This window comes from Cajanus cajan, chromosome 3, assembly GCF_000230855.2.
Source record: "Cajanus cajan strain Asha chromosome 3, NIPB_CcT2T_4, whole genome shotgun sequence".
Classification (NCBI taxonomy): domain Eukaryota; kingdom Viridiplantae; phylum Streptophyta; class Magnoliopsida; order Fabales; family Fabaceae; genus Cajanus; species Cajanus cajan.
In genome coordinates, this window is record NC_138519.1 from 5,705,695 (window position 1) to 5,843,133 (window position 137,439).

General features: G+C 33.3%; 6 protein-coding genes, 3 long non-coding RNA genes and 1 pseudogene across 12 annotated transcripts; 5 read left to right on the forward strand and 5 right to left on the reverse strand.

The window, feature by feature from the left end:
* Positions 1-5,742: 5,742 nt before the first annotated feature.
* Positions 5,743-9,050, forward strand: LOC145955483 (cytochrome P450 76T24-like). The gene is made up of 2 exons (XM_083070270.1): positions 5,743-6,793; positions 8,234-9,050. The coding sequence occupies exons 1-2, from the start codon at positions 5,903-5,905 to the stop codon at positions 8,846-8,848; spliced, it is 1,506 nt and encodes a 501-aa protein (XP_082926396.1). The 5' UTR covers positions 5,743-5,902; the 3' UTR covers positions 8,849-9,050.
* Positions 9,051-29,737: 20,687 nt separating this feature from the next.
* Positions 29,738-31,138, forward strand: LOC145955487 (uncharacterized). Its single transcript, XR_014432102.1, has 2 exons — positions 29,738-30,008; positions 30,894-31,138. It is a non-coding gene; the product is annotated as an uncharacterized LOC145955487 (long non-coding RNA).
* Positions 31,139-32,646: 1,508 nt separating this feature from the next.
* LOC145955488 (uncharacterized) lies at positions 32,647-36,826 on the forward strand. Its single transcript, XR_014432103.1, has 2 exons — positions 32,647-35,696; positions 36,582-36,826. It is a non-coding gene; the product is annotated as an uncharacterized LOC145955488 (long non-coding RNA).
* Positions 36,827-38,334: 1,508 nt separating this feature from the next.
* Positions 38,335-45,408, forward strand: LOC145955486 (uncharacterized). The gene is made up of 3 exons (XR_014432101.1): positions 38,335-41,385; positions 42,271-44,300; positions 45,185-45,408. It is a non-coding gene; the product is annotated as an uncharacterized LOC145955486 (long non-coding RNA).
* Positions 45,409-45,458: 50 nt separating this feature from the next.
* Positions 45,459-46,054, reverse strand: LOC145955984 (uncharacterized). The gene is made up of 2 exons (XM_083071536.1): positions 45,994-46,054; positions 45,459-45,916 (listed from the first exon to the last, which is right to left on the reverse strand). Exons 1-2 carry the CDS (start codon positions 46,052-46,054, stop codon positions 45,459-45,461), a joined length of 519 nt encoding a protein of 172 aa, XP_082927662.1.
* A 1,085-nt stretch (positions 46,055-47,139) lies between these two features.
* LOC145955484 (subtilisin-like protease SBT3 pseudogene) lies at positions 47,140-51,285 on the reverse strand (annotated as a pseudogene).
* A 4,612-nt stretch (positions 51,286-55,897) lies between these two features.
* On the forward strand, positions 55,898-60,539 carry LOC109794790 (rRNA biogenesis RRP36-like protein). Its single transcript, XM_083070271.1, has 10 exons — positions 55,898-56,055; positions 56,151-56,243; positions 56,359-56,498; positions 56,594-56,660; positions 57,156-57,208; positions 57,361-57,415; positions 57,497-57,571; positions 57,660-57,777; positions 60,080-60,126; positions 60,231-60,539. The coding sequence occupies exons 1-10, from the start codon at positions 56,047-56,049 to the stop codon at positions 60,330-60,332; spliced, it is 759 nt and encodes a 252-aa protein (XP_082926397.1). The 5' UTR covers positions 55,898-56,046; the 3' UTR covers positions 60,333-60,539.
* A 3,031-nt stretch (positions 60,540-63,570) lies between these two features.
* On the reverse strand, positions 63,571-65,436 carry LOC109794529 (serine/threonine-protein kinase Aurora-3). 4 transcript variants are annotated; one of them, XM_029270577.2, is made up of 6 exons: positions 64,847-65,436; positions 64,529-64,771; positions 64,355-64,408; positions 64,070-64,272; positions 63,912-63,984; positions 63,571-63,801 (listed from the first exon to the last, which is right to left on the reverse strand). In XM_029270577.2, the coding sequence occupies exons 1-6, from the start codon at positions 64,949-64,951 to the stop codon at positions 63,703-63,705; spliced, it is 777 nt and encodes a 258-aa protein (XP_029126410.2). In that variant the 5' UTR covers positions 64,952-65,436; the 3' UTR covers positions 63,571-63,702. The 4 variants fall into 4 exon arrangements, with proteins under 4 accessions (XP_029126410.2, XP_020209563.2, XP_020209564.2 ...); XM_020353974.3 differs by having other exon boundaries at positions 64,355-64,450; positions 64,847-65,055; XM_020353975.3 differs by having other exon boundaries at positions 64,070-64,284; positions 64,847-65,053.
* Positions 65,437-73,703: 8,267 nt separating this feature from the next.
* On the reverse strand, positions 73,704-76,488 carry LOC109809617 (cytochrome P450 76T24). The gene is made up of 2 exons (XM_020372975.3): positions 75,500-76,488; positions 73,704-74,397 (listed from the first exon to the last, which is right to left on the reverse strand). The coding sequence occupies exons 1-2, from the start codon at positions 76,388-76,390 to the stop codon at positions 73,792-73,794; spliced, it is 1,497 nt and encodes a 498-aa protein (XP_020228564.2). The 5' UTR covers positions 76,391-76,488; the 3' UTR covers positions 73,704-73,791.
* A 19,489-nt stretch (positions 76,489-95,977) lies between these two features.
* On the reverse strand, positions 95,978-97,330 carry LOC145955985 (uncharacterized). The gene is made up of 3 exons (XM_083071537.1): positions 97,138-97,330; positions 96,927-96,961; positions 95,978-96,713 (listed from the first exon to the last, which is right to left on the reverse strand). Exons 1-3 carry the CDS (start codon positions 97,328-97,330, stop codon positions 96,318-96,320), a joined length of 624 nt encoding a protein of 207 aa, XP_082927663.1. The 3' UTR covers positions 95,978-96,317.
* Positions 97,331-137,439: the final 40,109 nt, after the last annotated feature.

The window sequence follows — 137,439 nt, forward strand, 5'->3', positions numbered from 1 at the left end:
CATAAACGCACAAAAATTTATGCACATTTGAGTTTAACTTTCCCACTCATTAATTTATATAAATTCTGCAAAAACAAAAAGCTAATATCTCTTCATTTTCCTCTTCATATTTATTGTCAAAGTTTCATAATTATATATATATATATATATATATATATATATATCATTAAAATTACATAAATTTAGTGTTTATAAGTAATTTATCTAATATTTCTTCATTTTTCTCCTTTATATTAATTATTAAAGTTTCATAATTCATTAATAGATTTCATAACTTTCAGAAGCAATTCATAACTTTCAGAAGCAATAATTAATTTCATGAATCAAAATAAGAAAAATTAATATAATTTTTTAATATTATATATATATATATATATATATCATAAAATTACATAAAATCTTCCACATAAATTTTGTAATAACTTCCCAAACAATAATTGATTATCATGTTATACAATTTACGATACTTCATATAATATCAAAATAATTCACTTCACAAAATAAAAAAATAAATATAATATCAATTTTTTAAAATAATATATATAAATATTTACATAAATTCTGCAAAAGCAAAAATCTAATAATTTTTAAAAAATAATCTATGTATTAAAATAATTTATCTAATATTACTTTCATTTTCTCATTTCATATTATTTTTCATAATTTATTAATAGATTTCATAACTTTAATATAAATTTAGTAATTAATATATATATATATATAAATTTTACAATTTACAATTTAAAAATAAGTATGTATTTCAATAATAGTTTCGATCGAGTCATACTTTTTTAATTGTTAAGAGAATTTTAAATAACGTATTTGATAGAGCTGTCAAAACGGGGCAGCCCGACCATGTGGGCCGATCCACCTTGACCCACTTTAAAAACGAGCTAATCTAACCCGGTCTACTTTTAATTTTCTCAAAATAAATTTGGCCCGGCCTGGTCCATCATGGGTTGGTGGGTTATACGGGTCAGCCCACCAGCCCAACAAATTTTTTTAAAAAAAATTATCAACAAAATTTAAAATTTAAAATTAATTATAAATTAACATAATAGTCATAAAATTAGCATCATTAATAGTCATAAGTCATAACTCATCATACAAAATTAAATACAAATCATGATAAAAGTCTAAAATAAAAATTTTCAATATTTCATCATACAAAATTAACTACAAATCATACTTAAATTTTTATTGTAAAAAAAAATGGTGGGTTGGTGGGTTACCCAGCCCACCATGGGTTTAGTCCAGGTGGGTCGGGTTGAGATATACCCACCTACTATAAAACTTCAATTTTTTTGGCCCGGCCCGACCCGTTTTCAAGGTGGGTCGGGTTGGCTCACGAGTCCCGGCCCACTTTGACAGCTCTAGTATTTGATCTATTTAAACACTACCATCCATCTTAATAAATATTGTTATTTCTCCCTCTATCTAAAGTTCTCTTATGTCCCATTCCCCAATTAACTGGTAATTCTCCCAATTTTTCTATTATATATTATTTCAGTATATATATAATGAAAAATTTCTCCAATAAATATATGCAGCAAAAATAAATTATACTAATAAATATTTTTTAATGACTAACATTTATAGCACTAAATACTACAAAATAAGGTTATACACTAGGATGACTAGGGATGACAACAGGGTTGGTCAGGTACGGGTTTCATGATACCTGTCCTCGTCCTTGCGAATCAAACCCATCCCCGTCCCTGTACTCGTACCCGTCAGGTATATGATTTTCATCCCCATCTCTGTCCCCGTCGGGTATCGGGTATACCCGTATCCGTACCCGTACCTGTTAATTTTTTTATTTTTTATTTTTTGTAAAAAAATATGATATTTTTAAATTATTTTTTATTATATTATAATTATAATTAAGTTATTTCTCTATCTCATATTATAATAAATAATCACACATAAAAAAATATTAAAATTCTTTAATATAATTAAATTGAAAGTGGATACTAAATTAAAAATGAGAACGAAGACGGTACGGGTACGGGTACAGGGTTGGTAAGTACATACCCGTGCCCGATTTAATATATTAAATTTTACATGTACCCTTACTCATACCCGGTCAAACCGGGTATTCCCCGTCAAAGTTGAGACGGGTTCAAGTATTACCACAGGTACGGGCCGGTATATTTGTCATCCCTAAGGATGACAAGTAAATTTGTATCGGAGAATAATGTTTGAGCCCGTCCCAACTTTAACCAGGAATACATCATTTGATCGGACACTGGTAATACCCGATTCATTAAACCGGGTACGGAGACAAGGATGAGCATATACATACCTGTCCTGTACCCATTTTAAATTTATAAATATATAATTTATTTTTTAGAATTTACTGAAAATTTATGTAATTTCTTACTTTATTTTTAATTTATGTCAAATAAAGTTTAATTAATTTTTGTAATTACTATTTTATGTTGAAATTCTTATTTTTTATATTTTCTTTTACAAAAATAATATTTAATTAACTTTTGAACAAATATGGTACGGGTATATGGGGATGAGGACACAAATATATCTGTCAGGTATAAAGACGAGGATGAGTATAGGGTATGAGAACGTGGACAGGGATGAGTATAGAGAAACCCACATACACGCTTCGTGTCATCCCTAGTATACACATTCCATTCTCCAAAAGTAAACAACTTCTCCAATAAATACATGTAGGAAAAAAAAACTCTACTAATAAATATCTTTAATTACTATCATTTAAAACAATAATAAATACTAAGAAACAACTCTCAAAGATATTGGATATACACATTTCATTCACATGAAATTATTCTCATTACATAATTTTAATCTATATATATAAACAACCTTCAATCATCATATTTTCACCATTATATATTTTTCATTCTCAAGTGGTTTATTTGATGTTTCATTTGAAAAATATTTCTAATGTATTTTGGTGTTTTTTTTTTAATTTTTTCACTGTATATATACATTAATTGAAAAACATTTTATTTATGTTAATATTGAAAGGTCATGGGTATATGATATGTTTTACATATTATTTATTTGGTGGTTATTTGTTGTTTCATTTGAAAATCATTTCTAATACATGTTGGTTTTTTTCGTGTTTATTTTATGTTTAATTTGAAAATGCATATTATGTTTTGTAAATGTAAAACCTGAATCATAATCATGATCATATTTTGAAAGATAATAAAAAAAATGCATCAATGATTTGAAGGGAATAACGTTTTATTGGGAGATTGTTGTTGCTTATGTAAGTAAAACTATAAAAATAAAAGTGCAAACGATAAAGATTATTTGAAAAACTTATTGTGTTACCCATGAATTCATAAATTATCTCTATGTTTTATGAAATCAATGTATTATGAAAAAAGTTTAAATTTTGATCCCTTACACTCATTATTATCCTTTCATTTGATTTATAAATTTTATAAAATATATGTTAAATTTCAACATATTGTTGAATTTTTATTATATCCAGTTAGCAACACATGTCTTTCAATTTTTTATGAGATTGCTATGTTGAGGTTTGAAATCCTATTAAAGTAATGGATAAAACAAACAATCTGATATACCTTGCTATTGGTTAACCCATGAATGAAAAGAATGTGCATATCAAACAACATAAAAAAAAAAATTCTATATTATGTTTGGATTGCTACAAGTCAAAAATTACATTTACTTAAATGTTATTTAATTATATTATTTTAAGTAGTAATATGTAAGTTACTCTTTGAAATTTACATGGTATACTAATATTTCAACCAAGATATTTTATCAGTTGATTAATAGATATTAATTACATAATAGATAGTTAAATTATTTAATTTTGTATTATTTTTTTTTGTTCTTTCATTTTAAGCATCTTAAATTTATGAAGCTTAATTAATTGATATAATTAAATATCATGGATTTGAAAAGATGAAACAACTCAATCAACTGATAATTTCAACATACGTAAGTTATTAACATTTTTAACCCAAGAATAAAACAAAAACACAATTTTGCATCTCTAAGTAAAAAAAAATATATTAAAAGATTAATTAATTTATGTCTAACACATACAACATGTCCATTCCCAAACTTATTTAAAAGTAATTCATACAATTGATAATTAAGATTTTTTTTTTGTTTTAATAAGGATGTATAACTCTTATTCATCAAGTCATCTTCGATAAGAATAAAGAGATATCTCTGATCGTGACTTTATACCAAAATTAGGATCAAACCATCATCCTTAATTAAAGAGCATAAGTATAAAAACAATTAAGCTAACAACTTTTGATATAAAATACTACACAATCAACTTTTTTCTATTATTATAAAATAAATATAACAATAATTTTAAAATTAAATAAAATACACTTTAAAGCATAAAATTAATATATTTTTTATTATATACATTATCATATAAAATGTATTTTAAATTAATAATCCATGGGTAACCACACTTGTAGCATGTAATATATGGTAACAATATTACTAACCTGAAGTCATTCTAGTATCTATTAGTATTACTGATAGTTTTAATATGGAGCCTTAGATATTTAATTATGAGTTTTCCTTCCCAGTTTCTAGAAATTTAATTAAATGTCGTTATTGTTGTAAATATGCATTAGGTAGAAAACTTATAATAAAGACCTCTCAATACTTATTTTCTTATTGAATAACCCAACACGTTATTGGGACATTAATTCATAAAATCCGTCTCATAATATTTCATAACCAACAAGTAAAATACCATAATTCATTACAAAATAGATTTATAATGAGTGAGATTGGTGTAAATATATATTGATTTTAAAATATATATAAAAAAATCAGATATTTTGCACAATATGGTCCATATATACTTGCTTATGTCCCAATTCATACGCTATACCATAAAAGCTATTCTGTATTGCTTCCAATTTTCACGTTTTTATCCACTTTGTTAATTGTTTCTAACACATGTAATAATCTAGCCTTTAAATTCTAACAACCTTCTCTATTTCTTAATTGTGTGTTTGGATGAAGAATTTTACAAATTCAAGGAATTTTAAATTCTTGGTATTTGAATTATTTTGATTTCAATTTCTATCATTCTTAAAATATTTTGTTTGGATAGGTCAATTCAAATTTCTTATATTTTAAATTATTAGGTTAAATATGATAATTTGATTCTACTATGGTAAAATTGATTTAAAAAATATATTTATATATTAAGAATTTTAAATTAAATTTTATAAAAATAAATATTAGCTAATTTTTAATCATTTAATAATTTCAAAAATTAATATTAGATAACATTTAATAATTTTTAAAATATTTTCAGTAATTAAAAATATGAAGAGATAAGATATAAGATAATAAAATATATAAGTGAAATAAGAAGAAAAAAAATATGAAGAATTTCAAATTCTTACTTTTTTGAGAGAATTTGAAATTATACTATTTGAGAGAATTTTACAAATGCTTGACTTTCAAATTCTTTAAAAATCTTCCATCCAAACAAGACATTTCACCTCAAAGAATTTGAAATTCTTCAAATAAATAAATTATTCCATTTAAATTCTTTATCCAAACACACTCTAAAGTAATAGGCCGGACATTCAGTAAAACAATTAAGATCATTATCTAGAGTTTCCAAATTTAATTTTTGTCTAAGGTGCCGAAATTTTTTAGATATAATCTGCAAAGTAAACTATTATTAATTGTCTTACACTAAAAAATCGGCCCAAAACAAGAGTTTGTGGTTATTATTTTGATGCAAGATTTATTGAACGAAGTAGACATGTCAACTTTCTTTCAACTTTTTCAAGATTTACTAGCAGGACACGTTTTTTTCACCTCTGGCTAAACAGTGTAATCTTTCCACATACAAAAACAAACTAGCAAGGGAAGGAAAACAAACATAATCATGGAATACCTTACATCTCTCTTGATCTTTTTTGGGCTGGCAAGCATTCATGTCCTAGTCTCCATCTTCAAAACACTAAAATCCTCCAAATACCCACCAGGGCCTCGACCTTTTCCAATCATAGGAAACATCTTGGAGCTTGGAAATCAACCTCACCAAGCACTTGCCAAGCTTTCTCAAATTCATGGTCCTATTATCACTCTTAAGCTTGGTAGCATCACCACCATAGTTATTTCCTCTCCACAACTTGCCAAAGAAGTATTACATAAAAATGATCACATCTTCTCTAGCCGAACCTTGCCAGATGCTGGTCGAGTACTTGACCGCCACATACTTTCAGTTGCATGGATGCCACCTTTGGCTCAGTGGAGGACCCTCAGAAGAATTTGTGCGACAAAAGTTTTCTCTTCCCAAAAGCTTGATTCTACACGAGCTCTTCGTCAAAGGAAGGTGCAAGAATTGTTAGATTATGTCAACGAAAGAAGCAAGAAATGTGAAGCTTTGGATATTGGTGAGGTTGTCTTAGTAACCATTCTTAACTCCATATCAAACACTTTGTTCTCAATGGATTTGGCTCACTACTCTTCTTATAAGTCTCATGAGTTCAAGGACATCATTTGGGGTATCATGAAAGAATCTGGAAGGCCTAATGTTGTGGACTTTTTCCCAATTCTTAGCCTTCTTGATCCACAAGGTGCGCGGAGAAGAATGAATGGTTATTTTGGAAAGTTAATTTCATTTTTTGATGGACTCGTAGAAGAAAGATTGCGTTTAAGGGCATCAAAAAATGAATCCATGGCATGCAATAATGATGTGTTAGATTCTCTGCTGGAACTCGTGCTTGAAGACAGTTCACAAGTCACCCGCCCTCATGTGTTGCATTTATTTGTGGTAAGTATATATACATATATTTTTTTAACACAAAAGGACTTCAGTAATTTATACTTTAAAAATCATGATGATGATTATTTCAGTAATACACCTTTTTTTCTTATTTTGTGTTGATAGAGAACTTCAATTTCAATTTTGTTAATAAAAAAAGAAGAGTGTCTCAACAATAAATGTTATAGATGAGGATAACAAAGAGATACAATGCATCAAAAGACCTAATTTAGATTAATTTTAGCAAAATAAATTCAATTTCAAACACAAAAAGTTGAATTAACAATAAAGACTAAAAATATTAAAAAACTGCAATTATAAGAACTAAAAAAATTTATCTTAAATTATAAGGACTAAAAAGGATAAAAAAAAATAAGTACAAGGACTAAAATGATCTAATTTTAAATTATAGAGACTAAAAGGTAAAATTAAAGAAACTATAAGAACTATAAAAATATTTTAATCATATTTTATATCGAATACTTTAATGACTATTTTTTTTATGTTCGTGTGTGTATATATTTTACCTTAAATTTTAACAATCTAACTATTAAATTAAAATATATTAATGCATAAATCAAGTTTACAAATTTTTAAAAAATTTGATACTTTGTTTCAGTAATTAAGATAAACATATAAAATATTTTTATTGTCCATCAATTTGAATTGATGAAACATAGTATCAAATAATTTTTAAATTTTTTAAAATTTTACAGACGTAATCTATGCATTAAAAATTTTTAATTTAACGATTAAATTGTAAAAATTTAATATAAAATTAAATTATTAAATAAAATAAGTTTAAGTAAAGTTACACTAATAATAACTTATAATAAGTAATTTTCTTTCTATATATATATATATATATATATGTGAAATCTAATTACTTCAACAATAAATTTTAATGTAAACACTCGATAACTCTTGCTTATACTGAGTGAGTGGGTACATTACACCTCCATTTTTGTAGATGTAGTAAATGATGAACTTTGGCAAAGTCAAACTTTTACGGCATTTATCCGAGTTACCTTATAGTAATATATAATATATAAAAAGAGAAAAAAAAAAGTTTTTGAAGTTTGATACAAAATTTAGATACGTGTTAACCATATACCTAAATAACTAACGGGCATACGAATATAAAGTTTAGCCTAAAGCTGATAAAAGTAAGAGCAATCACTCCCTAGAAAATATATATTATACAATGTTGAATGAAAGTATAAGGTAATAAAAGGGTAAAATTTGATTTTTGTTGATCTTATAATGTGATCGAGTAAGGGTCAAACTCAATATAAAAATAAAAATAAAATAAAAATTAGTTTATAAGCTAAGAATTAAATTGCCTTCATCGCTACACAAAATCTTCATTCACAGTTTATATCAGTAAATCCTACTGATATTTCACGTTATCCATCTTTTTGGTTTGTTTTCATTTGTTGGTCATGTTAGGATTTATTTGTGGAGGGACCAGACGCAATATCAAGCACAGTTGAATGGGCAATGACAGAGTTGTTACGTAATCCGGAGAAACTAGAAAAGGTTAAACAAGAGTTTGAGCATATCCTCACCAATGGTGAACACATTGAAGAATCACACATCTCAAAGCTTCCTTACCTACAAGCAGTTGTGAAAGAAACCTTCCGCATGCACCCACCAGCCCCATTATTAGTGCCACGTAAGTCAGATATTGATGCTGAAATAGGTGGCTTCATGGTGCCTAAAAGTGCACGAGTTATTGTTAATGTATGGGCCATGGGAAGAGATTCAAGTATTTGGACAAATCCAAATCAATTTTTACCTGAAAGGTTCTTGAACACTGAAACTAACTTTAAAGGTCAGCATTTAGAGTTAATACCCTTTGGAGCTGGAAGAAGAATTTGTCCTGGATTGCCATTTGCTTATAGGACTCTGCATGTTACGTTGGCCTCTCTTTTATACAACTATGATTGGAAGCTTGCTGATGGGGTAAAGCTACAGGACATAGATATGTCTGAGATATTTGAGATATATGGGCTTACCTTACATAAGGCACAACCTCTGCGAGTTATTCCCATCCTAAAATAATGATGTTACAAATAATAATTAGAAATTTAAGGGTCGTGAATAAATGTTAGAAGATGAAAGATTGTGAGTTAATATGTACTAGAGATTTCAGCACTGTGTAATAACCATATAGTAAGAAGATGAAATTAAGGTTGAAAGTTAATATGCATTAAGAGACATCATTTCTAATAATAATTAGAAATCAAAGGGTTATTGTTATTAATTTATTATATCTGTTTAGTGTTTTAATTAACCAAAAATACCACACAATTTTAATAAAGATGGGAAGGTCTAAATTTGTCGAAAACGTTTTTCTTTTATTAGTAAGAATTATAAAGATTACAACAGCTTTCAAGCTTATGATTTTCTACATATTTTAGTGTTAAAATTCATTATAAGAAATTGTTATGTAATAATATACACTTTATAGTGAAATAATATTTGTCAATAAATATTACTTTTACCTATATTGTATATATAATAATATTTATATATTGTTAAAATGTGTAAATATAAGTTATAATAATCCATAAAATATATTGTTAAATCTCATTTAAAATTAGTACTAAATATGTTTATACTTACATATATTATATGTTGATATATTATTAAAATGTTATATATATTATAATAATACATTAAATTTTATTTAAAATCTAAAATTATGTGTGAATATATGTCAAATAAATTTATACATGAATATATTATATTTATAGTGACATTTTTTATATGTAACAGCATGTAATATTTTTTATTGTGATTATAGATCTTTTTAATCCAAAATTTCCAAATACATGAACAATATATTAGTAAAAACATAATATAAATTAGGTTAAATTAATTCATAAATCCTTATAGTTTTTTCAAATTTTTAATTAGGCCTTTATAATTAAAAAATACTTTTAAAAAATTCTTATAATTTATAAATCATGTAATTAAATCTCCACCCACTAATGATCTTACTATATCCGGTGATTCCGGTCAACTTAAACGAACATCTACTATAATAATTACCTTTTTATTTTATTATGCTAACATGTATATTAATATGCTAATTATCCCTTTTATTCTCACTTGTATAGTTGTATTAAAACCTTCTAATTAAATCCCTAATTTTAAGTTTTACCTTCTTCGAGACATGTAAAGCATAAGTTTCTTCTGTGCGTGTCTCTTGATGGCTGAGTATTTGGAGCATAGTTTTAAAAACCGGACCAGTCATCGAACTGGTTAAGGTACTGGGTCAGTGGGTCAAAGGTTGAACCAGTAGGTCATTAGTTGAATCGTATGACTCAATTTTTATTTATTTTTATTAAAAAAATTCATATTAAATATATTTTATACTTATAAATTTTAATAAATTCATATCTTATTTTAAATTTCAATTTTTCTATCTTATTTAAAATTATTTTTATTTTTATTTTTATTTTGTAAAAAAATACATAAAAAATTACATGTTAAATTGTATATTAATACAAATTAAAAATATAAATAATATGTACATATATAATATGTTTGCAATTGATATCACAAAATAATATATGTAATATATACATAGGTATTATATTATTAAATATATAATTTAAAATTAATAATATACTATAAAAGTTATTTAAGTTGTATGTATTATAAACAAATACATTAGAACAAGTAGTTATTGTTATATTTAATAAGATTCTTTGCTCTTCCATTAAGAGATTCAATTTTCATTATCATTTTTGTGGTTTATGGTCCCTTATAAAAATTTTAAAAAAAATAAGAAAAAAAAGTGGTTGAACCGATTTGACCTACCGGTTTACCAGTTGAACTGGAAAATTGACCGGTTCAATCCAGTTTGAAACGGGTTGACTACATAACTGATCTAATTTAAGATTCGGATCGGCTGGACCACCGGTTCCTGGTCCAACCGGTCCGACCGGCCAGTTTGATCGGGTTTTAAATCACTGATTTGGAGGGTCAAAATAATTAAATTAATAATACATGAATTAAATATATTGTTTTTAATATCATTTTAAGCACGACTTTAATTACTATACCAAAATAAGATTAGTTAATTTTACTGTTATGGTGGGTTTATGGCCTCCTTTGATGAGTATTAGTTAGGGATGGCAACGGGGCGGGTTTGGTACGGGTTTCATGATACTCGTTCTCATCCCCGCGAGTTCAACCCATCCCCGTCCCCATACCCGTCGGGTATAGATTTTCATCCTCATCCCCGTCCCCGTCGGGTATAGGGTATACCCGTACTCGTACCTGTACCCGTCAATTTTTTTATTTTTTATTTTTTGTAATAAAAAAATGATATTTTTAAATTATTTTTTTTATTATATTATAATTATAATTAGGTTATTTCTTTATCTCATATTATAATAAATAATCATACATAAAAAAATATTAAATTTTTTTAATATAATTAAATTGAAAGTGAGTATTAAATTAAAAATGAGAACGGGAACGGGTACGGGTACGGGTACGAGACGGGTAAGTACATACCTGTACCCGTACCCGTACCCGATTTAATATATCGGGTTTTACTCGTACCCGTACCCGGTCAAACCGGGTATTCCCCATCAAAGTCGGGACGGGTTCGAGTATTATCCGCGGGTACAAGTATATTTGTCATCCTAGTAGTAGTACGTAGTAAGTTGGGAAAAACGTAGATATAAAACCATGACCACATTATAATCATCGTGGTCAAAAGTGTTGTGTAACAATGAATGACCACTTGTTCAATCTATAATAATCTATGACACATTATCTAGGATTAAAATAACAATGAAATATGGGTTAAAATAATCCACGACCTTGCATGACTAAGCTTTTTATTGAATTAGCCTATCGACTACCACTAAATACTACAACACTTCTAGTACTTAGTTGGGGGTTTTGGTCCCAACCTTGTATCTTACTCAATTAGTCACTTTATACACATATGACTTGACCTTTCTTCCATACAGATCTACATTTGGTCGCTTATAAAACAATATTGTTTGACTTGACTCCATACTATATCAATTAAGGTCTTAGAAGAGACTCAACATTTCGCTTCAAAATTTAACTTCTCAAGAAGTGTTTTGAACAACTGGGCTCATAGAACATCACACCACTATATTCTCACAGTGAGATATTCAAAATTTAAAACAACACTCTTCTTCCAGTCCTAAGTCAATCAACACAACTCAACTTCATGCTTTAAGCATTCTCAACACAACTATTGTCCACACTACATAACACATACAACTCCACTATATTTCAACTCTCATCAACTTACAACTTTAAGTAACTTAAATATCAACCTACCTCATCCTAGATCAAGATATAATGAATTAGAACCATACAACAACATATAACATGTGAGTAATTTATCTTATAACATATATGTTCAACACTTAGTTAAAGAAAATAATAGATTTTCATTTGACTACTCACGCCCAGCTCCTAGTGGTTAACGTGAATGAGGCAGAGAATCTTTGTGTTAATCATGTCTAACGTGACTTAAACCCATGTCTATCCTCATTCAACCAAAAGAGTTTTTGTCCGAGTCATGTTTGATGCCATTCAACCCACATCTAGCGTCATTTAGGTTTGATCATGCTTTGAAACCACTAATTAGGGCCTGGTGTTATCAAGTTAGAGGGCTCTAAGGACATCCACACCTGATGCTCCTCGACCCATGTCCAACGTGATCAAGTTAGAGAGTTTCCCTCTAATTCATACCCGTCACTATTAATTTTGCGTTTGACATCAATGAGGTATAGAGAACATCTGGTCTACATCACGCTAGACGCTATGAAGCTACACCCAACGCGATTGTGAATTCTACGCTTGACAGATTCACATTTTTGCTCAATCCACCTAAGTCTTAGAAGATTTTCAACATGCAAGGCATAATAATAACACACATAGACACTACAAATGACTCAAATTCAACACCATAATTAATGTGTAACCATCCAAGACTAGATTCACCAATTTTCCCTAAACATCCTCAAGAACACCAAAACTCCCAACATAAGAATTTCATCTTAATCATCCACACAGTCACGGATTTAGCAAAAATCAAGCAATGTGCAACTCAACAATTCATCGAGGAGTCAAGTTATAGCTTCCATTACTTGAAAACCAATCAAAAAAGAGGAAGAAGGAAGAACGAGATTGCTTCAAGCCAACACCTGAATGAAATCACTAACTCTTCAATCCTTAGCTTTTGAAGTTTTGAATCTCAACTACAACTACACCAATCACTCTATGAAGGGTTTTTACACTCACTAGAAGACTCTAAAGAAGAAAGAAGAAGTTCTAGCTCTAGAGATTCTCTATAACTTCTTTAGTTTTCTAAAGAAATGAATTTATGGTGTCAACTTCTTAAGAAAGACCTTATATAATCTCCTCTAATTAGTCAACCTTGAACTTAGCTCAAAACAACTTCTAAACAACAAAAATTCATTAGGCTTCCTAGATCCTTAGAATTTTACAACTAATACACAGTTAATCACATTATAAATTAATTAATAAAAATAACAATTATAAATAAATAAAAAATGTACAACGTTACAATTATCATATGATAATAAGGATTAAAAACATAATTTGAAATTTTAAAGCAATTAAAAATAACAAAAAATTACAGAGACAAAAATAAATATTTATTCATTTTGTTAGGATTAAAATCATATTTAAACCTTTATAAATAATGTATTGATAAAATAATTTAATCATTTCTAAAAATATTTATTTTATTTTATTTATATGTAATTAAAAAAATTCATGATTAATGATTTATTTTGTTATACTTTTTTGTATTATCTCAAGATACATAATTATATCATTATTTTATAATAGTGAAATTTTTATCTCTTACATATTTTTATTTTAAAACTAAATATAAAAATATCTATGCAATATATGAGAAATTAATCAATTATCGATCACTCTATACAATTAAATGTAAACCAGTTTTTTTTTTTTTGGTGGAGCGGGTGGAAGAAGGAAATGGAGAAAAGAGAAAGGAAGAAATTTGGCTAAACGACCATTGTGGGGCAGTTTTACAAACAAAATACCAAAATGGGGCTGTTTTGAAACATTTTACACCTTTGGGGCTCTTTTACTGGGTGTCGCTATGGGTTTAGGGTTTAGCGACACCCATGACACGTGGCTTTTTTTTTTTAATATAAGCCATGAACGCCATATTATATGAGTCGCTACAGCTGGTGGAGACCTCTAAAGAGTCGCTATAGCTTATAGCGACTGAACTCGGCTTAAAAAATGAAATATTATAAATATAAAAAATACATTATTATAAATATAAAAATGAAAAAAAAAATTTAAAAATGTCTGATAAAATAGAAAAAAACAAACGAAATTTTTAAAAATATAAACTTAAAAAATGAACTAATATAATGAGAAATAAATTTAAAAACGAAAAAAAAATTAATAAATTGAGGCGCTATGGCCTACGGCGCCTTTAAGGCGTTAGGGCTCATAGCGCCTCACATGACGTTTTTTTAAAATATATAATATTTTGTAAATATAAAATATGAAAAAAAAAAATTTAAAAAATGTTTGATAAAAAAACAAAAAAGAATTAAAATTTTTCAAAATTTTAATTTTTAAAAAGAGGTAATATAATGTGAAATAAATTTAAAAAGGGAAAAAAATATATATAAATTGGGGCGCTATGGCCTACGGCGCCTTTAAGGCGTTAGGGCTCATAGCGCCTCACATGGCATTTTTTGAATAATTAATATTTTGTAAATATAAAATATGAAAAAAAAAATTTTTAAAATGTCTGATAAAAAAGCAAAAAAGAATTAAAATTTTTCAAAATTTTAATTTTTAAAAAGAGGTAATATAATGTGAAATAAAATTAAAAAGGGAAAAAATATATATAAATTGGGGGCGATATGGCCCAGGGCACCTCGGAGGCGCTAGGGCTCATAGCGCCTCCTTTGGCGCGTCATAAATTGACCGCAGGTTTGACCAATCACATAGTGACACGTGGTCATGGGCGCGTTTGAAGCGCTCCGGTTCATAGCGCCTCATTGATTCATCGCAGGCTTGCCCAATCAGAGGCTGACACGTGGCACTGCGGTTAAAAAATTCATTTTTTACACTTATAAAAATACTGATGGTCCCCCCCTCCCCCACTTTCACTTGCGTTTTCTGCTGCTTCTCCGGGTAAGTTTGTTTGTTTATTTTTTACTTTAGTTTTTAAAAATTTGTTTTATTAAATTTGTTGTATTTATATTACGTTTTGGTTAATAATAATTTATATTTTTGAATTAGGTAATTATTTATTTGGATTGTTGGATTGCTGGTGCTCGTAAGTTTCTGCATTTGAGGTAATTTTTTTTTTGTTTTTTTTTAAATATTTAAAAGTTGCTATAGGATATTTATAGTTGATATTAATTAAAATAATTAATATAATTTAATTTTAAATTGATAAAATGATTTCTGTGTAATTTTTATTTATTTAAAACATAATTATAATTAAACTATAAAATGATATAATTAATTGCTGTGTAATTTATATTTATTTCAAAAATAAGTATATTTAACTTTTAAATTATTTAATTGTTTTGTTTATTTATTTATAGTGAAAAGAATAAATTAATTTTTTGGATATTAAATTAATTTATTTGACATTTACTTTGTATGTGTATTTGTGAATGGCATCAGCCGGACAGGGTGATGAGGCAATTTGGTTGCCAACAACCAATTCCACATCCTCCAATGACTCCTGCAAATGTGCATGCATTGACCTTACGCGGCAAGGTAGACGATGACTGGGCTACAATATTAAGTCCAGCATTACAACATTGGGTCATCGGTATGAATATCACTTCACACCTACTCCTCCATAGGTCGGACTATTAGGTCCGAATTCAGAATATATGAGATGGTACCGGAGGAAAGGGAAGCCGCACATTGATCCAGATGAAGTTAAAGAGTCAGTTTTGGTATGTGTCGTTTAGTAATTATATTTGAATACAATATTTTGTCTAAATATAAAGTTCTTATGACATTTGTTGTATATGTAGGGAGATGTAGTTGAATGTCTGGCATACTTGACTTCCCCTACTGGTAGAGATGACTTTTCGTTGGAGGCAGTCACAGAGCAAACTAATCGATTTTTATCGATATCTGATGACTATCTCGCCCGTGTCGTTGAGCCAGCTGAGGAAGCACCCCCTCTTTCAGAGTCATATGAGATGGGGACATTCAATGTTCCTCCATCCTCTAGGGAGGCAGCAGGATTAGGACGACGAAGAACGCCAATTAAGGCTGTCGACCAGATATACCCTGCCGTGCCAGACAGACCGGAAGGGATTTATTATGTTCCTTCACAGGATTTCACTTATCCTTCCGTCTCCCAGAACACATATTGGTACCATCCACCGCGCCCACCAGGTTTTGAGACATCGGTTCCGATGACGACGACAGATATTTGTCAAACACTTGGTTTAGAAGAGTCGCCCACAGGATCACCTGAGCACAGGCCCGCAGCATCACCCGAGCCCTTCATTTCGTCAGAAATGATGGCCATATTTGGGCAATCTCCTTTTGCAACTCCACAACCAAGTGGGCCACAGGATGACACGCAGCATAGTCAACAAGCCCCATATCATATTCCATATGATGATGCTTATATCACTCATGCTTATACATCAGGTAATATAAAATTTAATTAATTTGTCTATTATTTTCTTCTTTTATTTATTATTAATAATGTAAATTTGTATTTTAAATTTGATGTTACAGGGGTTGATTTGCGACTGTCGCCACCGGCCCGAAACGGGCTTTCGGCATTCGCGAAGGATGGTTGGACTCTTTTATTTGTTTAAAAATATGGATTGCTAGAATGACTTATTCTCAAACTGAGACCTTGTCAAATGAGCAATTTTATTAAAAGGCTCACCAATCCATGTTAATCCCAAGCGGGACCCTCCATGGATTAGCGGTTTTCATAAAAAGGAAGGGTTCATAGAGTCGCCACCAATGTTTTACTCAAAACATTGGAAAAAGAAGTTTAAGGCAATCGATTCAAAAATCGACTTCGGCCATGACAACCAGAGTCGGGTAAGGGAGTCGGTTACGCGTGGGGAAGGTGTTAGCACCCCACAGCGCCCCTTTCGGGTTCCCTATGACAGATTATTTCTAAAAATAATAGTGCGAAATTACTAAATTACCCCTATTTATTCTAAACAATTATAACTTAACTATCTACATGATGACAGTTAAATATACACACAGAAAGCAGTAAAAGGAAGGTCTTAAGAAGAAACCTTTGAAGCGTGCTTTTATATTCAAGTAAAATTGGGAAGCTTTTTGGCGTTCCCTCGCTCTACAAGCCCGCTCGCTCCCTCCTAGAAAATTTTAACTATGGAAATCCGGAGGATTTCCCTTCGACTCAGTTCGAGACTCAAGCAAAAAGCTCAGAACTCGAGAACTTTGTCGGATCAACTCTCCGAGTGATTTCTAGGCAGAGCACTGCTCAAAAAACCCAGAATACTCAAGAAGAGGGTTAAAACTCAGTGTAAAAGTGTAGAATGACGTCCAATAGACGTCATATTTATAGGGATGAGGCGCAATACGGCCTCTGGGGGTCAATACGGTCCGTATTGAAGTTTTGAACTACAATACAGCCGTATTGAATTCAGTACGGCCGTATTGAAGTTCAAAAAACCTCAATACGGCCGTATTGAGTTCAGTGCAGCCGTATTGAAGTTCAGTGCAGCCGTATTGAGTTCAGTGCAGCCGTATTGAAGTTCAGAAACTTCAATACGGTCGTATTGAGTTCAGTGCGGCCGTATTGTAGTTTAAAATGTTCAATACGGCCGTACTGAACTTTTGGGAGGCCGTATTGGGCTTCATTCCCTCCACTTTCTTATTTTTTGCTACTCTAAGACCTCTAAACCTACAGATTGTCATCCCACGGTCTTCTAAGAGTCCCTTTGGCTAACTTTCCTTTGATCTTCGAGAGTCTTCGAGTCTTATTTCCGACCCGGACAATTTTAGGGGTCTACAACTGCCCCCCCTTTACTTAGTCAAACGGCCTTTTAGTGTACCGGTTGATAAGTAAAGGAGTTGACCCAATTGTCCGGGGAATAAGGCCATCCTTCCGACTTGTACTGTCTTCCGGTGGAAAATTGCTGAGTAGCCTCTCCAGGTTTTGCTTCGCTCGTCGCCCGAGCCGGAAGCTGCATACCTCCGTGCTTCTGAACACTCTGGTAGCGTGAGTACCGCCTCTCCAGGCTCAACTTCACTCGACGCCCGAGCTGGAAGTTGTGAGTACCGCCTCTCCAGGCTTAGCTTCGCTTGCCGCCCAAGCTGGAAGCTGTGAGTACCGCCTCTCCAGGCTCTGCTTCGGTGCTTCTGACATCCTAGGCAGTTGAGTTTGCCCTCTCCAGGGTTAGCTTCGCTTGCCGCCCAAGCTGGAAGCTGTGAGTACCGCCTCTCCAGGCTAAACTTCACTCGACGCCCGAGCTGGAAGTTGTGAGTACCGCCTCTCCAGGCTTTGCTTCGGTGCTTCTGACATCCTAGGCAGTTGAGTTTGCCCTCTCCAGGGTTAGCTTCGCTTGCCGCCCAAGCTGGAAGCTGTGAGTACTGCCTCTCCAGGCTCAACTTCACTCGACGCCCGAGCTGGAAGTTGTGAGTACCGCCTCTCCAGGCTTTACCTCCGTGTTCTTGACAACCTCGGGGTAGTTGGATACCTCCGTGTTCCTGACAACCTCGGGGTAGCTGAGTATTGCCTCTCCAGGCTTGTGCATACCTCGGTGCTCTGGACATCTGGGTAGCTAAGTATTGCCTCTCCAGGCTCTGTGCATACCTCGGTGCTCTAGACATCTGGGTAGCGTGAGTTTGCCCTCTCCAGGGATTTATGATGATTTTGTCTCCACAGTCCACGATGCTGTTTCGACGATTTTTTTTTTTGATTTTTGTGCCACTGAGGGCTGGATAACGCAGGGATCCGTCTAGGGGATGTGCAGTTACTCATAGGTTCTTGCGTCCCAACTTTCCATTGCGTAGTTGGTGCCCATTGGGGAATTTCTGATTCCTTGGGGGTGCAGACACAAAGATGCTCTTTCTGATGTGAGCGATGCCTTATGATTGGCTGTCGTCCTTTCGACGTTGTGGAGTATCCCGGTTATCCTTATTCGGGTGACTCTTTTGGATTTTCTGATTTTTGCTGCCTCTGTGTAGGCTGTTATCCGCTGGGGATTCTGGATGTTGATTTTTGATTGACCTCTTCTGTTAGGCAAATCATCTTGATGTTTAGATGCCGAATTCCGCTTGGGGAATATTTATTTTTTTATTTTTCTCCTTTTGTAGGGGTGCCTCTTGAGTAGGCGACTGGGGATTTGGGGATCTTATGTATCCCAGAGTATTATTTAGGAAGCCTCTACAGGCTTAGCCTCACTCAGCGCTTGAGTCAGAGAGCTATCTTCCACTGAAGAAGTTTAAGTCCTTTGACTTGGATATTTTGTTTGGATCATGCTTCCGTTGGGGAATTTCGATGATCTGGCCTTGATAGCTTTCACTGGGAAATTTGGTCCAAGGGTGAAAGCTAAAATATCTCTGGGGAGTATTATTTCGGCAAGCCTCTCCAGGCTCAGTTATTCTGTGGGAGTATTATTTCGGTAAGCCTCTCCAGGCTCAATTATTCTGTATGATGAATTGGTTTTTTGTTCAGCCCGAGAATGCGAGCTGAAACGTCTTTTGGAGAGTATTATTTCGGCAAGCCTCTCCAGGCTTAATTATTCTGTGGGGGTATTATTTCAGCAAGCCTCTCCAGGCTCAATTATTCTGTATAATTTGTTGGATTTTCTGTATTTTGCCTTTTTGTTGATTTTGGCTTTTTCTGTGTTTTTGCCTTTTTTGATTTTGGCTTTTTCTATATTTTTGCCTTTTTGATTTTGGCTTTTTCTGTATTTTGCCTTTTTTGTTGATTTTGGCTTTTGTTGTACAGAAATAAAAGTGCTAAAAGATTTAGACTCAAAGAGTGAAAAATTTCATTCATTAAATAAACATGAAATTTTGTACAAGGGAAATGATGGGACGCAGCCCATTCAAACAAATACATAAAAATAGGAAAAAGAAAGCTGGTCTTCATTCTTCTGCCGGCGGGTCCTGTGGAGGAGCGGGGAACTGGCGGTGCATCCAGACCGAGAGGTTGTCGAACCCCTGCACCAAAGTGTCCAGTCGAGCATCGGTGCTCTGCTGCCATGCGCTGATACTGTGCTGAAAAGCATCGAATTAAGTATCGATGCTTTGCTGTAAAGCGTCAAAGCGGGCATCAAAGTAGGCCCTATTCGACTGTGAGGTGCCGGCCTCTGGCTGTGGGCTGCCGTCGCCCTGAAGATCAACGTCATTGAAGAGCTCGGCGAAGGCATCGGGGCCGTCCACTCGTACATACCTCCCTCCTGACCTTGCTATGATCTTCATACTGATCAAAGTGGAGGCATTAATTGGCTTCGGTGCCAATGGCCCTGGCTCTACACCGTCTGGGCATCCCCAAGTCTCCGCAAGCCGTGAGAGGAGTGGGGCAACCAGAATGTATCCCTGCCTAGATCCTCCCTCTCGAGCCCCCAAGTTCTTAGCGTGCTCGAGGAAGAAGTATCCGGGGTTGGCCCTCCGACTGGTGGCCATGCAGTATAATGCTAATAAATCCGGCCGTGTCACCGACTCGGGGCTCTTCCATCTGCCATGGATGGTGCTGGTGAGGATCTTGTGACAGATCCGAAGAGCGGTCGGGAGCCGGGTGCCCTTCACCCCGGCATGATAGTCTTCGTGGCCTGTGATCGCTCTCCACATGTCGACCAGGGTCCACTGATCAGGCCACTCGCATATAGCATCTCGATATGCCAGCTGATCAGTCCTGCTGAAAAATCTTGCCTGGACGTTGAACTCGTCCAACGTCAGTGAGCGGTACCCCTGGTTCATCCAGAAGTCAACTGAGCAGACAGCCTCCCCAAAACTGTTTGTCGACTCAGTAACGCCGACAGTGGCCAGAAACTCCTTCGTCGCCGTCAAGTACAGGTGAGAAGGGGGATCAAGGAGGAATCCCCATCCTATACTGTCGAAGTAGCCTCGGACTTCATCCTCCAAGCCCACTGTACGGAGAATGTCGAAGTCGAGCGCCCTCGACGGCTCGAAGGTGAATGACTCTATGAGCTGCAGCCGTTCCTGATGTCTGTCTGTCATCTCACGTCGAGCTGGGGCCCTCTGCCTCTTTCTAGATGATTCTGCCATTTCTGAGGTTTCTTCTTGGGGTTCACTCACAAGCAGGATGCAGAGGAATGAAGATTGGAATGCAAAAATGAGAAGGAAAACGCTTATTTATAGACAAATTTTCGCCAATACGTCCCGTATTGATTTAATACGGTCGTATTGGTGTAGCCGTTATTGGGCAATTTTGGCAACCAATACGGCCCGTATTGAATTCAATACAGGCATATTGGAGGTCAATACGGGCGTATTGGATTTAATACGCCCGTATTGAAGCTGAAAGGTTGCTTCAACGGTCGTCTTAATACGGCCGTATTGGGACCAATACGAGCGTATTGAAATTAATTTTTTTTTTTTTAAAGATAAACAGAGAATAAGTGATCTTCTAGTACACCTATCATCTGTATGCATGTATGCAGTATGATGCACCTAATTATATTTGATTCATTTTTCAAAAGAATTAACCGATGCGTTTTTTGCTTGGATTTTGCCATTCCTCCAGACGGACTGTGCGCTGCCGACTTTTATGACCGAGGAATGATGCATATTTGTTTTTTGTGTCATCAACCCAATGATCTTTCCCTTCCTTTAGAAGATGTGTCAACCCTCCTATTGACCACTATATCTCCATGTTTCCACTAGATTATTAAAAAATCGTTGGGACAAGAGAGAAAAGAAGGAAAGGATATATTTTCAAAAGTTTGTGTTTTAGAGGGGATTATTTTATTTATTTTTTGAAAAATGGATTTTGTAAGAATGGCTTGGCCAATGGTAGGCTTAAGTGTTTAGGCTTGTTTGATTAAACACTTATGAAGTTAAGCACGTCTTGGTTATTAACGTTTGTGATTTGATAACTTGGATAGCTTTCCTTGAGCCCCTTTGTTGAATTCAGTTGGTGGTACCATCATGGATTTATTCTGTTTTTCGATTGCCCTGACTTTTGCCTAAAACGCCCATTTGTGGAGTTTTAGCGGGCTTTTGTTTTTGTTCATTATTTTGTAACCCTAATTTTTGCCTAGGTCACCTCTTTTGTGGGATTCCTAGCGGGTCTTTTGCTCTTATTTTTGCGCAGTCCCCTTTTTGGGTTTCCTGCCGAGCTTTTTGTTTTTTAGGATTTTTGTCCTGAATGGATTTCTTTTTATCCATGACGGCACTTATTGAGGCCAAGGGAAGGTGCTCTAAGTTGTCATGCACACTTCCACATAAAAATGATGTGGGTTTATTGTTATTAAGACAATTTTAACCTCATTCATGCTTATTCAAACAGGGTTAAATAATGTGGTTTAGAATTTTATTGTAAGCAAGAAAAGAAGCAATAAGAAAGAATGATTTTATTATAATCATAGTGGAAAACATGTGCCCTATCGAGGCTCGGGGGTCGGGCTGTCCCCGAGGAGTGATCTCTAACAGTCATCGAGTTTATACATCCCTATCGGAAGAAGAAAAACACTTGATGACGACAGCTGGCCTTGATATTTGTGAACCAGCCTTCCTAAAGATCTGGCTTAAAGAACGTCGAGAAGGATCTTGATTCCTCTTCGTTCTTTGATCTTTAACGGGGTTGTATCCTAACCCTTGTTTCCCCGGATTATCCTTGATAATGGGTAGCTCCGGGATTCCTTGGGAGTCCTTGCCTAATCCTTGTCCTGGCAAGTATCCGTTCTTAGTGAGCATATGGGCTACCTTCTTCATTTCTCGAGGAAACGTCTCAACATTGGCAATTTCCAATGCTTGGAAGGCGGTTTCCAAAGCTTCCTCTGCTGCATCCACATAAGGTATGGTGGATGGCTTGCTGATGAGTATGTCATCTTCAGCTTGTACAGTCACCAGTTTGTCACCCACTATGAACTTGACTTTCTGGTGGAGCGTAGAGGGTACAGCTTTCGCATCATGAATCCAAGGTCGGCCGAGGAGACAGCTGTATGCAGGAGTAATATCCATTACTTGGAATTCGACATTAAAGATAGTGGGCCCAATTTGGATTGGAAGACTGATTTCTCCCACCACTTCTCTTTTAGAGCCGTCGAAAGCTCGAACGATCATGTTGCTCGGGCGCATTTGGACTCCCTTGATTGTCATTTGGTCGAACGTTCTCTTTGGCATTACGTTCAAGGAAGATCCATTATCCACCAAGACCTTTGTGATGTGATACTCCTTGCACTTTACAGAGATGTGCAAGGGCTTGTTGTGGTTCGGTCCCTCAGCGGGGATCTCTTCATCGGTGAAAGAGAGGTGATCATTAGCCGTGATGTGACTAACAATCCCCTCAAATTTGTCTTGGGAGATAGTATGCGACACATATGCCTCGTTCAAGACTTTCAACAGAGCTTGCCGATGCGGTTCAGAGCTTAAGATCAACGACAACAAAGTGATCTTTGCTGGTGTCTTGTGAAGTTGATCCACAATGGAATACTCGCTTTGTTTGATGATTTTTAACAGCTCATCAGTCTCCTCCTTGGATTCTCTATCTTCCTCGGTTTTCTCCTTTTCTTTTCCTTTATTCTTGGGAGCTTTGTCGTGCAGATCTTCGGGAGTGTAGATCCTTCCACTCCTAGTCATGCCCCCAAGTCCAGCGATGTTGGAGATATCGCTGTCGGCAGAAGAATGGATGTCGTATATCCACGGCACAGCCTTATTTGATTCGTAGGGGAAAGGTCTTGGAGCAGTAATCCTTAATGGTGTTGGACCTTCCCCTTTATTCGTCTTGATTACCAACAACGGAGTCGCCGTGTGTGAAGTTGTTGGCTTGCATTTAATTACCAATGGCGTGCGATCCATCCTGAACATACGCATCGATTATTTCTTTCTTTTTATTATTAAATTACTGGGAGAGATAAATGCAAATGAATGACTAATGAGATGCAAAGGCAATAAATCCCAATTTTTATTAATTGAAGAAAGTGTACAACTTTTATACAATGCTTTGAAGCAACTTTTTACAAAAAGAGAAAAGCCGGTAAAAACCCACAGGCGGGTTCATATGTCTTTGCCATTCATCTTCGGCTTCCTCCACATGGCGGCCCATTGCTTCAATCTGAGTATGGACCGCTTGGCTCATATCATCACTGATTTTCTGAGCATCTTTCGCTTTTTGTATATGATAGTTGATCATGGCCTGCAGCTCATTAAGCTCATCCTCGGCCCGATCCTTCTCCTCTTGGAGTTTGGCCATTTGTGCCAATCCTTCCCTTTCCTTTTTGCGGAAGTCGGAAAGGTTTGCGGCTTGTCGTTGAACAACTTCCCGCCATTGTTGCGCATCGGATCGAGTCAAAAGCAGATCGTCTTGCATATCCTTGATCAACTGTGCCTGCTTTGAATACTTGGCCTCAAGGTGTGTTATCTTCATGTTGACTTCTTGGAGTTGACTACTCGGTTCAACCTTTGGCATTTTGGGTGCCCGAGTAGTCTCCTCATTGAGGTTAGCACACTCATCCTTGAGCCGCTCTATCTCGTGGTCTTTCTTCTTGCATTGCCTTTGAAGACCATCAATAGTAAAACTGGATTCTTCATTTTTCTCTTCAAGAACTCTCATCTGAGCTCCCATGATTTCCAGTTTCTTGGTCAAGGCGTCGACTTGCTCTTGCAACACCTTCCTTGTTGCTGTGGTTGCACAAGAAGTGGATGGTTGAGGCACTCCCCTCTCGCTCCTCCATTTCTCATAATCAATGGAGACGGATTCCCGAGGCTTTCCAAGCTCGAGATCTCCCTCATAGGTTGGTCTCTCCCATGCTCTCATGACAGCGTGCATGTCCTTCTGATGTTCGGAATCGTAGGAGAAACACAACCCTCCAAGCTCCTCTATAGTAGGAATGGTCTGAGTCCTCATCAGTTGCCTCATAACCAATCTAGGTGAGTAGGTTATGCAACCTCTGAGGCCTATCAATGGTATGCTTGGATAACTGCCGCATCTCATCAATACATGGCTTGGACGGAACCAAGGGCAAACCCACGTGAAGTGCTCGATACTCCACTGTTCCATCTCTTCCTTCCACTCAGAAGCATATCGGCGGCGTATGGCAATTTTCGAAAAACTCCTCAAAGGGTCGGGCAAGGTCCCCATATGACTAGAGGCATAGAAATAAGTGATGCTCCACACATACAGTAAGGAGGTGCAGCATCGGATGATTTTTCCTTGCTTCTGTTGAGACAGATGAACAGAGAGCAAGGTGTCGGCAAGAATAGCAGGCACGGGACTCTTCATGTGTACGTCCCAAGCGAAGAAAGCGTCCATCGCAGCATGGTCCACTGTGTTAGCGTGAAAGGGGAATAGGATCATCCCAAACACAGCTAACGCTAGAGTCTTGTTGAAAGCTAACCAATCTCCCTCACCAGCCAAGGAAGAAAGGTGGTCCTCAATCACAGCAAGCTTCCAACCTTTAATACTGTCGTTCCCCACTAAGGCAGCTGATCGTGATGGTAATTTGACCTGAGTGGCAACTCTCTCTACGGCTACATGGTTGTCATGAAAGATATAGACCCCGACTGATTTGGGCCATCGTAGCATGAGTTCGTACTCCTCGAGAGTAGGAACTAGGTCAAACTGGGGGAACTCGAAGCAGTGCAAATCGATACTCCAGAAGTGAACCAGTGCTCTCAGAAATGCTGGATCCACACAGATCTTCATCAAGTCGAGGACTCGTCCATATGATTTCTCAAACTTGACGCGAGCCTCTCTTGGCATCAAAGTACAGAGGTGATCCAACCTCTCAGCACGGTATAACAAGAAGTCTACTTTCTTCAACTGCCCATGCATCTCCTTAGACCTCTCCATATTCTACAATACAATGCATGATGTGAGATGATGGAGATGAATATGCATGCATAGTGTTTATTCAACTAAGCATTATCATGTTTTGGGATTTTCCTAAGATGATGCATGATATTGCTTGGTTTGGATACATATTTTTTCTTTTGGATATTTTGTATCTTTTTTGGATTTTTTGGGTGAAAAGGGAATCTACCTATATGAATGTGATGAAGGTAGATGTTAACACCATGTAAAGGAAGATTCTTATTCCTATTTATTCTTATTTAAAAAGGAATAGGAATGTTGTATGTTTAAAGAAATGCAATGTATGCTCAAACAATTTCACATAAACAATGCACAAACAATTCACTCATCCACGAACAGTCACGAGCGAATCACGAGGTAGGGGTATCCTGCAGAAAAGTGCATATTCAAGGTGGTTCTAACTGTTCTCACCGGTCTGAGGCCCCCAAGGTGCCCCCATTATAGGGACCCAATTCCTCTCGTCGTAAGCCGATGGAAAGCTCCAACGCACTGTCGGACTCGAGTTCATGGTTATCACCTTGAGTGATGCTTTCCGACAACGGTCTACGGGCACCTATAGACCCATTCGACAACCGGCCATACTAACATCCACTCCCTATGGCTTACCGCTCATGCCCCCGGGTATAGAGGGAACTGTTGTGTGCAAAGGTTTGTGTGCAATTTATATTTCAAACAATTGCGGAAAATTAAACAAACAACAGTTATTAAAGCCAAATAAATAAAGCATGTTATCATACAAACAAGGGGTAATAAAGTAATTTTAACTATTATTTGTTAAAAATAATCTGTCACTAAATGGGACTGACTCTCGAGGCTTCCCCAGCAGAGTCGCCATCTGTCGCCACCGGCCCGAAACGGGCTTTCGGCATTCGCGAAGGATGGTTGGACTCTTTTATTTGTTTAAAAATATGGATTGCTAGAATGACTTATTCTCAAACTGAGACCTTGTCAAACGAGCAATTTTATTAAAAGGCTCACCAATCCATGTTAATCCCAAGCGGGACCCTCCATGGATTAGCGGTTTTCATAAAAAGGAAGGGTTCATAGAGTCGCCACCAATGTTTTACTCAAAACATTGGAAAAAGAAGTTTAAGGCAATCGATTCAAAAATCGACTTCGGCCATGACAACCAGAGTCGGGTAAGGGAGTCGGTTACGCGTGGGGAAGGTGTTAGCACCCCACAGCGCCCCTTTCGGGTTCCCTATGACAGATTATTTCTAAAAATAATAGTGCGAAATTACTAAATTACCCTTATTTATTCTAAACAATTATAACTTAACTATCTACATGATGACAGTTAAATATACACACAGAAAGCAGTAAAAGGAAGGTCTTAAGAAGAAACCTTTGAAGCGTGCTTTTATATTCAAGTAAAACTGGGAAGCTTTTTGGCGTTCCCTCGCTCTACAAGCCCGCTCGCTCCCTCCTAGAAAATTTTAACTATGGAAATCCGGAGGATTTCCCTTCGACTCAGTTCGAGACTCAAGCAAAAAGCTCAGAACTCGAGAACTTTGTCGGATCAACTCTCCGAGTGATTTCTAGGCAGAGCACTGCTCAAAAAACCCAGAATACTCAAGAAGAGGGTTAAAACTCAGTGTAAAAGTGTAGAATGACGTCCAATTGACGTCATATTTATAGGGATGAGGCGCAATATGGCCTCTGGGGATCAATACGGTCCGTATTGAAGTTTTGAACTACAATACGGCCGTATTGAATTCAGTACGGCCGTATTGAAGTTCAAAAAACCTCAATACGGCCGTATTGAGTTCAGTGCAGCCGTATTGAAGTTCAGTGCAGCCGTATTGAGTTCAGTGCAGCCGTATTGAAGTTCAGAAACTTCAATACGGCCGTATTGAGTTCAGTGCGGCCGTATTGTAGTTTAAAATGTTCAATACGGCCGTACTGAACTTTTGGGAGGCCGTATTGGGCTTCATTCCCTCCACTTTCTTATTTTTTGCTACTCTAAGACCTCTAAACCTACAGATTGTCATCCCACGGTCTTCTAAGAGTCCCTTTGGCTGACTTTCCTTTGATCTTCGAGAGTCTTCGAGTCTTATTTCCGACCCGGACAATTTTAGGGGTCTACAGCGACCACAGTTTTCAGCTTAGGCTAGTCACCACCATCGGAGCGACATGTTCGTAGAAATCCTCAAAGGGCGGCAAGAGAAAGACGATGACGATGCATTCTCACTCCTGGTACTGTTAGAGGTGTTGGTCATCATGAGGAGGAAGATGAGGAGGATGAGGAGGATGATGATTAGACATTGTATATTTATGAACTATTTGATTAACTTTAAAAAATTGTAATCATCGAAAAAAAATTATACACTATTCATCACGGTTACATATTCTCGGACAATTGCGCCTGTTGTGACCTTCTTGTTTACATATACCACATTTTTGTCGTCGCGTTGAGCTTTCAACCCAGTGCATTTCGTTTGTAATTCTGGTTGATTTTGGTCGGCCTTTCCCACGCACAGATGTTGGATCTGGGACAAGTATCCAGTCCTCATCACTTGGAGGGATTAAGTCTTCATTTCTGATTGGTTCCCAAAGACCAGAATAGGCTCTTAAAACATAATCAGTTGTATAAACTGGATCTATAAACTGGTAGTAATCAATGCTAACGACACCACATGCAACTATAACATGAGAACAAGGATAGTGAAATGCTGTAAACTTTCCGCATTGACAGTATCGTTCGTTTAGATTAACTACCCATTTCTTTCCCCTTGTTTGTCTTACTGGATCAAATGCCTCTTCAACCTCAAATTTTGAAGCTTGAATGTCATATCTACAAACTTGGTGGGAACAAGCCTCTTCTTGATTTTTTTGCAAAGCCTCAACCAATTTAGAAACGAAAACTTCCCTGATGAAACTTCAGATAAAGCACGACTACCACGAGTACTGAAATACTCAGCGCACCTCGTATAAGTCGATCGCACTAATGCAGTGATAGGCAGATTTCTACAGTCCTTTAAAACTTTATTAACACATTCAGAAAAATTTGTTGTCATGTGACCGTATCTCCGACCATCTGCATCGTATGCCATGCTCCATTTTTCTTTTGATACTTCTCCTATCCACCTTTGAACATCAGGGCTAGATTGACAAAACTTTTCCAGATTACGATCAAAAATGTGTTTACATGGTGTATACCCTGCATACAAATTATGAATGATGCACAATTAGAATAATGAAATTACGAATAATTTTAAAATAATTTTCCTTACCTAACTTCACAAGTTGTTGTTTTAGCTTGCCATCCTTGAATCGAGTATTAAAATTACTTGCAATGTGCCTAATGCAGTACTTGTGATATGCATTTGGCGGTCTCCAACCAAGTGCCTCGTTGTCAATGGCCGATTTAATGCTACGATGTCGATCAGAAATTAAGCATATTCCTTGTTTATTTGTAACATGTAGCCGCAAATGAGCCAAAAACCACGACCACGCAAGTTGTAACACCCTAGTTTTCAAAATGGTTATTATTACTATTATTATTATTATTATGTGGTATTTGGTCATAAATTGGTGGTTATATTTTACTTCAATTGTAGATAATTTACACTCCATTTATGCTTAGAAAGATATGTGTGTTGTTGGACCTAATTAGATAGTTGTGAATTTTTTAAGAACCATTTCTCGCTGGGCTGACTGACAAGTATCGGTTTTTGGGGTATAACTTGGGCTGTGGTGGTCCAAATGATGCAAAATTGGTGTCAATGGAAAGATAAGAGAAAAACGTACAACTTTGGAAGAAATAGACATTTGCAAATTCGGTCGTATAGAAGGTCAAAAATTGGAATTTGATTGATACAATTGTTTCTCACTAACAACACCAACTCATCCCACTAACAACACCAACTCATCCCACTAACAACACCAACTCATCCCACTAACAACACCAACTCATCCCATTTCGTTTTGTCTAAGATTTTTCCATTATTTTCCATTATTTTAATGTGTTATGGAGGCTATAAATAGGCCTTCACTTCTCCATTGCAAACCATCCCTCAATTCTCATTCTCTCTTCTCTTATACTTTCTTCTTCTCCTCTTCTTCTCTTTGAAGACCTAGAGGAATCCATAGGAGGTGGTTCTACCCTAGTAGAAGGAGCCTAGAGGAGGAAGCTCTTCTTTAGTTTCAGTGCCTGTTATCCAGGTAAGGGGGGGAGTGAGAAATCTCGCTCTGGGTGTGGGATTGTATGCTGGGTAGTGGGATTGGCCCCCAATCCTGTGTTTGTTGTATGTTATATTGTTTGTATGTTCTAATTGCTTGGTTAATATGTGTGTATGAATAGAAATTCTGTTGAGATTATGATTGTGAAAGTTATGAATATGATATGATAATGTGAATGTGATGTTTCTAATGATATGATGTGATGATGAAATATGATGTGAAATGACCATGAGATATGATTGACCATGAGATAGATAATGTGATAATGTGACAATGAGATATGAAATGTGATAAAGAGAAATGACCATGGAAAGTGATAAAGTGATATGAGAATGCATAGAGTCTTGTTTGACATGCATCATTTGCATAAAGTGATAAGGGTACGATATGGAATACGCTGCCAGAGAAGGCCCCCTAGTGTAAAAGTTGTGGGGATCAGTCCTTGGGGATGGCTCGGTTTGGAAGTCCCAGTCTCGCCCATTGTGTGCATGGGATGTATCTTGCGCGGCTTAGCTATCCCGACGAGACTCTGGTAGTATGTCCTTCTAGTGAGAGTGCGCAGAGGTTGTGTCCCGGCATGTACTCCTAGACTACTCTTTGTGTATTGCTAGCGGCAATATACTACGTGATAAGTGACTGGCGCCACATGCATGATAAAATGTAGTCCGTGTCCATACATGTGTCTTTTGATGTCATATGACAAATGAATATGCCTTGAATGAGTAAGATGTGATATTGTTATTAATCTATGTTATACATATTTTGTTTGTGTTTGGCTATCTGGTATATATTTCTACACTGTGAGCCGAGTGAGATGTTTTCTCACTCCCTTTTTCTTTGTGTTGTTCTTCTCTGACCGTTACACAGGTGATTATCAGCATGAGGCTGAGGATGTTGGTGGTAAAGCTTAGGCTTCTTTATGGGCTATGCTCTGATAGGACTTGTGACATCGGGGCGTAGATAAGATTAGATTAGGGTGTTATTGTTATTTAAAATTACTTTGAAAACTTTGAGATTTATTTCTTTGTAATTCCCGTTGATTATGTTTGTTAAAAAAATGTGATACTCTTTAAACATGTTTGATTTATTAAGTGTTATATTATTTAAATTTATTGAGTTATGATATGCGGGGTAGAGGGTGTCACATTTAGTGGTATCAGAGCAAGTCGATCTAATCGACCGTGAGTTATGAGTCTACTATGCTTGTTTGGTAGATTAATAATGTGATGAGTTGATTGATGTGCTAATATGATGATTGATTATGTTGTGTGCATTGTGTTCTCAGGATTTGTTTGATAGACATGATATAATTTGATGATGCTATTTTTGATTGCTCTTTTCATAATTGCTTATTTGTTTGATACTTCTTGCTTACGTAAGAAGTAGTGGTTGAGTAGTATCACTCGTATGGTGAGCTTATGTACCAATAGTACGGATAAAGCCTATTGAGACCTTAGAATTAGGAGAGACATTAATTTGTCAAAAGTTTACGATTAATGAAATTTAGGAATCTATAGTAGTAGCGATTGAATCCAAGGAGGTTGTATCTGAGAATTGGAGTTTTGATATTTTGATGAGAGGTTGAAACGTTCCTTGAGTATTGGTGCTTCATGTTAACTTTTATGGTTTAGGTAATATGTGAATATTATTCTCTAAGTCCTTTGCACTAAATATGTGAGCTGTTTTGGTCTAGGATTGTAATGGAAAGCTTGAATATGAGTTTAAGGTGGAAAGGAGTGAGTTTGGAATGGTTGAGGTATTTTGTGAAATGTTAGTACACTATTGCTGTATAATATGGGGATTATTTTCGTTAAAATTTTGTTGTGCTTGTATGAGTATCATATTGACAGAATCAGATTTTATGGTCTTCACAAAAGTAGTAGCTTTGGACGTTATCTTTCTAATGGAACTGGAATCAGGTAAAACGGAGGTATAGAACTCTAGTTATAGCTACTTTGGTGATCAAAGGTCTAGTTATAAGCGCTGAATATATCTGCTGCGGTTTTTGAAATTTGTAGCTAAGAAGATGATCTTTTTAGAATTCTATGTCTTCGTAGGAGTTGTAGCTTATTCTCTTATCTTTATTTTGAGATAGGTTTGAGATCATTTGAATAAGTATAACTCTCTAGGTATCATTTTCTTTAAACATTGTTGAAGGGATATGTATGGTTTCATGATATTTTTGAATCGTTAGGCAATGCAAGGATAAGAATTGATTTTGTTTTGGGGTGTTTGCATAAGGATTGAGAGGTTGTTTAAAGGTTGTATAATGCTATGTGATAAAGTTTGTTCATGTACATGCTTATCGATGGTATATTTGAAGGTTTAAAGTTGGTATTCTAATATGATTTAGTAAGCATGTATGTTGATATGTGGATAGATGACCTTAGGGATCAATAGGTGAATGTCGTGTGGTTAGTGAGATTGATCTTAGGGTGTGATATGATCATATTGTAGTTGAAGGTGGAGATATATTCAAGACGGTTGTATGTTAAGTATTACTATTTTATTTTATCTTATTTATTGATTGATTGATTTATTTATTTATTTATTTTTATTGTATGAGATAAGTTTTCTAGTTCTTGTAAATTCCAGTTAAGGTAAACATGGATTTGTCTCAGGTAGAAGTTGTATTTAAGTGGGGAGATATCTAAGCCAATTAGTGAAGATAAGAGTTTTATGATGTTAGCTTATTATTATTGGAGATTTATTGAAGGAATTTCTAAGATAGCTTTGCCCTTAACTACATTCACTAAGAGGAGTATTGTCTTTATGTGGGATAGTAAGTATGAGAGTAGTTCCAACTCTTAAGGCAAGATTGACTAGTGTTAATACTACTAGATTTTAGTAAGTCTTTTGTGGAACATAGTTATGTTTCTAAGATAGGATTGGATAGAGTGTGGATGCAAGAAGGAACAGATAAGTAGCTTATGATTCTAGAAAATTGAGAATTTATGAGAAGGAATTACCTTACCCATGACCTTGATTTGAAGACATTACCTATATGATTCTAAGCTTGATGTATTTAGCGATCATAAGAGTTTTAAATATCTATTGACCAAAAGAGATAGTTAGAAATTTTTAAGGAATAAGATTTTGATCTTATTGGTTATTTGGCCAAAGCCATTGTGGTAACCAATGTTTTGAGTAGGAAACCTTTATATTTTTCCTTATGATTAGAAAGAAGGATCTTTTTAGGAATTTAAGTCTGACTTGTGAGATTACTCCTAGTGGTGAAAAACTAGGTGTGACTCGAGTAACAAGTGGATCATTGAGATAAATTGGAGAAATACAATTAGTTGATATGAGGCTATAGAATAAGGTGATGGATAGGGGTTTGAATTGGTTGAAGATGGAGCAGTAAAATTAGTGATTTGATATGTATAACATGCTTAGGTGCTTGATCTTTACAGATGATCATAGAAGTAATATCAATATTGTGACAGATGCCTTGATTACGATGATCACTAATATATTTAAGGATTGGATTTGATTGGAGAATTTAGGGACTTATGATTGATGTGTGAGATTACCTTTAGGAACATTGAATTGAGTATGATTGAAAATAACTAGTGAATTAATGGATGAGATTAGAGAAGCTCAGGGGTTAGAATCTTTTCTAGTGAACCAAGTGGAAAAGATTAGTAGGAATATGATTAAATTTAAAAAAAAAAAAAATTGAATTGATGTTGTTTTGAGGTGCAAGAATAAATTTGGGTGCTTAGTAATCTTGAAATTAGAAAGATGATCTTAAAGGGAGGACACAAGAGTACTCTTAGCATCCATTTAAGAGCCACTAAGATGTACCAAGACCTTAGGAAAATATTCCAGTGGCCTAAGATAGAAGAATTTGTGTATGCTTGCTTAGTATGTTAGAAGGCTAAGGGAGAACATCAGAAACCTTCAGGTTTACTGCAACCTTTAGATGTGCCTGTGTGGAAATGAGATAGCATCTCGATGGATTTTGTAGTAGGATTACCTAGGACATGGAAGAACTTGGATGTTATATGGGTCATTGTGGATAGATTAACTAAGTCTGCCCATTTTATTCCCATTAACATTAGATACCCTTTGGAAAGGTTAACCAAGTTGTACATAGGTGAGATTGTAAGGTTGCATGGGGTTCCTACTAGTATAGTTTCGGATAGAGATCCTAGGTTCACCTCTAGATTTTGGGATGGCACCCTATGAGGCTTTGTATGGTAGGAGTTGTAGAACACCTTTGTGTTGGGCAGAATCTGGAGAGAGTGTCATATTAGGACCTGAAATAGTTCAACAAACTACTGAAAAGGTTAGGATAATCCAAAAGAAAATGAGAGCATCACAGAGTAGGCAGAAGAGCTACCATGATAAAAGAAGGAAAGACCTTGAGTTTGAAGAAGGAGATCATGTATTCCTTAAAGTAACTCCTTGGACTGGAATTGGTAGAGCACTTAAATCTCGCAAGCTTACTCTACGATTCATTGGTCCCTACCAGATCCTTAAGAGAATTGGTGATGTAGCTTTCCAAATTGCGTTACCTCCATCCCTATCAAATCTTCATGATGTCTTTCATGTTTCTCAACCTAGAAAATACATTCATCTCATATTGTGGAATCCGACAACATTCAGTTAAAGGATAACCTCACCTATGAGACTATACCTTTGAGGATTGAGGATAAGAGGGTAAAGAAACTAAGAGGTAAGGAAATTCTTTTAGTCAAGGCTATTTGGGGAGGAAACTTTGAAGAAGGCGCTATATGGAAACTAGAAAGCAAGGGGAGAGAAGATTATCCATTCCTGTTTTCAGGTAAATTTCGAGGACGAAATTTCTTAAAGGATGGGAGAATTGTAACACCCTAGTTTTCAAAATGGTTATTATTACTATTATTATTATTATTATGTGGTATTTGGTCATAAATTGGTGGTTATATTTTACTTCAATTGTAGATAATTTACACTCCATTTATGCTTAGAAAGATATGTGTGTTGTTGGACCTAATTAGATAGTTGTGAATTTTTTAAGAACCATTTCTCGCTGGGCTGACTGACAAGTATCGGTTTTTGGGGTATAACTTGGGCTGTGGTGGTCCAAATGATGCAAAATTGGTGTCAATGGAAAGATAAGAGAAAAACGTACAACTTTGGAAGAAATAGACATTTGCAAATTCGGTCGTATAGAAGGTCAAAAATTGGAATTTGATTGATACAATTGTTTCTCGCTGGGCTGATTGGCAAGCCTCGGTGTTTAGGGAATAAATTGGGCTGTGATTGTTCAAATAATGCAAACTTGGTGGATATGGAAAGATACAAGAAAACCCTACAACTTTCATGAAGTAACTATTCACAAATTCGGCCGTCTAGAAGGTCAAATTCGGTGGTCAAAAATCGGTGCGGAAAAGAATATGGCATCCAACTCATCCCACTAACAACACCAACTCATCCCATTTCGTTTTGTCTAAGATTTTTCCATTATTTTCCATTATTTTAATGTGTTATGGAGGCTATAAATAGGCCTTCACTTCTCCATTGCAAACCATCCCTCAATTCTCATTCTCTCTTCTCTTATACTTTCTTCTTCTCCTCTTCTTCTCTTTGAAGACCTAGAGGAATCCATAGGAGGTGGTTCTACCCTAGTAGAAGGAGCCTAGAGGAGGAAGCTCTTCTTTAGTTTCAGTTCCTGTTATCCAGGTAAGGGGGGGAGTGAGAAATCTCGCTCTGGGTGTGGGATTGTATGCTGGGTAGTGGGATTGGCCCCCAATCCTGTGTTTGTTGTATGTTATATTGTTTGTATGTTCTAATTGCTTGGTTAATATGTGTGTATGAATAGAAATTCTGTTAAGATTATGATTGTGAAAGTTATGAATATGATATGATAATGTGAATGTGATGTTTCTAATGATATGATGTGATGATGAAATATGATGTGAAATGACCATGAGATATGATTGACCATGAGATAGATAATGTGATAATGTGACAATGAGATATGAAATGTGATAAAGAGAAATGACCATGGAAAGTGATAAAGTGATATGAGAATGCATAGAGTCTTGTTTGACATGCATCATTTGCATAAAGTGATAAGGGTACGATATAGAATACGCCGCCAGAGAAGGCCCCCTAGTGTAAAAGCTGTGGGGATCAGTCCTTGGGGATGGCTCGGTTTGGAAGTCCCAGTCTCGCCCATTGTGTGCATGGGATGTATCTTGCGCGGCTTAGCTATCCCGACGAGACTCTGGTAGTATGTCCTTCTAGTGAGAGTGCGCAGAGGTTGTGTCCCGGCATGTACTCCTAGACTACTCTTTGTGTATTGCTAGCGGCAATATACTACGTGATAAGTGACTGGCGCCACATGCATGATAAAATGTAGTCCGTGTCCATACATGTGTCTTTTGATGTCATATGACAAATGAATATGCCTTGAATGAGTAAGATGTGATATTGTTATTAATCTATGTTATACATATTTTGTTTGTGTTTGGCTATCTGGTATATATTTCTACACTGTGAGCCGAGTGAGATGTTTTCTCACTCCCTTTTTCTTTGTGTTGTTCTTCTCTGACCGTTACACAGGTGATTATCAGCATGAGGCTGAGGATGTTGGTGGTAAAGCTTAGGCTTCTTTATGGGCTATGCTCTGATAGGACTTGTGACATCGGGGCGTAGATAAGATTAGATTAGGGTGTTATTGTTATTTAAAATTACTTTGAAAACTTTGAGATTTATTTCTTTGTAATTCCCGTTGATTATGTTTGTTAAAAAAATGTGATACTCTTTAAACATGTTTGATTTATTAAGTGTTATATTATTTAAATTTATTGAGTTATGATATGCGGGGTAGAGGGTGTCACATTTAGTGGTATCAGAGCAAGTCGATCTAATCGACCGTGAGTTATGAGTCTACTATGCTTGTTTGGTAGATTAATAATGTGATGAGTTGATTGATGTGCTAATATGATGATTGATTATGTTGTGTGCATTGTGTTCTCAGGATTTGTTTGATAGACATGATATAATTTGATGATGCTATTTTTGATTGCTCTTTTCATAATTGCTTATTTGTTTGATATTTCTTGCTTACGTAAGAAGTAGTGGTTGAGTAGTATCACTCGTATGGTGAGCTTATGTACCAATAGTACGGATAAAGCCTATTGAGACCTTAGAATTAGGAGAGACATTAATTTGTCAAAAGTTTACGATTAATGAAATTTAGGAATCTATAGTAGTAGCGATTGAATCCAAGGAGGTTGTATCTGAGAATTGGAGTTTTGATATTTTGATGAGAGGTTGAAACGTTCCTTGAGTATTGGTGCTTCATGTTAACTTTTATGGTTTAGGTAATATGTGAATATTATTCTCTAAGTCCTTTGCACTAAATATGTGAGCTGTTTTGGTCTAGGATTGTAATGGAAAGCTTGAATATGAGTTTAAGGTGGAAAGGAGTGAGTTTGGAATGGTTGAGGTATTTTGTGAAATGTTAGTACACTATTGCTGTATAATATGGGGATTATTTTCGTTAAAATTTTGTTGTGCTTGTATGAGTATCATATTGACAGAATCAGATTTTATGGTCTTCACAAAAGTAGTAGCTTTGGACGTTATCTTTCTAATGGAACTGGAATCAGGTAAAACGGAGGTATAGAACTCTAGTTATAGCTACTTTGGTGATCAAAGGTCTAGTTATAAGCGCTGAATATATCTGCTGCGGTTTTTGAAATTTGTAGCTAAGAAGATGATCTTTTTAGAATTCTATGTCTTCGTAGGAGTTGTAGCTTATTCTCTTATCTTTATTTTGAGATAGGTTTGAGATCATTTGAATAAGTATAACTCTCTAGGTATCATTTTCTTTAAACATTGTTGAAGGGATATGTATGGTTTCATGATATTTTTGAATCGTTAGGCAATGCAAGGATAAGAATTGATTTTGTTTTGGGGTGTTTGCATAAGGATTGAGAGGTTGTTTAAAGGTTGTATAATGCTATGTGATAAAGTTTGTTCATGTACATGCTTATCGATGGTATATTTGAAGGTTTAAAGTTGGTATTCTAATATGATTTAGTAAGCATGTATGTTGATATGTGGATAGATGACCTTAGGGATCAATAGGTGAATGTCGTGTGGTTAGTGAGATTGATCTTAGGGTGTGATATGATCATATTGTAGTTGAAGGTGGAGATATATTCAAGACGGTTGTATGTTAAGTATTACTATTTTATTTTATCTTATTTATTGATTGATTGATTTATTTATTTATTTATTTTTATTGTATGAGATAAGTTTTCTAGTTCTTGTAAATTCCAGTTAAGGTAAACATGGATTTGTCTCAGGTAGAAGTTGTATTTAAGTGGGGAGATATCTAAGCCAATTAGTGAAGATAAGAGTTTTATGATGTTAGCTTATTATTATTGGAGATTTATTGAAGGAATTTCTAAGATAGCTTTGCCCTTAACTACATTCACTAAGAGGAGTATTGTCTTTATGTGGGATAGTAAGTATGAGAGTAGTTCCAACTCTTAAGGCAAGATTGACTAGTGTTAATACTACTAGATTTTAGTAAGTCTTTTGTGGAACATAGTTATGTTTCTAAGATAGGATTGGATAGAGTGTGGATGCAAGAAGGAACAGATAAGTAGCTTATGATTCTAGAAAATTGAGAATTTATGAGAAGGAATTACCTTACCCATGACCTTGATTTGAAGACATTACCTATATGATTCTAAGCTTGATGTATTTAGCGATCATAAGAGTTTTAAATATCTATTGACCAAAAGAGATAGTTAGAAATTTTTAAGGAATAAGATTTTGATCTTATTGGTTATTTGGCCAAAGCCATTGTGGTAACCAATGTTTTGAGTAGGAAACCTTTATATTTTTCCTTATGATTAGAAAGAAGGATCTTTTTAGGAATTTAAGTCTGACTTGTGAGATTACTCCTAGTGGTGAAAAACTAGGTGTGACTCGAGTAACAAGTGGATCATTGAGATAAATTGGAGAAATACAATTAGTTGATATGAGGCTATAGAATAAGGTGATGGATAGGGGTTTGAATTGGTTGAAGATGGAGCAGTAAAATTAGTGATTTGATATGTATAACATGCTTAGGTGCTTGATCTTTACAGATGATCATAGAAGTAATATCAATATTGTGACAGATGCCTTGATTACGATGATCACTAATATATTTAAGGATTGGATTTGATTGGAGAATTTAGGGACTTATGATTGATGTGTGAGATTACCTTTAGGAACATTGAATTGAGTATGATTGAAAATAACTAGTGAATTAATGGATGAGATTAGAGAAGCTCAGGGGTTAGAATCTTTTCTAGTGAACCAAGTGGAAAAGATTAGTAGGAATATGATTAAATTTAAAAAAAAAAAAAAATTGAATTGATGTTGTTTTGAGGTGCAAGAATAAATTTGGGTGCTTAGTAATCTTGAAATTAGAAAGATGATCTTAAAGGGAGGACACAAGAGTACTCTTAGCATCCATTTAAGAGCCACTAAGATGTACCAAGACCTTAGGAAAATATTCCAGTGGCCTAAGATAGAAGAATTTGTGTATGCTTGCTTAGTATGTTAGAAGGCTAAGGGAGAACATCAGAAACCTTCAGGTTTACTGCAACCTTTAGATGTGCCTGTGTGGAAATGAGATAGCATCTCGATGGATTTTGTAGTAGGATTACCTAGGACATGGAAGAACTTGGATGTTATATGGGTCATTGTGGATAGATTAACTAAGTCTGCCCATTTTATTCCCATTAACATTAGATACCCTTTGGAAAGGTTAACCAAGTTGTACATAGGTGAGATTGTAAGGTTGCATGGGGTTCCTACTAGTATAGTTTCGGATAGAGATCCTAGGTTCACCTCTAGATTTTGGGATGGCACCCTATGAGGCTTTGTATGGTAGGAGTTGTAGAACACCTTTGTGTTGGGCAGAATCTGGAGAGAGTGTCATATTAGGACCTGAAATAGTTCAACAAACTACTGAAAAGGTTAGGATAATCCAAAAGAAAATGAGAGCATCACAGAGTAGGCAGAAGAGCTACCATGATAAAAGAAGGAAAGACCTTGAGTTTGAAGAAGGAGATCATGTATTCCTTAAAGTAACTCCTTGGACTGGAATTGGTAGAGCACTTAAATCTCGCAAGCTTACTCTACGATTCATTGGTCCCTACCAGATCCTTAAGAGAATTGGTGATGTAGCTTTCCAAATTGCGTTACCTCCATCCCTATCAAATCTTCATGATGTCTTTCATGTTTCTCAACCTAGAAAATACATTCATCTCATATTGTGGAATCCGACAACATTCAGTTAAAGGATAACCTCACCTATGAGACTATACCTTTGAGGATTGAGGATAAGAGGGTAAAGAAACTAAGAGGTAAGGAAATTCTTTTAGTCAAGGCTATTTGGGGAGGAAACTTTGAAGAAGGCGCTATATGGAAACTAGAAAGCAAGGGGAGAGAAGATTATCCATTCCTGTTTTCAGGTAAATTTCGAGGACGAAATTTCTTAAAGGATGGGAGAATTGTAACACCCTAGTTTTCAAAATGGTTATTATTACTATTATTATTATTATTATGTGGTATTTGGTCATAAATTGGTGGTTATATTTTACTTCAATTGTAGATAATTTACACTCCATTTATGCTTAGAAAGATATGTGTGTTGTTGGACCTAATTAGATAGTTGTGAATTTTTTAAGAACCATTTCTCGCTGGGCTGACTGACAAGTATCGGTTTTTGGGGTATAACTTGGGCTGTGGTGGTCCAAATGATGCAAAATTGGTGTCAATGGAAAGATAAGAGAAAAACGTACAACTTTGGAAGAAATAGACATTTGCAAATTCGGTCGTATAGAAGGTCAAAAATTGGAATTTGATTGATACAATTGTTTCTCGCTGGGCTGATTGGCAAGCCTCGGTGTTTAGGGAATAAATTGGGCTGTGATTGTTCAAATAATGCAAACTTGGTGGATATGGAAAGATACAAGAAAACCCTACAACTTTCATGAAGTAACTATTCACAAATTCGGCCGTCTAGAAGGTCAAATTCGGTGGTCAAAAATCGGTGCGGAAAAGAATATGGCATCCAACTCATCCCACTAACAACACCAACTCATCCCATTTCGTTTTGTCTAAGATTTTTCCATTATTTTCCATTATTTTAATGTGTTATGGAGGCTATAAATAGGCCTTCACTTCTCCATTGCAAACCATCCCTCAATTCTCATTCTCTCTTCTCTTATACTTTCTTCTTCTCCTCTTCTTCTCTTTGAAGACCTAGAGGAATCCATAGGAGGTGGTTCTACCCTAGTAGAAGGAGCCTAGAGGAGGAAGCTCTTCTTTAGTTTCAGTTCCTGTTATCCAGGTAAGGGGGGGAGTGAGAAATCTCGCTCTGGGTGTGGGATTGTATGCTGGGTAGTGGGATTGGCCCCCAATCCTGTGTTTGTTGTATGTTATATTGTTTGTATGTTCTAATTGCTTGGTTAATATGTGTGTATGAATAGAAATTCTGTTAAGATTATGATTGTGAAAGTTATGAATATGATATGATAATGTGAATGTGATGTTTCTAATGATATGATGTGATGATGAAATATGATGTGAAATGACCATGAGATATGATTGACCATGAGATAGATAATGTGATAATGTGACAATGAGATATGAAATGTGATAAAGAGAAATGACCATGGAAAGTGATAAAGTGATATGAGAATGCATAGAGTCTTGTTTGACATGCATCATTTGCATAAAGTGATAAGGGTACGATATGGAATACGCCGCCAGAGAAGGCCCCCTAGTGTAAAAGCTGTGGGGATCAGTCCTTGGGGATGGCTCGGTTTGGAAGTCCCAGTCTCGCCCATTGTGTGCATGGGATGTATCTTGCGCGGCTTAGCTATCCCGACGAGACTCTGGTAGTATGTCCTTCTAGTGAGAGTGCGCAGAGGTTGTGTCCCGGCATGTACTCCTAGACTACTCTTTGTGTATTGCTAGCGGCAATATACTACGTGATAAGTGACTGGCGCCACATGCATGATAAAATGTAGTCCGTGTCCATACATGTGTCTTTTGATGTCATATGACAAATGAATATGCCTTGAATGAGTAAGATGTGATATTGTTATTAATCTATGTTATACATATTTTGTTTGTGTTTGGCTATCTGGTATATATTTCTACACTGTGAGCCGAGTGAGATGTTTTCTCACTCCCTTTTTCTTTGTGTTGTTCTTCTCTGACCGTTACACAGGTGATTATCAGCATGAGGCTGAGGATGTTGGTGGTAAAGCTTAGGCTTCTTTATGGGCTATGCTCTGATAGGACTTGTGACATCGGGGCGTAGATAAGATTAGATTAGGGTGTTATTGTTATTTAAAATTACTTTGAAAACTTTGAGATTTATTTCTTTGTAATTCCCGTTGATTATATTGTTAAAAAAATGTGATACTCTTTAAACATGTTTGATTTATTAAGTGTTATATTATTTAAATTTATTGAGTTATGATATGCGGGGTAGAGGGTGTCACATTTAGTGGTATCAGAGCAAGTCGATCTAATCGACCGTGAGTTATGAGTCTACTATGCTTGTTTGGTAGATTAATAATGTGATGAGTTGATTGATGTGCTAATATGATGATTGATAAGTCTGCCCATTTTATTCCCATTAACATTAGATACCCTTTGGAAAGGTTAACCAAGTTGTACATAGGTGAGATTGTAAGGTTGCATGGGGTTCCTACTAGTATAGTTTCGGATAGAGATCCTAGGTTCACCTCTAGATTTTGGGATGGCACCCTATGAGGCTTTGTATGGTAGGAGTTGTAGAACACCTTTGTGTTGGGCAGAATCTGGAGAGAGTGTCATATTAGGACCTGAAATAGTTCAACAAACTACTGAAAAGGTTAGGATAATCCAAAAGAAAATGAGAGCATCACAGAGTAGGCAGAAGAGCTACCATGATAAAAGAAGGAAAGACCTTGAGTTTGAAGAAGGAGATCATGTATTCCTTAAAGTAACTCCTTGGACTGGAATTGGTAGAGCACTTAAATCTCGCAAGCTTACTCTATGATTCATTGGTCCCTACCAGATCCTTAAGAGAATTGGTGATGTAGCTTTCCAAATTGCGTTACCTCCATCCCTATCAAATCTTCATGATGTCTTTCATGTTTCTCAACCTAGAAAATACATTCATCTCATATTGTGGAATCCGACAACATTCAGTTAAAGGATAACCTCACCTATGAGACTATACCTTTGAGGATTGAGGATAAGAGGGTAAAGAAACTAAGAGGTAAGGAAATTCTTTTAGTCAAGGCTATTTGGGGAGGAAACTTTGAAGAAGGCGCTATATGGAAACTAGAAAGCAAGGGGAGAGAAGATTATCCATTCCTGTTTTCAGGTAAATTTCGAGGACGAAATTTCTTAAAGGAGGGGAGAATTGTAACACCCTAGTTTTCAAAATGGTTATTATTACTATTATTATTATTATTATGTGGTGTTTGGTCATAAATTGGTGGTTATATTTTACTTCAATTGTAGATAATTTACACTCCATTTATGCTTAGAAAGATATGTGTGTTGTTGGACCTAATTAGATAGTTGTGAATTTTTTAAGAACCATTTCTCGCTGGGCTGACTGACAAGTATCGGTTTTTGGGGTATAACTTGGGCTGTGGTGGTCCAAATGATGCAAAATTGGTGTCAATGGAAAGATAAGAGAAAAACGTACAACTTTGGAAGAAATAGCCATTTGCAAATTCGGTCGTATAGAAGGTCAAAAATTGGAATTTGATTGATACAATTGTTTCTCGCTGGGCTGATTGGCAAGCCTCGGTGTTTAGGGAATAAATTGGGCTGTGATTGTTCAAATAATGCAAACTTGGTGGCTATAGAAAGATACAAGAAAACCCTACAACTTTCATGAAGTAACCATTCACAAATTCGGCCGTCTAGAAGGTCAAATTCGGTGGTCAAAAATCGGTGCGGAAAAGAATATGGCATCCAACTCATCCCACTAACAACACCAACTCATCCCATTTCGTTTTGTCTAAGATTTTTCCATTATTTTCCATTATTTTAATGTGTTATGGAGGCTATAAATAGGCCTTCACTTCTCCATTGCAAACCATCCCTCAATTCTCATTCTCTCTTCTCTTATACTTTCTTCTTCTCCTCTTCTTCTCTTTGAAGACCTAGAGGAATCCATAGGAGGTGGTTCTACCCTAGTAGAAGGAGCCTAGAGGAGGAAGCTCTTCTTTAGTTTCAGTGCCTGTTATCCAGGTAAGGGGGGAGTGAGAAATCTCGCTCTGGGTGTGGGATTGTATGCTGGGTAGTGGGATTGGCCCCCAATCCTGTGTTTGTTGTATGTTATATTGTTTGTATGTTCTAATTGCTTGGTTAATATGTGTGTATGAATAGAAATTCTGTTGAGATTATGATTGTGAAAGTTATGAATATGATATGATAATGTGAATGTGATGTTTCTAATGATATGATGTGATGATGAAATATGATGTGAAATGACCATGAGATATGATTGACCATGAGATAGATAATGTGATAATGTGACAATGAGATATGAAATGTGATAAAGAGAAATGACCATGGAAAGTGATAAAGTGATATGAGAATGCATAGAGTCTTGTTTGACATGCATCATTTGCATAAAGTGATAAGGGTACGATATGGAATACGCCGCCAGAGAAGGCCCCCTAGTGTAAAAGTTGTGGGGATCAGTCCTTGGGGATGGCTCGGTTTGGAAGTCCCAGTCTCGCCCATTGTGTGCATGGGATGTATCTTGCGCGGCTTAGCTATCCCGACGAGACTCTGGTAGTATGTCCTTCTAGTGAGAGTGCGCAGAGGTTGTGTCCCGGCATGTACTCCTAGACTACTCTTTGTGTATTGCTAGCGGCAATATACTACGTGATAAGTGACTGGCGCCACATGCATGATAAAATGTAGTCCGTGTCCATACATGTGTCTTTTGATGTCATATGACAAATGAATATGCCTTGAATGAGTAAGATGTGATATTGTTATTAATCTATGTTATACATATTTTGTTTGTGTTTGGCTATCTGGTATATATTTCTACACTGTGAGCCGAGTGAGATGTTTTCTCACTCCCTTTTTCTTTGTGTTGTTCTTCTCTGACCGTTACACAGGTGATTATCAGCATGAGGCTGAGGATGTTGGTGGTAAAGCTTAGGCTTCTTTATGGGCTATGCTCTGATAGGACTTGTGACATCGGGGCGTAGATAAGATTAGATTAGGGTGTTATTGTTATTTAAAATTACTTTGAAAACTTTGAGATTTATTTCTTTGTAATTCCCGTTGATTATGTTTGTTAAAAAAATGTGATACTCTTTAAACATGTTTGATTTATTAAGTGTTATATTATTTAAATTCATTGAGTTATGATATGCGGGGTAGAGGGTGTCACACAAGTAATGTTTCTCCTTCCACCACAGCAAATGCCAGAGGAAGAACATTGTTATTACCATCCTGTGTTGTGGCAATAAGCAGTGTGCCTCGATACTTCCCATACAGATAAGTGCCATCAACTTGTATCAGGGGTTTACAATAATCAAATGCATCACAACATGGCTTGAATGTCCAAAATAACCTGTGAAACTGACGATAACCACAGTGACAACGATTACCAACGAAAAACTCATCATGACACAGATCATAAAAAGATCCAGGCGCAATTTTCTTCATGTATTTAAGCCACCAGGGTAAAAAAGCATAAGATTCTTCCCAATCACCAAATATTTTAACAATTGCGTTTTGTTTAGCCATCCAAGCCTTCCTATATGATATCTTAAACTCAGTTTGAGATGTTATTCTTTCTTGGATAAGGCTAATCTTGATTGCTGGATCTTGGTTAACCATTCCTACATATTAAATATTCAAAATCAGTGATATAAATTATTATTAATATAATATTATAAGTTGCAGTTGCAGAACTTACCTTGTATAAATGATGCAATTAGCTCAGAATCCAACTTATTATGATCTTGTGACAAAGACATGTTCAAACATGTATGACGTTCACCCCATTGAGTCGAGGAGTCAAGTTATAGCTTCCATTACCTGAAAACCAATCAAAAAAGAGGAAGAAGGAAGAACGAGATTGCTTCAAGCCAACACCAAATGAAATCACTAACTCTTCAATCCTTAGCTTTTGAAGTTTTGAATCTCAACTACAACTACACCAATCACTCTAGGAAGGGTTTCTACACTCACTAGAAGACTCTAAAGAAGAAAGAAGAAGTTCTAGCTCTAGAGATTCTCTATAACTTCTTTAGTTTTCTAAAGAAATGAATTTATGGTGTCAACTTCTTAAGAAAGACCTTATATAATCTCCTCTAATTAGTCAACTTTGAACTTAGCTCAAAACAACTCCTAAACAACAAAAATTCATTAGGCTTCCTAGATCCTTAGAATTTTACAACTAATACACAATTAATCACATTATAAATTAATTAATAAAAATAACAATTATAAATAAATAAAAAATGTACAACGTTACAATTATCATATGATAATAAGGATTAAAAACATAATTTAAAATTTTAAAGCAATTAAAAATAACAAAAATTTACAGAGACAAAAATAAATATTTATTCATTTTGTTAGGATTAAAATCATATTTAAACCTTTATAAATAATGTATTGATAAAATAATTTAATCATTTCTAAAAATATTTATTTTATTTTATTTATATGTAATTAAAAAAATTCATGATTAATGATTTATTTTGTTATACTTTTTTGTATTATCTCAAGATACATAATTATATCATTATTTTATAATAGTGAAATTTTTATCTCTTACATATTTTTATTTTAAAACTAAATATAAAAATATATGCAATATATGAGAAATTAATCAATTATCGATCACTCTATACAATTAAATGTAAACCAGGTTTTTTTTTTGGTGGAGCGGGTGGAAGAAGGAAATGGAGAAAAGAGAAAGGAAGAAATTTTGTATTTTTCTAATTTAAAATTACAGTAAGCTTAGCTGACTAAAATTGCAAAAAAAAAAAAATTACTAAGGGAAACTCTCACTATAAATTCCCACACACTGTTAAAACGTAGAAGTTTCTAGAAACTAAAAAACTACGAATATAATTAGGTAAAAATGTGTGTTTACCGACAAAAAGAAGCCTTGAAAAATTTTACTCGTTATTTTTCATGGTAATCTAAAAATTTAAATACTCTCAAATTTATCTATTTTAATTAATGTTTTATTTATTTATTTATTATAAAAAACATATTTTTTAAATTACAAAATATAACCCAATTTTTACATTATAATATCTCTTATTAAAAATGTGTATATTTAAGTTAAATACATGATGTAAATATACGTATAAAATACCATTTTTATATATTGAAAGAAAAGTATCGGTCAATTCATCTATAACTTATAATATATATAGGTGATAGCTTATTTAATGTATACAATTTTTTTTGACGATTTTATTTTTAAATAATAAAAAATAATATTAAAAATTAATTACTTTTATAAATATAAAATTTAAATTCAAGACTTTAAAATTTAAAAATCAAATACAACATCAATTAATCTAATAAATATTAATAAATTTTAAATATTTTTATTAAATAAAATATAGAGATATATTTAATTATTTATTATATAGATACATTTTCACTTCATACATATGCATAGCTTTACTTCATCACAATATTGTTCTAGAAATTAAATTACAAGGCTGTGACTATAATAGGGCTTCTCACTACATGTTTCATGTCCGTCCAAGTGATATATCCAAAACTCTCGATGCTTGGACCTTCAATCCTGAATTTGTAACTTAATTTATCGTTCTTCGCTTTAAATACCAACTTGTTTGGGATGACACTCATATTAAACCCTTCGATGTGTGTCACACTTGCAGTATAAATTGGTTGTCCCTCCCCGACGTTGGTCAATGTTCTTTGAAATTCCCATGTTACCCTTGAGTCATTAGAAGGAGCATTGGCATTGAAGAAAGCAATGAAAGAAGGGTAGTTGAGATCCAAGGAAGGATTGGAGCAATTATTAGAGGAGGATCTAGTGATGGTGGTGATGTTCTGTTGAGTGAAGTTCAATGCACAAAGAAGGTTGACATAATCTTGAACTCCCACATCATAAACAAGTCCAGGGTCAAGAGCATTGTTGGGGTTAATATGACCAGCTCCCAAGGCCAAAGGAGAGGCTGGTTTGTAACCATGAGCAATGTCCTTGATGAGTTCCTTAGTATTGTCAAATATGTTTGATGTTGTCATAATGGCTGATCTAATTGTTGCAGGGCTCCAATCAGGGTGTGCTCCTTTTAACAGTGCTCCCACGCCTGCCACGTGTGGGCATGCCATGGATGTGCCAGTTAAAAAGTTGAAGTTGTTTAAAAGGTTTTGGGACCCAAAAAATGCCACTGGTAGACTTTGAGCCCATGCTGCTAATATTGATGTACCAGGAGCAGTGATGTCTGGTTTCAACACGAATGGACAACTATTTGATGGTCCTCGGGAACTGTAAGTATCCACACTCGGTGCTGGTTTAGTACCCAAAGTTGTTATCTTAAACTCCATGCTTGCATTTGCACTAGAGTTATTCTTGATGTAAGCTTTGATAATTTCTCCATTTTTAGGGTTAACAACAATGGCCGCAGAACCATTTTGTATGAAAAATGACAAGTCAATGGTACTTGATATGAACACTGCTGCAACAACATTTGACGAACCCACATAGGACACTTGATCTTCAAGGACTCCACTTTTATCATCACACACCACGATCTTGCCTTTAGCATTCTCCAGTGCCTTCAAATCGTCACACGAGTCCAGAAAAACAATAGGAGCTTGGTGGATAGATAAGTTTCCTAGATAGAGTGACAAGCCAAATATATTGACACCATTTCCAAGAACAAGACTCCCGCGAAATTCACGATCCAAAGTGCTAGCAGCCACATTTATGACCCATGGTATTCCATTATGAAGGGTTTGAGGGTAAGGCCCAGCATTTCCTGCTGATGTGGACACAAAAATGCCTCTCTCCATGGCAGAAAATGTGGCTATAGCAATAGGGTCATTGTACAAGGGCACATCATCAAGTCCAAGTGACAAGGAAAGAACATCCACCCCATCTGATATTGCACTATCAATAGCGGCTATTATATCAGATGACATGGTTCTATCTTCCCACACGGCCTTGTACATGGCTACTCTCGCACGTGGAGCTATTCCTCTCGCTGATCCATTGGCATAGCCAAAGAACGATGCGTTGTCAACTTGGCTCCCAGCCACTGTGCTTGATGTGTGGGTCCCATGTCCTTGTGTGTCCCGAGTTGAGTTCTCATTTCTGGCAAGATAGGGGTATTTAGCAAGCACTCCTTTGTGAAAGAAACGAGCTCCAATGAGTTTGTTGTTACATTTGATGCTATCTTCACATTGCCCTTTCCATCGTGAAGGGATTTTAGTCATCCCCTCATCTTTGAAGCTTTCACTTTCTGGCCAAATTCCCGTATCCACCAACCCAACAATGATATCTTCGCCAAATTTCCCAACAGGCCATGCCCCCGTGTTGGGATTAAGGTCGAGAAATTGTGGTGAATGAGTTGTGTCAAGCTTAGCTGGAAGATCTGGTATGGAAGAAATGTAACCTGTGGAGCTTTTGAGAGCTTCAAGCTCTTTGGGTGACAAATTTGCACTAAAACCGCTCATGGCGTTTGTATAGGTATAAATCAACTTAGAAGAAGCGATTTCGAGATTATTATTGTCATTGGAGGTAAGAACTTGGGCATTTTCTAATGCAGAGGAAAGTGTAGAGAGATACCAACCGTGTTGGGTGGAGAATACTTTAGGCATGGCTAACGTGTCCATGTGGATGATATAATTATCAGATTGAGCTAACGAATATACAAGGTGAAAGACTATTATGTGGGAGAAACAAAAACAAAGATGAATCACAATAGCCATGATTGAAGGATATTGTGAATGTAGATGGATGCCTTGTTGGCTGAGACTCCAATATGTAATTCGGGTTTAGATACTGAATTATCCCAAATTTTTATTTATGAAGTACATTTATTTCAAATATTTTTCTTCCATGAGAAAAAGATAAAGAAATTATATAATATCAATTTTCCCTTTTAAATAACTTAAAAAGGATCCAGCCATCTTAAATAATGTTTGAAGTTCGAATTTTGTTGATTGACAAAACATGGTTGAGAAGATAAAATTTACTAAATAAGACAATTAGTTAGGATTTTAATTAGTTAAGGTTTTCCAAATGGAAATTCATTAACAAAGTTATTTAGTACTTTATACCAATAAATAGTTATCAAAATAAACAATATATATATATATAAGTAAAAAAATACCCAAAAATACTTATAAATAATTACAATTAAAGAATAATCAGTTATAAATTTCTCTTTTTACGTTTTAACATATTATTAATATCATTAAATGGTTACTAAATACGGTTAATTATGTAACGATTCTTTTTTTTATCAAATTTTATACCGATTCTAAATACCAAAACTGTAACATTTTTTTTAATATATTTATTAGTTATATTCAACTGATTACTTAAATTAATAAATGCTCTCGTTATTTTTTATTTATTCTGAAACATTTACTTGCAAGCACTAAAATGACAATTTTTATTTGGATTTGTCTTCTCCAAAGACATTTCACTTTTGGGATGAAGTGCAATAATAAATATTAATTAAAAATTCATAATAGATATTATATTTAAGTTTTAAATTTATTATACATGTATTTGATTTTATCACAAATTTTTTTATCATGATTATTATTCCATTTTATCCTCTATTTTAGATATTGAGTTTGGGTATAAATCATAAAAAATTAACTTATAAGATGAGATTGTCTCCTAGTTATATATACTCTTTAATTACTTTATTCTTAATCAATGTAGGATATAGATTTTTTCCAATACTTCCTCACGTCTAGCATTATTGAGTTTGGTATGTGGATAAATGATGAATGATCTTTTTTAATGATTTAAAATAAATGGCATTTTAATTTTTCTCGATACATTATTTCACGCCTAACAATATTGAGCTTGATACATGTATCAAATGTGAATGACCCATTTAGAGTGAATTTATATAGCTTTGATATCATCTTAAATAGTGAATTTAAGTCTAATTCAACCTTATAAAATTAACTTATTAGTTAAGAGTAGTCTCTCGCTTATAGACTCTTTAATCACTCTATCTTTAGTCAATATAGAACTTGAATTTTTTTCAATACACCCTCTCATATAAAGTATTATTGAGCTTGATACGTGAATAAATGATGTGCGACCCTTTTTAATGATCTAGAATAGATGAAGCTTTAATTTTTTTTTCAATACTCTAAAATACACCCTTCACTTTAGAGGAGTCAAATTCATTCATTTATTTAATTATTTATTATTATTATTATATATAATCTTAATATTTGTCTATTTGGTAAAAAAAATAAGAAGAAATTAATTAAATAAAAATAAGCTCCAAATTGGAGATTTATAAATTTCTCTTTTTATATACGTTTTAACATATTAATATCTTTAAATGTTTACTAATTAAATATTATTATAATATGGTTAATTTTGTTCTGATTATCTTTTTTATCAAATTTTGTATTGATTCTAAATACCAAAAATGTAAGATTTTTTGTTTTTTTATATGGATTAATCATATTCAACTGATCACTACAACACAAATAATTTTTAGCAACATTTGAAAAATATTACTTAATTGTATATAAATGTTACTAATTTACTTTAGCAACACATTATTAAATGTTGTATATAATTCATGTTGTTAAAGACTTTTAATAATATTTTTACATAATTAGGCAACATTTTTCAAATGTTATCAAGGTAGTATTTTTGTAACATTTTAATGATGTTGCTAAGATTTTGTTAACTTTATAAAATGATAATTAATTTTAATTTAGATATTACTATCAATTATTATATTTTTATGTCTCTTAAACTCCCAGGAGTTCTTTAAGAGAAGATTAAAGAGATTCTTAATTTTTTTAGGGGAAGATATTCTTAGTTAGTCACCACTAATTATATATATATAAAATATCAAAGTTCATTTATTTTAAGTATAATTATATGATTATATATACTTTTTATGAGTCATGTATCTATTTGATGTGAGACTTTAATTATGGATAACAATTAGAGATGAGAGAAATATTTTTTTACTCGATGTGAGACTTTGATTCTAGAAGCAATTATAATAATATTTTTTTTAAAAAAATGTTGCAAAATAACCTATGTGACATTTTTTTACTCGATATGAAACTTTGATTTTGAAAACAACTAGAAAGAATAATATTGAAATAAAAAATGTTACTTTATCTATAATGACATTTAAAAAAAAAAGAGTTACAAAATAACCTATTTATTTAATATATAATAACATTTTAACAATTATAAGAAAGAAAATATTACTAAAGAATTAAAATCTAGTAGTGGATTGCTTAAATTAAGTATGGCGAATTTTATTTACATAACATAATAATATACACAAATTCTAAAAACTTTATTTTAATATTTTATTTATATAAGTTAATATAAAAATTTACACCAAATCTTATACTTTCAATAACTTTTTTTGTAATATAAATTTAAATGGTCCAAAATGTTGAGTTATATGATATTATACTTGTCATCACGAATTTCATATGATTTGAACTTTTTCAGATATGTTATCTAACAATAAATATTTACAGATATTTTAAATATCATATTATATGTTAAAATAAAGTAATGTAATGAATTACTAATTAAATTTAAAATCATGTGAAATTTAATATATATAATTTTGAGCATAATATCACATAATTCAATGATTAGATGAGTTAAATTTGCATTATACAAAAGTTATTAAAAGTATAAGATTTGGTTTAAGTTAACTTTTAGAGTAACACATGGTATCAACTAATCCTTATCCTATTTGAAATATTTATGTATTCAAAATTTAAATATAATTTATATTCAAACCTAGCACTTCTTTATATACATAATTTATTTTAAATTTTAGTTATATATAATAAACACTTAACCTTACATTGCACAAACTAAAATACTAATATATTATATTTAAGATATTTATGTATTAAATTTGACTTTTAAAATATTCACACAAAGTTTGTATGGACCATTTGAATGTTGATTGATTTAAGTGTATACTTATGATTTTTTTCATAGTAATATTGTCACAACTTTATATATATATATATATATATATATATAAATAAATAATATATATATATATATATATTAGTATCAAATTAGTGAAATGATAAATTTAATAATTTTTTATAGAATGCAAATTTAACATATTCAATTATTGTATTTGATGATATTACACTCACGATTATATATATCAAATTTTAAATGAATTGGATTTTTTTGAAATATTTTATCTAACAATGGACATTTACATGTATTTTAATTATCATTTTATATGTTAAAATAAAGTGATATGAAGAACTACAAAATAACTTTAGAATTTTATACAATTTTATATATTTTATCTAATCAGTAATATCATCAAATATAATGGTTGGATCAATTAAATTTTTATTTTGTAAAAATTATTGAAGGTGTCATTTCACTAATTTGATATTATAATGTTAACGAATTCTAACCCTTTTAAATATAATAATTATATTTTATATTTATGATAAATAATTTATATTGTAGCCCAATTTTTTTTATTGATAACTTATTTTTAAAATATTAAACTTTGATTTATACATAATTATTATAAATAAAAAAATCAAATTATATATAAAGTAAAAAAAAATCCTTAAAACCCCTTTCATCGATGAAAATTCCCTAACCCAATATAATCACTTGCGTTTTATATATGTGGATAAGATATGTGGTCCTTACACAATCATATAGTTTCCATTTTTGTTTAGTTAGTCATTAAAGTTGTATATATATTCGATGCCTTGTATGGGTTGACTAGACAAAACTAGTAAACAAAATTGTGAGGGTTTACATGATTGTTCAGTTATCATCTAATATAATTCTTATACTCTTATTTCAATTTACAATTCATCTTCTTTGTTCACCTTTTATGATTCATTCTTTTTTGTTTTTGTATCGTCTGATTTACTCAATCTTGCACAATAAATTTGTATTGTGAGCTTGGTTGAGATCACAATTCTACATCTATTGGTGGATATTTGAAGTTAGATCAGTCATTTTGTTTTTTATTTTGTTCATGGTGGATCTTCAAGACAGTATTCAAGAAGATGACCAACACAATCAAGATGAGAAGTTTATAGGGAAAAACAATTTCAACCTTTGGTACATCAAGATGAGAGTTTTATTGAAGGCACAAGGTGTTTGGACACCTTTCTATAGGACGACATCCATATCACACCTAAAAAAATATATTCTTGAACAGAAAGATAAAAAGCCATATTCATTGATTCTTCCTCAATCCAATCGAATCCTAAACTAAACATGGCTAATCAAGAAGGAAATAAAGGAAATCATGCCAACCAATGAAATCAAAGAAGAACCTTAGGGGATTATGCTCAACAACAAAGTCCCTGACAATTTTCTAGCATAATAGCTCCAACAACCTCATGGACTGTGGAAATGAAACTCGCCTTCCTCAACTTAGTTAGTACACATTAGTTTGTAGGGATGAACCATGAGGATCCATATGGACATATATCAAACTTCCATGTTCTGTGTGGTTCCATGGGGATTCTTGAAGGCAATGAGGAAGCAATTTATCTCTGTTTATTTCCATTTTCTTTTACAGATAAGGTGAATACATGGTAGCAATCTTATCCAAATCAAAGCCTCACTAGTTGGAGTGATGTGGAGAAAAAAATTGTGAACAAGTTCTTCCTATATTCTAGGAACATTAATGCCATATCAAAGATAGCTACCTACCATCAAGGGTTTGATGAGCCCTTTTTTGAAGCATGAGAGTGTTTCAAGTCTCTTCTAAGAAGGTGCTCCAATCATGGCTTTGAAGACATTGTTCGGTTGAATATATTCTATTACAGAATCAAGCCAGATATAAAGATGCTCTTGAATGCATCAGTAGGTGTGGTATCATGATATCTCCTAAGGTTGAAGAAACCACAAAAATCATTGAATCTCTTACCTCTTTTAACCATCAAACACAACATTGTGGACACAATGTTTTAAGGAGAGGTGTTAATAATTTGAATACCAATGATGTAATCTTGGCTCAAAACAAGCTCCGACCCAATAAATTAAAACCCTAACAAAATAACAAGGCAAAACTTCCTCTACAACTTCACTCAGTTAAAAAAACTTCAACACTTTCATTATGTTTTACTATTTCATTCGTGTTTTATCATCAATTTAAATATAGTCTAAAGGTATGATTCATAATTAGATTTACTTACATTTTTAAGTCTTTTAAATTTAGAGTATATCTTTTTAATCTTTCAAATTTAAAATTATATTTTTAATCTTTAAGATATAAAAATTTATCATTTTAATTTTTTAAATATAAAATTTATTTTTTAATCTCTATAATTTAAATAATATTATATTAGTCATTCATGTATCATTAGTACAAATTAAGATGGACCAAAATAATATATATATATATATATATATATATATATATATATGTTATAAAGATTAAAAATATAAATATTAAATTTAAAGATTAAAATAAATATATTTTTTTAAATTATAAAAAATAACACAATATTCAATTTTGACATATCAAAACAATAAATATTCTAAATTGGACAAAATTATATCCAAGTTTTTATATATTTTTTAAAAAATAATTTGTGGCCGGAAAATATTTTCCTTGTTTTGGTATCCTTGAAGTGGTGCTTTGTCAGTTCCCTCGTCACAAGCCGTTGTCGTTTTGATCCGTGGTGTTAGGGTTCTTTTCAATTTTTGGCATTCACCATCAAATCAGCGATACTGCCATCGTTTTGAGCTGCGGCCTTGTTGCACCGGAAACACATGACTGAGGTATTCCAACGATTAATTCGTGTATTTTCAATTTCAACATTCTTGTAACAATAAAATTGATTCTATTTTTCTGTGTACATAACGTAAAATTGAAGGAGCAAAAAATCAGATTCCGTGACTCCATGGAGCTACAGTATCAAGAGAGTGAGACAGACGAGTCTTCTTCTTCTTATAGTTCCTCAGAAGACGTGGGTAACTTTATAAATACCATAAAGTCGCGGTTTTTATAGGTTTTTCTTTTGGGGTTGCTTTGAAACCAAGTTCATAGTGAGTGTGAAGTGTGATTGATTTTGATGATTATAGGAGGAGGAGGAGGAGGAGATAGAGAAGGAGCTGGCTGATGTAACGTTTGAGGAGTTGCAGAAAGCACGCTCAAATGGGGCACATGCATTTTTGCAGAAACCCAGAGAGGACAAAAAATTAAAAAGGGCTAACAAGAACAGGTATTGTATTTTGTAACAGTTTACTAGAGTGGTTTTCTTATTCTTGTGTTGTGTCCATGAAACCACATGCAAATAAATGTGTAATGTTTGCCTAGGCCAATGGAGGCTAGTTGCAAGAAGCCGGTTTCTGCTTTTAGAGAGGTCATCCAAGCTCCAAAGAAGGTTGATTTATTTGTTACTTGTACAGTTTAATGTTCTGTTTATTTTTTAAAATTCATTCTATGTTACTGCTTTTTGTTGAATTGTTTGACGCATTGAGTAGTTTAACTCCTCAATGTCTAATGAGGCCCTGTAGCAGGCAAATCATTCTAATATTTTATCCCTACAGTGTAAAGCCATTTGCTGACTTATACAGAGGTGGGAGACCAGTTGTTGTCTGTTGTTTATTGTTTGCTTTACATTTTACATGTGCACACACATTCTGACACATTATTAAGACTTTGGGTTCATTTCATGTGTGTAGATTCTGGATATGAGCTGGGTTAAATGAATTATTGCAATGTCTTAAGCTATGCAAATACATATTAGAAGTTTTAAAATTTCAGTGCTTGTGCTATTTGGTGTGGTAGTTATGTTGAATTTCATATGATTAATGAATTATTCATTTTATAGATGTGGATATTATTGTAAGTTATGTGTACCTTCAATAATGTTTAGGTTGTACGCGATCCACGATTTGAGTCTCTTTGTGGCAACCTTGACACTGAAGGGTATGTTCACTAATTGATTTTATTTAATTATTGCTGGATTATATTTATGCCTATGAACAACTCAATGCAAATGGTTTTTATGTTGCTTTTTATTTAAAGAAGTGTTTTCAACTAAGTGTGGAAAGTTCTCTATATATACTTGTACTTTGCAGGTTTAGGAAGAGATATAATTTTTTATTTGAAAATGATCTTCCTGCTGAAAGACAGGTAGTCTGCTTGACTGTAATTACAGAATTCTCTCTGACTTATTCTATGAGTTCCTCTCATTACATCATCTGGGCATTACAGGCTCTTAAGAAGGAATTGAAAAAGTATAAAGATCCAAAGCACATAAATGAAATAGAAGAACGTATATCATGGATTGTGAGTACTTGACTTTTAAAGTCTGTCTTCTTCCTCTGGAAGTACGATATTTATTAATTTTCTTGATCATACATACATCTCTTTTCAGGATAAACAACTCAAGTCTGGTTCAGCAAAGCATATTGATGCAGGAATATTGGCTAAACACAAGAAGAAAGAGAGAGAAGCAGCAAAGCAGGGAAAACGTCCTTTTTATCTCAAGAAATGTAATCCTTCTTTCTTCCATGCCCTCTCTCTTGACACAAGTCTTGTTTTTCAATATTGTCATTTTACAAAAGATTCTGTTGCTTTTCCGAATTGTTATCTTACAAATACAAACATATGTACATTTAGGTATGAGTTTGTGATTAGCTCAGTTAAACATATTGCATTACTTCACCTGTTGTTATTATCAAGGAGTGCTGTTTTAGCCTCCAATTAGGCAATTATTCTTGTATAGCTATTTAGACTTTCAGTAATTCATAGAAATTGGTAGATAAGTACCTAAGGCATTTAACTTTTAACATCAAAGTCTCTTAGGTCAATGTAGTCACCAGATCACTCCATCGTATCCACCCTTCAGGATCACTTGTTTCTCATGATAGCCAACCGTTCTGCTGAATTTTACTTTACTTAAAATATTGACTGTCAACATATAAAAAATAATTAAATCTTAGAGATTTATACCACTTAATGCCTCACATCTTAGCTTTATAAATAACAAGTATAGATCACTAGAATCACTAAAACTGCCGTTATGCCATTAAAACTATGTGCTGTCTGAAATTTATTTTCTACAGAATTCACCTCTAATTGTAACAGTCATTAGGAATGCCTAAAAAATGAAAAAGCTGTGAAATTTTTATAACTTGCTGTGTCTTAGTTTTCAAAAAGAAACAAGTGTCATGGATTTTCAGCTCCTAAAGTTTAAGTTATGCAATGAACTAACAGTGCTGCCAGATTAAGAGAGATTATGCTTTTTCTGCCAAAATCCTAGACTGTACATTTGTTCAATCAATTTTTTAAGATTACATTATGATAGACCCCTTAGTTAGTGAGGTTTGTGAGTCAAAGAAATACAAGGTTTATGCTAGAAAGAAGGGGAATGGGCCTGCCACTGCTTTGGCCTATTAAGGGTGGGTTTATGTTAGCAGATCTGTAGCTGCCTATAAACAGGAGTAAACTATAAATAATTTAGGGGACTTTTGGTGATTGAGAAAGCAGTGTAATGAGTTGATCCAGACCTCTTGAATATCTGGAGCAGTGTATTGGTTCCTGGGGGCTTCTCCCTGGTTCTTTCTCACTGTTGTGCTCCAGTTCTATGATTCTATCTCATAATTGCCAACTCCATAGCATAAAAAATACATGAAGTCCATTGTTCTGCATACTTGCTTAACATTGACTTTACTTATCATAGTACTTTCTACTCTTTAGAACCTGGCCTTGGTGACATGAATGAATTATAGGAAGATCAGATCCAGTGACTCTCTAACTGTTGCACGAAGTAATGAAACTTAGCCTGTCTTTGCAAGGAATTCAACTTTTATCCAGGAATGCAGAGGCTTCTATTCTCCTTCTTTTCCAATCTTCTCTGATCTGTTTACTGCTTTGTTTTCTTTTCCTGCTAAAATTTTAAGCAATTTTAAATGTATAAAAATTGCATGGAAGCATAATATGTATTATTCCTAAGTTTCCCATTAAGCTGTGTCACATGCTTAAAGTTTTGATTATGGTAGTGTTGCCTTAGGCATAAGAGCCATTGGACCATAGAAACTAGAGACTAGCTTTTATAAAATAGTAATTGGTATCTTATAATAAAATGATTTTGTTTTGCTTAGTCTTCCTAATTAAATAATTCTTTATTTTGGTAGGGAAACTTAGACCTTTCTCATAATTTATTGTCATACTCAATCCAATTTAACTAATAAGAATTAAGCTTGTGTTTGAAATTTTGTATGCTAGTCCTATTTAACCTTATAATCTATTACTATTACTATGACAGTTACAACAATAATAGCCCTTTTTCATTCATGTATTTGAGGAGATATACTAAGGGGATGTTACAGTTTGTAGTCTGTAGGATGTAAAGCCGCATCTATGTAGTATGATTGGAAAGCAATCTAGCCTTATTTGGATAATATTTTCCATAAATGTTTTATAAGAAAACAAAATAAGAAGATAAAATGAATTAAACTTCTCTCATAAGTATCAACATATGTATCTTGGCTTTTGGATAAGTTAGATAAGAGATTTTCTATAAAAGTTGGAGTATACGAGTTTAACTTATTGGAGAAGTTTAATTTGGAGAAGTTTAATTCATTTTACCCTATTTTCTTCTATAACTGTTTATAGTGAAAACAGAGTCCTAGTTATTCACGCATAGCAGTGAGGTTCCTTGGCAATCCTATGAATCTAACGGAGGGTTAATTGGTACTAAACTAATAAATTTAATGACTTATCAAACAGATAAATACATTTAAAATGAAGCATCAAACTATAGATGCTGACTGCTTTTTCTATTCCTTGCAGCTGAAATACGGAAACAAAGGCTTATTGAAAAATATAATCATCTCAAGGTATATATATCTTAGAACATCTTTCTGTATACCGTACCCCGACCCTTTTATGCCATTTGTTTATTGTCTTTTCTACTAACTCTATATTTACTCATCATTTTTAGTCATCTGGAAAACTTGAAGCATTTGTTGAGAAAAGGAGGAGGAGGAATGCTGCAAAGGACCACAGATACATGCCATATCGTAGATCTGATGACATGGAATAGATTTTGTAGTTTTCAGATTCTTTCATAAGCTATGATTATATTGGAATATAGCACCAAAAATTCGTATATGAATTTTGTCTACCATTTTTGGGGATTAAATATTGACCCTTATTAATGACTAGTGGTATTTGTTGTGTGACTGACTAGGATTTATCTATTGAAGATTTACTAATTTGGTAATGGAGAGGTGTCACTAGACTTGCGCAATCTTTTGATTCTTTTTTGTTGTGTACGCATGGAGAAATGTGTTTGCCATTATCAATAGGTCCCTTGTTTTAGAAACCATTTATTTAAGATATTTTTTTTTTATAATTATAACAAAATCAAGATGACTTTCTGCTTGAGAAAGCCTCTATTGAAGCCGAGTTTCTACGTGCATTTCGAATTAGAGTGCAAATTGAATTTCATCTGCGAATAACATGTTTGACAGTCATATTTGACTTGTGTTTGAACTTTGAACATGATTTAGGTTAGCAAACTATAGTTTGAATATCAGTGAGAAATAAAAAAAAATGCATTGCGAATTTTTTACATAAATAATAATTTTTTTAAATTACAAAAGTAACATATGTGCAACATTATTTACCCAACTAGAACCAATCACTGTTCATGTTCAGAATTCGGTTCCCCGGGAACCGAATTCTGAGCTTCAATATATATATATATATATATATATATATATATATATATATATATATATATATATATTATTTTTTTTTACAACTCAGAATTTGGTTCCCGGGGAACTGAATTATGAGTTGTTTTAATTTTTTTTTTTTTTTTTTGCATTTGTGGTCCAGTGTGTGCAAGTTTTGGAAGTGGAACGGGCCGTTCCGGAAGCAGAACGGCCCGTTCTGCTTAAACACTTAGAGTGCTTTTTTAAAAATTGGAACGGTCCGTTCTAATTTTAAAAAAAACACTCTAAGTGTTTAAGCAGAACGGACCGTTCTGCTTCCGGAACGGTCCGTTCCACTTCCAGCATTCGCCCAAAATGGGCCCCAAACGCAAAAAAAAAACAAAAAAAAAAATTAAAACAACTCAGAATTCGGTTCCCCGATAACCGAATTCTGAGTTGTAAAAAAAATATATATATATTGAAGCTCAGAATCCGGTTCCCGGAAAACCGAATTCTGAGCATGAACAGTGATTGGTTCTAGTTGGGTAAATAATGTTGCACAGATGTTATTTTGGTAATTTTTTTTTTAAAATTTTATTTACGTAAAAAATTCAATGCATTGCTTTTCCATCGGGTCAAACCATAATTTGCAAATATCTTTAAGTAGTGGAAATTTTAGAGTTTTCCTTCCACTTGATTTCTGTTTCCGTTGCAGGTTTTTAATTGTCATCTTGATGAATAGAGTACTTTTGTTTTGAAATAGTCGTTTAATAACCATTTGTTATAATTTAATATTATTTTTATTTGGCATTAGGTGTTACTGAGATGGAGTTTCCCTTCCAATTTAATGTTTATCGGGCAATTATTCAAACTGAAAGCTTATACTGATTTATAAATGGAATACAATGAGCGTTGATGAGGCACAAATTGCCAAAATGTGAGTGAATACAATTCAGTTTTTTAGTAAGCAAAAAAATATATATCTCGGTTGAATCCATCACAGGTTGGTGATTACTTGAAATGGTTGATCCATAATTTAAAAAAAAAATGCTAGAAAAATGAGGAAAATCATGAAAACAAATGCATAATGTTCAATAACAATGAACTCAAAAAATTAGTAAGTAAAATAAAAATTTCCAAGGACTTTTATAACAACACTGGAAATATATAAATTATAAAAAGGTCCTCAATTTGACTCGGGTTAGTCCTCTTCAACCAACAACTTAAGTGAGTTGGGGCAAAATAACTAATAACCTCTGAAAAATGAGCAAACTTATTAAAACTCGTTTAATTTAGGAGTGGTTAAATATGTTGAATCTAATAGCTTCAATCCATTTAACTTGGTTTTTCTGGGTATGATGGATTGGAATTTTCACCTCACTAACCTGTCTTGTTTCCACCTTGGAAACAAGTAGAAAAATTGTGAATGATGGGCATGAAAGAGGAGAAAGAAATATATGTGCAAATGTAATATTTGTGGTAATCTTTTATTTTAGTTAAAATGTATATTTGATAAATTTCGATAGTCTCTGATCTTTAATATATCCTTTTGAGCATTTAATGTTAAATTTATCAAATAAATTTCGATTTATAGCTAATATATCATCCAGAGCATTTCACATGTCTAATTAATTTTAAATATAAATAATTTTAATTTTGTCTATTTCATAGAATTATGAAAAATGTTTATGTAATAAATTTTGATCATATCTATTAGAGTGTAAAGTAAGTCTCACATTAATTAAAATTGAATATGTTAAGCAATATATAAGTGTGAAAGTGTAAAGTGTGGGTCTCACATTAATTAAAATTGAATATGTTAAGCAATATATAAGTGTGAAAGACTCATTTATCTAAAATATTAAGATTTCAAATTATGTTATAATATCAAACTTACTAATAGATTTACTCACTATTTATGGATAAAATACTCCTTGATATTTAACTCTTCTGATCCAAATATATTTAGTGACACAAAAAAAAAACTATATCTATTTTTTTTATAAAAGAAGTCATAAAAATATAGATAAAAAATAAAAAGGAATTTGAATCTTTTAAAGTTAGTTAGATGGAAAAGTAAATTTATAAATGAGTTAATCACTTATACACTGTCAGTGTAAAGTTTTTTTACACTGACAACTAGTTATATCTTTTAATTGTGTCATGTCACTGTTAAAAGTAGATGTGTTTACAGTGACATGACACAATTAAAAGATATAATTAGTTGTCAGTGTAAAAAAAATTTACACTGATAATATACAGATGATTAACTTTTTCTAAATATTGTTTAATCATTTAACGACTCTGATTAGTTCTTTATTAAAATTTTAAAAAATTAAATTACTATTAACACAACTTTATTGAAGCATGTTCCTTGACTGTTATTCATAAATTTTTTTTAAAAAAAATCCTTTAATTATTCATATATATATCCTTGATTTTTTTGGGCAAATTCTAAAGACAGGCTGAATTACAATGTATTAATTACAATTATCATAAATTATTAGAATTTAGAAATCAAAATTAATATCAACAACAAAAGGTTTAAATTAAATGAAAAGGCAAGTGCTAGAAAGTCAATGGCCTCTTCAGCGCAATGACATCAGAAGGGGAAGAATCAGATTTTGGACATGCAGCTCAAACGGTGATTATAATACTTTAGTATTTAAACAAAAAGCAAACATTTCATCACATTGCAATATCAGATGTAAAATTCAGCTCTGATCCTTTTGTTCCACAGGTAAACAGTCGATACTAATTGCAGACACCCATGGGATTTGCATTCTTGATTATCCAAGGATGTTCCATTATCCTCTGAAGTGAGAGTCTTTGTGAAGAGTCTTTTACCAGAAGCTGCATCAATTAACATAATGCAGTTAGAAGAAGGACCTAATCTATTATTCTCTTCTCTAAAATGATATGTTTTTGCAAGCATATGAATATGTAGATAAGAACGAACTTACCCGACTAATAAGATGTTTGGCTTCTGAAGAAACAAAAGGAGTGGAAGGGAAGCTTAGGTCAACCTTCATTATCCTGAACAAATATAAATTCATTGTAAAAGGGACATTTATGTTGTGATAAACTACTCTGCATACACAAGTCTCATGCACTAACATACCTTTTGAAGGTATCAGATTGAGTCTCAGCCTCAAATGGAGGAGCACCATAAAGGAACTCATAACAAAGGATACCCAGAGTCCAGTTATCAACTGCGTAATCATGAGCTTTGTTTTCTACCATTTCGGGTGCTAAATAATCCAAGGTTCCACACATGGTATGCCTTTTGCTTCTTGATTGTACTGACCAACCAAAGTCTGCGATCTTAAGACGACCCTGAAAGCAAGGGATTATGAAACTAACTGAAACAAAATAGCAAAGGGGAAAGGAAGAAGAAAAGGCATACCTGATGGTCGAGCAACAAGTTTTCAGGCTTGATATCTCTGTGAATAACATGCTTCTGGTGACAATATGCCAAAGCCTTTGTAAGGCTTAAAATATACTAAAAGTAAAAAAGGAAAGAAAGATAAGAGTGAAGATAATGGAAGATAGGAAGACATTGAGAGTAAGAAAGGATTACCGTGGCAGCTTGGTTCTCACTAAAGTGACCCTTTTTGCTGAGTTCCTTGTAAAGCTCGCCATTGTGAGCATATTCGAGAATCAAAAAGACGCGCTCAGAGTCATGAAACCAACCATAGAGACGAAGAACGTTGGGATGCTGAAGACTCATCTGAATCTCCATCTCCCTCCTCACTTGATGATGAATTCTGTACTTCTCCAGCTGTTCCTTGAAAATAACTTTCAATGCAACCACAAATTTGCTCTGCCCACAAATAACTTGCAAATTCATAAACCCAATTCAAAACCTAATATTTGAAATTTCAGAGGGAAATCAAACCTTCACTTCTCTGGCCACGTACACTCTGCCGAATTTCCCTTTGCCCAGAGGCTTCCCGATCTCGAAGTCGCTCAGCGACCATTCTCGATTTCGCTTTTCGCCCATTTTCGGACCCGATGAGGCTTCTCAGAATTTGAATTGGTTCCAACCCGCGCAACCTCAAACGCCACCGTTTAGTGCAGGCGCTCTTCATCGTGTGGGATAAGATATTAAATTTTAATTTTTATAAAATCCCATTTATATTAATTGAAAAAAATCAAAATTTTAAAGTAATCGATATTCATCAATTTAATGATCATTCGTATTGTTTTGGTTTACATAAATTTTATGTTTTTGTTAAATACAAAATAATTTTAATTATTTAAAAAATTTAAGTTATAATTAATTTAATTTATTATTCTGAAAATTGGCAAGGCGTTGCTTGCCTCTGGGTCTAATTGGGCCTAATGCACAAATCTCGCTGACTAGTAGTTCATCCCCCAATAAGAGCACCTCCAGCGGAGGGTTCTTATTCAGTTTCTTATTTATAAGCTCCGTTTCTAATAAGGAATGACCATTGGAGTAGCTTACGTGGTACAGGAAGGAAACTTTTTTTTAAGCTCCGTGTCTTGCAGAAGTAACGGTGCTTGCCTGCTTCATATGTACTTTCTATTTTTTTTTCTTTACTTTTCTCTATATAAATTATTATAATAATATGAGGTGTTAAAAAATGTAGTATAAGTTGTAGAAAAGTTAGGGTGCTTATAAGCAATTCTTATTGAAGCAAAAATTGTAAAAATATAATATGAATTGCTTATAAATGACGTGACACAGTAGGACCTATTTAAAGTGGTTGGGAGTTGCTTATAAGCAACTCCCATTGTAGATGCTCTAAGGGTGTCAACACGTGGTTGCTACTCAAAAGATCCATTTGTAATGTAATTTATCTTGTTCAACACAGGCGATGGGCATAAAAGGGGTGTTCACCCCTGAGTCAGATATCGCATCAAAAAATCATGCTTTGTTTTGGATACTACAATTTTTCTTTTTATTTTACGGTTTATATCCAGGTCAAGTCCTTTTTTTTTTTGCATGTGGGAAACCAAGCAATTGATTCTCCCTTCAAGCATTCAATTCTTTATATTATTTTAAAGCTTTTATGATTTCAGATTGAAAACAATCCGTACGTAGTGGAAAAGATAATGGTCCCGTGATTTTAAAACATTTTCCAGAAAAATTTGATTTTAAAACAAGTTCAGAAAAATGTTTCATTTTCTCAATTCATATACAAACCATCAATTCAATAATGCAGCGTAAAATATTATTTCTCAAATTCTTGATGGAAAACATTCATGCAATTATTAAAATTACTATTGATGGAAAAGTATAAATTCTCAAACACAAGCTCTGATACCACATGTAAATTTCACATAATATTTGAATGATCAAATAAGATCTTAGAATTCATAGTTTTCACATATAAGATTAGATAGAAACACTAACTTTAATCCATGATGAGATTGATGACTTTGAATCTTGTAGAATTTGTAAGAAGAATATTTTCTATCTCTTTCTCTTTATCTTTTCTTTGTACTCTTTATTTCTGGATGGTAATTTTAAGAGACAAACTTTCATAGGCAGAGATAGAGACTATTCATGTCCTTCCATTATATATATATTGTTTCCATTAAACAATATACCCCTTCATTAAAACATAATAACTCCTTCCCAAAAGTCATACCCTTTCATTCAAAATAATTGAATAATATATTCTCAAAAGTCATATCATTTCATTTGCCACACACATGAGACATTAATTTCTTACACGTTCTGGATTCAGCACGGACCATTCTAGAATACCAACTAGGATTGATGTTTAAATTTAAGTGTTATATTTCAACAAAATGTAGCAATGTGGTTCAAAGATTGAAAACAAAAATTCATAACATAACATAAATTCAAATATTAAAATATGCACCAGAGTTGATCTTTTCATCCTTATTTTTCATCATTGCCCATATAAATAATAAATCAATTAGGCGTAGTTTACCGTCTGTGCCGCCATGACCTAGAACAGTAGATGCAACAAACTTATGCATAATTTTAATGGCAGCATGACGAATGTAGATGAATTTCATTAACCAGCCTCCCATTGTGTATGACCTGTTACAACCCCCCAAAACATGTATGAATTAAATGATCTTGGATTTTTTTCCCTTATGGTTTGAAATCCAAAGATACCATTAAATTCCTCCAAATTGAGACGATACTTTATATTAAAAAGTTTAAAGAAAATCAATCATGGTTCATAATTTGTCCCGGTTAAAATTTTAATATGGAGAGAACTAAGATATTCAAGAACAATCCTTGATCTGGAACGGCTCGTTCTGAAACCAGAACGGCCCGTTCTACTTGCATTTTTTGTGTGTTAATTTTGAATCTGAAACGGGTCATTCCAAATTAAAAAAAAACACACAAGGAATGCAAGTGAAATGGGCCGTTCTGGTTTTAAAACGGGCCGTTCCAGATCATTAAAGAAGGGGGAGAGGAGGCATGCCACCTATGCATTTACGTGGCATCCACGTCATCACATTTAACGCCGTTTGTGGAATTTGGACGGAAAGTCCCACATTGACATTTTTTAAATTATTGGAGACTAAATTGAAACAAAAAATTATTGAGGGACGGAATTGAAACTATTAATTATTATAAGGGACCAAATTAGGTGTTTTGCCTAATATTTTCATATCAAATTTAAAATCAGATATTAGTTATACAAAAATATCAAGATTATATAGTAAATTGCCAATAAGATTCTAGTTAAATAATTAATTTTTTTAATTATATTGTTAACAAATAATTTATTATAAAGCTAATCAATTTTTCTCTATATTAATTATCAATAAAATTTAATAACTTTTAATTTAACTGTTGAATCGATAAAATTTAACATATACCAGGAATTATTGAGCGGAGTAACTTTACCAAAAGTTATTTTGTGAGTCAATTGATTCCTCTTCTCTCTCTCTCTCTCTATATATATATATATATATATATATATATATATAATCTTATTGATCTTTTTTAATATATGAGTGTCAATTTTAATTATCTTTATTGTTACCAAACGGAATATTAAACAGTTTCGATGAATGCAATTTTTGATAGATTATTAAACATTTTTGACAGATCAAATTTTTGACAAACCATTATCTGTTAGTAACATTCCATCGAAAAATTTTGACTTAAGCATCTGTCGAAAATTTGCGTAAAAATTCTTACATTTTCGACAAATATAAATTCGTCAAAAATATTCCATCGGTAATATAATTTTTTATACAAATTTTTTTTCATCAAAAATATAAATTTTTCAACATATTTGTATCTATCGAAAATTATCGACGAATATATCCATCGGAAATATAAATTTTCTAACACATTTGTATCCGTCAAAAATATAAAAATTTTGACAGATTTCTATCTATCGGAAATTATCCATTAGAAATATAAATTTTTCGACAGACTTGTATTTATAAAAAATTATCAGTCGGTAAAATCAGTCGAAAATATAAATTTTTGATAGATTTATATCCTTCGATTATATAACTTTTCCTACGATTTTTTTCGTCGAAAATATAAATTGTCCACCAAATTTGTATCTGTCGAGGATTATCAGTTGGTAATTTGTATTTTTCTTGTAGTGATAGAAATCATGATTCTCGAGAATTACAAATCTTAGAAATCATGATTCTTGAAAATAACTAAAATCTGTTTAGTTACTCATAGATGTTCTGAGGAATATTCATATAGGATTATCGAGAATTAAAATTTTTCATATTTGATTTCAATAGTATATTATTGAGTACATAATTATTATTTACAAAAAATATTCTTTATTAAAATAAACTCATTAGATATATTTAGTTACTCGAATCTTATTACAAATATTACATTAAACTATTTTTAAAAATTATAATTAAAATTATTTAAATACAAATTCAACAAAAGAAATAAATAAAGAAAAATGTTACATAATAAATGAGAAAGATAAAAATATATTATTTCATTTCATTCAAATAAATAAATAAATTAGTATTAACAAATAACATTAAACTATAAAAAAATCGACTTTAATAATATTATTAAAATTGATAAGGTCAAAAATTATCAAATACAAGAAAGAGAGAGATATGGGAGGCAGAGAGAGGGAGAAAGAAAGGGAGAAGGAGTGAGGGTAAGAGTGACACAAAGCAAGGGGAGAAAGAGAAATAGAATGAGAGAGAGAGGAGTGAGAGAGAGGGAAAGATAGGAAGTGAGAGAGAGATAGAGATAAAGATAGAGGAAGAGATGGGGAGTGGGAGTGAGAGAGATAGAAATAGAGGGAGAGAGGCAGAGATGGGGAGTGAGAGTGAGAGTGAGAGTGAGAGAGATAGAGATAGAGGGAGAAAGAAAAATAGAAAGAGAGAGAATGAAGAGAAAAAATAGAGGCAAAAGTGGAGAGAGAGACTCATATATTCCGTTTTGTTTGAGTTTCGATCTCTTTTTGATCCAACCACTGAAAGAGTGTGATGGATCAAGTGCTCGGAGAGTATCCAGAATTGTCCTATTAGCAAAAATTTGATCATAATAGGACCATAAATTTGAGAAAGCTTGGCGAGGTTGATTTCCAATCTTCGAGATGTTTGCTATGATTGGAAAAGGGAAAGTCCCTGAAGGATATTTGGAGGATTTTAGTGTTTTGAAGACATGAATACTTATCCATGCTAAGGTGATTAGTAGAAAAAATGAAAGGTAGTGCATGGTTCTTAATTTGCTTCTATTGTGGTTTGTTTCTTGTATATATAAGAAAGTAATGTTGCTATAATTTTTTGAATAATTCTCCTTCCATGATTCACCTCACCAGATTCATTGAATGACATGTCCTGAAAGTTAGTATAAAAAGAATTTTTTGAATAATTCTCTTTCTATGGTTTATCTCATGAGATTCATTGAATGGTAGAAATCATAATTAGAGATGAGAAGTATGTATGGAAGGAAAAGGAAAAATTGGACTTTCTTTTCTACCTTGTATAGAAAAATTATTGGTGTTTAAAGCTTTTTGTCTTTAACTTGAAATGTCAAATAAGAGTAGAGATGGCAACGGGGTGGGGTGGGTACGGGTTTCATGATACCCGTCCCCGCGAGTTAAACTCATCCCCGTCTCCGTACCTGTATTCGTCAGGTATGTGATTTTCATCCTCATCCCTGTCCCTGTCAGGTATCGAGTATACCCGTACCTGTTAAAAAAAATTTTATATATTTTTTTAAATATAATATTTTTAAATTATTATTTTTAATTATATTATAATTATAATTAGGTTATTTCTTTATTTCATATTATAATAAATAATCATACATAAAAAAATATTAAAATTCTTTAATATAATTAAATTCAAAGTGAGTATTAAATTAAAAATGGAAACGGGGACGGGTACGAGTATGGGTACAGGGCGGTTAAGTACATATCCGTACCCGTACCCGTACCCGTACCCGATTTAATATATCGTGTTTTACCCGTACCCGTACCCGGTTAAACCGGGTATTCCCGGTCAAAATTAGGATGAGTTCGGATATTATCCGTGGGTACAAGTATATTTGTTATCCCTAAATAAAAATGACGAAAATATATTGTTTTTTTTTTTTTTGGGTCGGGCTGGAGTATAATATGAGCATATTCCTGCATATTTAATTCTCTTTATCTGCAATTAATTAATTCCGTAGAATTTGACATGTTGTCCCTACTAGAAGACTTTTCGTAAAGCAGGGAAGTTGGATAAGAGGATGAGTGGGCACAGGATTTATTGCTTTATGAATTTTAAAAACAAAACAGATTTATTCTAAATTTTAACGAATCATGATGCCTATAGCAAAGTTAATTAAGCAGTGGACTTGACTGGGACTGCATTTTTTTTTTCTGTAGAAGTGTTTGGCTATTGTATACATTTCGAATTTGAGAACTAAGAATGATTCACAAATTATTTTCTTAAAGTTTGACTTTACAAAGTGTATTTTAGCGTGTGCAAGCGCTCATAAATGGCATAAAAAAATCCTTGGCTGTGCTTTTCAATCTTGACCAGGTTTAAGAATTTAAATTATATAATTTTTATTAAGTATTACATCACTTAATAATTTTATATTAAATGTGAATTTTATAAATTTAACGGTTAGATTGAAAGTTTTGTATTCTTAAATTATATATACAAAATTTTATAGTAATCCAAGATGATTTAATATTTCATTCTTATAAAATAAAATTGACGTAATATATTTATTTCAAAATATAAACACTTTGATTATCTTCAAGTTGTTGTTCAATTTTAATAAAATTTGATATATACATATAAGTTGATATGAACTTTCAATCTAACGATTGAATTTATAAAACTCATATTTAATATAAAATTATTGAGTAGGATAACACTTAATAAAAATTATACCGATATAGTTTGAACCGTCCCCTGTATATATATATAAATTAAGACTCACTGCTTCCTGTAAATTGGAGCTAGCATCCCGTTATGAAAATGAAACTATCACTTTCTTAAACTGAATGGAAGTAAGGGAAAGTCAATTCACTTGCATAATTTTCATTTCAATTTCTCAACACACCAAAATTATATGGCTCATAGTTTTTTTTTTCTTAAGGATGAAATTTATGTTTCATTCATAATAAAATGAGTAATACAATTAATATAATTAGGAGTTAAATTAAAATGATAGTGACTAACAATAGATTGGAATATCTTTACAAAAGTATGAACGATTCGATTAATTTATTTTCTAAAAAAAGTTAACAATAACAGGTGAAGCATATACAGAGCATCAACAACTTATTTCCAATGAAATTTAATGACTGACCAAGTTCAACTAACCATGTAATGACGTGACGTAGAGTTAAGACCTCTACTTCATGGGTCGGTGGTGTGCCATTATTGCCCATTCTATTATGGCAAGTTCTGATACATAGGCCCATATATGTCAAAGCTTTTGGTGGGTGTTGCATTGATGTTGCATTTTAATACTCTTTCACGGGATGCTTCCAACTCTACTGCGTGGGATCTAAATCTAATATTAATAATACATTTTTATTATATTTTTTTTCAAAATTATTTTTAATGTTTTTTATTTTTCGTAATTATAGAAATATTTTTCAATTTTCTTTTAAAACACTAAAATTAATGTTATGGAACTGGATACATGTGAAAGAAAAGGTACATGAGAATCTAATTTCTCGCTTTTTTAAAAAAATTAAAATTATAAAATTTTGATCTATTTTGAAATTCTGAATAATGGGGAAGATGGTGTGTATAAAAAGATTGAGTGCTTGTAAAAAAAAAAAATTTGAATGTTGGAAGCAAAGGAGACAAAAAAAAAGAAAAAAGATGAATATGTGAAAAGGGTGAGTGTACATTAGTAGTATGTTTGGATGAGAAATTTTACAAATTCAAGGAATTTTAAATTCTTGGTATTTGAATTACTTTGATTTCAATTTCTATCATTCTTAAAATATTTTGTTTGGATGAGTCAATTTAAATTTTTTAAATTTTAAATTGTTAGGTTGAATATGATAATTTGATTCTATCATATAGTAAAATTGATTTTAAAAATATATTTATATGTTGAGATTTTTAAATTAAATTTTATAAAAATAAATATTAATCCATTTTTAAATATTTAATAATTTTAAAAATTAATATAAGATAATATTTAATAATTTTAAAAATATTTTTGAATATCTAATAATTAAAAGAATGAAGAGATAAGATAAAATATATAGGTGAAATAAGAAAAAACAAATATGAAAAATTTCAAATTCTTTTATTTTTGGGAGAATTTAAAATTCTACTATTTTAAGGAATTTCACAAATGTTTGGATTTCAAATTCTTTATAAATTCCTCATCCAAACAAAGCATTTCACCTCAAAAAATTTGAAATTCTTCAAATAAATGAATTACTCTATATAAATTCATCATCCAAACATACCATAGAGGTAAGTATTCAAGAAAGGAGTGAGTGCTTAAAAACCTTAAGCCAAGATCTTCATAAAGTCGAGAAATTAAAAATAAAAAATTATTAAAAATATTTTTTTAAAAATAAGTATAACAAAAATATGTTATTAATGTAAGGAGATGTATATATAATACGACAAATTATATTATGAGATAAAGAACTACTATCCAAAAATTAAATTGGCTCAACAAGACTCGTAAAGTCTAATTGGGTTAAAAACCTATTAACCCATAGTTAAATTAGTCTGACTTCGACTATAAAATATCTAAACCTGTCATAAACTCGTCCAGATGGACTGTTTTAACTCAAATCGATCCTTTTAGAAATCAGCTTGATTGATATCATCAATAGTTTAATAATAATAATAATAATAATAATAATAATAATAATAATAATAATAATATAAAGGAACATATTTGAAAAAGAAAAAAAAAGTTGACACATAAATAAAATATAAGCAGTGTTAACTAATTATTAATGGAATAAATTTCAAACATGTCTTACAAAAACTATAAACATAAATGAGACTTCATAAAAATTCAAAGATAATAAAGGATTTATTTGATAGAATTCTTAAAAATAAGTGTATTATTAAGATTCTCACTCATGATTCAATTATATGTGCATATAAATTATTGAAAGTTTTATGAATAATTTTTATTTTTATTTTCGTTCCTGGAGTATTCACTACCGATAGCAGCGACGCCCGCTACGTTGGAAGCACCTCAAAGGTGAAATAATTGGCTCCAAGATTTAACGCGGCTGTATACATAATGCAAGCTTCGAACCCCTGACCTTGCTTAAACAAGAATTACACCAATAATAATATGATTTGAATATCTAGGATGTTATATATATTATTCGAATCTCATCTCTTATGATGAATTTGATCACGCATATATAATCTTTCTAGGTACTATGCTTCGATGGGAATGACTAGGAGAGGTTGAGCCTTATGCAAGGTTAACCCAATACTCTCAGATATATCCATGTCTTCTGGCTTTTGTTTATCCTTGAGCTTCCAATCATAGTTGTAAAGAAGAGAGGCCAACACAACATGAATAGTTCTAGAAGCCAATGGCAACCCAGGACAGATCCTTCTTCCAGCTCCAAAGGGTATTAGCTCAAAATCTTGACCTTTAAAATTAATGTCACTTTCCATGAATCTTTCAGGTGTAAATTGATTTGGGTTTGTCCAAATACTTGAATCCCTTCCCATGGCCCATACATTAATTAAAATTTGTGCACTTTTAGGCAGCATGAAGCCACATAGTTCAACATCAACTTGTAACTTGCGTGGCAATAGCATTGGGATAGGTGGATGTAATCGAAAACTTTCCTTCACAACTGCTTGTAGGTAAGGAAGCTTTGAGATATGTGATTCTTCTAGCTCCTCACCTTTGGCAAGGACCCCTTTAAGCTCTTTCCTAACTTTTTCTAGTTTTTCTGGGTTACGAAGCAATTCAGCCATTGCCCATTCTATTGCGGAAGATGTTGTGTCTATTCCAGCCACAAATAAATCCTAATATGTCAATAATAAAATAATATAAGATGAGATATATGTCTATAAGATTTAAGGACAAACTGTATAATTAAAAAAGTAAGTTTTGCTTTAAAGAAAACAAAATAAACAAAGTTTATTCTTCACCCAAATAATCTATAGGATATATAAAAGGGAATAACATCTTCCCTCCAAAATCTTCCTTCAATAAATTTCCCTCTAATAAATCTGTTATAAATATTTAATTCTTCCAATAATTATTTCTTAAATATTTTTATATACCAATAATCAATAATATTATAAAATAAATTGTTACTGTAAGTAAATAAAAAACATTAACTGCTAATGAAAACAAATATATCAAAAGTGCTACTGAAAATAATTAAAAAATAAATATATCAAAACAAATATATTAAAATAAAAGGTAAAACTTAGATAAAAATATTTTAATAATTACTAATCATTATTATATTTTCACAATAAATAATTAAAATATATATATCAAAATAAAAAATAGATAAAATATTTTAATAATTACTATCATTAATATAAAAATAATAATTAATCGATTTATAATCATTATAACCCAGACAAAACTCATAAAAGAAAAAATTATTATAGTCGTTATAAAGAAACATAATTAAGGTATTAACTGATTAGTTTAATGAAATATTAAATATACGTTATAACTAAAGAAAAAAAAATAAAAAAATAAAAACGTTAATAAATCAGTGACAAAAACAATAGTCTATATAATTATAATCAATAAATAAATATAAAAACACGTAACTAAGGTATTAACTGATTAATTTAATGAAATATTAAATATTCGTTATAACCAGAGCAAGCAAAAAAAAAAAAAAAACTGTTAATAAATCATTGACAAAAAAACAGTCTATATAATTATAATCAATAAATCAAAGATGGTATTAATAAATATGTATGTGTTCCAGTAAAAGAAGACTATTATTTTTATAAATAAATGGGATCTGTTGTTTTATTTATATGTGCATATTTCACCATTCTTCATATAAAATTAAGTTTCTGATGAAGTAAAAGTAGCACCATGATGAATTTTGGTGTAAAGAATTGAATTGAATTTGTAGCCAGCATATATACTCACCAGAAACAAGTGCAAAACATGAGGGCGGGTGATTTGCGAATTGTCTTCAAGCAAAAGTTCCAGCACAGAATCTAGCACATCATTGCATACCTTGGATTCATTTTTTGATGCCCTTAAACGCAATCTTTCTTCTAAGAGTTCATCAAAAAACGCAATTAACTTTCCAAAATAACCATCCATTCTTCTCCGCGCACCTTGTGGATCAAGGGCGCCAAAGATTGGGAAATAGTCCACAACATTAGGCCTTCCAGCTTCTTCCATGATACCCCAAATGATGTCCTTGAACTCATGAGACTTATCAGAAGAGTAGTGAGCCAAATCCATTGAGAACAAAGTGTTTGATATGGAATTAAGCACAGTTGTAAAGGATGCCTCACCAATATCCAAAGCTTCACCTTTGTTGCATTTTTCCTTGACATAATCCATCAAATCTTGCACCTTCCTTTGGCGAAGAACTTTTGTGTTATCAAGATGGTAAGAAGAGAAGACTTCGGTGGCACAAACTCTCCTAAGGCTCCTCCATTGTGTTGAAGGTGGCATCCATGCAACCGAAAGCACGTGATGGTCAAGTGCTCGAATAGTATCTGCGATTGACCTGTTAGCAAAGGTTTGATCATGTTTTTGTAGTACCTCTTTTGTAACTTGTGGAGAGGAAATAACTATGGTGGTAGTGTGACCAAGCTTAAGAGTCATAATAGGACCATAAATTTGAGAAAGCTTGGCAAGTGCTTGGTGAGGTTGATTTCCAAGCTCCAAGATGTTTCCTATGATTGGAAAAGGGAAAGGCCCTGGAGGGTATTTGGTGGATTTGATTGTTTTGAAGATGGAGATTAGGACATGAATGCTTACCCATGCTAATGTGATTAGTAGAAGAAGTGAAAGGTAGTCCATGATGCTTAGCTTATACTGTGTTTAATTTATTGTGTATCTTGTGTATATATATAAGGCAAGGATATCAAGATGGGTGGAGGAAAAGCACGTTGACTCCTTGAGAGAGAAAAAGAGGATGCAAATATCAATATAATGTGCAAACATGCTATTTATTTAAACTTTTAGTTTTTTAGTCAGAGAAAGAAAAAAAAGAGTAAAATATATTAGTTGAGTAATATCATGTATTAGAAAGACGCATCTGTAAAATAAAATACTACTAGTTTTTATAATGAAGAACGTTTTCATATAAACGTACGTATCTATATGCAAACCAGTTTTGGAAATTAAAATAGTAAGGTAGTGTTTGTTTCCGCTGATTTACTGTTCACAAAGAATGAAAGGTGAGAAAATTTCACGTTTGTTTCTACTGATTTACGAGGAAAGAAAAGCGAAGAAAAGAGGGAGAAGGGGCATTGGGCTTCTTCACATTTTTGCGAAGAAAAGAGATGAAAGTCACGTAAGATTTGAGAAAATTCCATAATACCCCTGTCCCATGCATGTGCCATACAACAAAGGAACGAAACATAATCGATTATGCTGGGGACATAATCGATTATGCAAGCCCATAATCGATTATGTGGCTTGCATAATCGATTATGCTCTCAGCATAATCGATTATGCAAGACACATAATCGATTATGCAAGCCACGTAATCGATTATGTGCTTGCATAATCGATTATGGTAGGCTGTTTTCGTTTGTAGGCAAAAGCAGAACGGGCCGTTCCAAAAATCAGTTTTATGAGCAATATGCGAAATCAGAACAGCCTGTTCCAATTTGGGAACGGGCCGTTCCAATTTGAGAAAGGGCCGTTCTGAGTATCAATTTTTAGCATGAAAAATGACGCCAGAACGGCCGTTCCGGAATCGAAACTGGCCGTTCTGGCCGCATTGATTTGTTAATAAATAAGAGTTTTCATATATATATATATATATATATAAGTGAGAAGATAGAGAACATTAATTAACTTGTACAATTAAAACTTTCATAAACATTAATAAAATAATATTAGAAAATATAATTATCATAATATATTTTTATTATTATTTATTATTATAAATATTATTATTATTATTTTCATTATTATTAATATTATTATTATTTATTATAATTAGTATTATTATTATTTATTATAATTCTTATTATTTTTCTAATATTTATTATTATTCTTATCATTATTTATTATTTTTTTTAATAAATTATACCTATTAATATAAATTTATTGTAATTATTATTATTTACAATAAATAATATTATACTCATTTTTAATTCAAGAGTAAAAGTATAAATTATATATTCATCTATTAAATTTTTAATTTTTATCTCATTAAATTTAAAGTAAATATTTAAATTAAATTATTTTTAAATTAATATTTTATATTTATTTTTAGTTAAAATTTATATATTTATATTTTAATTATAATAATTATAAAAAAAATTTAACCTAAGGGCAAAATAGTAATCTTACACAATTATCAATTAAAAAATTTATTTTTATCTATCACATCAATCAATTCTCTCACAAACTTTCACAAACTTTCTCTACACTTTCCACTCACTTTCCCTTAATCCAAACAACCTCACTTTCCACTCACTTTCCCTTCAAATCTCTCCTTTTCCACTCCCCCTTTTCCATCTTCAAATCCAAACAAAGTCTAAGGTAGTGTTTGTTTCCGCTGATTTACTGTTCACGACGAACGAAAGGCGAGAAAATTTCACGTTTGTTTCTACTGATTTACGAGGAAAGAAAGGCGAAGAAAAGAGGGAGAAGGGGCATTGGGCTTCTTCGCATTTTTGCAAAGAAAAAAGATGAAAGCCACGTAAGATTTGAGAAAATTCCATAATACCCCTGTCCCATGCATGTGCCATACAACAAAGGAACGAAGCATAATCGATTATGCTGAGGACATAATCGATTATGCAAGCCCATAATCGATTATGTGGCTCAGCATAATCGATTATGTGCTTGCATAATTGATTATGGTAGGCTGTTTTCGTTTCCAGGCAAAAGCAGAACGGCTCGTTCCAAAAATCAGTTTTATGAGCAATATGCGAAATCAGAACGACTCGTTCCAATTTGAGAACGGGCCGTTCTGAGTATCAATTTTTAGCATGAAAAATGACGCCAAAACGACCGTTCCGGAATCGAAACGGGCCGTTCTGGCCGCATTGATTTGTTAATAAATAAGAGTTTTCATATATATATATATATATATATATATATAAGTGAGAAGATAGAGAACATTAATTAACTTGTACAATTAACACTTTCATAAACATTAATAAAATAATATTAGAAAATATAATTATCATAATATATATTTTTTTATTATTTATTATTATAAATATTATTATTATTATTTTCATTATTATTAATATTATTATTATTTATTATAATTCTTATTATTTTTCTAATATTTATTATTATTCTTATCATTATTTATTACTTTTTTTAATAAATTATACCTATTAATATAAATTTATTGTAATTATTATTATTTACAATAAATAATATTATACTCATTTTTAATTCAAGAGTAAAAGTATAAATTATATATTCATCTATTAAATTTTTAATTTTTATCTCATTAAATTTAAAGCAAATATTTAAATTAAATTATTTTTAAATTAATATTTTATATTTATTTTTTTAGTTAAAATTTATATATTTATATTTTAATTATAATAATTATAATAAAAAAATTTAACCTAAGGGCAAAATAGTAATTTTACACAATTATTAATTAAAAAATTTATTTTTATCTATCACATCAATCAATTCACTCACAAACTTTTATAAACTTTCTCTACATTTCCCACTCACTTTCCCTTAATCCAAACAACCTTATTTTCCACTCACCTTCCTTTCAATTCTCTCTTTTTTCACTCTCTCTTTTCTATCTTCAAATCCAAACAAAGCCTAAGTGCAGCAGCAATCAAATGTCACGTCTCGTTCAAATTATCAAAAAGATAATTTTGAATGATTCGGCTTACAACTCATTAGATTCGTTGCGTAGAAATTCCCGGCCCCTACCTATATATAAATCAGAAGTTTACGTCTAGAGACAGGGAAAGAACGTTTTAGAGCAAGAGAGAAAAATTTGACAAGATCTTTCTCCACTGACGTTAAATTATTTTAAGAATCAATCAATTATTATTATAATTAATTATAGTTAAAATGAAGTTTTGTTTTGATAAATTTGATGAAAACAATTTTATGATATTTTATTTGATAAATCTGATCTAAAATAAATTTTGAAAGAGACTTTTTTATTTTAAATAAAAAAAGTTACATGCTAGTTTTTTTTCCAGCATACATTAGGAATTCAAATGTTTATTCTCGAATTTTAAAATAAAATAAAGAAGGCGAAATTGTTAAAAAAATATATTTTTTTCATTCAATCAAATTTCAATAATATAATAAGAGACAAAAATCATTTATCTGGCATGTCAGGCTTGATTGCATTGCTATACTATATAGTACAGAACTTTAAAAAATGAGCTCCCATATGATCGGTTAAATAATAAATTAAAAAACGCTAAAAGTAATTGATTTGTTGATGACTTAAAAAAAAAAACAGAATTTTTTTTAATTAAAAGGCATATTATGTGAAACATTTTTCTTGAAATGTGTGAAAAATATTATATCTATTTATTTATAAAATAAAAGTTAAATTATTCTTCCTTATTTTATTATATATTTATCTATGAAAATTAAAAGTTACAAAACCCGAAAGTATTTAGTAGGGAATAAGTTTTTTTATAGGTAGAAATCATGATTCTTAAAAAATATAAATAATAAAAATCATGATTTTTAGAAATAATTAATAGATAAACATCATGATTTTTGACATTTATAAATAATTACTTATAAAAATTCTTAATTTGCTTCTATTGTGGTTTGTTTCTTGTATATATAAGAAAGTAATGTTGCTGTAATGAAACATTACATGTTCTGAAAGTTGGTGTAAAAAGAATTTTTTGAATAATTCTCCTTCCATGGTTCACTTTCACCTTATCAGCAGACTCATTGAATGTTAGCGTAAAAAGAATTTTTTTAATAATTCTCCTTCCACGATTCACCTCATCAGATTCATTGAATGGTAGAAATTACAATTAAAGATGAGAAGTGTGTATGGACAAAACATGTTAGAACTGGACTGTTTAGAAGAAGGGAAAGGAAAAATTGGACTTTCTTTACCACCCTGTATAGAAAAATTAATTATTGGTGTTAAAAGCTTTTTGTCTTTAACTTGAAATGTCAAACGAAAGTGACGAAAATATCTTCCTTGTTTTGTTTTGGTGGGCCTGGTGTATTATATGAGCAGATTCCTGCATATTTAATTATCTTTATCTGCAATTAATTACCATGGAATTTGACATTTTGTCCTTACTAGAAGAGTTTTCGTAAAGCACGGAAGTTGGATAAGTTAATGACGTGATGTAGAGCTAAGCAGGCCTCTACTTGGTGGGTTGGTACTGTGCCATTATGGCATGTTGTGAGAGCTGTCACAAAAGTTCTGCTCGTCTCTCTGATACTGATACATACGCCTGTGCCAAAGCTGGTGGTGGGCGCAGGGTCGGTCCTGACATTTTAGAGACCGTGAACGAATGAATATATAAGGATCTCTTAAATAAATAAATAAATATATATATATATAATATTTTAAAATATAAATTTATAATCTAAAAAATAAATAATTTTATTAAAATTATATCTTATTAACAAGATATTCGTTGTGACTAGAGATGACAACACAACGGGTCGGGTACGGGTTTCATGATACATATCTCTATCATTGCGAGTCAAATCATCTCTGTTCCTGTACCCATACTCATATATGATTTTCATCCTCATCCACATCCCATAGGGTATCAGGTATATCGTGAATTTTTTTATTTTTTATTTTTTTTAAGAAAAATATGATATTTTTAAATTATTTTTGTTATTATATTATAATTATAATTAAGTTATTTTTCTATTTCATATTATAATAAATAATCACATATAAAAAAATATTAAAATTTTTTAATAATTAAATTAAAAGTGAGTATTAAATTAAAAATGAGAATGAGGACAGGTACGGGTACGGGTACGGGGCAGGTAAGTACATACTCGTACCCGTACCCGATTTAATATATCGAGTTTTACCCGTACCCGATTAAAATGGGTATTCTTTGTCAAAATCGAGACGGATTTGAATATTACTCGCGAGTACGGATATATTTGTCATCACTAGTTGTGACGCGTGAGAAAAACACCTTTCTTCTAATCAACAACCAACTATAATTCAATCAAATGAATTCTTCAAGACTCTGGACAGAAAGATAGTCTAGAGGGAATCATTCTTTCTCGATCAATCATATGATTACAAATAAATAACATATTTATAACAAATATATAAAAATGTAACATTTTTTTTATTAATTTTAATATTATTTTCACTTATAACATCATCATCGTACTTATTATTTACAAAAAAAAAAAATACACAAAATTCATAAGAAGTGATTTTTTTTAAGAATTTTGAGATACAAAATCATTAATAATAATATTAACATCAATGTTTTCTAATATATTATTCTCAACAGATAAAATTATTAAATTAGTCAACCTTTCTTGTGACATGAATGATCTTAAGTATAATTTTATTTATTTTAATTTTAAAAAGTTTCTTTCACCTAATGCAAGAGTCATAGGCACAGTTAATAAAATTCTATAAGCAATTGAAATATTTAGATAATAATCTATAGATTTTACAGACTCAAGAATCTTAATAGTTGACATTAAGTTATCAGGTATAGTTATTTGCAATATTTTCAATTTAGAAAAAAAATCATCTAAATTAACTTATGATAAATCACTATTCAAAAAGTGATGGCATCCTAACTTGCATGAACTTGAGATGATCAACAAAGAATAGGACGCCTTCTCCAAGGATCAAGTTCTTCAAAGGTGGCACAAGGTTTTAGGGTGGATGATGATGGAATGAACGAAAATGGAGGTTGGGTAGAAGGTGTTTGAGGAAATGCTTGAGAAGGGTACTCTAGGGTTGGCTCACTTCATGATGATGAAGGCCACTTCTAGGGTTGTTTCTCTCAAGGTGGAGATGGGAGGGAGGTGGCCGAATTAGCCAAGGGTGACTAAGGAAGGATATAAAGGCACAAAAGGCTCTCTTTATATTCAATATCCAAAGTATTTACAAGGTGTGGTGCCTAGGGTATTTATAGGAGTGAGAGGCATCTAGGGTTGCATTTAGGGTGCCAAATGCACACCAAATGAAACCCAAATTAACCCTAGATGCAACTTGGTGGCCAAGGATGGAATCTTTGGGTTTAGTTAGGCTACATCTAGGTGCATGATAAGACCATGCAAACTTTGCCCTCCACTTGGGCCTAAGCCTTTCTAACACCAAAAATAGGTCCAATAACCACAAAAATATGTCTAGGTTTTTTGTTCCCACCCTAATCAAATACCTTAGCCCAAAAATAAAATCCTATGATCTAAAGCACCCCATAATACAAGGGTAAAATGAGAAATACAAAATAAAATAAATCCTATGACTAAGATACCCCAAAATACAAGGGTAAAATTGAAAATACAAGTAAAATAAATTCTAAGACTAAAATACCCCAAAATACAAGGGTAAAATAGGAAATCAAATACAAGGAAAAAATAGGAATAAATGCTATGCTAAGAAAACCTTAGGAGCTAAGGCCCAAAAGTGGGCTCACTCCTTCTATGATTTTTCAACACTAACCCATTCCTTTTTCTTCCTTCAATACATCTTCTCTTGGACTTCTTGGCCTTAGTGTTATTCCATCATTCCCTCCTCCCTCTTCAAAAGGATTTGACCTCAAATCAAGAGGTTCCTCATGGTGGGCATCATGACCAACAAAAACATAAAAATAAGCATTAAAGGTAATAGTATATGATAGAAATGGAAAGTGTATCCTAAGAGGAGTTCTACTAAAAATGCTAAAAATATTGTCTAAATTAAAAGGACTAGACTCTCTAATGCGAAAGATAGGATCCTCCCCATGGTGAAGTCTAGATGTATAACCAAAACCTAAAAAGGTAAAAAGACTAAAACTATAGCACACTAATGAATTAGTCCTAAAAACTAAAATATATTGTTGGAGGTACCCAATATAGTGACCTAGGTATGTACTAGAAAATAAAGAAAACTTAACTAAACAATTACCTAAACAACTTTGTATTGCATAATTTGTTAGATACATATGAGAAAAAGGTGTTAAGAGGAGTCTAGAAAACTCATATAATCTAAGTTTGTGTTGTAGAGAAGTAACCAAGTTAAGTTCAAATAAATTTGAACTTCCCTCAAGATCAAAAATAGAAAATAGGACACCATTAGATGTATTCAACAAATCATACAAATCAAAATTTGGGTGCTTTATGAAGACAACTAAAGTAGAAAGAGTCTTAAAAAAAGAAGGTTTATCTTCCTTGGGCACCACCAAGGAAGTAGCACAAGAAGTGGGACTAAGTGAAGTCCACTTCTTCTTCACTAAATCTTGAAGTTGAGATTCTTTTTCTTTAAAAAGGATTTGTTTTTGAATCTCCACTTCATGACTAGTGGCAATGTGGGAGAAAGAGTTAAGGTCTTGATGAATGAAGAGGTTCTTTTTTAAGTCATTTTCAATGGGAAAGTGACTCTCTTCAAGCATAAGCCCTTTGGAAGAGACATGATCCTCCTTACTCTTCTCTAAGAGTGTTGGTTGTTGTTTTTCATTTTCTAACCACTCTTGAACTTTTTCTATACTTTTCTTTATTTTTTCTTTCTTTTCTATTTTCTTTTCTTTTTCTTTTCTTCTAAGTTCTACCTCTCTTGTTGTATTTTCTTCCTCATGCATACTCCTAGGAACTCTAACTTCTTTGCATATTTGAGATCTAGGTGGAACATTCCTAGGTTTGGATCCACTAGTTTCTCTCCCCTCAACTAATTTTGCAAGTAATTGTTGTATTTCCTCCTTATTCCTAGCATTTTCTTTTTCCCTTTTTCTAATTTCTTCCTCTCTTTTTATGTGTTCCTCTTCTTTTTTTCTTATGTACTCTTTTAACTCTCCAATCTCATCTCTAACACTAGACCTAGTACTACAAGAATTATAACCATGTACACTAGAATGATCACTCATCTTTGATCAAGAAAAGGTTTTCACAAATTTGTTTTCAAAAAAGGTTGAAAAAGGTTTTCACAAAGAGTGAGTGATAAAAGGTTTTCACAAAGATTTTTTTAAAGGTGTAGGATTGGTGTAAAAAGGCCTAAGTGTACAAATTGAACTATCAAAGAGAGGTGGACTACAAGGAATCACTTAAAAACCAAGCCTTATCAAGTAGGAATCACTAAGCCCTTTCACACTTTTTTTACAAAACAATTTTTGTACTAAAGTTAGGTGTGTGTGTGCACGGCCCCCTAGTAGGCAAATTGAAGCCTTCTAAAACGAAAACAATTAAAGTAAAAGACCTAAACAATTATACTACCAAAGCACTAAAGCATGCAAAGAAAGCAATTAAAGCATGTGCTAGTCGGATTCCCTAGGGTGGAAGCTTGAAGTGACCTTGGTGGTATTCAAGCCACTCCCACAAGCACTACTCGAATTACCCTAAAAACTACTTGGTTTAAAGAGGCCAATTACAAATCAAAATCAATAAAAACAAAGGCCAAAAATACAAGTGGCCAAAAATTGCACAAGAGAAAAACAATTTTTAGAAGAAAATCAAGTCTTCAAGTCTCCAACTTGCTTCCCTTCACAATGAACACCCAAGTTAGTCCTCTCCTTGGTGTTTTCTCTCTAAGTGGTTTTTGATCCTCCAAAGCACCTTGGACACCAATTCGGACAACCCCTCCACTCAATCCACCAAGAGAATGTGTGGTGTTTAGAAGCTTTCCTCACTTAAGCCAAGAATAAACCAAACCAAGAGTACAAGAGGCCAAGGAATAAAAACTTAAAAGGCACAATTAAAAAGGCTAAACTCAAGTGGAGATTGGTGAGACAAACTTAAGAATAGAAGAAAGACTCAAAAACTAAAATTAAGGCACATTAAAGAAAGGTAGGCACATAAGAGAATAATTCCTAGAATGGCACTAGAATAGAATTTAGCAAGTAGGCTTAAAATGGAATGATGCACTTAATATGTTTGATTTAATGTTTCATACAGCCATACACTAGTTTGTTCAAAGGTCCAAGAATAACTCCATTGCTAAGGTAGGAAAATTTTTGTCCCAAAGTCCACAAGTCTAGCAAGGTTCCCTTTTTCTTGTTTTTGTTTCTTTTGTTCTTTTTGTGCATGTCCAAGTCTCGGTTTTGATGTTCAAAGTCTAGCCACTTTTCTCTTTTTTTTATATACTATAATCCTTCCTTTGCTTGGGTTTTACACTTGTGTCCAACAAATAGTTTAGCAATAATTTTAGGAGTATTCTTTATAATATTTTGTGATGGCTTAATGAGACAACATCTTGAGTGAATTTTAAAACTTTTAGTGTGCAAATGTCCAGTAGTAAAATGTGCACATAAAATTCACTCTCATGCTCAAAACATCAAACAATATATAGGCATACAAGTCCACTAGGAGATACTTCAAATTTGGCCAAAAATTTCAAGGCAAAGATGTGCAAAGAATGTAATCACACATGATATTTTAAGAATGTAGAACATGCTAGAACTAATTAGCATGCATGATTGACTTCTCTAAAGCACATATAAGTCACGGCCAATTCATCAAACATATGGCATGCATGTCATATTTTTCTCATTTCAATGGTTAAGCATAAAAACTTAGAATTTTTTTTAAGGTAGTTCAAAGAGACAAGCTCATGACAAAACCGGATGGATTAAAAAAATAAAAACATTAATGTATAACATGCAGCCCGAAATTTCCAGCAACTCAACAATTTAAAGAAAAAGGCAAGAACCTAAATAAGAAAGCCTAAAATGTCAAGATGATTCACAAAGAACATATGGTATGAATCAACACATGAGAAGAAATTTATGGATCATCAAAATATGGCAATGATGATGATTCATTTAGGCACACTTAGGAGACATGTGAGGAAGACATGACCGAATATTTTTAGAGATAAAGAGATTGTTACCCTTGAAGAACCAAGGCTCTAGATACCACTTGATGGCATCCTAACTTACATGAACTTGAGATGATCAACAAAGAATAGGACGCCTTCTCCAAGGATCAAGTTCTTCAAAGGTGGCACAAGGTTTTAGGGTGGATGATGATGGAATGAACGAAAATGGAGGTTGGGTAGAAGGTGTTTGAGGAAATGCTTGAGAAGGGTACTCTAGGGTTGGCTCACTTCATGATGATGAAGGCCACTTCTAGGGTTGTTTCTCTCAAGGTAGAGATGGGAGGGAGGTGGCCGAATTAGCCAAGGGTGACTAAGGAAGGATATAAAGGCACAAAAGGCTCTCTTTATATTCAATATCCAAAGTATTTACAAGGTGTGGTGCCTAGGGTATTTATAGGAGTGGGAGGCATCTAGGGTTGCATTTAGGGTGCCAAATGCACACCAAATGAAACCCAAATTAACCCTAGATGCAACTTGGTGGCCAAGGATGGAATCTTTGGGTTTAGTTAGGCTACATCTAGGTGCATGATAAGACCATGCAAACTTTGCCCTCCACTTGGGCCTAAGCCTTTCTAACACCAAAAATAGGTCCAATAACCACAAAAATATGTCTAGGTTTTTTGTTCCCACCCTAATCAAATACCTTAGCCCAAAAATAAAATCCTATGATCTAAAGCACCCCATAATACAAGGGTAAAATGAGAAATACAAAATAAAATAAATCCTATGACTAAGATACCCCAAAATACAAGGGTAAAATTGAAAATACAAGTAAAATAAATTCTAAGACTAAAATACCCCAAAATACAAGGGTAAAATAGGAAATCAAATACAAGGAAAAAATAGGAATAAATGCTATGCTAAGAAAACCTTAGGAGCTAAGGCCCAAAAGTGGGCTCACTCCTTCTATGATTTTTCAACACTAACCCATTCCTTTTTCTTCCTTCAATACATCTTCTCTTGGACTTCTTGGCCTTAGTGTTATTCCATCATTCCCTCCTCCCTCTTCAAAAGGATTTGACCTCAAATCAAGAGGTTCCTCATGGTGGGCATCATGACCAACAAAAACATAAAAATAAGCATTAAAGGTAATAGTATATGATAGAAATGGAAAGTGTATCCTAAGAGGAGTTCTACTAAAAATGCTAAAAATATTGTCTAAATTAAAAGGACTAGACTCTCTAATGCGAAAGATAGGATCCTCCCCATGGTGAAGTCTAGATGTATAACCAAAACCTAAAAAGGTAAAAAGACTAAAACTATAGCACACTAATGAATTAGTCCTAAAAACTAAAATATATTGTTGGAGGTACCCAATATAGTGACCTAGGTATGTACTAGAAAATAAAGAAAACTTAACTAAACAATTACCTAAACAACTTTGTATTGCATAATTTGTTAGATACATATGAGAAAAAGGTGTTAAGAGGAGTCTAGAAAACTCATATAATCTAAGTTTGTGTTGTAGAGAAGTAACCAAGTTAAGTTCAAATAAATTTGAACTTCCCTCAAGATCAAAAATAGAAAATAGGACACCATTAGATGTATTCAACAAATCATACAAATCAAAATTTGGGTGCTTTATGAAGACAACTAAAGTAGAAAGAGTCTTAAAAAAAGAAGGTTTATCTTCCTTGGGCACCACCAAGGAAGTAGCACAAGAAGTGGGACTAAGTGAAGTCCACTTCTTCTTCACTAAATCTTGAAGTTGAGATTCTTTTTCTTTAAAAAGGATTTGTTTTTGAATCTCCACTTCATGACTAGTGGCAATGTGGGAGAAAGAGTTAAGGTCTTGATGAATGAAGAGGTTCTTTTTTAAGTCATTTTCAATGGGAAAGTGACTCTCTTCAAGCATAAGCCCTTTGGAAGAGACATGATCCTCCTTACTCTTCTCTAAGAGTGTTGGTTGTTGTTTTTCATTTTCTAACCACTCTTGAACTTTTTCTATACTTTTCTTTATTTTTTCTTTCTTTTCTATTTTCTTTTCTTTTTCTTTTCTTCTAAGTTCTACCTCTCTTGTTGTATTTTCTTCCTCATGCATACTCCTAGGAACTCTAACTTCTTTGCATATTTGAGATCTAGGTGGAACATTCCTAGGTTTGGATCCACTAGTTTCTCTCCCCTCAACTAATTTTGCAAGTAATTGTTGTATTTCCTCCTTATTCCTAGCATTTTCTTTTTCCCTTTTTCTAATTTCTTCCTCTCTTTTTATGTGTTCCTCTTCTTTTTTTCTTATGTACTCTTTTAACTCTCCAATCTCATCTCTAACACTAGACCTAGTACTACAAGAATTATAACCATGTACACTAGAATGATCACTCATCTTTGATCAAGAAAAGGTTTTCACAAATTTGTTTTCAAAAAAGGTTGAAAAAGGTTTTCACAAAGAGTGAGTGATAAAAGGTTTTCACAAAGATTTTTTTAAAGGTGTAGGATTGGTGTAAAAAGGCCTAAGTGTACAAATTGAACTATCAAAGAGAGGTGGACTACAAGGAATCACTTAAAAACCAAGCCTTATCAAGTAGGAATCACTAAGCCCTTTCACACTTTTTTTACAAAACAATTTTTGTACTAAAGTTAGGTGTGTGTGTGCACGGCCCCCTAGTAGGCAAATTGAAGCCTTCTAAAACGAAAACAATTAAAGTAAAAGACCTAAACAATTATACTACCAAAGCACTAAAGCATGCAAAGAAAGCAATTAAAGCATGTGCTAGTCGGATTCCCTAGGGTGGAAGCTTGAAGTGACCTTGGTGGTATTCAAGCCACTCCCACAAGCACTACTCGAATTACCCTAAAAACTACTTGGTTTAAAGAGGCCAATTACAAATCAAAATCAATAAAAACAAAGGCCAAAAATACAAGTGGCCAAAAATTGCACAAGAGAAAAACAATTTTTAGAAGAAAATCAAGTCTTCAAGTCTCCAACTTGCTTCCCTTCACAATGAACACCCAAGTTAGTCCTCTCCTTGGTGTTTTCTCTCTAAGTGGTTTTTGATCCTCCAAAGCACCTTGGACACCAATTCGGACAACCCCTCCACTCAATCCACCAAGAGAATGTGTGGTGTTTAGAAGCTTTCCTCACTTAAGCCAAGAATAAACCAAACCAAGAGTACAAGAGGCCAAGGAATAAAAACTTAAAAGGCACAATTAAAAAGGCTAAACTCAAGTGGAGATTGGTGAGACAAACTTAAGAATAGAAGAAAGACTCAAAAACTAAAATTAAGGCACATTAAAGAAAGGTAGGCACATAAGAGAATAATTCCTAGAATGGCACTAGAATAGAATTTAGCAAGTAGGCTTAAAATGGAATGATGCACTTAATATGTTTGATTTAATGTTTCATACAGCCATACACTAGTTTGTTCAAAGGTCCAAGAATAACTCCATTGCTAAGGTAGGAAAATTTTTGTCCCAAAGTCCACAAGTCTAGCAAGGTTCCCTTTTTCTTGTTTTTGTTTCTTTTGTTCTTTTTGTGCATGTCCAAGTCTCGGTTTTGATGTTCAAAGTCTAGCCACTTTTCTCTTTTTTTTATATACTATAATCCTTCCTTTGCTTGGGTTTTACACTTGTGTCCAACAAATAGTTTAGCAATAATTTTAGGAGTATTCTTTATAATATTTTGTGATGGCTTAATGAGACAACATCTTGAGTGAATTTTAAAACTTTTAGTGTGCAAATGTCCAGTAGTAAAATGTGCACATAAAATTCACTCTCATGCTCAAAACATCAAACAATATATAGGCATACAAGTCCACTAGGAGATACTTCAAATTTGGCCAAAAATTTCAAGGCAAAGATGTGCAAAGAATGTAATCACACATGATATTTTAAGAATGTAGAACATGCTAGAACTAATTAGCATGCATGATTGACTTCTCTAAAGCACATATAAGTCACGGCCAATTCATCAAACATATGGCATGCATGTCATATTTTTCTCATTTCAATGGTTAAGCATAAAAACTTAGAATTTTTTTTAAGGTAGTTCAAAGAGACAAGCTCATGACAAAACCGGATGGATTAAAAAAATAAAAACATTAATGTATAACATGCAGCCCGAAATTTCCAGCAACTCAACAATTTAAAGAAAAAGGCAAGAACCTAAATAAGAAAGCCTAAAATGTCAAGATGATTCACAAAGAACATATGGTATGAATCAACACATGAGAAGAAATTTATGGATCATCAAAATATGGCAATGATGATGATTCATTTAGGCACACTTAGGAGACATGTGAGGAAGACATGACCGAATATTTTTAGAGATAAAGAGATTGTTACCCTTGAAGAACCAAGGCTCTAGATACCACTTGATGGCATCCTAACTTACATGAACTTGAGATGATCAACAAAGAATAGGACGCCTTCTCCAAGGATCAAGTTCTTCAAAGGTGGCACAAGGTTTTAGGGTGGATGATGATGGAATGAACGAAAATGGAGGTTGGGTAGAAGGTGTTTGAGGAAATGCTTGAGAAGGGTACTCTAGGGTTGGCTCACTTCATGATGATGAAGGCCACTTCTAGGGTTGTTTCTCTCAAGGTAGAGATGGGAGGGAGGTGGCCGAATTAGCCAAGGGTGACTAAGGAAGGATATAAAGGCACAAAAGGCTCTCTTTATATTCAATATCCAAAGTATTTACAAGGTGTGGTGCCTAGGGTATTTATAGGAGTGGGAGGCATCTAGGGTTGCATTTAGGGTGCCAAATGCACACCAAATGAAACCCAAATTAACCCTAGATGCAACTTGGTGGCCAAGGATGGAATCTTTGGGTTTAGTTAGGCTACATCTAGGTGCATGATAAGACCATGCAAACTTTGCCCTCCACTTGGGCCTAAGCCTTTCTAACACCAAAAATAGGTCCAATAACCACAAAAATATGTCTAGGTTTTTTGTTCCCACCCTAATCAAATACCTTAGCCCAAAAATAAAATCCTATGATCTAAAGCACCCCATAATACAAGGGTAAAATGAGAAATACAAAATAAAATAAATCCTATGACTAAGATACCCCAAAATACAAGGGTAAAATTGAAAATACAAGTAAAATAAATTCTAAGACTAAAATACCCCAAAATACAAGGGTAAAATAGGAAATCAAATACAAGGAAAAAATAGGAATAAATGCTATGCTAAGAAAACCTTAGGAGCTAAGGCCCAAAAGTGGGCTCACTCCTTCTATGATTTTTCAACACTAACCCATTCCTTTTTCTTCCTTCAATACATCTTCTCTTGGACTTCTTGGCCTTAGTGTTATTCCATCATTCCCTCCTCCCTCTTCAAAAGGATTTGACCTCAAATCAAGAGGTTCCTCATGGTGGGCATCATGACCAACAAAAACATAAAAATAAGCATTAAAGGTAATAGTATATGATAGAAATGGAAAGTGTATCCTAAGAGGAGTTCTACTAAAAATGCTAAAAATATTGTCTAAATTAAAAGGACTAGACTCTCTAATGCGAAAGATAGGATCCTCCCCATGGTGAAGTCTAGATGTATAACCAAAACCTAAAAAGGTAAAAAGACTAAAACTATAGCACACTAATGAATTAGTCCTAAAAACTAAAATATATTGTTGGAGGTACCCAATATAGTGACCTAGGTATGTACTAGAAAATAAAGAAAACTTAACTAAACAATTACCTAAACAACTTTGTATTGCATAATTTGTTAGATACATATGAGAAAAAGGTGTTAAGAGGAGTCTAGAAAACTCATATAATCTAAGTTTGTGTTGTAGAGAAGTAACCAAGTTAAGTTCAAATAAATTTGAACTTCCCTCAAGATCAAAAATAGAAAATAGGACACCATTAGATGTATTCAACAAATCATACAAATCAAAATTTGGGTGCTTTATGAAGACAACTAAAGTAGAAAGAGTCTTAAAAAAAGAAGGTTTATCTTCCTTGGGCACCACCAAGGAAGTAGCACAAGAAGTGGGACTAAGTGAAGTCCACTTCTTCTTCACTAAATCTTGAAGTTGAGATTCTTTTTCTTTAAAAAGGATTTGTTTTTGAATCTCCACTTCATGACTAGTGGCAATGTGGGAGAAAGAGTTAAGGTCTTGATGAATGAAGAGGTTCTTTTTTAAGTCATTTTCAATGGGAAAGTGACTCTCTTCAAGCATAAGCCCTTTGGAAGAGACATGATCCTCCTTACTCTTCTCTAAGAGTGTTGGTTGTTGTTTTTCATTTTCTAACCACTCTTGAACTTTTTCTATACTTTTCTTTATTTTTTCTTTCTTTTCTATTTTCTTTTCTTTTTCTTTTCTTCTAAGTTCTACCTCTCTTGTTGTATTTTCTTCCTCATGCATACTCCTAGGAACTCTAACTTCTTTGCATATTTGAGATCTAGGTGGAACATTCCTAGGTTTGGATCCACTAGTTTCTCTCCCCTCAACTAATTTTGCAAGTAATTGTTGTATTTCCTCCTTATTCCTAGCATTTTCTTTTTCCCTTTTTCTAATTTCTTCCTCTCTTTTTATGTGTTCCTCTTCTTTTTTTCTTATGTACTCTTTTAACTCTCCAATCTCATCTCTAACACTAGACCTAGTACTACAAGAATTATAACCATGTACACTAGAATGATCACTCATCTTTGATCAAGAAAAGGTTTTCACAAATTTGTTTTCAAAAAAGGTTGAAAAAGGTTTTCACAAAGAGTGAGTGATAAAAGGTTTTCACAAAGATTTTTTTAAAGGTGTAGGATTGGTGTAAAAAGGCCTAAGTGTACAAATTGAACTATCAAAGAGAGGTGGACTACAAGGAATCACTTAAAAACCAAGCCTTATCAAGTAGGAATCACTAAGCCCTTTCACACTTTTTTTACAAAACAATTTTTGTACTAAAGTTAGGTGTGTGTGTGCACGGCCCCCTAGTAGGCAAATTGAAGCCTTCTAAAACGAAAACAATTAAAGTAAAAGACCTAAACAATTATACTACCAAAGCACTAAAGCATGCAAAGAAAGCAATTAAAGCATGTGCTAGTCGGATTCCCTAGGGTGGAAGCTTGAAGTGACCTTGGTGGTATTCAAGCCACTCCCACAAGCACTACTCGAATTACCCTAAAAACTACTTGGTTTAAAGAGGCCAATTACAAATCAAAATCAATAAAAACAAAGGCCAAAAATACAAGTGGCCAAAAATTGCACAAGAGAAAAACAATTTTTAGAAGAAAATCAAGTCTTCAAGTCTCCAACTTGCTTCCCTTCACAATGAACACCCAAGTTAGTCCTCTCCTTGGTGTTTTCTCTCTAAGTGGTTTTTGATCCTCCAAAGCACCTTGGACACCAATTCGGACAACCCCTCCACTCAATCCACCAAGAGAATGTGTGGTGTTTAGAAGCTTTCCTCACTTAAGCCAAGAATAAACCAAACCAAGAGTACAAGAGGCCAAGGAATAAAAACTTAAAAGGCACAATTAAAAAGGCTAAACTCAAGTGGAGATTGGTGAGACAAACTTAAGAATAGAAGAAAGACTCAAAAACTAAAATTAAGGCACATTAAAGAAAGGTAGGCACATAAGAGAATAATTCCTAGAATGGCACTAGAATAGAATTTAGCAAGTAGGCTTAAAATGGAATGATGCACTTAATATGTTTGATTTAATGTTTCATACAGCCATACACTAGTTTGTTCAAAGGTCCAAGAATAACTCCATTGCTAAGGTAGGAAAATTTTTGTCCCAAAGTCCACAAGTCTAGCAAGGTTCCCTTTTTCTTGTTTTTGTTTCTTTTGTTCTTTTTGTGCATGTCCAAGTCTCGGTTTTGATGTTCAAAGTCTAGCCACTTTTCTCTTTTTTTTATATACTATAATCCTTCCTTTGCTTGGGTTTTACACTTGTGTCCAACAAATAGTTTAGCAATAATTTTAGGAGTATTCTTTATAATATTTTGTGATGGCTTAATGAGACAACATCTTGAGTGAATTTTAAAACTTTTAGTGTGCAAATGTCCAGTAGTAAAATGTGCACATAAAATTCACTCTCATGCTCAAAACATCAAACAATATATAGGCATACAAGTCCACTAGGAGATACTTCAAATTTGGCCAAAAATTTCAAGGCAAAGATGTGCAAAGAATGTAATCACACATGATATTTTAAGAATGTAGAACATGCTAGAACTAATTAGCATGCATGATTGACTTCTCTAAAGCACATATAAGTCACGGCCAATTCATCAAACATATGGCATGCATGTCATATTTTTCTCATTTCAATGGTTAAGCATAAAAACTTAGAATTTTTTTTAAGGTAGTTCAAAGAGACAAGCTCATGACAAAACCGGATGGATTAAAAAAATAAAAACATTAATGTATAACATGCAGCCCGAAATTTCCAGCAACTCAACAATTTAAAGAAAAAGGCAAGAACCTAAATAAGAAAGCCTAAAATGTCAAGATGATTCACAAAGAACATATGGTATGAATCAACACATGAGAAGAAATTTATGGATCATCAAAATATGGCAATGATGATGATTCATTTAGGCACACTTAGGAGACATGTGAGGAAGACATGACCGAATATTTTTAGAGATAAAGAGATTGTTACCCTTGAAGAACCAAGGCTCTAGATACCACTTGATGGCATCCTAACTTACATGAACTTGAGATGATCAACAAAGAATAGGACGCCTTCTCCAAGGATCAAGTTCTTCAAAGGTGGCACAAGGTTTTAGGGTGGATGATGATGGAATGAACGAAAATGGAGGTTGGGTAGAAGGTGTTTGAGGAAATGCTTGAGAAGGGTACTCTAGGGTTGGCTCACTTCATGATGATGAAGGCCACTTCTAGGGTTGTTTCTCTCAAGGTAGAGATGGGAGGGAGGTGGCCGAATTAGCCAAGGGTGACTAAGGAAGGATATAAAGGCACAAAAGGCTCTCTTTATATTCAATATCCAAAGTATTTACAAGGTGTGGTGCCTAGGGTATTTATAGGAGTGGGAGGCATCTAGGGTTGCATTTAGGGTGCCAAATGCACACCAAATGAAACCCAAATTAACCCTAGATGCAACTTGGTGGCCAAGGATGGAATCTTTGGGTTTAGTTAGGCTACATCTAGGTGCATGATAAGACCATGCAAACTTTGCCCTCCACTTGGGCCTAAGCCTTTCTAACACCAAAAATAGGTCCAATAACCACAAAAATATGTCTAGGTTTTTTGTTCCCACCCTAATCAAATACCTTAGCCCAAAAATAAAATCCTATGATCTAAAGCACCCCATAATACAAGGGTAAAATGAGAAATACAAAATAAAATAAATCCTATGACTAAGATACCCCAAAATACAAGGGTAAAATTGAAAATACAAGTAAAATAAATTCTAAGACTAAAATACCCCAAAATACAAGGGTAAAATAGGAAATCAAATACAAGGAAAAAATAGGAATAAATGCTATGCTAAGAAAACCTTAGGAGCTAAGGCCCAAAAGTGGGCTCACTCCTTCTATGATTTTTCAACACTAACCCATTCCTTTTTCTTCCTTCAATACATCTCCTCTTGGACTTCTTGGCCTTAGTGTTATTCCATGAAAAAGGTAGAGTGAAAATGAACACAACATTTCCTTAATTCATCATTGTCTAATGACTTTAATTTATTTGAATTAAACAAAAATTCAAAAATATTGTCAAATATTTTTAATTGCTCAAATCTAGTTTTCAAAGAATTAAGTATCATGTCCACAACAACTAAAAAATAATTAACTTTAAATGACTCATCAGCTGACTGAATTTCTTCATTTTGATTATGTTCATCAAATTATATTTTTCTAATGACACGACGTGTAGGCTATACATCCATATCAATGACAATACTTTTAGAAGCATTCATACTAGTTGTAAAGCCCTCATCCCTATAGTTTTCAAAAAATAACGAGACACTTTCTAATTGTTTAATGGTAGTATCGATGCACATAGATTTAGATTGTAATTTTTTGCTTATCATATTGATAGAAAATAAGATGTCATACCAAATGACCACACCAAGAAAAAATTCAAAATTCTCAAGTGCATTAATCAAACTTTCTGCTTCACTCTTTGACTTAGCATCATCACAAGATTTATGTAATTTCAACAAAACTAATCTAATTTGAGGACTTTGAAACCTAATAGATTTCATGCTTTTAATTCGACTTTCCCAACGAGTATTAGACAAAGACTTTACAGTTAATCCGAGAACATTATCAAGCAAAATTTCCCATCTTGTTGTAGAACTTGAAAATAATGAATATATACGTTGAACTACTAAAAAAAATGGCTTTAACACAAGAATGGTCATATCACTCAAAGTAAGATCAAGATTACGACAAGACAAGACATAAATAATGCTTTTGGGTTTGAGAAATTGCTTTTGAACTCTCTAGTGTTTTCCTTTCATATTAGAACCATTATCATAACCTTGACCCCTCACATCATTAACATTAAGGTCAAGAACTTTCAACACAAGTAATAATTCATTAAAAAGTCCTAATCCAGATGTGTCATATACTTTTAAAAATTATAGAAAATACTCCTCAATTTTTATTTTATTACTTGACATATTTATACATCGTACAATTAAGTCATTTATTCTTGATGACTTACATAGGAGTACAATCAAGAATTATAACAATATTTTGCCTCTTTAATGATCATAATAATAGAACTTCTAACGCTATGGACTAAAAGGGATATTAACTCATTTTGTATTTTATTTCCAAGATAATGATAATAAATTTCATGATTTTGAATGCGTCTAACATGATCTTGCATTATCACATCAAATTCTGCTATTATTTCAATTAATTCAAAAAAAAAATTCATTATTTTCTTGAAATAATTTTTTCATTAGATCCTCGAAAAGCCAAATTATGCTTAGCAAGACATTTCACAATTGAAAATATTATAACCAAGACTTGTCTCCAATGCTATTTTTCTTTCATAATATTTTGTTGTAAGTTTTTATCAATATATTATTTGATTTTTATCTAATCTTACTCTCAATTGATTCCAAGTGTTCATATTAGTCATATATTCAATAGTGTTCTCGTGATTTTTAAGTCTCTCATTAATATGCTTCCAATCTCTTAAGTCATCGTTTGCTAACAAAGTTTTATTATTATCTGATTTGAACAACTTACAATAAAAAATAATATACTTTGTCAACAATTTTTTGAATAAACCAACCATGTTCTACCACTATAGCCTCACCATTTATTGTTCAACTTCCTAGAATATTAAGCATATGAAAAATGTCTAGAAGTGTTATCCAAAAGAAAAACTAAGATTCATTTCTCTTATAGGTCCTTTTTCAATTAAAATGTCCCTTGCTTTGTTATCAAAATTATCCCAAATTATAGGATCATAAATATCTAGATGAGAATTTGATTGATCTTCTTCAATATCAATATTTTATGTGCTAAATTCATTTGATACCTCATCATATGTATCATTAACTTTATTCTCACTTAATAGATTTCCAGTTTGTAATCTAGGATTTGGTTGATCAATATTTTCAAGAGAACCTACATTTTTTAAAAAAAATTATCAAGAGCTCCTTGTTGTAATTTTATTAATTCTTCCTCTCGTTTTCTCTTTTTTCTTTTTTTTTTTCATTTTCAGATAAATTTTTTTAAGCAACATTGTATAAAAGATAATGAAATACTTAAATAATGTAAGAAAAAGAACAATAACACCTGAAAGTAGAAATCAAAATTGAATCCTTGCTCATACGTTTGCTGATTCCAAATGTCAAATTTAAAGATTGTCAACATAATTAAAAAAATTAATCAATATAAAATTAGCCATAATATAAAAAATAATTAAATATTTGGGTATTCTCAAAATTTAAAGAATATATTCTCATTTTTTTTACAATGACGATAATAAAATTTAAAATTTTAATTCTTGTACAAACTATTATAATTGATCCACCATTATATATATAATATTCTAAAGGAAAAGTTGAAGACAATAATGAGTAAGCTTAAAATCTGGAATAAGGAAGTGTTCGGTGATCTAAATCTAAAGATTTCGAAAGTTCAAGATGGGATAAAACAATGTGATATTAAAGATGAAGAGTCTGGCTTATCACCCTCTGAAGTGGTACAAAGGAAGGAATATATGGCACAGTGGCAAATGCTAATGCAAAAGAAGGATACTCTCTTGTTCTAAAAGTCAAGGCTGAAGTGGCTTCAAGAAGCGGATGCAAATACCAAGTACTTTCACAGATGCATTAACAAAAGATTGAAGTTAAATGAAATCAGATGCTTAAATTTTAGGGACTGTAGAATTTCAGAACCTGCCCTTATTAAACAATATGTAAAAGAGCATTTTGATAAACAATTTTCACAATCTCAATGGCAATGCCCAGTGTTAAATGGGTTGGTGTTTAAGAGATTAAATTCAGATCAGGTTGATGTGTTAATTAAGCCTTTCACATTGCAAGAAGTTAAAGAGGTAGTCTGGGATTATGAAAGTAATAAGAGTCCAGGGTCGGATGACATTAACTTCCACTTTATTAAGGACTTTTGGGATATGCTACATGATGATTTATGTTGTTTATTAATGATTTCCATTCCAATGGTAGGTTGGTAAGAGGATTAAACAATTCATTCATTGTCTTGGTTCCGAAGAAAGATTGTCCTGAACGTATTGAGGAGTTTAGATTTAGACCAATCTCTCTTATTGGTTGCCTTTATAAAGTTTTGTCCAAAATTCTTGCTAATAGATTGCGAATGGTAATTGCTAGTGTTATATCTGATTGTCAATCAACCTTTATTAAAGGAAGACATATTTTGGATAGCATTCTGGTGGCTAATGAGGTGGTGAAGGAAGTAAGGAGGAAGAAGAGAAAATGTATAATGTTCAAGGTTGATTTCGAAAAGGCCTACGACTCTGTGAGTTGGTACTGTCTACAATTTGTGATGTGTAAGATGGGATTTCCTACTTTATGGTGTACCTGGATTGCGGAATGCCTAAAAACATCTAGAATGTCTATATTAGTAAATGGTAGCCTAATAGAAGAATTCAGTGTATCGAAGGGGTTGCGTCAAGGAGATCCATTGGCTCCTTTCTTGTTTTTGATTGTAGCAGAAGGCCTATTCATGTTGTTCAATAAAGCCAGCCAGTTAGAAAGGTTTAAAGGGTGTTTAGTGGGTAAGGATAAAGTACCGGTTGATATCTTGCAATATGTTGATGATACTCTCATTATGGGGAATCCTTCTTATTCAAATATATGGACCATCAAATCAATTTTAAGGTTGTTTGAACTTGCATCAGGTTTGAAGGTTAACTTTTCCAAAAGCACGCTCATGGGGTATAACGTAGAGTCACAATGGTTGCAAATAATGGCTTCTATTTTACATTGTCGGGTAGGTTCCACTCCTTTCTCCTACCTTGGGTTACCTATTGGGGCAAATTATAGGATGATTTCTACTTGGTATCCAGTCATTGAAAATGTTAAAAAACGTCTCTCTCGATGGAAGTGTACAACTCTATCCTTTGGTGGTAGAATTGCTCTCCTAAAGTTCGTCCTACACTCCATCCCGATTTATTTTCTTTCCTTCTTCAAGGCTCCCAAAGGTATCATCTCTTCCATTGAATCTTTGTTTAAATATTTTTTATGGGGTGGGGATCAAGATAACAGGAAAATAAATTGGGTAGCTTGGGATGTTGTGTGTAGAGACAAAATCCATGGTGGGTTGGGGATTAAAGATTTGTCGACCTTTAATTTAGCACTTTTGAAAATGGCATTGGAGAATGTTAGTGGAGAAAAATAGTCTTTGGGTGAGAGTTATTAGTTCATTATACGATGTCGCTTTACATTTGCCAAATGGGAGTGGTGTAAAGGGTTCAAGGTGGTGGGTAGATTTAAATAGAATTGAAGATGGGAATTTGGTGAGTAATGAGTGGTTGTCCAGTAATTGCTCTAAAGTCATTGGAAATAGGGTAGACACTAGGTTTTGGTTGGATAAATGGGTGGGTCATGGAATTCTAGCTCATAGGTTTAGTCGATTATATCAAATAGCAATTAATAAAAATGCTTATATTGCTGAAATTTCTAAATGGGAGGGGGGTGTGGCTAAATGGAAGTGGAGCTGAAGAAGAAGATTATTGGTCTGGGAGCACCAACTTTTGAATACTCTTGTTAATTTTATCAATTGTACGAAATTCATTGTTTCTGATGAAGATAAATGATCATGGATTGCTGCTCCAAAAGGGGTGTATACAATTAGCTTGGCTTATAAGGTCTTGAGGAATGACATAATATTTGCATCTAATGTCATATTTCGGTGGATATGGACTAGCATTGCTCCAACGAAAGTTTCAGCTTTTGCTTGGAGGGTTATTTTGAATAGAATCTCAATTAAAGATAATTTGTTTAGAAGATGTGTTCTACAAGCATCACAGTTGGAATGTGGTTTGTGTAAGAATAAGGGAAAAACTATTTCTCACTTGTTTTTTGAGTGTGAGGTTTCTTTTCAGCTCTGGATGACATGCTTCAATTGGTTAGGATTAAATTCTGTTATGCATAATTGTTGTGTACAGAACTTGGAACAATTTTATGGACTTCGTTATTGTTCTGCGAAGTATCATAGTTGTTGGATTCTTATCTGGTTATCTGTTATTTGGACCATCTGGCTGACAAGAAATGATCTCATATTCAACTCTAAAATAATTCATGCAATTACGCTCATAGAGATGGTTATGGACCAGATTTCCTTCTTTCAATTATAATTTCTTTTCTTGGTCCAATTCTCCTAGTATCTGTCTTTCTTAATATTGCACATTAGCTGTTAGCTTTCTGGGATATGAGAAACTTGTTAAATATAAGTTAATTAAGTCGCTCTTTTTGTGAGCTTTTAGATTGACGTGGATTGAATTAACTTTCTTAATTTATTTTTATAAAATACTATGTATATATAGCTTACAGTACCCTTTATACTATTGTTAATTCTATTTTATTTATCAATTTTTTTTTATAAATATTATCAAAAATATTTATGACTAACCAAATAATCTTCATAATTCAGAAAAATAATATTTTTGTCGTCTGTCAAACGCTGTTAAAAGTAAAGTTATACTTTTAATTGTGAGTGAATGCTCAAAGGAGAGATCAAACTCCATTTTTTATTAAAAAGCACACGTGACGATTTTTGATTGGCCAAGATCAATATTAGCCATTGGAGCAATCGATGGTCCTAATTAACAAATGCAGGTCTCATCATCCCTCATCCCTCTTAGTTACCTGTTTCCACATTCTATTTCTATTAACGAGAAATATAGTTTTCCTATCAACAAAAAAATTTGAGGAAAACAAGAACTCTGTACGTGAACGTGATGCCGGACAGAAGTCCTAGTAGGATCGTTGTTTTAATATATTGTAAATAAAGACTTAACTCAAATTTCTTAGATAAAGAGAATTATTTCAAGCAACCCATAATGATTATTATTTCAATAGTTATATTTGATATTGTTCATTTCCTCGTTTGTTTTTGTTCTAAAACAGATAAACACAGCATTAGTTATAATAGATACTTTTTAATATAAAAAGTAGAATAACTTTGGAGTTAATTAGGATTATTATAAATAGAAAAATTATTCTTTAAATATTTAATGCAGTTGTATGCAAAAACTTGAATTCAAGACTACTTCCATCATGCAAGTTGATCTACCACTTGATGGTTCAAATCAAATCATTTATAAAAGCTAAACTTCTCCCGAGTATAAAAAGAGTTAATTATCTATATATTTTCAGTATAAATTTTTTTACACTAATAATATATTTTTAATTGTGTCATATCACCATTAAAAATAAATATGTTTATAGTGACATCACACAATTAAAAAATATAATTGATTGTCAATGTAAACTTTTTTTTATACTAATAGTGTATAAGTGATTAACTCATATAAAAATGGTTTGATTTCGATTAAAATGGGAATTTTATGTTAATATCATATTTTTTGTATTTCCTTTTTATTAGGTACCAGTTTTTGCTGGTATCAGAGCGACAAAAGATCTGGCCACCAGAAGAGATATTGATATACTTCTCGAACATATTGAGAGTATACAAAAAACTCAAAATCTTATTTTTAATAAGATTAAAGAGTTGGAAGATAAACTTGATAAAACATTAGTTTTAATCAAAACAAAACAACCAATAAACGGAGAACTAGATAAAATCTCAAACCAACTTTCTAAACTCAGTTTAGGAAAACAAACAAAACCTAAAACAAATACTTATATTCTTGCCAAACCAAGAAAATGAGTTCTACAACCCAAACACAAACTGTTCCTTTTACAGGACCATCACAAACCATTTCAGGACATACACCTATAGCCGAAGCTATTAACCACCAACCTGGAATATTAGATAGATTTCTTCGAAGAAGAAATTCTAATACAAGACAACTAGAACAAATAGTTGATATACAAACCAATATAGAAATTGGAACAAATTCTAGGATAGATTCTTTAAATCCTAGACAATTATACAACCTAAATTGGCTTAGTTCAGATAGAACCAGTCTTTATAGGTATAGAAGATTAGATGACTTTCATCTACCAGACGGTCATCATGAGATTATCAGTTTAATCTCTGAAGACACTGGAAGACAACTTCTAAGAACCAATAGAAGATATGTTCATTTAGGGCTAATCACAATAGGAATTAGAACCCTAACCCGATCTTTTATTGGAGCTAAAGCATTCCTAGTCTTGTTTGATCGAAGATTTAGGGATAATAATTCACAAGCTGTAATAGGGATCATAGAAGTAGATCTTAATCAATCTATGTCCCTTATTTACATAGCTCCAAATTTTACCATGAATCTTACAGATTTCATACAAAATATAAATTTGGAAGTACAAACTAGAGGTTTTGGAGAAAACTTCGATGGAAATAATCTTCACCTCGACATTACCTTCATAGGAAGAATAAGTGATCAAATATCTCCCAGATATAGAATCAATACAAACCCTTTGATTACTTCTTTAGGATCAAACGGAATACAATTTTTACCTCCTCAAGTTTTTGAATCTAGAAGAAACCAAGGAATAGAATGGCAAACACACCTAAATTCTGGATCTTCCAGAACAGCTATAACTACACCACAAACTGCCATCATGACAAATAGAAGGAACAGTCTTTCAGTCAGATTTACTGATTATGAAAATGTTCAAGACCCTAACACAGAAGAAGAAGTTTTTGAAGAAGAAGATCAACCCTCTAGAAGATCTTTTATGAATATATGGACAGGAGAAGTTTCTTATATTCATGATTCTTGGAAAAACACTTCACAAAATTTAACACAATCCTTACTTTCTTCCAAACTGATTCCAGCAGTTGAAAAATGGGAAAAACAAAAAAATATTTCACAAAGTTTTAAAAATGAAATTGATACTGATGATGAGGATGACGAAGGAGATTTCATTTTTAGACAAAAATTCTTGTCACAAATTGACTATAACAAAGAAAGAGAAAAGGTTTATAGGCTGGACAACTCTGGACCTTCTGATACAGAAGAAAGTTTGAATAACTTCCCCAGAGAAACTTGTCAAGAAGTTACAACAACGCCACGAACCTTTGATCTTGATCTAGAAAAAATTTTAGAATCAGATCTTACAAATTGGTACAATAGTGAAAAAAATTTTAAAAAAAAATTTTACACTGATAAAATGGAAACACAATCTGTTGATTCAGATTTTTCTGAAACACAGTCATCTATAAAAACTGTCCAAGGTTTTATGGGTGATTATACAGGAAGTAGTAGTTTTCCGGGTCATCAACAATTTGATTATGAACTTGAAAATTACAATTTAGGATTTATTCCTAGAGAACAAATAAATACTCCTTTTGACTATACTTTAGGAGATAACATAAAATCAAAAGGAAAGAGACTGCCTATTGAACCTAGCTTTGATATGACCTCTCTTTTATTAAATATAGGTAAAATTGATCCTCAACTTTTACCAACTTATATTGAACAATGGACTGCCGTTGTTATAAGAAATTATAAAATTCATCATGAGAATCAGGTTTCAAATGGTGAAGAAATGATTGCCAGAGCTGAAACGTATCTAGGAGATATAGCAAAAGCTTGCTGGGAATCTTTCAAGAAACAATTTCCTGAACAAATTAAGACAAACTTAATTGACCCAGGACCAAACATATACAATTTTTGTAGTATGATACAAAGAATATTTACAGCCCAGTCTGTAAATGATGGAAACGTTATTAGACAAAAAATTTACTTAGGTAATTTAGAAAGACTTTCCATAAGTTATTTTGGTAAAATAAAACAATTTACACAAGATTATCTTATGTATGCTTCTATAGCTGGAGGTTTTACAGATAGAAATCTAGGAGAAAAATTGTTTCTTAAACTTCCTGGAAAATTAGGACAAAAAATCAGAGATAGCTGGAATGATGATCAAATTGATCCAGTTATGAATAATTTAGCTGTACGTATCCAACATATCATGAAGATTATGGAAGATACCTGTACAAACATAGCTATTAACAAACAAATAAAAATGGCGGATACAGATATCTGTAAACAGATATATACGCCTCAACAATACCATAAAGAAGTCAGGAAAACTAGGAAAACTAGACAAAGGTATAATTCTCCTCCTACAAATAATAGGTCTGGAAGAAATAAACATCAAACTCGTAGGTATTCTATTAGAGCTTCCAATGCTAGGAAACCTACTCTTAATAAAGACAAACATGTTAGAAAAATCAAAAACAACAAAACATATACTAAACAATTAGAATGTTTTGCTTGTCACCAAACTGGTCATTACTCTAGAGATTGTCCAAACAAAGCTAATCTGTTTACTAGAGAAGCAGAACTCATAAAAAACTGTAGGATGAACCTTATTCCTATAGATGAAACAGTTTCTACAGACTCAGAAATCTATTCTGTAGTTAGTTGGTCTGATTATACTTCTGAAGAAGAAGATGTAATTAAAGACTATAAAATCATTAATGATTTTACAAAAAATGAATATAATCATTTATATCCTGAAATAAATGATAAATATAATCATTTTGGTAAAATTATAGATGATCTAGGATATAATCTAATGAATATAGCATTAGAGCCAATAATCTGCGATCATGAAATACATTTCTTTACAGGACCAGAACATGTTGAATGTTTTTTCTGTAAAAGATTCTTACACATCTCTTTAAGGGCTCATTGTCATGATTGTTATAAAAACTTTTGTAAAACTTGTTTTACAAAATGGTATAAAAAAGATTTTCCCAATCAAGAACAATTTGCTAAAAAAGATAATGAAAAAATAGAACTTCATAACAAAAGGATATCTGTTTTAGAAAGTAGATTAAATCAGATAGAAAAAACTGTAGATTTTCTTTATGAAAATTTTGAAAACAGAAATAAAAATGAAACCAGTTCTTCAGCTGGCGGACTAATGGCTTTACAAAATACAAATTGTATTCCTATAATTTGTAATAAAAATCCTAATACAAGTTTACATATTTTGGTAAAAGTTACTTTTCCCAAAATTAATAAACAAGAAAAAACTGAAATAGTTTTACAAGCTCTTGTAGATACAGGATGCACGTATTCTATTTTCTGTAAAAGCATTGTTCCTGAACAAAATGTTTTTACCAGTAATAAGACTACCAAAACTAGAACTATGACAGGTGATCTTATTATAAATAATAAAGAAACAAGAAATTTCACAATTCAACTTTCTACTAATTGTGATATTTTTGGACAAAAAATATTTATGCAAAAAGCAGATGTTATAGATTTAATACCTGCTAATGAAAAAATGGTCTTAGGATTAGATTTTATTATCTCTGATAATAGAACTGTCACCATTACAAAGGATTATTTACTTATTTCTAATAATTCACAAATGACACCAATTCTTGACGAATTCACATCAGAGTTACGTGCAGAGCGTGGTGATACCCTTACCCTTACAAACCCAAAAATTACTTCTGATTGTCCTTGTGAGATCAATGGAAGTTGTAAAATAAAAGAAGCTATTTTTCAAGATAAAGACTTTGAAAATACTTTAGAAAATGATAAACATAATGATATTATTAATTATTATGATTTATCCCTTCTACAAAATGACACAAATTGTTATAACTATGTTAAGATAAACAAAGTTATTACTTTCGATAATATCCAACAAATTATCGACCGCCTTAATAAAACCAGCATAATAGGAGAAGACCCTACTAAATACTGGGAAAAAGATCCGGTTATTTGTAAACTAGATATTATCAACCCAGACTTGATAATAAAAACAAAAGAAATTCCTTATGGGAATTTTGAACAAGAAGAATGCCAATTGCATATAAAAGCTCTTTTGAATTTAAAAGTCATTGAGCCTAGTACAAGCCCACATAGAAGCCCAGCTTTTATTGTAAACAAACATTCTGAACAAAAACGAGGAAAAACCAGAATGGTTTATAACTATAAGCGTCTTAATGACAATACTCATATAGACGGTTATACTATTCCTTCTAAGGATGTTTTAATAAATAGGATTCAGAAAGCAAAATGGTTTTCTAAATTTGATCTAAAATCAGGATTTCATCAAGTTAAGATGCACCCTGATTCAATAAAATGGACCGCTTTCTCCTGTTCTGAAGGATTATTTGAATGGAAGGTTATGCCTTTTGGTCTTAAAAATGCTCCTTCGATTTTCCAAAGAAAAATGGATAATATTTTTGGAGAATACAAAGATTTTACCTGTACATATATTGATGATGTACTAGTATTTTCAAAAACAAAAGAAGAACACTTCCTTCATCTAAAACAAGTTCTTCATTTATTTGAAAAATTTGGTCTCATAATTTCTAAATCCAAAATGGAAATTTGTAAGACACACATATCTTTCCTAGGATCAGAATTAGGGAATGGAACTATAAAGCTCCAACCTCATATATCACAAAAAATTCTTGCGTTTCCTGATATCATGGAAAATGTTAAAACCTTGAGAGCTTTCTTAGGTTTGCTAAACTATGCAAGAAATTTTATAAAAGACTTAGGCAAATATACAGCTCCCCTGTATAATAAAACAAGTCTTACTGGCCAAAGAAAATTTAATTCTGAAGACATAAAATTGGTCAAACAAATCAAAGAAATGGTAAAAAGTTTACCTACTCTATCTCTTCCATTAGATTCTGACTATTTGGTCATAGAATGTGATGGATGTGAACTAGGATGGGGCGCAATCCTAAAGAAAAAGAAAAATAAATATGATAGTATTTCTGAAGAACAAATCTGTAGATATGCTTCAGGGAAATACCATACAAAACCTCAGATATATAGTACTTCTACTGATTATGAGGTTAATGCAGTTATTAATAGTTTAAAAACTTTTGAACTATTTTTGATAAATAAAAAGGAAATTACTATAAGAACAGATTGTGAAGCAATTGTTGCTTATGGAAATTCTCATATAAATTCAGACAAAAAACCCCATAAAAGATGGTTATTATTCCAAGAGTATGTATACCATAATGGGATACAAATTGTCTTTGAACATATTAAAGGCAACAAAAATGTTGCTGCTGATATTTTATCTCGTTTTGCAGGAACAACAAAGCATGAAACCTTCTAAGGTTTCATACACTGGAGTTAAACAAAAGATGAAGTTTGGTAACCAAGAGTTGCCAATACTTACAAATGAATTCCTCTATCCTGGTAGGGGAAATACAAATGACAAATTCAACTGTATTATTGATAATATCTGGAATATTCCAAAATTCACAGATAACAATGAACAGTTCATTTGTTCAATAAAGAAGGGAATTATCTGTGCCTTGTATAATTTCTGCATCACAGATAATCAAGGAGTTCCTCTCCTTACAAAGGCCTCTCCTTCTGGGAAGGGTTTTACACATTTTGTCCTATTAACAGGACCATACAAAGGAGTTTATACAAACTTTACTGACTTGTGCACTGCCAAGGAAGGTTTGCAAAACCCCAGATACAAAGGATTTTATTCTAAAGAAGAAGCTGATAAGGCTCTTGATTTAGATACAATCGATTTAACAAAAATAAAAAAGGCTCTGAATCCAGAACCTGAAATAAATGTCATCAGAACAAACCAAACAAACAGACAGTCCTCATTTTCAGAGACTGTTAAACAAATGCCGAATTCATCAAATGAACTCAGTTTGAAAAAATTTATTGTGATCCAAAACTTTTTGATGAAAATTCATCTTGTGGATTCACAAGCTATCCCTGGAATTTTTGTTTCTTCTCACTCTTATTTTAACCAAAAATTCGTGTGTTTAGAAGAATCTCCTTTGTGTAAGGATATAACAAATGGGAAGTGTCCTTGTAAAATAAAATTTTTGTTTAGAAAAGCAAAAATTGATTTAGAAAATTTTAAAGGAACTTCTTTTGAAGGTTTAAATATAAACCTAAAAACTTTGTTGGAATTGGGATGTTTAGATTCTGTCTTGATTCACCCAACAGAAAAATTTAACAGCTTTTGTTCTTCCATAAACGAAGCTGTGAGTACACTTCAAGCTATTTTTATGTGCCATATGGCTTTAAAAATAGTGACCTGTCCAAGCAATTTCCGAACAAATCATCCTCCAACACATGTTATGAAATTGCTAATGGAGAATCATAAAGACTATCCTGGAATCCTCTTCAACGATGAATATGATTCTTGGGAAGTTGTTGGTAACACCGATTACCAATATAATCTGTTCAGAGCTCAGATAATGGGATATCAATGGTTCTTCTCCCAAGAAGATGAAACAAATTTCAATCTCATCAAAGAGTCTCATGATACAAAGTTATATCTGCCCACAGAAAATGGAAAATTCTTTGTCCCATTTTCGACAGAAAATAACAACAAACTTGTGCAATTCTTCCAAAGAGAAAAGATTCACAAAGAAATTTATGAAGCAAGTGGAGGCTTTGGACAACGAACCCCCATAGATAATCAATCAATGGCAGGCTCTTCTGACATACATCTCACTGAAGAAGACGATGAAGAAGTCATGCTATCCAAATAATGACGCACAGAATGACGTTTTCTGCTGCCGACAAAATGATAAGGTTTCTAGAAAAACCTTTAAAATAAATGTAATTATTTAAATTACCCTGAGACAGAGTAAAAGAATAGTTTTTAACTATTCTTGACTGAAGGGGTAGTTTAGACTTTTCTTTAGTTTTCTTTTATAAATAGAGACATTCTCTTCAGTGAAAAATATAGGAAGATATAGTGATAAGAAACGCTGAAGAAGCTCTCCTACTTTCTCTCCACTCTTGTAATCTCGTTCGTTCTTATATCAGTATAATTTGTAAGTATTACTATGGAAATGGTTGGCTAAGTTCTCTTTGGTAGTTCTTAGAATGCCTTAGTTATTTTATTTAACATATGCGAATATAATTTAGAACCGTGAACTCCTTTTTGTGAAAACCTGGGATTTGTAAGCCTGAGAAATCAGGTGTGCCCTTGATATCTGTTTGAAAGAATTAAGAAAAATTTTAAGAGAATTTGTCTGGAGGGTAAGATGAGGCATTTGTAAGACCCTAGGAGTGGGCTGTTGGTAAGTCCTCTAAGTTCCCAGAAGATCCAGAAAATTTTTTTTTAAATATTTCTCAAATTTCTTTTTCAAAATTTAGATCCTAAATTCACATATATCTGAGTTCTGGTTGTTCATTATATTCTATATTATGATAAAAATTATAACTTTCTGTGTATTTCTAAGAACTATCATATTTCTCTTATTCGTTTTTCCGCTTTAAATACTCTGATCATCTTTTTCTACATCCCTAACTAGGAGGCTCTGCCACCTTTACTGGGGTTTTATTTTGTTGTATGTTATTATATTTTGTTAACGGTCATATACATATAGTTTTTTATAATTATCCTTTTTCGCACTTGCTTGTTTCTATTTACTTTTATAATCAATATATTAGAACTATTACTATACGTTTGTAGAGCACACCTTACTTGCACACCTAACTTTTCTGAAGAAGAAGATGTAATTAAAGACTATAAAATCATTAATGATTTTACAAAAAATGAATATAATCATTTATATCCTGAAATAAATGATAAATATAATCATTTTGGTAAAATTATAGATGATCTAGGATATAATCTAATGAATATAGCATTAGAGCCAATAATCTGCGATCATGAAATACATTTCTTTACAGGACCAGAACATGTTGAATGTTTTTTCTGTAAAAGATTCTTACACATCTCTTTAAGGGCTCATTGTCATGATTGTTATAAAAACTTTTGTAAAACTTGTTTTACAAAATGGTATAAAAAAGATTTTCCCAATCAAGAACAATTTGCTAAAAAAGATAATGAAAAAATAGAACTTCATAACAAAAGGATATCTGTTTTAGAAAGTAGATTAAATCAGATAGAAAAAACTGTAGATTTTCTTTATGAAAATTTTGAAAACAGAAATAAAAATGAAACCAGTTCTTCAGCTGGCGGACTAATGGCTTTACAAAATACAAATTGTATTCCTATAATTTGTAATAAAAATCCTAATACAAGTTTACATATTTTGGTAAAAGTTACTTTTCCCAAAATTAATAAACAAGAAAAAACTGAAATAGTTTTACAAGCTCTTGTAGATACAGGATGCACGTATTCTATTTTCTGTAAAAGCATTGTTCCTGAACAAAATGTTTTTACCAGTAATAAGACTACCAAAACTAGAACTATGACAGGTGATCTTATTATAAATAATAAAGAAACAAGAAATTTCACAATTCAACTTTCTACTAATTGTGATATTTTTGGACAAAAAATATTTATGCAAAAAGCAGATGTTATAGATTTAATACCTGCTAATGAAAAAATGGTCTTAGGATTAGATTTTATTATCTCTGATAATAGAACTGTCACCATTACAAAGGATTATTTACTTATTTCTAATAATTCACAAATGACACCAATTCTTGACGAATTCACATCAGAGTTACGTGCAGAGCGTGGTGATACCCTTACCCTTACAAACCCAAAAATTACTTCTGATTGTCCTTGTGAGATCAATGGAAGTTGTAAAATAAAAGAAGCTATTTTTCAAGATAAAGACTTTGAAAATACTTTAGAAAATGATAAACATAATGATATTATTAATTATTATGATTTATCCCTTCTACAAAATGACACAAATTGTTATAACTATGTTAAGATAAACAAAGTTATTACTTTCGATAATATCCAACAAATTATCGACCGCCTTAATAAAACCAGCATAATAGGAGAAGACCCTACTAAATACTGGGAAAAAGATCCGGTTATTTGTAAACTAGATATTATCAACCCAGACTTGATAATAAAAACAAAAGAAATTCCTTATGGGAATTTTGAACAAGAAGAATGCCAATTGCATATAAAAGCTCTTTTGAATTTAAAAGTCATTGAGCCTAGTACAAGCCCACATAGAAGCCCAGCTTTTATTGTAAACAAACATTCTGAACAAAAACGAGGAAAAACCAGAATGGTTTATAACTATAAGCGTCTTAATGACAATACTCATATAGACGGTTATACTATTCCTTCTAAGGATGTTTTAATAAATAGGATTCAGAAAGCAAAATGGTTTTCTTAATCAATCTATGTCCCTTATTTACATAGCTCCAAATTTTACCATGAATCTTACAGATTTCATACAAAATATAAATTTGGAAGTACAAACTAGAGGTTTTGGAGAAAACTTCGATGGAAATAATCTTCACCTCGACATTACCTTCATAGGAAGAATAAGTGATCAAATATCTCCCAGATATAGAATCAATACAAACCCTTTGATTACTTCTTTAGGATCAAACGGAATACAATTTTTACCTCCTCAAGTTTTTGAATCTAGAAGAAACCAAGGAATAGAATGGCAAACACACCTAAATTCTGGATCTTCCAGAACAGCTATAACTACACCACAAACTGCCATCATGACAAATAGAAGGAACAGTCTTTCAGTCAGATTTACTGATTATGAAAATGTTCAAGACCCTAACACAGAAGAAGAAGTTTTTGAAGAAGAAGATCAACCCTCTAGAAGATCTTTTATGAATATATGGACAGGAGAAGTTTCTTATATTCATGATTCTTGGAAAAACACTTCACAAAATTTAACACAATCCTTACTTTCTTCCAAACTGATTTCAGCAGTTGAAAAATGGGAAAAACAAAAAAATATTTCACAAAGTTTTAAAAATGAAATTGATACTGATGATGAGGATGACGAAGGAGATTTCATTTTTAGACAAAAATTCTTGTCACAAATTGACTATAACAAAGAAAGAGAAAAGGTTTATAGGCTGGACAACTCTGGACCTTCTGATACAGAAGAAAGTTTGAATAACTTCCCCAGAGAAACTTGTCAAGAAGTTACAACAACGCCACGAACCTTTGATCTTGATCTAGAAAAAATTTTAGAATCAGATCTTACAAATTGGTACAATAGTGAAAAAAATTTTAAAAAAAAATTTTACACTGATAAAATGGAAACACAATCTGTTGATTCAGATTTTTCTGAAACACAGTCATCTATAAAAACTGTCCAAGGTTTTATGGGTGATTATACAGGAAGTAGTAGTTTTCCGGGTCATCAACAATTTGATTATGAACTTGAAAATTACAATTTAGGATTTATTCCTAGAGAACAAATAAATACTCCTTTTGACTATACTTTAGGAGATAACATAAAATCAAAAGGAAAGAGACTGCCTATTGAACCTAGCTTTGATATGACCTCTCTTTTATTAAATATAGGTAAAATTGATCCTCAACTTTTACCAACTTATATTGAACAATGGACTGCCGTTGTTATAAGAAATTATAAAATTCATCATGAGAATCAGGTTTCAAATGGTGAAGAAATGATTGCCAGAGCTGAAACGTATCTAGGAGATATAGCAAAAGCTTGCTGGGAATCTTTCAAGAAACAATTTCCTGAACAAATTAAGACAAACTTAATTGACCCAGGACCAAACATATACAATTTTTGTAGTATGATACAAAGAATATTTACAGCCCAGTCTGTAAATGATGGAAACGTTATTAGACAAAAAATTTACTTAGGTAATTTAGAAAGACTTTCCATAAGTTATTTTGGTAAAATAAAACAATTTACACAAGATTATCTTATGTATGCTTCTATAGCTGGAGGTTTTACAGATAGAAATCTAGGAGAAAAATTGTTTCTTAAACTTCCTGGAAAATTAGGACAAAAAATCAGAGATAGCTGGAATGATGATCAAATTGATCCAGTTATGAATAATTTAGCTGTACGTATCCAACATATCATGAAGATTATGGAAGATACCTGTACAAACATAGCTATTAACAAACAAATAAAAATGGCGGATACAGATATCTGTAAACAGATATATACGCCTCAACAATACCATAAAGAAGTCAGGAAAACTAGGAAAACTAGACAAAGGTATAATTCTCCTCCTACAAATAATAGGTCTGGAAGAAATAAACATCAAACTCGTAGGTATTCTATTAGAGCTTCCAATGCTAGGAAACCTACTCTTAATAAAGACAAACATGTTAGAAAAATCAAAAACAACAAAACATATACTAAACAATTAGAATGTTTTGCTTGTCACCAAACTGGTCATTACTCTAGAGATTGTCCAAACAAAGCTAATCTGTTTACTAGAGAAGCAGAACTCATAAAAAACTGTAGGATGAACCTTATTCCTATAGATGAAACAGTTTCTACAGACTCAGAAATCTATTCTGTTTAGGGTTTAGGGTTTAGGGTTTAGGGTTTAGGGTTTGTTTAAATAACTTTGGAGTTAATTAGGATTATTATAAATAGAAAAATTATTCTTTAAATATTTAATGCAGTTGTATGCAAAAACTTGAATTCAAGACTACTTCCATCATGCAAGTTGATCTACCACTTGATGGTTCAAATCAAATCATTTATAAAAGCTAAACTTCTCCCGAGTATAAAAAGAGTTAATTATCTATATATTTTCAGTATAAATTTTTTTACACTAATAATATATTTTTAATTGTGTCATATCACCATTAAAAATAAATATGTTTATAGTGACATCACACAATTAAAAAATATAATTGATTGTCAATGTAAACTTTTTTTTATACTAATAGTGTATAAGTGATTAACTCATATAAAAATGGTTTGATTTCGATTAAAATGGGAATTTTATGTTAATATCATATTTTTTGTATTTCCTTTTTATTATTTTTTTCTCTAAACATTTCAATAAATGACACATGTCCCGCAAATTAGCAAAAAGATAATTTTAAATAATTCGACTTAGTTCCCATAAATAAGAAGTGAAGGGGAAATAACATTAGAAAATTAGAAAATTTTGACAAGATTCCTTTCCACTAAGACTGTAAAAAGTTTATTATAGTTTAGCTGCAAAAGCTTTTTGTCTTTTAGTATGAAAAGTCAAATGACAGATATATGGCAAATAACTAAATATGGGCTATGCCTCATTTTCCTTATCCTTTTTACTCTCTAGTTGCTATTCAATTGATGTTCACTGCACAAAAGCTCGATAGGATCTGAGTTGAAAATATCAAATGGATAGATTAGTAAAAAAATGAGAAAAAAAAAATAAAAAGGCAAAATTAATAGAGGTTCATTAGCTCTCTAAGTCCTTACAGGTCTGGTGGAAGCTAATCACGTGATTTCAGTGGTCACGTGTGAATATTCCCTTGTCTAAGTCTAATAATGAATGTTAGGAAGCACGAGGGTATAATATATGCTATATAGGGAAAGAGGTAACTGAGAGGGATGATGAGACAAATATATGATAAGTAGGACCATCAATTGCTCACATGCATGGCTAATCTTGAGCAAGTGTAGAAGACTTGAATTAGGTAGGTGATCCAAGTTGGTAGGGCTAATTGACCTAGGTCTTTGTGGGCATGTGTTGTGTTGTGAGTGTCGATGTACGAGTGGGTCCAACTTCTTTATCTGTTAGATTGAGAGTTTATTAGAACTAAATAGATGTCTAGGTTTGAATTCTGTTGTGGATTAATTGGGATTTTATGGTCCAAAAATAGTTTTACTTCTTAATTTTATAATTTAATTATAAATGTAATTTATATACTGTCAATATATGTAAAAATGTAAGAACGCATGTAATTCTTTTTAATTACTAATAATGAATGTCAAAAAGTAAGAGTGACATATAGATGATTTTACTAACTATTATCTCTAAGATAATGTTTAATAAATTAATTAAAAACTAATATTTAATATTATTAGCTTAATTACATTTTTATCTTTTTATATTCAAATTGTGTATTTTGTTTCTTAATTGACCAATTTTAATCTATCGTGTATTGTGATTGCACAATTTTGGTCTTTTAAATTTCAATTAATCAATAGTCTCTTAATTGTATATTTTAATCCCTTAAATATTACAATTATACAATTTTAAATTACATATTATAATTTTCATTCATATATTAAATGATATATATTTATTTTATTTTTAAAATTACTAATATATGTAACTTAAATTGGTAAAAAAAATTAGTAACTTTTAAAATTACTATTAAATTACACAACTGTTATTCTTCAAGAACACACTTCTGAAGAGGGCAAATTTTGAGATAAAAAGTAATTTAGACATACAAAGAGAGAAAAAGAGAGAGAGAGGGAGAGAGAGAGAATTAGGACATATTTAGTGACAAAGGAGTTTCTTATATGAGAGCGGGAGGAGTTAGTTTCAATCATTGGATTAAATTTAATAGCTTAGATTTAATTATTTATTAAACAACTCACATGTCTTTTTATTTTTCGTTTTGGCATAGACCCTTTATTCACACAATGCTCACGTGATGGTCTTTCCACTTTGTAATAGATAGTATATTTGCACGTCACTTTCATCTTTCATCACTTTTATTGGCTTACTCATCACTTTCATCAATTGATGCTAACAAACACTATCATTTTAAAGAGAAGAAAATGCAAAGGTACACGATTATGTCAAATTATTAGTAAAATTAAGAATTATACTTATAATATACTTAATGTTCATTACATGTTGTGAAAAAAAGGTATAACAATAAAACATTTATTTTTTTTTGGATTTGGTGTTTGCTTATTGTGACCCAAGCACAAATAAGTAGTGGGCTTTCCCCAATGAGCACGTGAAGATAGTTACAATTGAGAAGAAAATATTGCTCTTCTAAACTTGGTGATCAATGTATAGTTACTTTTGTGATTTGTATCATCCAGTTGCAAGTGTAATAAGAGGTAGAATTTGATAGGTGCACATTTTCAATGGTGGGTGTCAAGAAGTTTTATATTATTTGGAGAATTCAATAAGAGTAATAGAAATGGAGTGTAGAGAAAACTTAATTTTGAGAAATTAAGAGTAAAAGAATATAAATGTTAAGAAATGTTTTCTATTGTTTTAAGAATTAAGAAGAGAAATACAAAGGAAAAAAGAAAATGTCTTCCTATAATCAAAATAGAGAAGCATGTGAAATGGAGAGATACAAATTATTTAATGAGTAGTTAAATATGAATTACTAAATTTAATCTATTATGAAAATCACATAAAAAAAAACCGCTCGCTAGATATGCTCTCTTTCTCTCTCTATATATATATATATTAATTCTAGACTTAACATAAGTAATAGAAATAATGAACAACATAACTTAAAACATTTTAAATAGAAAGCATCATTGTTTATCATCGTAAAAGTCTCGTCAATTCCAGTTTGACCACATGCAAACTGACAACGAATGTTTTGATGTAGAAATTGAGAACGAGAGTAAACTATATGTTAAAACATGCATTCTCAAAGGAAAATGCTTAATCCTCCGAAAGTGATGGTTCGAAAAATCCTCCGAGAACACAAAGTTATATTTCTGTAGATTGATTTAACGTAAAAAAAATTATTTTTATTTGATATTATCGTTAGTTTAAACGTCGGAGGATAATTCAGCATGTGTAATTTGGACAGTGTAGCACTTCTCTTTGTGAAAGGAAAACAGTACTGTCGGCTCCTCATGCCCGACGGTAGGGGTGAGCATTAAACCGACACCCGAACCGAACCCGAAAAACCCGAAAAAAAATATTGTTTTTGGGTGGGTTCGGGCGGGTTTTATGGGTAAATCGGGTTAAAATTTTGATTTTATACGGGTTATATTGGGCGGGTTCAGTTTTGAATTTTTAAATCCGCTAAAAACCGAACCCAACCGAAAATGAGATAAGTTTAAATTTTTATTACTTTTGTATAACTAAACAACAATGGTCCAAATTTAAAAGTCTTTATTTCAAGTATAATATAGCCATCAATTTGTAACTTATTTTTTTCCTTTTTCTCATAACTTAGATATTTATTTTGTCTTCTCCTTCCTCATTCAACTTCTCAACACACTAGTCCATTTTTAGAGTTATCTTTTTGCTTCTTTCTTTGTCTTTCTTTTCCATCTTCTTATCTCCATTTTGAGTACATTTTGTGTGACTGTGATTTCTTATGGTTTTGTAATCTAACTTTATATTTCTTTTCCATGTAACAACTATGAATTTTATTATCTTTTATTTTTGCTTCTTTAGTTTGTAAATGTTTCAACTACGAATCTATTTACACCATCTATTGTCACCTTCATTCTATTTTTATACACTATTTTAAAAATATTTTTTTATCGTTTTAAGCTTCATCTTTGTTAAGATAAATTGGTCTACAAAAAAATTCAAACCCGATTATACCCACCCACTTAAATCCGAATCCGTTTCAACCCGAACCGCTTCAAATCGAAAGCTCAGTCGGTCGGATATGGGTCACATTTTTTCAAAGTCGGTTTACAACGGGTTGGACATTTTTCACCCGAACCCGACCAAACCCACCCGTTGCTCACCCCTACCCGACGGCCGTCGGGTATCGAGTATATCCGTACTGTCAAATTTTTTATTTATTATTTTTTTTGTAAAAAAAAATGATATTTTTAAATATTTTTTTTATTATATTATAATTATAATTAGGTTATTTCTTTATCTCATATTATAATAAATAATCACACATAAAAAATATTAATTTTTTTAATATAATTAAATTGAAAGTGAGTATTAAATTAAAAATGAGAACGGGAACGAGTACGGGGCGAGTAAGTACATACCCGTACCCGTACCCGATTTAATATATCGGGTTTTACCCGTACGTACCTATACCCGGTCAAACCGGGTATTCTCCGTCAAAGTCGAGACGGGTTCGGGTATTACCCACGGGTACGGATATATTTGCCATCCATATCCTCTACATTACCTTTTTAACGCGTAATCCAAGTACTTTGTGTTTATATATTTTATTTTAAAAAATTATTAAATAATAGAGATAGTTAAATAATAAAAATAGTTAATTAAATAATTATTAAAAAAGAAAGATAGTTATTAAAAGAATAATAAAAAATATAATGATCTTATCAAATATAAAAGTATTTGTTCTTATCGGAGATCGGTCGAGAGGAACGATCTGCTGGGCAAGATTGGTGAGCCTTTCTTGCTGGGTACGTCGACTGCTCTGAAGTGGGGGTGGTACCTGCAAAAGAGACTCCGATGCTAAAGTTACTGTTTGATAGTGTAAGCATCTCATATATATAGTGCACGTACCTTGATGTCAATTAGGGTTTCCCTCTTGGGCGAGGATAAGGTTGACCTGGGCCCGAGGTTGGTCACGACCCATTTAGATAGTGGGCCTTTGCTTTGGTCGATGTCATGTAACGCCTATTCGATGTCATGCAGTGTTTGTGCACCGAGCTTGAGCTCGTTGTCCGATGTGGATAGTACACTAGCCCCTCGAGCTCTAAGGACCTCGGGTCGAAGAGTTAATACCGAATATGTGAAGGGTTGTGACCTTTCTTTTTTGGTTTTTGGGTGGAGTGCCACGTTTCACGAAGGCGTCGCCTCGTTTCATGAAACGCAAGGGCAGCTTGTAATGAAGAGTGGCGGCTTGTAATGATGGGATGCACCCCGTCATTATGAGCCCCATTTAATGTCTCTGTCTCTGTGTCACTTTTGCGTTTAAATTTCATTTCACTCTTCATTTGGTCATTTTCCCTCTCTAGCTTTTGTCTTCTTCGAGTCTTATTACTTTCTCCGCTGCTCTGAGTGTTCTTCGATAGTGCTTTTGCTGCGTTGTTGTCGTTGCCAGTTTTTATTCTCTGAGGGTCGTTTTAGCAGGTACCCCCTTGCCCTCGCTTTCATTCTCCCCCTTTTTCTAGTTTTCTTTGTTGTCGATGGTTGGGGAGGGAGAGGGTTCTGCTCTGCCTACGCCTTCCAAAGGCAAAGGCAAGGCGCGTGGAAAGGTGGTTGCCAGGGAAATGGTTCCCGCCGGCGGTGAGAAGAAGAGAAGGGGCAAAAATAACCCGAAGGATTCTCACCCTGTTATCTCCATTCCGGGGTACGAGAGGGTTAGAGGGGATGTCGGGGAGTTTAAAAGTGGGTTTAGGTCGTTCCTTGATGTGAATGCGATGTGGAAATCGCTGATGATCTGTAAGTCGGTCATTTCCAAGCTTATCCAGGTTGAGCCTTGCCAGCCCGGTGAGCGCGTATATATGGCGGGTACTCCGAGTACCCCTTCTTCGACATGTATCAATGCTTTTTCCGAGATCTTGGAGTTTGTCTACCATTCAGTGAGTTCGAGTGTGCCTTTCTCAAGTTTGTCAACATTGCTCCCTGCCAACTACACCCCAATAGTTGGGGTTTTTTAAGGGCCTTTCAAGTTTTGTGCTCGGCCCTGGGAGTGGGTGTGTCTGTGCCCATTTTTTTTTACATTTTTATCAACTCAAGCTGGGCGAGCCTCCCCTGGGTTGGGTGTCCCTTAGTGGGAGTAAGGCTGGGGGTTGTTCCAACTTTATTCTCAGTCATATAAGAATTTTAAGAAAGAGTTTTTTCAAATCCGACCTGTCGAGGCCGATCCGCGGGTCGACGAAGTTTTTCACAATGAGGGGAGTCGAGGTTTCCTTTCTTTTGGCAACAAAATCCGATCAAGTTTAACGGGTCGAGCTGCCTTGAATTGTCAGATTTCGACAATGCCGCCATCACCAATTTGGATGCACTTCTGCGTCCATTTGACAGTAAGCTCGTCCTTTCTCTTGCTAACTTGGCGAATAAGGAGAGGGGTTTGGAGAGTGAGTACCTCGTCGTTTTGCTTATTAGATTCTCTGTGCCTTTGTTCGCTTTCTAATTTGCTATGCCATTTGTGTTTGTAGGTATGATGGGAAAAAGTAAGTGGCGTGAGCTAAAAGCGCGCTTCAACACGGAGGAGCTCGACGTGCTCGAGCCCAGCGAGGAGGAGGTTGCTCCTTTTTGGAGACTCGACGTAAAAGGAAAAGCGCAGAGATAGGGGTCGGCGAGACCTCGGGTCCTTCTATTCTTGAGGAAGTGACGTCGAGGGCTACCGACACCACTACTATCGATCTAATCGGGAGTCCTCGGGCCGAGGGGTCGTCAAGGGGACCCATGGTAGAGGTCGTTCCGGAGAAACAGGTTCTTACTTTGTCCTTGTAGTGTTCCTTTTGCTTTGTGTGTTATTCTGTTTTGTAACTTAGAAACTTATCTTGATTTTCTTGTAGGTGGTTTCGATGCCTTCCTCTGCCGAGATTCGCGGGGAAGGTCCAAGTTCTGAGGTGTCCACATCGACTCCTCTCACTGTTGCTTCTACTCCACCAGTTTCTTCCACTGCTACGAGATCAAAGTGCATCGTTCAACGCTTCGATGTTAGTCGTCCCTTGGCGAGGTTGGACCACGTGAGCATGTCGCTGGACGTGACATCGCTGTGGAGTTCTAACTTGATCGTTGAGGGGTTTTATAAGGAGGATTCAGCCTTCGTTGCTGACAAGGCGATGATAGAGAAGGTCGGCCCAGTGGAGGGCCTAGATTCTGTCAAGGTATTTATGCAGAGGTCCATTGCCATAGTGGACCATTGGAGGTGCAAGTGGCCAAGGCTTCAGGGCGAGCTCGAGCAGGCGAAGAGGAGTGAAGTCGAGCTTTAGGCCCTAAGGAGAGAGCTTTCAAAAACTCAGAAGTCTTTGGAAGTTGCTTTGAAGGCCAACGAGACGTACGCCGCCCAAGTTGGTGACTTGCAAGAGGTCACCAAGTCTTGTAAGGGCGAGGCGAAAGTTGCGCAGAGCCAGGTTCAGACATTGGAGGAAGAGAACTTGGCGTTGAAGGCCAATCTAGGGGAGGCTGCTGAGAAGCGTCTTTGCGATGAGGTGCTTCTTGTTGGTAGGGAGGAGGAGATTGGCTCCCTGAAGATGGAGCTCGATGTGCTGGCCTCCTCAAAAAGAGATTTGGAGAAGAGGCTCCTCGAGATTGAGCGTGCGATCATGGTGGAGCACCGGCGAGGCTTCGCCAAGGCATTTCGTTAAGTTAGGCTTCTTGCGAGAGAGGTGGACCTGTCTGCCATGCACATTGAGAAGTAGGCATGGCAATCTAACCCGTCCTCGTGGGTACCCGCCCCGATTTGGACGGGAAAAACCCGTGTTTATCGGGTTCGGGTTTTCCCCGATTGATAAAATTGGGGGCGGGGGCGGGGACGGGGATGTTAATACCCACCCCGCGCCCGCCCCCATACCCGCCCCCGCCCCGCTTAATAATATAATTAAAAAATTATTTATATATATATAAACCAAAATTAGAAATATTTATATGTAAAAATTTATATTATTTTTATTTTCTTTTCTTTTTTTAAAATTGTTCATATTTATTTAAAAGAAAAAAAATAAAAATAAAAAAGAAGGAAAAAAAATAGGAACGGGGGCGGGGGGCGGGGCGAGGAAACCCGAACCCCGCCGAGGGCGGGGATGGGGACCTAGATTTTACCCCCGGTGGGTATCGGGGGTGGTTTAAATTTGCGGGGGCGGGGGCGGGGAACGTAAAACCCGCCCCCGCCCCGCCCTGTTGCCATGCCTATTCAGAAGGATGTGCGGGGTGGGCAGTTAGTTAATGAGGATGACCTATCCGAGAGCGCTAGCAAGGATACTGCTGCTTAAACCTTTATTTCTCCTACCTGCCTTTTATTGTAATAGACTTAGCTTATTTTATTTGCTTTTGGTGTTGTATTGAACTCATTACTTTTTGAATGAATTTGTTATATATATATTGCTTTTCGCGCTGTTGCTTGGAAGCGAACTTCTGATTTAAACTTTTGAGTTTCTAACTTGACGTTTAATTTTCGTGTTAGGGCTCATGCTTGGCCTTAAGGTTCAAACTTGCCCATTAATATAATTTGTGCAAAGGTTCGAATTCGACCTTGATTTAATATGAATTCGCTAAGGTTCGAATTCGACCTTGGCTTAATATAAATTGTGCCAAGGTTCGAACTCGACTTTGGTTTAACATAAATCGTGCCAAGGTTCAAACTAAACCTTGGTTTAATATAAATCGTGCCAAGATTCGAACTCGACCTTGGCTTAATATAAATCGTGCCAAGGTTTGAACTCGACCTTGGTTTATCATAAATCGTGCCAAGGTTCAAACTCGACCTTGGCTTAATATAAATCGTACCAAGGTTCAAACTCGACCTTGGCTTAACATAAATCGTGCCAAGGTTCGAACTTGACCTTGACTTATTATATATCGTGCCAAAGTTTGAATTCGACCTTGGCTTAATATAAGTCGTGCCAAGGTTCGAATTCGACCTTGACTTAATGTGAATCGTGCCAAGGTTCGAATTAGACCTTGGCTCAATGTAGGTTAGACAACGTGAGATTGAAGAAATATGAGTAAAGTGAGTCATTCTTATTGATGTTGTGGGTGTGCCTCGTTAAAAATCCTCTAAGCCAAAATCGATTTTTCTATTTTTTGGAAAAAAAAAACTGGGTAGGGAAAAGAGTGCAAAACCCCATTTTTACAACTTAGCTAAAATAGAATTTAAGGTGAGTGGCGTTCCATGTTCTCGGGACGGTTTTGCTGCTGAGCTCCTCTAGTCAGTATGCTCCATTTTCTAAGTCTTCGGTAACTCGGAACGGGCCATCCCAATTTGGTGCGAGTTTTCCTTCAGATGGGTCTCTCCTCCCCTCTCCTTGCAGTTGCCAAATGAGGTCTCCTGCTCGGAAGGAGTGAGGTCGGACTCATGTGTTGTACCTTCTGGAGGCTCAGAGTTTGCAAGCTTCTTCTTTGACCTGAGCTTCCTCTTTGAGTTCGTCTATCAGGTCGAAGTTGGTTGTTGTTTCCTAAGCGTTTTGCTCATTGTTGAAGGTGTGAAGCTGATAAGACATCTCGCCGACCTCGACTAGGATCATGGCATCGGCTCCGTAGGTCAACCTGTAAGGAGTTTCTTGAGTTGTTGATTGTGGGGTGCAATGATATGCCTAGAGGATGCTGGGGAGCTCGTCAACCGACTGTCCCTTGGCGCTCCCTAGTAGCTTTTTTGAGTTCTCGGAGTATGATCTCGTTTGCAGCTTCGGCTTGGCCGTTGGTTTGGGGATGTTCCATCGAGGTGGGGAGGTGCTTCAGGAAGCTCTCGAAGCTCTGTGCGATGAATTTCCTGCCATTATCGGTGATGAGGAAGTGTGGGATACCGAACCTGCAAACGATGTTCTTCTAGGTGAACTTTTGCACGTTCTCGGCGGTGATTTTGGCGAGTGGGAAGCCATCGATCCACTTGGTGAAGTAGTCGACGGCGACGAGGAGGAATTTTAGTTGGCCTTTCGCGGGGGAAATGGTTCGAGGATGTCCATTCCCCACTAGGCAAAGGGCCATGGGGACGCCATTTTGTGGAGGACTTTAGGTGGCTGCTGATGTGCATTGCTGAATTGCTGGCATTCTTTGCACCTTTGTACGTAATCTTTGCAGTCTGACTTCAGCGTGGGCCAGTAATAGCCAGCTCGGATCACCTTGGTTGCCATCGAGCGTACCCCGGAGTGCATACTGCATATTCCTCGATGGATTTCTTCGATGACATAGGCGGCCTGGGACTTGGTTAGGCATTTTAGCAGGGGAGCTGAGATGCCTCGTTTGAAAAGCTCCCCTGCAATGATGACAAATTTAGATGATCTTACCCTCATCTTTCTAGCTTCATCTTTGTCTTCAGGTAGTATCCCCTCCTTTAAGTAGTTCCATATGTCTGTCATCCATTCCTTATCTTTGATGTCATTGGTATTGACGACTTTGTCATCTAGACTGGGAGAGTTAAGGGTCTCTTGGATTATGGTCTGATGTTGCCCGAGGCACTTTGTGCTGGCAAGCTTGGACAGGAGGTCGGCCCCAACATTCTGCTCTTAGGGTATATGATGTATGGTGAACTCCTCGAAAGATGAGACTCATTGGGACATTGTGTGATAGTACCTTTGTAGTAGGGCGTCCTTTGTCTGGTAGGTCCCGTTGAGTTGTTCTACCATGAGTTTTGAGTCGCTGTTGCAACTCACCCTTTGTGCTTCGATGTCTCGGGCCAGCCTCAATCCTGCTAGTACTGCTTCGTATTGTGCTTGGTTGTTGGTGATCTTGAACCCGAATTTCAGAGATTTTTCTATAGTGACGTTGTTGGGCCCTTCTAAAATGATACCTACACCACCACCTTTAGTGTTGGAAGATCCATCAACATATAAAGTCCATACCTGCTCTTCTTCTGCCAGGATCGGGGTAAGCTCGACCACGAAATCCGCTGGGCATTGGGCTTTCAAAGGGTTCCTATTTTCATATCGGATTTCGAACTCGGATAGCTCTATAGACCATGCAATCATGCGTCCTGCGAGTTTTGGCTTTCTCAGTATTTGTTTGATTGGGTAATCCGTTTTTATCACGATTTTGTGACTTTGGAAATAGGGCCGAAGACGTCGGGCCGAGGTGACCAATGCTAAGGCCAACTTCTCAATCGTTTGGTACCTCTTCTCTGTGTCTTGGAGAACTCGGCTAATGTAGTATATAGAAGTTTGGTTCTTGTCACGCTCTTGTACCATTATCGCGCTGATTGCACTTTTATCGACTATCAAATATAGAAGGAGGTCGGAGTGATGATCCGACCTCTATAGGACTGGTGGGGTGGCAAGGAAATGTTTTGAGGCTTTTGAAAGCTTCTTCACATTGGTTAGTCTACTCAAAGTTCTTTGGTTTGCGTAATAGGGTAAAGATGGGTCCTGCTTTATCTGCCAACCTGGGAATGAAACGAGAGAGAGACTAACCTTCCTGCCAATCTGTATGATGGCCTTGCACTTTTATGGGTTGGCTTCAATACCCTTATGGGTGATCATGAAGCCGAGGAACTTACCTCCCTGGACCCCGAAAATGCACTTTTCGGGATTTAAGCGCATGTTGTGTTTCTGTATCTAGTTGAACACCTCGACTAGGTCAACAACATGGGCATCGGCCGATGTGGTTTTCACGACCATGTTGTCTATGTAGACTTCCATGTTTCGTCCGATCTGCTGGTGGAAGACCTTGTCCATCAACCTTTGATAAGTAGCTCCCGTATTTTTGAGGTTGAAAGGCATCACGCGGTAGCAAAAGTTGGCATGATCAGTGATGAAAGTCGTGTGCTCCTCGTCCGGTGGGTACATCATAATTTGATTGTATCCATAGTATGCATCCAGAAAGCTGAGAAAGGCGTGACCAGATGCTCCATCGACCAACCTGTTAATGCTTGGTAGGGGGTAGGCATCTTTGGGGCAAGCTTTGTTTAGGTCGGTGTAGTTGACGCACATACGCCACTTCCCTGAGTTCTTTTTGACGAACACTACATTGGCTAGCCACGTGGTGTATCGGACTTATAGGATGAATCTGACTTTTATTAGCTTTTGTGTCTCGACTATGATGGCTTCTTGTCTTTTGTTAAGTCTCAATTATACCTCTTTTTGGACAAGACTTAATGAACAATTCTACTCATTCTTTGAACCACTGCAATATAATTGTTCTCTTTTTGATCCATTCTGTGTGAAGATATAACTAACCCAAATTTAGCTAACAATACCTTAATACACCTCATTTTTGTGCAGGTATTGAGCTAGAGACTTGAGGATTGAAGACCCATAGGATTGGAAATCTAAGAAGCTAAGGAGCATAAAAGAGTGATTGCGCCGGGCGCAAGATGACCCGCGCCAGGCTTGAGAAGAACAGAGTGTCTCATCTATGCAAGCCATATATGCACCGGGCGCGAGACTACCCGCGCCGGGCGTGATCGAGATAGAGAGTACCTGAAACTCTCTGGAAGACATTGCGCCGGGCGTGTACTGAGGCAGAAAATGCTTACCTTCCCTGGAAGGCCCTGCGCCGGGCGTGAAGACTTATGCGCCAGGCGCGAAACCCTAATCTGACTCCCCAAGCTCCTATTTGAAGACATTTTCGAGGGTTTCTTCCTCACTCACACATTGGGCGCGTTTTAGGAGCTGTGGAAGGGATTCCCGGAGCTTGGAGTCGTTCGTGTGTGGGTCTTTCCTTCGGTTCTTCATTCTCTCTTCATCTTTATTTTGTGTTTACCCTCATTTTTTTGAGTGGTTCTACCCATTTTTGTGGGGTTAGATGTAACCAACGTACTCTATTGTAATCCTTACGTTTTAATGATATATATACATGTTGTTTCATTCATTGTTGTGTATGTTTCTATTCTTAATGCTTGCCTTGGATTGATTCTCCTTGCACGATATAGGTTCCATTGGGTATTGGAAAATAACCTTTGAAACTAGCTCTGAAACAAATGCCTAGTGGGAAATGTATTTAGGAATGGAGCTTGGCCTATTAGTAGTCTTAAACCCTAGCCTGTAATGCGGGTGTAGATATTGGATACTCAAGGAATTGATATTCAATATCCGCACCTAGGCTCTTGCTCTAAGGGATTAGGTTTGAGTAAACTCATGGGTTGACTAAGCAATGTTTGTAACAAAAGATTAAGGATTCATTAGTGTAATGTTTGGTGAAATCTGACCCCACAATCTCACAAAACCATAATACCATTTCTATCCCTTTTCCACACACAAACCAATATTTTTTATAGTTAACATTCCAGTAGTCATGATCTTCAATTAATCTTCACATGACAACTACAAATTGGAATTATTCTTTAGTCACGAATAGTTAATAAATGCTTATTTTACCTACTAATCCCTATGGATACGATAATTTTACTACTTGAACGGCCGGTATACTTGCCGTGTTTGAGACCGTTGATATAGCACAAGTGATTTAAAGTGATAACAAAAATAGTTTTAACGGAAATCTCAACATCTTTCTCCGCCGACCTTTCATTTCCTCTGAGCCACTGGTTTTGCCTCTTTGTGGATTACCAATATGTGACAAATGAGGTTAGGGTTTATACCTGGCATGTCGGCACTAGACCACGCGAATAGGTCGGCATTTTTGGAGATATCGGCTACGAGTTGTTGTTGCAGTTCCGGGCTCAGATGTTGACTTATTTTGGTGCATTGCCTGGGGAGTTTTTTGATTTGAAGATCAGCTAGCTCGTCAATTGGGCTTGGTCGGTTGTCATGGGACTCCGACCTTGGATCCAGGTCAATAATGTCGGCTTGAGTTATGTGAGTGATAGTGGGGGAGTCACCTCGGCGTTGCTCCTCTGCTGGGGACGGTGCCTTTAAACTTTTAGCATAGCATTGCCGAGCTGTTCTTTGGTTTGCCTTGATCAAGATTATCTGGTCGTTTCCTCCTGGGAATTTCATCATTAGATGCGGGGTAGACACCATAGCTCCGAGTTGGTTTAAACTCGGTCTTCCTATGATGATGTTGTATGATGTGTTGGCACCGACAAGGAGGTATTTGACCATGGTTCTTCTTAAGTTAGGAGGTGTCCCAAAGGTTGTTAGCAGCTCTATGTATCCCCGAGTGTGGACTCGCTCCCTTGCAAAACTGACTAAGGGTTCTATGTGAGGTTGAATTCTATCCTTAGGAATGTCGGCTAGTATAGGACGTCTGCCGAGCTTCCTTGGTCGATTAGTGTCTTGTGAACCTCCCAGTTAGCTACCTCCACCGCAATGACGATGGGGTTGTCCTGGTTTGGGCAGACGCCAACATAGTCGTCATCCGTGAAGGTGATGGGTGGCGTGTTGCGATGTGGGGCTGAGGTGTCTGCATGGACATTGTTGATGCTTCGTAAGTGTCTTGTGCGCGCTGAGCTACTAGAGCCACCCCTTGCGAATCCTTCTACAATTGTATTGATGACTCCACGCAAGGGAGTCATTCCTGTGTCATGATGACTTACCTCAGCCTGAACTGCTCCGTCGATGTTTTGCTAGGATCTGGAAGCCTGGTTTGCTCGAGCATCGGAGCCTCGATCTTGTCCTCGTCCTCGTCCGTGTCCATGGTAGCCTCCCATGTGAGATTTGTTGCCGTTGGACGTATTATCTGAGGTACCCTCCTTGGACGAGTTCCTCGATGCGGTCCCTGAGTGTGCGACATTCCTCGGTTGTGTAACCATAGTTTCTACGGTATTGGCAATGCTTGGATTTGTCTGCACTACTAGGGTTATGCCCGGGTGGTGGCAGGGTAATTAGGTCGATGTTACTGGCCTCCTCCAGTATGTGTACTCGGGGCGCATTCAAGGGAGTGTATAAGTCGTACTTCCCGCCTTTGTTCGGCCTGGTCTTTTTGAATTGGCTGTCGTTGGAGACTCTCATCTTATCTTTGTGGCCGTGGTCTTGCTTCCCTTGTGGATTCCCACGGACTTGGTTTCAGAAAGCCGTGTGCTCTTCCATCTGAATGTACCCAGCAGCTCGGGCACGAAGCTCGTCCATGTCTGGAGGAGGTCGCCGACAAAGGCTGTCGGCGAAGGGACCCGGCTTAAGCACCATGAGCATGGCGTGTAGGGCGACCTCAAGGTTTAGGTTGCGGATCTTGATGGCGATGTTGGCAAATCGCTCCATGAATTTGTGTAGCGGCTCGTCTTCACCTTGCCTAAGGTTGGCTAAGGCAGCCGAGGTGATGTGGTGGGGTCGGCTTGTGGCATACTGTGCCATAAATTGCTTAACCAAGGCGTCAAAGTTATTGATAGACCCTGGTGGTAGTTGGGTATACCAAGCGAGTGCCAATCCTTTTAGTGAGGTCGGGAAGACCCAACACAAGATGGAGTCGTCGTTGGTGTAGAGGTTCAGCTGGGTGATGACATAGAGATCTATGTGCTCGTCAGGATCGGTGGACCCGTCATATCAGTCGATGTTCAGGGGTTTCCAGCCGAAGGGGAGAGGTGTCTCCATGATGCTGTCCACGAAGGGGTGGCAGCGGACATTGGCCCGTTGTGACGGAGCCAAGGTTGGTGCATTGCTGACCTCCTGATTCGATCTTTGCGTCGGTGCACGTGACCGATGTGTCGCTGATCTGTGAGTGGCTATCTTCGGCGTTGTCGGTGGTGGAGAGACCGATTGGTGCTCCTCCTCGTGCTGGTTGCTTGGTTGAGGAGGTACATGCGGGGTCCGTTGATGGAGTTGAGCACGAATGCGCTCGTTCTCTGCCCATAGCGTCGCTAGGTCAGCTTGATGGCGTGTACGCATATTTTCCAAGTCGGCGGTGTTCCGCTGCTACATCTGTTCAACCTGTTTGATCAATCGTCGTAAGGTTTCTTCTGCTTCCATCCTGGGTGCTTATTCTGCTTCGTTTGTTGCTCTTCTACTATGGCTTCGGGTGAAAACCATAAGCGTGGTCGATAAGACAATTCCTGATCGGCCCCATGATGGGCGTCAAATGTTCTTACCGGAGATCAGTCGAGCAAGACGATTTGCTGGACAAGATTGGTGAGCCTTCCTTGCTGGGTATGTCGGCTGCTCCGAAGTGGGGGTGGTACCTGCAAAAGAGACTCCGATGCTAAAGTTAGTGTTTGATAGTATAAGCGTCTCATATATATAGTACACATACCTTGATGTCAATTAAGATTTTTCTCTTGGACGAGGATAAGGTTGACCTGGGCTCGAGATTGGTCACGACCCATTTAGATAGTAGGTCTTTGCTTAGCCCGATATCATGTAACGCCTATTCAATGTCATGCGGTGTTTGGGCACCAAGCTTGAGCTCGGTGTCTGATATGAATAGTACAGTATTTATTAAAAAAAAGAGTATTTTCTTTATATTAGTATATAGATAAATGAATCTACCAAAAAAAAAGTATATAGATAAATGTGTCATCCCAATTAAACTTTCTACTGAACAATGTCTTTTGCCCAAATTGACGACCACTACAAGAAAAATGCCAATTTCCGACAGAAATTTCTGACGGAAACAAGTAAATTTTTGACAGAATTTGGTATTTCTAACGGATTTTCGACGGATTTAAATCCGTCGGAAAAAGTGTTGTAAAAAAAAAATCCGTCAGAAATTTCCGACAGAAAATTCTGTCGGAAACATCCGTCAGAAATTTTCGACAAAAGTATCTGTCAGAAATTTCTCACAGAATTTCCGTCAGAAATGTCCTCAAGAAATTTTCGACGGAATTTCCGTCAGAAATTTGTGGGGGGACATTTTCGACAGAAATTCCGTGAGAAATTTCTGAAAAAATTTCCGACGGAAAATCTGTCGAAAATCTTCACTCGAAATTTCCGACAGAATTTCCGTCGGAAATTTTTTCCAGAAATTCCGTCGAAAATTAATATTTTAAATTTTAAATAAATTTCTTAATATAAGTAACTGACATTGATTTTTACCTGTTTAACAAATATATATATGTATAGATTGCAGAAGCTTCATCAAAATAAATTTAAAAGATAATAGTAATGTTCATAATAATAAAACAGTTCATAATTCAAACATCATATATAGTTAATTCAAATACATTAATTAATATTTTTCTAATACTAACTAATAATCTTCATAATTAGGAGAGTCTTCTTGATTTTTGTCTTGGTCATCTTCTTGTTGGTTTTGATGTTGTTCCCCATTTTGTTGATCTAGGTTCATATTTTGTTGTTGAGAAATATTTTGAATGACAGTTTGTGCTTCTGTGGGTAAGAATTGTAAGACAATTGATTGAAACTGTTGCAACTGACGAATAACCGCATCATTTTCTGCAAGTCGTTGTTCATTTTTTGCAAGTCGTTGTTTCAACTGAACAATATCTTCTGTGTCATGTGAACTGCTACAAGATGCTTTCCTTTTAAGATTGACGTCAATGCGACTGCTCTCTGTATCTTTTAAATGACGAGCAAGGTCTCCAGCTCCATACAGTCGCCCCTTAGTGGTTATGCCACCAACTGCATCAGACCAACACTTAGACCTAATTGTATCCTCTAAACCAGGGTCCATAAGATGTGATTCATCAACAGATGATGTAGCCTCAGACATAGCTTGAGAAAATTTATTAACAAAATCTTCCTGTTATTCAACAAAGGCATTGTTTTACTAATTTTGTAAATATGATTAAAAATAACGTCAATAATTATTTAAATAACTTACATATGTTTTGCTAGATCTTTCATCAACAAACTGTCCAGTTTCTTTTCGTATATGGGTTTGTTGAAAGACCTCATCAATATGCACTGAGCGACCAAATTCTTTTGCTTGCAAATAATACATTGATGCAAAATAAATTTATTTGTTGTAAAGTTGTAAAAATAGAAAAGAAAATTTTAATCCATACATACCATGCGCTTGGCATGATCATGAACTGTAATTGAGCCACCTGTATGAAGAGTCCCACCCTTTTCAGACGCTCGATTTAGTGAGGCTTGTGTAGACTTTACTCGAAACGCAGCTGAATTCCAATGTGCTACCAATTGGTTCCACACATCTTCTCCAACCCAAAATGGTCTTTTACCTGCTTTCCGAGCTTCATTAAACATATCAGACAATCTGTGAGAGGCTTTTGAGTGAAAATTTTTCTTTATTTTTTCCTCATCCTCAGGTCTCCATGCCACCTTACGCTACATGAAGAAAAAACCAATGAATTATAATAATTGTAACACATCAAAATGTCAAAGGAAATCAAATTCAAAACTTTTTCAACAATTAATAGAATTGATATCATGCAGGTAAAGCAATAAACAAATATAATATAAGGATACAAATAAATAAATTAAACCAAACCAAAAACAATAACACAAGCATTTGAACTCAATTTTTTTTACAACCCATGTTAAAAGCAAATGTTTGTAACGAAACTATAATAACAAGTAAGTTCAAGTGTTTGTGAACATGTAAATTAAGCATCAAAGTTCCAAGTAAAGAAATGAGATGAACAATATATCACTCAGAAATTGGTACAATTTAGATGAACATATCATTGTTCACAAACAAGTAATTCATATGAATGTTCACAAACAAGAATTAAACAATAGCAATTTATACCTTAAAACGTTGGAAGAAGGCATCTTTATCACTATCTTCCATCGCTCCCCATGTAGGACATGGATGAAGAAAATGTTGCTTAATGGTCTGTGTGATAGCATGTGCAGCAATAAGGGATGGTTCAAACCTAAATACAAAAAAAAAGTTAGCAAAATTAAAAAGATAGTGAATGATGAAAAATAAATTATAATTTATTCTTACCCTGTCCCAATAGGTTCAATTACTGGGCGATCATTGGGTGGGGGGTCTTCTGCTCCCAAGTCTAAATCATCTCCATTTATAGATGTAGAAGATGATGGAACCCTTGTAGCAGTTGAGGATGGTGTGACTGCAATAAATGGAGATGGTGATCGTGTGGGTTCAACAACTAGTGAAGGTGCTTGTGTGGGTGCAACAAATGAAGTTGGTGAACGAGTGGTTGTAGCAACTGGGGATGGTGTGGTTGCAGCAATAGACGATGGTGCATGTGTGGGTGCAACAAATGGAGATGGTGATTGGGTGGGTTGAATAACTGGGGATGGTGTGGGTGCAGCAATTGAGGAAGGTGATGGTGATGGTGATGGAGATGGTAAGTTTGATGGGGTTTGAGTAGATGATCCGGGGGTATTTGTTCCTGGAAATAATTTAATTACATAACGTGACTTCTTCGACTTTCCTTTCTCCTTTCCCTTATTACCAAGAGAGGAACCTTCTCCTGTCATATCTATATAGGAGAAATAATATTGTGAATAATAAATCAAAATTAACATGTATAAATATAATGGGATAAATCAAAATTAACATGTATAAATAATATTATGATTAAGTAATTCAAATGCATCATAAAAATCAAAATTAACATGTATAAATAATATTATTAAGTGATTCAAATGCATCATAAAAAGTAAAAACAGAGAACTAAATAGAGGGATAAAACCAATATAATCATTGTCATAAATGAATATAGTTGTACCTCAAAATACATAAAAAATAAAGTGTAAAATCCCGTCCTAGTAACTTACCAGATACAAGTATATGCACTGTACTTTACGAAGTAATACCATGGGCATGAATGGAAACAATATAACAGTAACCAATATTATATGTGTAAGAGAATCAAATTTAACTTAAAAAATATTAAATAAATTATATAAATTATTATATAATATAAGAAATATTTATAATTAATATAAATAGAAATATAAATTATTAATTGTTATATTAGTTTTTATTTGTTAAAAAAATTCAATCTTTAATTTGTTTCTTACGTTTAATAACATTATTTTTATTTTAGAAGGTATCAATTAAGTTTTTATTTATTAAAATATGTTAAATAAGTTATTTTTTAATTAAGTAAACATTGATTAAATTAATCTTATTTTTAAAAATTAAAGACTCAATTCAACTTTCTCAAAAATATATAGTAATATAATATTATAAGATCTTATCATATAAAAACTTATTATATAAGATCTTAAACAAGTATTATTTCTTAAAACATATCATTATTCATTGATCTTATTACATAAAAACTTATTATATAATATCTTAAATAAGTTATTTCTTTTAAATATATCCTTATTCATCAGATGTTTAATAGTAATATAATTTGTTGAAATCTTTATTAATATGATTCGCTGAATATCTAATTAAAACTTACATCGTATAAAATCCAAATTAAAGAAAAAGGTAACAAACACATGTAGGACGACAACTGATAAACTAAAAAAGCATAAACAGAAAATGAAACACAAAAGGAAAGCAAATTATATATATATATATATATATATATATATATATATTAAAGAAGATGGATCTTTTTACTCTAAGAATTACATAGACTTACTCCGTTCAATAACTCATTTTCTTTATCAAATTTCAATTATCTAACCGTTCAATTTAAAGTTCTTAATGCATAGATCAAATATGTAAATTGTTAGAAAATTTAAAAATCATTTGATACTTCGTTTCATTAATTTTAATCAATGTATAAAATTGATCTATGATTATCCGTCAATTTGAATTAATGAAATGAAGTATCAAATGATTTTCAAATTTTCTAAAAATTTGCAGATTTGATCTATGCATTAAGATTTTTAAATTGAACAGTTTGATCGTTAATAATAATTAAAAATTATTTATTTATTTAGGTTATCACATACCATTATACATTTCATGTCTTTAAATCTTTTAATAAAAAGTTAAATTAATAAATAAAAATTATTTATTTATTTCTTAAGAATTGAGGGAATATAATTATCCATTATTTTGGAGACAAAAATTAGTTACAAGATGACGTATATATATTTCCCTTTATCTATTACTATATACATAATCAAACAACTATATATTTAACTATTTTTCTTCCATTCATTTTCTCAGTCTCTCTGTCTTTGTCTTTATATATATAGACAAACAGGTTATACTAATACTGATACCGGGTGTAACTTTTATTAAGTATTATACATCACTCGATAATTAATTATTATATTATGAATAATAATAATATATATATTTAATTAATCTTTATTTATATACTTACTTTTATAATTAACAATCTACTTATTTCTAATTTTTATATATAGATTCATTGAATTTTTAAATACTCATATATTTATACTCGTTACCTATATTTTACTGATTTACTACTTAAATATAAAATTCATAAATCAATAAAATGCAAATTTAAAAAATTACTACAACTTGGAGAGATATTTTTTTTTAAATCAATCAAGATTAGGAACAAAAATAATTATTTAGTATGTAATTATTTTAAATATAATGTTTTAATTTTTAAATAAAGAAGATTTAATCTAGCTAGGAAAAATTACATTGACCCCTACTTGCAGTTTTTCTAAATGACGTTGTATATATATATTCTCAAATTTTTAAGTCAGTGTTAATTTTCTTATTTATTTATTTAATAGTGGCACATACAATTACTACTTATATAAGATAATACTATTTATATACTATATATTAAGAGAAAATAAATTATTAATACAAATATCAATAGATTTTATCTCTTATTTCATTTCAACTTTTGAAGAAAAAAAAAATATATATATATATATATATATATATATATTAAATTAAATATCATGCACACTATGATTTAAAATATATATCAACTTTAAGTAATAAATTCTTATTTGAGAATATCAACTATGAAAAAAGAATTGAAAAATTCTTATTTTCAAAATCAAAGATGAATAAATTTTTCATAAAAATGACATAGTATATATTGGATGTAATTTAGAAACAAATGATAGACGCATATGATTAATTTGCTTAATGTAAATTAACTTTTTCCTCTCTTATTTTAATTAATAATGATATTTTGAAAGATGAGTGATTTTTAAAAATTAAAGAAAACATATGTTATTCTTAACTAAATTGTTGGTAGTTTTCAAAAACAAATTAATGATATAGGTAATTAGGGATACCTCACTCACTCATTATATTTATGTTATTCATTACAAATAATATATATATTTATATTTTGAAAACACCCATATAATAAAGAAAATATTAAATAGTGCATTCAGGGTTTCCAACAGAATTTTTGACAGAATATTCCGTCGGAAATTTCTGACGGATTTGTTCCGTCAAAAATTTTCGATCGATTTTTCTGTCAAAAATTTTCGACAGATATATTCCGTCAGAAATTTCCGACGGATTTGTTCCAATTTTCCGTCAGAAATATACATTTTCCGACAGATTTTATTCTGTCGAAAAATTTCAGTCGGAAATGTTTTTTTTTTCCATCTGTCGGAAATTTGGCATTTTCTTGTAGTGGACTGAAATCGGCCTTGGTTCTAAAACAGTGACAGAAGGAGAAGAGTGAGGCACAACGCAAATAGTTTAACTATCAAACAAAAATTGAGAGGAAAACAATAACTGTTTGATGCTAAACACATGTCGGCTTTTCGACTTGCATGATGTAGAAGAAATATAGTATAGGAAATCAACATTGTAATCCTCAATTTATTTACACGTTTTTTTTTATTAAAAAAACTTGATAAAATGATAATAATATGATCGATTTATTTTAAAAAAATATTTGATTTTCTCTTGATGATAAGAAGTCGACAATAACAATGTCTATATTATATTTTAAGATTGAAGTAGACGGTAACATAGTTTACTTTTCTTCTTTTATAATTTTATTTTAAAATTTAAAAATCGACCATGGCATAATTGTTTTCTTTATTTTTTAAATAATGTTATATTCTACTTTACTTTATTATTATTATTATTATTTTTTAAAATTTTACTTGCTAGTTGACACAATTCACTTCCTTTATATATATTGTAGATAGACTTAACTCAATTTTGTTGGATAAAGAGAATTATTTCAAGCTATCCATAATGATTAAAATTTCAAAAATAATATTTGATATTGTTCATTCCCTCTTTTATTATTGTCCTAAAACAGATAAACACAATATTAGTTATAGTAAATATTCTAATACAAAAAGAAGAACAATCGGAGATTAACTTAGATTTTTTTATCTATATGTACAAGAAAAAATTGACTCATTAAAAATTCAAATGATTTAAGGCTTTAATGATTATATACTATCTCTTTTACATTGTCGATCAAAAAACTAAATTTTTTGATTCATTAGTTATAAGATTTATCTTTGAGATATATTGGTAGATCTAATATGTTACTCTCAGTTTCTACTCTCATGTATTAAAATAATGATTAATCAATAAAAATCATGTTT

Coding starts and splice junctions, on each gene's coding strand:
- LOC145955483 (XM_083070270.1), top strand. CDS start 5,903: ATGGAATACCTTACATCTCTCTTGATCTTTTTTGGGCTGGCAAGCATT. Junction 6,794..8,233: donor ATGTGTTGCATTTATTTGTG/GTAAGTATATAT, acceptor TGGTCATGTTAG/GATTTATTTGTGGAGGGACC.
- LOC145955984 (XM_083071536.1), bottom strand. CDS start 46,054: ATGTCTTTGTCACAAGATCATAATAAGTTGGATTCTGAGCTAATTGCA. Junction 45,917..45,993: donor AATTGCATCATTTATACAAG/GTAAGTTCTGCA, acceptor TTTAATATGTAG/GAATGGTTAACCAAGATCCA.
- LOC109794790 (XM_083070271.1), top strand. Junction 56,244..56,358: donor CTTATAGTTCCTCAGAAGAC/GTGGGTAACTTT, acceptor TGATGATTATAG/GAGGAGGAGGAGGAGGAGAT. Junction 56,499..56,593: donor AAAAGGGCTAACAAGAACAG/GTATTGTATTTT, acceptor ATGTTTGCCTAG/GCCAATGGAGGCTAGTTGCA.
- LOC109794529 (XM_020353973.3), bottom strand. CDS start 64,951: ATGGGCGAAAAGCGAAATCGAGAATGGTCGCTGAGCGACTTCGAGATC. Junction 64,772..64,846: donor ACGTGGCCAGAGAAGTGAAG/GTTTGATTTCCC, acceptor ATTTGTGGGCAG/AGCAAATTTGTGGTTGCATT. Junction 64,451..64,528: donor GTGAGAACCAAGCTGCCACG/GTAATCCTTTCT, acceptor TTTTACTTTTAG/TATATTTTAAGCCTTACAAA.
- LOC109809617 (XM_020372975.3), bottom strand. CDS start 76,390: ATGGACTACCTTTCACTTCTTCTACTAATCACATTAGCATGGGTAAGC. Junction 74,398..75,499: donor ATGTTTTGCACTTGTTTCTG/GTGAGTATATAT, acceptor TTGACATATTAG/GATTTATTTGTGGCTGGAAT.
- LOC145955985 (XM_083071537.1), bottom strand. CDS start 97,330: ATGAATTTTTTTTTTGAATTAATTGAAATAATAGCAGAATTTGATGTG. Junction 96,962..97,137: donor CATTAAAGAGGCAAAATATT/GTTATAATTCTT, acceptor TTGTGTTGAAAG/TTCTTGACCTTAATGTTAAT. Junction 96,714..96,926: donor TTAATGATGTGAGGGGTCAA/GGTTATGATAAT, acceptor GAAATTTTGCTT/GATAATGTTCTCGGATTAAC.